The sequence below is a fragment of the Malus sylvestris genome, chromosome 5, assembly GCF_916048215.2.
Source record: "Malus sylvestris chromosome 5, drMalSylv7.2, whole genome shotgun sequence".
In the NCBI taxonomy this organism is placed as follows: domain Eukaryota; kingdom Viridiplantae; phylum Streptophyta; class Magnoliopsida; order Rosales; family Rosaceae; genus Malus; species Malus sylvestris.
In genome coordinates this window covers 32,867,651-32,992,353 of record NC_062264.1, presented here as the reverse complement: position 1 = coordinate 32,992,353, position 124,703 = coordinate 32,867,651, and the positions used below count along the sequence as shown (strand labels likewise).

Below are 124,703 nucleotides of genomic sequence, written 5' to 3'. Positions count from 1 at the left end.
AATGAGTGCGGCTGACAATCATTATAAAATTGATTAAGCGTAATTTTCAGGTTAATCATTTGTTTGTGGAAGAATTTGTTTATGTGTTTTCTCCTCATTAATGGATAATGATCATCGCCGGATTATTTTCTTAGAGATTCTGTGATCCTGGTTGTTGATTATATATTATGTGATCAGAAATCATTCTAAAATTTAAAATTTAAAATCAAATATAAATAGTACTTAATGAAAACTGACCGCACGATGTACGATGAACGATCACGATCACGAAATCCTCAGAAACCCTAAGAAAATGATCCGGCGAGGATCCTTTTTCCTGATTAATTATGTTACTCTTTAATTCTTGTAACCAAAAATAGAAAGAATTAATTGATTTCCTAAATGACTGTCATGATTATGTTTTTTTTTTCCAAAAGTTTCATTGATATTTTCAATGATATTTCCAAAACTGTGAGTTTTGGAAAACAATTTTCTTTCGTTTTTTTAGTTTAAAAATGATAGAATAATTTATACAAATTTATCTAAATTGTGGGAAGGAGGGAGAAATTGAACTCACGACGTATTTTCTTTCATTTGATCCATTTTTATGGTCTTTAAATTGAATAATACAACCACAACAAGTGGTCTAGTGGTAACGACGCAGACTGCAGCTCCCTAATAAACAAAAAAATATGGGAGATTCCGGGTTCGATGCTCAAAGCTGATGAGTCTCTCTAGGCTCGGAATGAATGGATAATTATGGCTTACCACCAGTTATCCTCTTTTTAGAAGAATTTTTTTTTTTGAATAACACAAAAGAGAATGAAGAAACAAAACCATACAAAGTGCATAAAAAGAAATAAAATAAGTCCGCAAAAATATTTTCTAGTTGGTTAATTATGTCTCAACAAATTTGTTTTACTTAAGAGTCCACGTTAAGCACTGAAACATGCATTTAACAATGATTATCAATTGGAGTTGAGATCAAATTTTGCCCGAAAGTTAACAAGCTGAAATGATGAAAACGTATTCGTCAACCATCGCGTGGACTAGTTTGTCTTTGTCGTCCTAAGTCCTAACTGTTGTCGTAGGTGATCCAACTCCAACCTAGCTGTTTTTTTTTTGGTTTTAACTTAATGTTGCTTAGTATTATGGTTTAGTACTACTCTTCTTCATTTGATGTAAGAGGTCTTAGGTTCGATTCTCGCTAAAGTTGAAGTTGAACCACATTACTATCGTTTGTTTAAAATAAAGAAAAAAAGGTTTTTAACCCTAATTTCGAAAGTTTTTTTCAATCTTGAAATTGGATTGAGTGAATTCCAAGGTTCGAATAATCTAAACAATTTCATGTCAAAAGCTGACATTTAAATGTTCCTTGAGACTAAAGCAATAATAAAGACACGAATCCGTGTTTAATGGTGGAGATTTAATTGATAAACCATTGACCCATTTCATTTTTGTTGGTAAAAAAGGATCTTAGTTTCGATGCATATTTGAGTCAAGTCAGATGGTAAAGATAGGGCGTTGCCTTCTTGCATTCAAGTTTGAATTTGCTTTTGTGCAGATTAGAGTAGTTTACCAAAACATATTCCATCCTAATTGGTGTAAGGGAGTTCTGTTAAGTTGGATGACCCATGTTTGAATCTTTCATTGAACGAGCTCTTTTGCAAGGGGTGTTGTAAGCTTGTAGTTCAATTGGTTAGACGTATTTCCCTTCTTCCAATATCGCTTGTATAAATAAACTTACTAACTCGGGTTCAGTAATGTATAAGCTAAGAAGTTTATTTACTTTAAAAAACTTTTATTTTAGAAGTGTAATTACGTGACGAGAAAGATAAACCGAAGTGGTGATAGGAATCGATACTCCATGACTCATCAACACTGACAAACAGCGATACGACCAAAAAGGACCGAGATTTGTAGCCTGAAATGAAATGGGTGAGGGACCTCATTGCTTTTGCTCAAGTTTTTTGACTTTAAGCCTGGAAGCGAGGTACTTTTTTCAGGTAAAGGGGAAGAGTGTCACATGGTTCATGTAACACATCTAATCATTTTAAATTTAATTTGAAATACTTGAAGATCTCGTGTCACCTACTTTCGTACATGATAGTAATTAGTGTTTGAAAGGTCGGCAAGAAATTGGATCCATGTGACTAATAATTTATATAAATATATATATGAATGTGAAATAGAATTTGGGAACGTGACATATAGTATATAGTGTAGTGTATATACAGTGAGATTTATAATTAATTTATGGAATGTTTCGATACTATTATAGTGAACAAAACGTATTAATATGTTATTAATATAAATATAAATATATATATTGATGATGTGTACATCTAAATTACATATTAATAAAACTTTTATTTGTCAACCAAAGTGAAAAGATATTTTTATTTTCTATCATAAAATAAAATCATGGAGGATAAAGTAATTTTGTACAAACTTAATTTTACAGTTTTTTTTTTTTTAAACATCACATATATATGATTCTAACAAATCTCTAATTTAAAAAATAAAAAGAAAAAGAAAAACTCATCCTCATTTCCACGTTCTCTCTTTCTCATTTTAAATATAAAAAATAAAAAATTGTTCACACACCCACAAATGTGTAGGCATATGCTAGTTCTTAATAAAAAAATGAATGTATTGTATTGAAATTTCCAAATGACAAGAAAATTCAATTTATTTCAATTTGCTCCTCGAGATTGTAACAAGGCCGCGCATGCGGTTGCTCTTCTGTTGGTAGGGAGAATGCTAGTGTCCATGAAACCGATTTGAACTCGGTTGGTTAATCTTTTAGCCCCTGAGGCAGGTGTTGATATGCATCTTTGATCAACTATATATATTTATATAGAGGGAGAAAGTAAAAAGAGTGAAGCTTTCATAATACCTAAATTGTCCTTTTCCCGTTAAGAATTTCAAAAGTTCATTATTTTTCAACAGATATTTTAATAAAAAATAAAAAAATAAAAGTCAATTGTTACACGCGTATGAGTGTGGCGAGATGCTAGTTTCCAACAAAATCAACCAATCTGTTGAGGAAAAAATTCATTTAACGCGCTGAAAATATTAAGCAAGTTACATGTATGTGTGGATGGTGTGAGGGAACAACCATTTTATGCATTTCTTAATCCTTAACATGTATGTCATTAAGACATTAACAATTGCATTTCAAAGCATCTTGGTTTTCTGTAAAAAGACCATCTTGTTAGTTGTCTTGACTAATTTCTTGTGGTAGTCGCCACTCCTACCACTCCCGCCTTGATTTCCTCTACTTAATATCTCACCAAACGTATTAATTTGGCTATGATTATCAAAAGAATGAGTTTGTTGTGAATGTTATTATCGATATTAATAGCGTTTATTTCGCGTACTTAGTATGTTAGGAATGTTATTATCCTTCCTATTCAAGAGGAATCATAATCAATGATTCTATTTTTAACTAATTGGAAATATATGGAATGGAAAGTAATCAAGATTTAAATATATAACGGGTCTTGTCAAAGACGCTCCAAATGATTCATTCTATACTCTTCCAAATGTATTTTCACTTATATTTTTATATGTTTAGGGTACAGGATGATATTTTTTTTAGTGCCTTTGTCAACTCCCTATATAATACCATTATTGTTATAGAATTAGTGGATGAATAATAAATGCCCACTCAAAATTGTAAAAACTTAGTAATAGTGACTAATAATGTTTGATACTTTCAAAAATATCATCATTATATTTTGATGGTTGTAGTTACGAGAGTCGCTCTATAAATAGAGCACTCCGTCTGTTATCAAACATATTGCGAAAGAAAGCAAGAGAAATAATATCAGTATCCCTCCGTCTCTTTATCTGCCATCATTTTTGTGTTATAGCTACTAAAGTTATAGTGTGATATTTTGCACCTGCTTCGCTCCTGTCCTTAGAAAGGTTATCTCTCTAAATTTTGCCTATTTATAACACGTTATTAGTACGAATCTCTAACCTTAAATAGTTTCCATCTACCTTCACCGAAAGAAAGAAAAAAAGTTTCCTTTAAGGATTTTATTGTTCATCTTCTTCCTCTGCCTCAACTGCTGGACATACCCTCGCGAAGAACTGTTTGCACAATGTCTGCTTTTAGTTCTCAACCTAACAGTTACATATATCTTTGATTTCTTGTTTGGTGTAGCTATTGATTATTAACCCAGTGTTTATTTATATTTTACTGCAATCCAAGATAGTGCGGTACAATCGCCCATCTTGAACTGCAAATTTAATCTTATTGCAATCCAAGATGGTGCGCTATCATCGCATATCTTGGACTGCAGATCTAATTTTACTGCAAATTTTAGGTGGAGTGGTATAATCGCCTACCCTACTCTGCATGTTTAAATTTGCCTGCTGTTTAATTTCATTGCAATTTTAGGTGGTGCGGTATAATCATCCATTCTGCTCTGCGTATTTAAATTTTCCTACTGTTTAAGTGGTGTGGAATAATCGCCCATCTTATAATTGTTTCGATGAGGATGGTGCAATACAATCGTCTTTCTTATTAATCATGAAAATCTCGAGCCTAAAGTTTCGAGTGCTTATCATTTTTTGCCTGAAGATCAAAATGAAAAATTTGTAAGAACCATAAGTTATAACACTATATTCCTTCAGGAATACATATTATTGCAAGTTCTTACACATCTCATTTTTCTTTCAGAAAAGAAAGTGGCGAACTTGGCAAAACTTGATTTTACTGCCGTGGACATTACTAGGAAGAATTACCTTACCTGGATACTGGATACCAAGATTCATCTAGAAGTAGGGAATCTTGGAGATACCATTAGAGAAGAGAACAGCTCATCATCTCAGGATCGGGCGAAAGCCAGGATACTTATTCGTCGTCATCTTGATGAGGGACTAAAGAACGAATACTTAACGGTTGAAGATCTGTTAGCTCTCTAGAAGGCCTTGAGAAACAGATACAATCACCAGACAACGGTGATTCTTCCAAGAGCTCGCTATGAGTGGACTCACCTAAGGATCCAGGATTTCAAGTCAGTGGCTGAGTACAATTCTGCGTTGTTCAGAATTACCTCTAACGTGCTGGAAAAGACTTTCAGCACATTTCATGCCTCTAACGTGCTCCTGCAACAGTAGTATAGAGCGCGAGGTTTCACTGAATACAACCAGCCGATATCTGTGCTCTTAGTAGCTAAACAAAACAATGAGCTCCTGATGAAAAATCATCTTTCATCAGTCCTGACCTACTGGATCTGCACCATTCCCAGAAGTGAATGTTGCTTCCCTCGAAGTGAACACCACATCCTCTGGTGGCGATAATCATAAACGAGGACGTGACCACAAGAGAAGTCGGTGGAACAGGAAAGGCAAGAACCATAATGGTTAGTCTTATAACCAGGTTCCAAGGTAAAATTCAGGCCCGAGCTTTAAAAATGGAAATCGCCACAAAGGCAAAGCTCGTATGAACAATGCTCCTAGAAACTCTGATGGAGCCTGCCATAGGTGTAGTGGCGATAGGCACTGGGTGAGTACCTGTCGAACCATAAAACATATGGTGGATCTATATCAAGCTTCCCTCAAAGAGAAGAGTGTCGAGACTAATTTCCTCGACTAGGCTAGACCAATGGATATACCTGATCCAGTGTGCGACTTATCAGGACAGTTGAACACAACGCACCTATATGTCTCGGACTTCATTGTGGAAAGGAGGAATGAAGTGTATCGGTCTAACTGAATCATTTATGTTTGATGTACTATTATTATTCTAAACTTGTAGTTTAAAACTAGCATTTCAATTTTCTATTATAAATTGTTTGTTAACTGTGATTCCATTTACTCAGAAAGTATGGATAAAAACTATGGTTATTCTTAGAACATGAGAAATGGTGGAGATATTTGTCTTGTAGACAACACAACCACACATACAATACTTCGTGATCAAAATTATTTCTTAAGCTTGATGCTTACAAGAGTAAGGGTAACAACAATATTAGGCCAATCAAATATAATTGAAGACTCAAGGAAAGCTCAGATTATGTTACCAAATGGAACAATATTGTCCATATAGAATGCATTGTATGCTACTCGATCTACTCGAAATTTGTTGAGTTTCAAAGACATACGTTTAAATGGATACCACATTGAAATGAAAAATGCAAAAAATGTGGAGTATATATGCATTACCTCCAATGATACCCAGAAGCGTATATTGGAGAAGTTACGTGGTTTGTCGAGTGAATTGTATTATACATACATAAGGACAATTGAATCACATACTGTCATGAACCAGAAGTTTATTGATTCAAAAGTTCACATGTTTTGGCATGACCGTTTAGGTCATCCAGGATCCACCATGATGCGTAAGATCATTACCAACTCTAATGGACATCCATTATTGAGCAGAGACATTGCTATCTCAAATGATAACCCTTGCAAGGCTTGTTCTCAAGGGAAGTTTGCAAAGAATTCAAGAGGATATTTGTGGGCCTATTCAACCATCATGTGGACCATTTCGATATTTTATGGTTTTGGTTGATACATCTACCAGATGGCCACATGTTTGTCTCTTGTCTACTCGAAATGTAGCTTTTGCGAGACTTCTTGCTCAAATAATTAAGTTACGAGCACAGTTCCCAGATTACCCCATTAAGTCAATCCAACTTGATAACGCTGGTGAATTTACGTCTCAAACCTTTGATGATTACTGCATTACATTGGCATTGATGTTGAACACCCTGTTCCTCATGTCTATACTCAAAATGGTTTAGCAAAAGCATTGATCAAGCGACTTCAGTTAATAGCTCGCACTTTGCTCATGAAAACAAAATTGTCAATTTCTGTATGGGGACATGCCATCTTATATGCTGCATCATTAGTTCGATTGAGACCTATAGCCAACCACCAATACTCCTTAGTACAACTCATGTTTGGGCATCAGCCAAACATTTCACATTTACGAGTTTTTGGTTGTGCTGTTTATGTGTCCTATTGCACCGCCACAACGCACTAAAATAGGACCTCAGCGTAGACTGAGAATTTAAGTGGGTTTTGATTCACCATCTATCATTAGATATTTGAAATCCCTTACAGGTGATATGTTTACAGCTCGTTTTGCTGATTGTCATTTTGATAAGACAGTCTTCCTGTCATTAGAGGGAGAAAAGACCGTTCCAGAAGAACGGCAAGAGCTGACATGGGTTGTACCCACCTTGTCTCATTTTGATCCACGTAGCACTCGATGTGAAAATGAAGTGAAAAAGATCGTTCATCTTCAAAGTATTGCCAATCAAATGCTAGATGGATTTAATGATGCTATGAAAGTGACAAAATCACATATACCAACTGCAAATGCACCTGCAAGAATTGATGTCCCTGTTGGACAAAATAAAGTGGCAACGAATGATTCATCTAGTGCACGCCTGAAGCGTGGTAGACCCCTAGGTTCAAAAGATTCAGCCATTCGAAAGAGAAAGATAAGGGCACAACTGAATCCAAACGAAATCATTCAGGAAGAAAGAATGAATGATAAATCCATAATTCATGATTCTGGACTTCCAGAAAAAGAAAATGTCCTTGATGAGAAACATGTCCTTGAAGAGACAACAGTACATGAAAGCAAAGAAATCTCCATAAATTATGCATGTACAAATGAATTGTGGGATCAGAATGAAATAATCATCGATGATATGTTCGTATTCGCAGTAGCCACTAGAATCATATTAAGTGATGATATTGAGCTCCGCTCTGTTGATGAATGTAAACAGAGACAAGATTGGCCTAAATGGAAAGATGCAATCCATGCATAATTAAATTCCTTAGAAAGGCGAAATGTTTTTGGACCGGTAGTCCAAACTCTACCTAATGTAAATCTCGTGGGTTACAAATGGGTATTCATAAGAAAACGCAATGAGAAAAACGAGATTGCAAGATACAAAGCACGACTCGTTGCACAAGGTTTTCCACAAAGACCTGGAATTGATTATGAGAAGACATATTATCCTGTAATGGACGCAATTACGTTCCGTTACTTAATAAGTTTAGTGGTTTCAGAAAAGTTTGACATGCGACTTATGGATGTCATCACTGCGTATCTATATGGAGAATTAGATACTGACATATACATGAAGGTCCCAGAAGGACTTAAGTTGCCTGAAACAACTAACAAATCACGAGGTATGCTCTTGATCAAATTAAGGCGATCATTGTATGGTATGAAACAATCTGGATGCATGTGGTATAATCATCTCAGTGAATATTTGATCAAAGAAGGATATATCAACAATGTCATTTGCCCTTGTGTGTTCATTAAGAAATCCAATTCTGGATTTGTTATAGTGGCAGTATATGTTGATGATATGAACCTAGTTGGAACTCCTGAAGAGCTCAATAAAACTGTTGAATATCTGAAATGTGAATTTGAAATGAAAGACCTTGGGAAAACAAAATATTGTCTCGGCCTGCAGATCGAGCATTGTCATAATGAAATTTTGGTCCAACAATTAGCTTACATTGAAAAAATCCTGAAGCGATTTGGCATGGACAAGGCTTATCCACTTAGCACGCAAATGGTCGTTCGTTCTTTGGACATTAAGAAAGATCCATTCCGTCTAAAAGAAAATGATGAAATGGTCCTTGGTCCAGAAGTACCATATCTGAGTGCAATGGGTGCTTTATTGTATTTAGCACAATGTACTAGACCAAATATAGTTTTTTCAGTTAACTTGTTAGCAAGGTATAGCTCTGCTCCAACAATTCATCATTAGAAAGGAGTCAAAGATGTTTTGCGATACCTTCGTGGGACAACAGACATTGGTTTCTTCTACTAAGAGAAATCCACAAATGACCAGATCCTTACTGGATATGTAGATGCTTGTTTCCTCTCTAATCCGCATAAAGCCCGCTCACAAACTGGATATGTGTTCAAGAATGGAGATATAGCAATCTCATGGCGCTCAACAAAGCAAACATTAGTTGCTACATCTTCAAATCACTCAGAAATACTTGCTTTACATGAAGCAAGTCGTGAATGTTCTAGGTTAAGATCAATGATCCATCATATTTGGAATTTATGTGGTCTACCTTCGAAGACAGACAATCCAATTGTCATCCATGAAGATAATGCAGCATGTGTTGCCCAAATGAAGGAAAGATTCATTAAGGGCGATAAGACTAAACACATATCTCCAAAAAAATTCAGTGCACATGAGCTTCATAAGGCTAAAGTTATTAAAGTCAGACAAATCTGTTCCAATGAAAATTTGGCAGACCTGCTCACCAAGTCTCTACTAAAGTGCACATTTCAGAAGTTAGTGCAGAGTATCGGATTACGTCGACTTACCAATCAGCTAAATTTGAAGAATGCGGAATAGGGGGAGATAAATATCAGGGGGTGCATCCATGATACATGTTTGTTGTACTCTTTTTCCTTCAACTAGGATTTTTCCCACTGGGTTTTTCCTATCAATGTTTTAACGAGGCAACATAAGCATACTTAACACTATATCAACAATCTAGGTAAAGTTGTACTTTTTTTCCTTCGCTTTGGTTTTTTCCCACTGGGTTTTTCTTAGCAAGGTTTTAACGAGACAACTGATGTTGATATGTGGGCATCAAAGGGGGAGTGTTATAGAATTAGTGGATGAATAATGAATGCCCACTCAAAGTTGTAAAGACTTAGTAATAGTGAGTAATAGTGTTTGATACTTTCAAAAGTATCATCATTATATTTTGATGGTTGCAGTTACGAGAGTTGCTCTATAAATGGAGCACTCCGTCTGTTATCTAACATACTGCGAAAGAAAGCAAGAGAAATAATATCAGTATCCACCCCTCTCTTTATCTGCCATCTATTTTATGTTATAGCTACTAAAGTTATAGTGTGATATTTTGCACCTGCTTCGCTCCTGTCCTTAGAAAAGTTATCTCTCTAACTTTTGCCTATTTATAACACGTTATCATCACGACTCTCTAACCTTAAATAGTTTCTAGAAACAGCTTTTCTGCTCCAATAAAGAACAAATTTGGGCTAATTTTTTAAAGCACTATCCTAATTTAATTTCAATAATTTTTAAAATTATTTTAGCCATTAAATTTCAATTTGGGCTGTTAAATCTTTTTTTACACTATTGGATTTGATCATATTAGATATCAACCGTTAGATTCAATGAAACTATAAATATCAAACAAAAACATTAACTAAATTAAATGTGAACCGTTGGATAACCAACTGCCCGTTTGAATTTCAGCCGTTGATCATCTAAAAGAGTCGTTGGCTCACTTTTCTTGGCCGACATTTGTTGGACACACCCACGTGGGTGGGGCTACCCTTTGCAACAATGATAAATGTTGGAGCAATGCTGGAGTGCGTCCTTCATGTGGCGCGAGTGGTTTTGGGCGCCTGTTGTCCAAGTCCCTCTCTTCCACTCTCACATGTGGGCTTCACAAAACCTTGGCCTAAATATGGCTTTTTTATAGTTTTAAAACTTAACCCCATTTTAGAACAAGGGTTGGAATGAAATGAGGAATAGAAGGAAAAATTTAGAACTTACTCCAAGAGTTGGAGTTGGTCTAAATAAGGTGAAATTAGCTCTTGGCCTAGTAGTACTTCTCTTTTGGCCGAATAACACATATTTTCCATTACGATTTAAAAGTTAGCTATTTTCATAAAGTGGATATATCGTTTAACTTTTCCCACCTACATAGGGTCAAAGTTCAAACGCAATCAACATAATCTCAGTACAACTAAAGGTGTCCGTTCTACATGTAGGATCGACACACTAGACTTCGACAAATTCGCAGTTCCAATTTTTCCATTCACTTCTCACGAGAAATAAGCACTATATCAAAACCAATCACTGGAACACCTCAATCCTTAATGTAAATACGTCGTTAAATTAAAAACTGCTTAAGGCAAATAATTTATGAGAGGGAATGTGGGCGCACGCGCCGTTTAATGCGGGTAAAACTTGATTCCGACATATATTTCTCCCCTATCAAAAGTTTACTTGCACTCTTACACTTCCACCGGCAGCCACCAAGCCATGCAAATATCTCCACCACATTTTAAAGCTCCAAGTTTTCACCACTGTTTAACCTCCAAACCCACCTCCCCAATCCCCAATCCTCCAAATCCCATGAATTCTCCAAATTTCCCAATCCACCAACAAACCCAATTGATTGATTCACAAAAAGTTCAAAACTTTCCACTTTCCCACTTCCCCTTATTCCTTAATCTGCTTTCCCAATAAGCAGCTTTTCCCAATCGGAGATATGTTAGCTCTGGAAATGGCCCGGGATGAGCTGCTGGTCCCGGCGCCGGAGGACACTGCTCAGACGCAGGCTCAAGCCTCTGCCGCCAGCAAGAAAAAAACTGCAGCTTTGAGAAGCTGGATTTCGCTGGACCATGACGGGCAGGGAACGGTTTTGGATTTGGACAAGCACGCCATTATCCACCGAGTTCAGATTCACGCTCGAGATCTTCGGCTTCTCGATCCATTGTTATCGTATCCTTCTACAATCTTGGGCAGAGAGAAAGTGATTGTTCTTAATTTGGAGGTCGGTTGTGAGATTTCCATAAGTGCCTTTCGTTCTTATTCTGCTTCTGGCTTTTTTTCTTGTACTAAACACTGTGCTTTTATGGGATTTGGGTTCCAGCAGCACATCAAAGCAATAATCACAGCGGATGAGGTAATTAGATTAATGTGTATTTGTACTGTTTTATTTGCCTTTGCCTTTACACTTCTTATTGTTTGTTATAATATAAGTAGCACTAAACTAGCAACTAATCACAATTAGCATACACGTAGCTAAATAGCCTCGAGGCAGTGTGCTCCTCCTCTGCACCCAAGTTTAAATCCATATCACGTAGTTTAGTTTGAATTAGAGTAGAATAGCCGAGTATACTTGTGAGGAGAATAATGAGTGGATTTCAAATGCATTGAAGTAAAATATATTCTAGGCAAATGGTTAAGATTGTTATTGGTGTAGGTACTGCTTAGAGACCCGTTTGATGATACTGTACTTCCCATCGTTAAGGAGCTTCAAAGGCGTTTGCCTCTGTCAAGTACCAATTTCAATGGCCAAGGAGAAGAAGAAGACGCTTCTGGGGTACAAAAAGATGAAACTGATGAGGAAAATGGTGTGACCTCAAAACTTCTCCCTTATCGGTTTATGTCAATAGTGTTGCTCAGGAAGTTTGAGCTCAATTTTCCGTGTTCCTAGTTGCGTTAGTATGTTTCCAATTTGGTACCCAAGTTTTGTGCTTGTTGTTTATCTGTTCTTTGACTTAATTTCCTGGTTGTTTTGTTTATGTCATGATTTAGAATTCCCATTCGAATTCCGAGCTTTAGAAGTTGCACTAGAAGGTATCTGTAGTTTTCTTGATGCGCAGACTAGAGTTCTAGAGGCTGATGCTTATCCGGCTTTAGATGAGCTGACCTCCAAGGTAATGATTCTTAGAATTTCATTTATTTTCTAAATCCCTGATTGCATAACCAAAGTGTTTAAAGCCCCCTAATTACATTATTTCATAATCCATGATAGAAGGAAAACTTGTTTAGATTGTTCTTCTCTGTTGAAACAGCTGGAATTATTTGCAGATTAGCAGTCGTAATTTGGATCGTGTTCGGAAGTTGAAGAGTGCAATGACCAGGTTGACAAATCGGGTTCAAAAGGTATGACAGTTACCAATATTATGCTGAAAACGCCAGTCATATGCTAATACTTAACTGCATTCCTCTTATGCTCAGTCATGCAGGGGATTTGTTTCTTGATTTAGTTCTGCAATCAATTCCCTTAACAATGTTGTATTGTTTTTGTTGCCACGAAGGTAGAAGTTGCAAAAAATGGCAAATATATATTTTCTAATTTTCGCTTACAAGTATGAACTTATTTCCTTTATGGAATAATGCATTCTAGGTAAGAGATGAACTCGAACAACTTCTTGATGACGATGATGATATGGCAGACCTTTACTTGTCAAGAAAGATGGTGGGGACTTCACCTGTCAGCGACTCTGGCGCTCCAAATTGGTCTCTCGCCTCACCTACTATAACTATAGGCTCGAAGGTATCAAGAACAAGCAGGGCGAGTGCTGCAACAACAGTTGAAGAGGAGAATGATGTCGAGGAACTTGAGATGTTGCTCGAGGTTATAATTTATCACAGGTTTTGTACTCTTGTACAGCCAAACCATACCTGAAGTCTGAGTTGAATCCTGTTATCTTTTGCAGGCTTACTTTATGCAAATTGAAGGCACGTTGAATAAATTGACAGCGGTATGCATTATTACTACGTTTGCAGTATCCTAACTTTCTACTTATATGAGATAAAACTTACACGATTCATTCTTTTGTTACCAGCTGCGCGAATACATCGATGACACAGAGGATTACATTAATATCCAGGTAATGGTTGTTCACATGATATTGAAACCTTGATACACTGATTTCAGACTTCACCTGCGCAGTAGTTTCTTTAACAATATGCACAGATTTAACATGTCTGATCTAATACGTATTTCATTGCAGCTTGACAATCATCGGAATCAGCTAATTCAGGTAATGTCTTTGGGACTCAAAAAAGAAACTATGCCGACGTTTTAAGTATATATCCTTTTTTATGGTTAACATGAGTTTCCTGTGACAGCTAGAGCTGTTCCTAAGTTCTGGAACTGTTTGTTTGTCTATGTGTTCTTTGGTGGCTGCAATATTTGGCATGAACATCCCGTATACATGGGCAAAAGATCATGGATACGTATTCAAATGGGTACGTATACCGCCACAGTCCACGTAATTTCCTTCACTTCTTTGGAGATAAATTTTCATTTGAAACTCCATTTCCATAACATAACTTAGGTGATCATCGTCACGGGGATAGTTTGCGGCTCCGTTTTCTTGTTGATAATCTCGTACGCTCGGCACAAAGGTCTTGTTGGATCTTGATACTCATACCATTTGATCTGTTGGGAAAGATGTATACATAGTAGAGCTTTGCAACTATCATCATCATGTATTGTTATGTACAAATATAGGCAGCATTGGCTCAAGGGGTTACTTGTAGTTAGCAATTGACCGAATAAAGTTTAATGTTGCGATTACGTTGGCATCAACGTGTAGGAGATTGTAAAAAGCTTGTAGCTCAATTGGTTACGGGCATTGTTTACTCTTCCACTCCGAGTCACGTGTTCAATTCTGTCTCATCCAATATCGCTTGTAGATAAATATGCATGAGATTTTGTTCTGGAAGTCAAGTCATGGTCTTTAATTACATGCTAATCAATCTTATTACATGTTAATTCTTAATTCACAAATCTGGTTCCTCACAATTGTCCTGTTACTTAACTGCTATGACCCACTTCTAGGAGGAGGAGGAGCATGCCGCACGTGACTAACATGTTTTACATGTTCTTCAACTATTGTTGTGCTGGCTGTCTAGGTGGCATTTCGTTCACATTTGTGAATTATTGCATATCGTCTTTATACAAAGGAATCTTCATTTTTTTGGAAAAATTAGGGATTAGGAGTGGGGCTTATTCCACCTCGAATTTTAACGATTCGAATCCTCTATTTTGTTAGTCTCAATTCATAGATAATCTTTGGAAAAATTCAATTCAATCCGAAACCATTTGTCTATTTAATTATCAAGATCAAATTTCGTTGTTTCTTATATAACAAATTATTCGTTCATTTTTTTAACTCAATTAAATGTTTTAAATATTTCTGATTTAGCTAATATTTTGCAATGATGATCTATGAGGTACAACTTGAAAAATAGACGATTCAGATCGTTAAAATTCAATGTGGTGTAGACCCCACAACTAATTTTTATTTTTATAAAAAAAAATAGGGATCCCATTTCTTAAAAGCTTTCTATATATATATATATATATATATATATATATATATATATAACGCTTTTTTTTTTTTTATAATTAAGATCATGCTGAATGTGGAAACATTTTTTAGAAGGGGACAATCACTTGCAACTCATCGAATTGTGTACTTAAAATTTGGTTTACGCATGATCTCATGTTTTCATCCCTAAACTCATCTCTCCATGATATTAATAAACTGAAATTTCTTTTTGAGACCCATGAAGTGGATAATTTCTTCAGAAACGCACACATGGTAGATCGTCTTAAACTGGTTTAGGCATGATCTTATGTTCCATGTCAACTGTCCGATCAGAACAGAAACACACAAATGATAAATCGTCTTAAATTATAGTCTCCCGTGGCTCCAATATGACAACTCGTCCGTCTTTTCTAGTCTACAACAGCCATGCCGAATAATTTTCCGGTGAAGCGAGTTTCATGGCAACCTCTGAAAACCCAAGGCTGCCCTACGACGGCCAGCGAGTATAATTTTAAGTAATAGTTACAAGGGGTTGTGTTAGTATGACATTGACGTTGAAATGGTCTCGATATTTTTAAAATTAGGTAATTTACATTTTGCATCTCAAGTTTCTATTCAATTACAACTTCGACAACATTTTTAGAATATTTCAATCTTATACGTTTACTTATTATTTCATTTCAATGTCATACATTTATCTAGAATTCCGATAGTTTCTTCGTCTATGTGAACGACGCGGGGCCGTGCTGGGGAAAGTGGTGGCTGAGCCCTGCGGGTAAAGTATGGTTTTTATAATTTAATTTACACAATCGACGTCGGCGAAGGACTTGTCGAAGGGTTGCTGGAGAAGAAGGAGAGGGTGAGCCCATTTTATAATTACAAATGATTTATTTGTTTTTATTTACGTGGCGCATGTTTTGTCGGGCCTGCAGCGTTTCATACAGGCATATAACGAAAAAACCAACAGAAATTACGAGAGATGTATGGCATTAAAATCAAATAATAACTAATATGAAATTGAAATATTTTTAAAATGTATATATCATTATATGAGGTTATAAGTTGTAACTGGACAAAAATTGAGGGTGTAAAATATAATTAAAAAAAATTGGCATTCAAAAAGCTCTGAGTAAATACGAGAAAAATTCCCCGCTCCACCTTATTAAAAGCAAAGAGGTCAAACGCTGGTGGTTGTTTCTTGTTGCTACCGAATACAATGAAAAGACCAATGATAGAACAATTCATACAGTGATATTTCGTGCTAGGTACACAAGGGAGGTATAAACCTAATTTTTTTTAGAGAATTTTAACAAAATATTTTTTATACTGTTTATTTTTAACGAAAATGATATTTTTACTCTAAAAAGTCAGTTCTGATATATTTACTTACAAAACTTTTTGGTCATTTTAATTAAAACTCAAAGTTTTCAAGTTTTTTATTTTTTATCGTGGTAACTCTGTATAATTGTATAGGCTTCCCAAAGATTCCACCTGGCCTACGGATTCACATATTGGGTTGCTCTTCATGAATGAGGATCCTTGCCGGATTTTCTTTGTGAGGATTTCGGGGTTCCTTTGATCACATAGGTTCATCGTACATCGTGCGATCAATTTTCGTCAGGTACATTTTATATTTAATTTTAAATAAAAAAATTTACAATGATTTATGACCGCACAATGTACGATGAACGGATGTGATTGGAGAATCCGGGGAATCCTTTAATATGTCCGTTCATCGTACATCATACGATCAGAAATCATTTAAAAAATTTTATTTAAAATTAGAATACAAGTACTACCTGACGAAAATCGACCGCACATTTTACGATGATCGGACATGATTGAAGAATTCATTGTATCCTCACAAAAAGAATCCGAAAATGATCCTCACGAAGAGCATCCGGAAAGAATTATCATTCCCTCTTCATACCTTTGCACATTAATTTCACTGCGCGGTAAAACACAAAAGTGAAAAAGTGAACAATGGCGATTGGAAAGTGGAAACATGGCATGGGTTTCAAGTAGCTTTGACTCAGTCCATTCCGTACGTGAAATCTATTTTTAGCAAATTAAAAATAAAAATACCAAAAAAGTTAAATGCGACCGCCCGCTATCATGTACATGTGGACACAAAACAAGACTCACACTTCCGCAAGACTCGCCGTCGGGTGCACGATAACCCAGTGCGCACTTTAATATCAGCACGCACCCTCGGCGCACGTTAGTCACACCCCCCCATCTTCAACTGAACCTGGTCTTTAAATTTCAATTTAATATTGCTTTTCGAATAAGAAAATGAAATAAAATTAGTCAAAAAAAAAAAAAAAAAAAGGAAAAAACTTCATGCTCTTTTATGACGAAGAGCGAGCCTCTCGATTCAGATCAATAATCCTTGACCCTCTGGTCGAATCCATCAAAACCAACGTCGAGTACTCGGAAATCGATCGAACCCATCTCGCAAATCTCACTTTCCCACCAACCAAACGGCTCAAATCTCCCTAGCAGCTTCAACAGGGGTAATGATAATCTATTTCTTGCTTTCTTCTCCCTTAGATTTTGCTGGGTTTTCCTCATCTTTTTCGCCTGCTTTGTTGTCCCGTTGGTGTTCTGATTTTTGTGGTTTTTGGGTCTAATGCAGGTGGATTTGCAGAAATGGACGTAAATTTTGTGCGTGCCGCAACATGCAGTGTGTGAATACGTGGGGGAGTTCGGAATTTTGGAATTTATAGAGTGGGAGGAGTTGGAGGCTTGGTGGGGTCGGAGATGGCGAATCCGGTGGTGAGAGTGAGGAGGGAGACGATTGCGGCATGCATGACTTGTCCTCTTTGCGATAAGCTCTTCAGAGACGCCACCACCATATCTGAATGTCTTCACACGTGTGAGTCCTCCTCATTCCCTCGTGCCAAAGACTATTTGTTTTTCCTGTTTCTGCCGATTGCGTTTCTGATTCTGGAAATTTGGAGTGTGAAGCTGTGATTTTTATGGTGTTTTGGTGTTTTTGGTGATCTGGGTTATTGGTATTTTGCATTTTTGTTAACTGGGTTTGGCTTGGTATTGAGTCGTTTGCTGGTTTTGGGATGTGGGTTTTTGGAATTCCATGTTTTCCAAGACGGTTTCCTTCCTCGTTCTCTCTTTCTGTTTACGTTTTTGGACTCGAAGATCTGAGGGGAGCTTTGCCTGTTGGATTTGCCAACCATTTGATGAACAACCAGAATCTTATTTCATTGACAATTTGACATGCTTGTTGATGACTTCGAATGCTTGACTAAAAGGGATATAATTCCGACGTCTCTCGGAAGGCCTCTGCTTGCAGTGGCCTAAGTTGCATAACCGCATTGCATTCGTACATGTTCATTGGATGGAATCCTGAGAGTGTGTAACAAATGGATAGAGTTAAAGTCATGTGTTCTTGAAGGTAGAATTACAAACATGCAATTATGTTCAAAATCCGTACCAGTGCGCAACTTACAGACTGGCTTCTTTTACTTTAGCTCGTTAGCTGTCTTTTCTTTCCGTTGATTAAGAATTTAGTTTACTTCATGCTGGGTTTTCTGTTGCTTATCAAATTAATTTCGCGTGAAGTTTTTCTCGGACCGATCCTCCACCCTCCTTTTCTTTTTATCGTAAGTTTCTTCTGTGTACAGTGTAGAGAATAGTTATGATTGGTTTTTTTGTTTGTGCTTCTCCAGTTTGCAGGAAGTGCATATATAATAAGATTTCAGACGAGGAACTAGAAGTCTGTCCAATATGCAACATAGACCTGGGTTGTGTTCCACTGGAGAAATTAAGGTTCCTATTTTGTTAACTTATCATCGGATTATGCAAAATAAGTACTTAAATGGATTATAATATGCAATTTTTGGAGTGGTTGGTTTTCGTTCATCTTTTTCAAGCAGAATCATTCATTTTTCACTTTTAATCACAATGCCATGGTTTATGCCATCAACATACAGCCTCCCCATATTAATTTATTGGCAAAGAACTGTTCTTTGATAAGTGAGTTTATTGTGGGATGATGACAAAATAGGAGGATGGTACTACACCTGATATGGATATGCCTCGTAATTCTTTATGATCTTCTCTCCATGTGCATGCAGTCGCATTTGCAACCATTCAACGTTCTTGATTTAGATGCAGATGATTTGTAATTCTCCAGTCCTTGTGCCCTTGTCATGCAACTGTAAATTGTACTTATTGGGCAAGCATGCACATCCATTATTCATGATTTTTGCTGATTTAATCATATGATATATTGATGGTTTTAGTTACCTTGGTTATCAGGCCAGATCACAGCTGGCAAGATGTAAGGGCTAAGATTTTCCCTTTTAAAAGAAGAAAGGTAAGTGCACCTGAAGTTATGCCTTCAGTTACATTACCAGCTAGAAGAAAGGAGAGATCTCTCTCGTCGTTGGTGGTCAGCACTCCCAGAGTATCAGCCCAGGCTACCATGACGGGAAGGAGAACTAAAGCTGTTGCAAGAAAGGCTTCTGCTTTACAAGCATCCAGTTTTTTGGTTGAGAGGCCTATTAAGAAAGAGGAAAGTTCAGCAGAAGATCACCTAGAGAGCAACAGCTCACCTGAAGCCTCAAATAAGTCCGGTCAAAATAACAAGCCGGTAAGTGACGGCAACATTCTGTCTTATCTAGCTTTCCTTATATGCATTTGTTAAACTGCTGATGAGGTTTTATTTCCACAAACTTAAATGAAAGTTTTGCATTTGGATAAATATACCAATGCATTTATTGGTCTCAAATTTGGCTGGCACAGAGTTCTTTTTCTGCTGAGCCTAGCCAGCCTGTATCCAATAAAGAAACTGAGGATGGCGGTGAACCATGGGAAGGGAAATTGGATCTTTGGAAACCATTAAATTGTTTGGTCGAAGTTGCGAATAGGACCAAGTCGCTCAAATCCAACTCCCAAGGGTCTGAAAATAAAGTAGAACCAGTGCATGTAAGTGAACCTCAGGTTCGCAAGTCCAAAAATAAGGAAAACAAAGAGAAATCAAAAGTTGAGGAGGAAAAGAATAGTACTTATCCTACCTCTCCAGACACAGTAAAACCTAAAAAGCTGCGTAGGGTTCGACGAAAGAGGGAATCATTTGCAGAATCAAGCATTTCACCCCAAGCTGTTTTGGATGCAACTTTTGGCAAACATGAACGAAGAGCCGGTCCAATTTGGTTCTCACTCGTAGCTTCTGAAGACCAGTGAGAAACAACTTTAGCTTTGAAAGATTATTTGGATTATTTAAAGAATTTTTTGGACAAGTTGCTCTTCCTTTCTTTGTGTATTGATTTGTTGAATTAATGGTTTCAGGGAAGGAGATGAACCCTTGCCTCAAATTCCGACAAGTTACTTAAGGATAAAGTGAGTTCTTTACGGCTCTAATGCATGTTTGAGTGCACCACTCATCATTGCATGATGAAGTGTTCAATTTTGCAGTGCTATTTATAAGTTTTATGGACAAGCTAACGTATGCTGCTTCATTCTTAATCGTTAATGAACTCCATTGTTTGATCTTAACATTCCGGAAAAAACTGTATATGTTCAAAATTCATCACTGTTGGTACTTGTAACTTTTGTCTACTCAAGATTTTGAAGATACGAGAATGATTTTGTTATGGGAAGAGTTCTCTAATGATTGTCTCATTAGTCTCATATTTGGTTCTTTTGTCACAGGGATGGGAACGTGCCTGTCTCGTTCATCCAGAAATACCTAATGAGGAAACTAGACCTCACTAGCGAAGCTGAGGTAAGCCAATCCATTTTTGGTTTAATTTGAAAAGACTACTGGAAAATCATTCCAAGTACCCAAATTGTCTGTTTTTCTTCGGAATATAGTTAAATTTTTACTATATGTTGCTTGCTTCCTTCGGTAACGATTCATTAACATTTCTTTCAGGTTGAGATTAAATGTATGGGGCAACCAGTGGTTCCCACGTTAGAAATGTATAACTTAGTTGATCTGTGGCTACAAATGGCATCCCCTCCAGAACGAATTACAGCATCTGTCGGGTCCTCTGCGAAAGATTTTGTGATGGTGCTGGCTTATTCCCGAAAGGTCTCAAACTCCTAACAGTTCTGTCATGTCTTTTCCATAGAATTTGTGAGATGATAGAGATGCAGTTTCTGATCCCGGCATGTGTTGTATGAGTATGTGTTGCAAACTTTGCAGTCAGAGTGTTGTTAACTGCTGCTGCCCACGGCAGTGTCAGAGGGGGCGAATGAACTACTGAAGAAAAACTCGCTCATCTTCCCTCGGTACTCAAGTGTGGCATGTTGTTCTTGGCGAATGGTCATTGCAATGTCTGTATTATACCTGATCAAATTTTCTTCTTGTTGAAATTATCGATTCGCATCATGTAATGCACTAGTTCTATGAACCTGACTGATACACAGTTTCTGGCCGCACTTTACTTGTCTGTAACAAAATGCCAAGTACCAATATACAAAATATTTTTCCTCTTGTGCATGTAGTCCATTCTTTTTTCTCGTATTATCGATGGGGACTATGGAGATTCAAACTCAGTATTTCTTCTATATTTGAAATAAAAGTACCACTAGACCAATAACTACTTTGTCCACCGCTATATTATCACTATTTTCCCAATGCAATGACTTGGCCTCGCCTGGTGATTAGACTAATAGCTTTCGTATCTCTACTCACATTACAATACGTGAATTAGTTATTCGTATTATATCCTCAAGCATTTACACGTGATTTTGGAACTGTGCTGTCCACTTCTCCATCACCTTTCAACGATTTTGGGGACCAGATTTTTCGATTAAAACTTTAAAAGAGATTTTTATCGGAGGCATGAGCGTGTAAACTAATGATTCAAGTGGGAACTAGAAACAGTATCACGTGCGCACGTGACTTTACAGATTAGCTCTCAGCACATAACAGTTCCTCCAGCATCTGGTTTATACGCCAGTGGCCTTTTACCACAGTCGTTGAGAGAAATGTTGCCCTTCTACTACGGCGTGGTTTCGAACCCAATTGATTTTCTAATCTAACAAATTTATCGTTTGACAAAAAAATTATAAAAAAAAGGCACCTGGTTTATACTATTTATATGCTTCCCCATGCTGTAAAGGCTGCAACCTTTTTCTGCCTTTGAGTTGAGCCTCCTCCTGAGCTCCGAGACTCAAAACAAAGCACCTGGTTTATACCATTCATATGCTTCCCCATGCTGTAAAGGCTGCAAGCCTTTGAGTTGAGCCTCCTCCTGAGCCCTCCTGAGCCCCAAGACTCAAAACAAACACAATTCTAATCGCGTTTCAAATGGTTTGCTATCCACCAGAATTCCACTTTTGAGAGAACCTCCCTAACATTTCTCATAGAATTATATTATGTAGAAGGAAGACTCCGTGTATAAGCTTAAAAACAGAAAAACTTGAGTGTAACCGAGATTTATCTCCATCTCTCTATCTCACCCATCACCAGTTATATGCAATAATCTCTCTTGTAAAACGCGTACAAGAATCAATAATCTTAAGGATTAAAAAATAAATAAAGTCGAAATACACTTTAAAGTTTAAGCAGAAATACCATTATCATATAATAAAACAGCATTAGCATATAACACTGTAGTAAACAGGCTTCCAATACATAATTAATGAATGCCAAGTTGCTTAATCTTACCCTACAAAAATATTCCTGAATAATGTGGAACAAAAGTAAGCTAATACATTATTGAATCTATACTCCTCTCCCAAATGGAAAACCAGCTACCCTTCAAACATCTTCACAAAATAATTGTGTTAAAAGCCATACACTTTGCACACATCTTCTTGCCTTCCCTTTTCGAATAACCAATTCGATAACTTTTATCGTCACGTGGCCCAAATTAAAGCATTGCATCTCTACTGTATCATCACAAATCAACGGAGTTGTGAAGGATGGTATGCCGGGCCATACCAGAAGCACATGCTTAGCTCCCTCTCCGGCCTTCAACTTCGACGATGCGGGTCCTATAGAAGTCTGAAGTATCTATTATATATGAAGTAGTGACATATGTGGGGTATACATGGCCATTAAACTGATGAGTGAGAACAATTATATATGAAGTATCTATTAGCTTTTAAAACTTCAGATTGTACAAAGTTATATTGTGATGAAAGAAAGTATTGAGAAATCGACAGTCGAATGCGCAAATGGAAAGCAACACATCCCAATCGAAGAAACTTACCAGAAACACAGAATAACGAACTTCAAGAAAACAAAATCAAAGTTGAAAGTAATATGCTGCAGAGGAACACTATTTGGCATTTTACATGTAACGAGTCGCCAAGAGATGGTTGACGAAGGCAAATATCGAGCTTTCAACACTCAAATGCAAATGGCGGCAACACATACAAATGCAAGAAAGTTACGAAATCAAAACTAAAAGTAATATGCCACAAAGAACACTGCTTGGCACATACATTTGCAAACGCAACTCATTAAAATCCGTCACATAATATGCACATAAACTGTAAGCAAACTTCGATTATAAACTCGATTAGATTAATGGCCTTACTCCAATAACTCAACAAGATTACAATGTTTCCCTTCTTTCAACAACCACACTTGAAATCAACACTATATATTGGCAGCAACCAGAGCAATCTGATACATGCTTAAGTGAAGTATAAAAGAAGGGGTGTGATATCCACACAATCCTTTTTACTTCTCCCACACTTTTTTGGTTTTTGGTCATCGGATCGGATGAATTGAAGAAAATCAACGGACATAAATTAATAAGAAGTGTGGGAGAAGTAAAAAGGGACACCCGTAACCTCTATCGAAAAAGCAGCTGAATTCAAAAGCTAAAAAAGCAAAGAATTTAGCTCAAGATTGAATGAAATGTTACCTAAAAGCAGATCTAAAGTGAGCTTACAATGCCAAAAAGAGAGAAACTTTCTTCTACCCAGCAAGGATCCAATGGCACCCAGTATTTTGCAATCAGCTAAACGCGGGTGTACCGTGTTCGCCTGGGACTGCCCACCACAACCGAAAGCAACCCACCTTCGGCAGCTTCCTGCTCGTCGGCATACAAATCATCCGTCCCCCTAAACGCCGCGTGCAACCCAACAATCGCGAGCCCAATCAGAACCGATACCAGCACGTTCAGCCACACGTGCGTTAAGACCAGAGCCACGATGGTGATGACGGCGAGAATCCCCAAAACGACGCGGTCGTCGACGATTCGGTGGAAAATTACGAGCGGTTCGTCGCGGAAGAAGTAGAGGAAGAACCAGGCGACGAAGACGAGGAGGAAGACGATGAGGGAGAAGGGGTGCCAGAGGAGGCTGAGGAAGAGGACGAAGAGGACAAGCATAGTGTAGTTCACGCGGAAGTGGCCGAGGTTGCGCTTGATTCGGACGGTGGCTTCGCCGAAGGTGTAGGGGCGCGTGAAGCTAGAGAAGGGCTGAACGAGCTCGAGCCATGGGCGGCGCGTGGCGAAGAAGGACTGGGTCGTGGCCCTGGCGCGTGAGTATGGTTCGGGCGTGGCGGTGGTGAAGGAGGCGGATGGGAGTGTGCCGTAGCGGGGTGGCGAATCTAAAGACATTGGAGCTGGACGAATAGAGGTTTACAGAGGTTCAAGATGGAAGCAGAGCTGAATTTAAACCCTAGGAGAGAGAAAATGGTGATCAGAACAGAGGAGGGAGAGAGAGAGAGAGAGAGAGAGGTAGGTCTCTGTAATTCTTGGCGTGAGACTGTTGTGGTGGCCTGATATTTTGTGCTTTTGGGGAAGGTGAGACTGGAAGGGCAAGAGATGCGTGATTTGATGGAAGGTTATATTTGAAGGAAAAAAGATTAGATATTCTGGAGGAATGAGGATTCTCTCCTAAGAATCTTTAAATTGTGTCCGTTCATTGTATATCGTGTGATAAGTTTTCTTCGCATACTATTTATATTTATTTTAAATAAAAATATTTAAAATGATTTCTGATTGCATGATGTACAATAAACAAACACGATTTTAGAATTTCAAGATCCTCACAAAGAGAATAGGATCTCATTCATTCTTGAGAGCTATATTTTCAACGAAAAGTTAATAGAAAAATATTTTTTACATTACGTCTATAAAAAATTTATATTAATATTTAACTAACACTTTTATACTTGTTTTTCATACTCACAATAATTTTAAAAATACAATTTGTCAAAAGTCCAACTATTTTATTTCACACCATAAGTTATAAATAGGAAGCAGATTGTCTGCCCTCCTATTTGGGTGTCATTCTCATCCTCTCCTATTTGTGTGGTCATGATTAAGTCACGTCAACATTTTATATTCTTATTATTTTTTATCTTATTATCTCTATAAAAATGTTAATATAAAATGTTGAAGTGGCTTAACCATGACCGCACAAAATAAGAGAAGATGAGAAAGGCACCCAAACAGGAGAGCAGATAATCTGCCTCCTTATAAATAAGGACAAGGATTGTCTGCCCTCCCACTTTCTGTGCCCTTCCATGCCCTCCTGTTTTGTGTGGTCACGGTTAAGCCACGTCAACATTTTATATTATTTTTTTATAGAGATAATAAGACAAAAATGAATAGTAATATAAAATGTTAACATGGCTTAACTGTGATCAAACAAAATAAAAGAGTATGAAAAAGCACGAGAAGTAAGATGACAGACAATCCTTGTCCAGTAAATAAGCACAACGATTCCAAACTGACCCCAAGTGGAGGTGGTGGAGCCTTGGGCTTTTATAAAAAGGCAAAGTGACTTCCATTTTTGGGCAATGGTCAAACGTTTACAAGCTACTTGGAACTAGGCAAAAAAATGTGAGCGATCACAATAGGACTGGATGGATTTGAGTACTTATTTAGCATGACGGAGAATCGTGGTAGTTAAATTATTGTGTAGAATTTGGACACAATGGGCTCATTATAATAAATTAGTATTGAATTTATCTAATTTAAAATTTTCACTTACTTTGACCAATGTTAAATACTTTTCATTTATGTCAAATATTTTCCGTTTAAAAATATTATGAAGATTTTTAAAAGGGTCAGTGGACTTATTTTCAATCCATTCATGAAAATCGTCAAACGGTGACTATAGTTAAAGATTTTGTTCAAAAATACTTTCTTATTTGTTGCTTAGATGACATTGTTTAATTTATACGTCAATATGGCGTTCATGTAAGTAAAAAATGAGTCTGTTAAGTGTTGCATCAGAATGATTTAGGTTTAACTTAATGACCAGACCAAAGAATAAGCGAATAGTATAAGTATCATAAACTTAGAGTTGTCTTTGTGCACTTACAGATGTTATTGTTTACAAATCATGAAAAAATTGGTAAGTCTTGACATCCTCCACAACAAACTTGACACCACCAGTGCAGCCCAAAACTGCCACAACGGAGAACCAAGCAACCATTGCAAAGTTGAGAAGCAACGAAGAAAGGTACATTTTGGTGTTTTTGGTCTGCCTACTTCTAGCTTTTAAATATGCCAATGCAGGGAACACAAAGTCCGAAAGGCATGGCTGCTGCAACATGAGTGATAAAAACCATACATATCGAGGTGAAAAAAGGCGGAATTAGGGTTTATCGGAGCGAGAAATGACCGTGCAGGTGGTTTTTTGTGACATGAGTCCCTCCTCAAAGTAGGCATACGTTGGCCTGCAATATATCTACACATTATGAAATGTAAAAACAGCATCAGAAGTGAATTCAAAGTTGGGAAAATAGTAGGGGTTTAACACTGCATTCAGACGAAGAAAATAAACTTGGGATTTGGAAGAGGTAAAAATGGGGTTAAGAAACTTATCTGTTGAGTTTCCTCGAAAGAGCAAACTTTGTGTAGAGGTGTCTCGATCACATCATTCATAGAATACATCTCACAAAAGCATGTGGCCGCCTTTGTGTTTCGGTCTCAACAAAGCCTATGCGGTCTCACTCGTTATAAGAGTTATCCTATTAAGGCGGCCCTATCTAATATGTTCTCCGTCCAAATGTAGGGTTAAGAAACCTAATCGTTGAAATGTGGGAAGGGATATAAGGTTGAACTTATGAACCAAAAGCCCAGTAGCCAGTAAAGGCCAGTTGCCAGTAGCTCAACACAATGACAGCATATGCTGCTGATACATCTTTGTACACGTTCTTCTTTGCAGGCTCTCTCGCTGTATTCTGGTATCAAAACATAATTCAAACTTAACAAATTGAAGGCTCTGAAGTTTTTAGAAGATTAGCTTCCATCCGAACTGTAACTAACTGATTTTCTATCAATCTTTTTCCCTAGTAAGCAAGAAGAAAGAATTATTAAACTCAAATTTAAAAAAAAAAGCAAAATTTGACAGATTGATATATATGTTGTGGAGAAGTAGGCTAGGCTACTTTAACTTGTGACATCAGTTGTTGTGCCGGCAAAGCCAATTGTGCTAAAAGTGCTCAAGGCATTTACCTCTCTCAACGAGTGGATATCTGGCAGCTGAGAAAGCAGTTCAAAAGCCCCAAAGAAAATGATAAATGGCAGCAGGGTTAAGCTACATTCACTCTGATAATATCTGTATGCAGCCTGCATAAAAAGAATACGGAATTTTATATGCAATTCCCTCTCGAGCTTCGAGTTAGCTCGTCTGGTGGTTGGGACCGAACGAGATTGAAATTGAGTTAGAGTCGTTCATACGAAGTCTCATCACTTGTGTGGAGGGGACTTGTAAGATTTAATATGTTCGACTATAGTCCAGTTTATAAGTTCACCAAACAATGATCATGACGTTAGTTTAATTTAATTGAAATAGTTCAGTTTAGACCGAGCCACAAAAATTGAACTACAAAAACTGAAAATGCATGAGTTTAGTAGATTAATATCGAACCTTAAGGCTACTTCTCTGCTCTTTCTGAAGTCAACAAACATGCTTAGAATGCTAGGAATCAACAAACTCAGGTGGTTGATTCATTTAAACTTCCTCACATAGAATCCCATTAAGGAAGGCATTACGCACATCGAGTTGTTGGAGGGACCAATTGTTGGAAACAACAAGGGCAAGTATGGTCCGAATAGTATCCGGTTTGACCACAGGACTGAAGGTCTCTTGGAAGTTGAGGCCTTCTTGTTGATTATTAACTATAAATACCGTATCATCTGTTGAATTTTCACACAATCAATCAGACTGAATATACAAATTGATACAATGTCAATACCTTAAAAATACAATACGAGAAAACTAAAAGTTCGTTTTCCATTTTGATAATCACCTCAAACGTAAAGGGCGTAAAATCTAATTAACCATATGATGACATACCCGCCCCGACCCGGCTGCTTCCCTAGTCGGACGCTCACAAGCGGGATGGGCTATGATCTTACAGGCCCAAATTTCCTCCCTACCCGACTTCAGTAAAATCCCCAAAAGGCCCATCCATCCTATTAGCAAACACAAAAACCCCAATTCTCCCTTCTCCCCCTCTCCGAAAGCCGCAGTGCGATCCACGCAACAATGGTCTACATAACTTCCTGGGACGAGTTCGTCGAGCGATCCGTCCAGCTTTTCCGCGCCGATCCCGAATCTGTACGTTATGCTTTATTCTTTTTTCTTGTTTTGCTGTTTGGCTTGCTAGAAAATTTTAAAAAATCGAGTGAAGTTAGCAATAGTTCTTGATTGCTGCTTGATTTCAGTGCATGAAAACCCTAGTCTTCAATGGTATAATTGATTTTTATCGACTAATATTCTTCGAAAAATCATGTTCTCCGTATTCGAATTATTGCTGTTTTGATTACGTTTTGTAAACGAGTTCTAGGTGATCGGAATTGATTTTATTAGACTGATACGTAACTGTTTCTAACGCTTGTGATGGATCTGTTTGTTGATGCAGACTCGATACGTGATGAAGTACCGGCATTGCGAGGGGAAATTGGTTCTTAAGGTTACTGATAATAAAGAGGTACTAATTGCTTTCCCCTTTGATACCGTGTATTTACTCAATGTGCAATCGTAAATTGGTTTTTAAAGGATTTATATCATGTTATAGTGCATTGTTTCTCAATTATACTTGTGTTTAAGAACATCCAGTAGTTTTCCGAGTTTGGTGTTATTCTTTTAGAGTTCCGTAGTCTGTGCATAGAACTTTGTCTTATGAGTTTTCCTTGGTTCTTTTAATATATGTGCTTACAATTAACTACCGAGATGTTTAGTCCACAAAGAAGTTATTTACACATAAATATTCATAGCTGGTCTTGTACTTTTTGAAGAAGGTAAATGCTAGATTATGTTATGTGCGGTCAGAAATCATTGTAAATTTTTTTATTTAAAATTGAATATAAACAGTACTTGACAAAAACTGATCCCATGATGTACGATGAATGGATGTGATTGGAGGATCCCCGGGATCCTCACAAAGAGGATCCGCGGGATCCTCACAAAGAGGATCCGCGGGATCCTCACAAAGAGGATCCGGTGAGGATCCTCTCTCATTTGCGAGATATTAGGTTCACAAACTTTTTTTTTTTGTTTAGACTAGTGTGGTTGTGTTGGGATTTCTTTTTTTCTTTGGGAACTTAGGTTACCTCCTATTTGTGGCAGAAATACCTAGATCAGCTTCCTTCACCTCTGTTTTTAGATTACACAATCTGTTACTGTTGATGTTGATGCACAAAACCGGAGCGGTCTTGGAACAACGTAAATCCGACCGTGAATCTGCACAAACGCTCAAGAACACGAAGAACACAAAGAACACAAAGAATACAAGGATTTTATCGTGGTTCACCCCAATGTTTGGGCTACGTCCACACTGTAGTTGATTCTGTTTCTCTGTAAGTGTATGGATACAAGTGTTTGGGGGAAGTCCCCCAGAGAAAGAAGAGAAGGGAGAGGAGAGCCTCGGTGGTGTGAGGTCTCTCCTGAATGTAATGAAAGCTTTTCTTAGCCTTCTTAGGCTTGGCTCTTTTCCTCCTTTAGAATGAGGGGAGGAGTCCCCTTTTATAGAATAAGGGGCTCCTCCTCTTTTACAAAGTATGGGCTTTAGTGTGAGGCCCAAATACAAGGCCCAAGACCCAAATATACGAGGCCCAATATATGGTACCAACAGGAGTCCCCCAAGTCTTCAGTCAAGAGAGTCTTTTGGCTGGAGACTTCAAATCCAATCCATGTACGGGCCGAAGTGGCTAGATGTCTTGAACCAGTACTCAACCCAAGGTAATGCTCAACATAAAGCAATACTCGGCTAGAGGTATCACACGTTACGAGACTGCTCGGCTGGAGGCGATACTCGTTGCGAGGCTGCTCGGCTAGAGGCTATGCTCGCGGCGAGGCGTTTGCTCGGCTGGAGGCGATGCTCGTTGCGAGGCGGCTCGGCTAGAGGCTATGCTCGTTGCGAGGCGGCTCGGCTCGTGGTATTCCTCATTGCAAGTATCTACTTTATGTCTACATGCACTCAGTATGAGTTGATTCTCGACATGACTCGGGTCTGTAAGTTGGGTTTGATTTTGTAAGTGCCCAAAATGAATGGTGTCTGAGCCCGTGGGTGTCCAAGCAAGTGGATGTCCTGGTTGGGCAAGAGATCAATGTTGATCAGTAGAGCTGGTTGCTCGATAATTCCTGACAACAAATGACAGTATAAGTATGATTGTATAAATCAATAACGTGGAATTAATCATGTGATATCATTTATAATAATTATATTATTTAATCATGAGTCATCATGATATAGAAATAATATAATCATTATTTTATAATAATTATTTTAATCATAATTATAAAAATAATAAAATATTCAAAGAAAAAGAATCTTCTCCTTTTTTCGGTGGAAGCATGGTGGAGACATAATTGGTGGTTTTCTGAAAAGAAAACGTTTTTCCTTTTTTTTTCTTTTTCCTTTTCTTTTTCTTTCCTTGGCCGACAATGGGGTGTGGGATATTTCCCACCAAACCCGTTCCACTTTCTTTATTATTCCTTCTGTCTCTTCTTTTGCTGTTGGGTATGATGGAAGGTGGAGTGGAGCTTCCACTTCTTCTGTTCCTCACTAATGTTGCTGCAGCCTGCATTCCCTCTTTTTCCTGATGTCCTGCACCTGCACTTGCACCTGCAAATCATGTGCAGTGGTACTACCCAGCTCCATCCCATTGCAAGCAAATACAGATAGCTCCGGTCTTGGCAGCTATGGATGTTGAAATATGAAAGCTTAGGACAAAGAAGCTGCATGGTGGTGGGTATGTGACGAATGGTTCGCTCATGGCTGGAGCCTGAGCTTGCCTGGCTCCCTGTATGCCTATCATCGGCCATCCCTTCGCTGAGTTGCCGTGCCATTCGTGGACCCTCTCCCAAATACCTCTGAACAAATTCTGAACCAACGACTTTGATGAAGGCATCTTGGTGGCGTTGAGCTCTAGCTCCGGCGTTGAGCTTGGCGTCCGCAATGGCGTTCTGCGGCGACACGACCTCGCAAAACGGAACCTTGGTGGGTGTCTTCCTCTTTTCGCCTGGAAGTTAGGAATCACACTTGCTCTTCCGCCTTCCATATCTGCGCAGAGAGCTCGCTCCTTTTGGCTTTGGAGCTCCTGGAAGTTGTCGAATAATTTTGGCAAGGAAGACACCCAGGGCTCAGGCCGAGGTAGGAGCAAAGTAGCTTCTTCGTAGCATCATCATCTTCTTCTTTACAGGGTCTTCCATCTTTCCTCTAAGTCTAAAGGTTGAAGACAATGTTTGTTTCGGTTTTTTAGAGGGATAAAGTTTTAGAGAGAGGGATAGGGTGAGATCTGGAATTAGAGACATGAAAAGACGCGGTGGTAGCTGTGTTGTTGAGAGAGAGATGGAAAATGGGTTTTTGGATGGTTTCTTAAGACTGCAGAGTTTTCCAGAGAGAGAGATGAGTGATTTTGAGATCTGGATCTTTTCTGTTACTGGGTTTTTTGCAAATTTTTGCAGATTTACGATGGAGATGAAAAAATGAAAAAGAACCGACACAACTTTTCGTATCGATTCCCACAGACGGCGCCAAATGTTGATGCACAAAACCGGAGCGGTCTTGGAACAACGTAAATCCGACCGTGAATCTGCACAAACGCTCAAGAACACGAAGAACACAAAGAACACAAAGAATACAAGGATTTTATCGTGGTTCACCCCAATGTTTGGGCTACGTCCACACTGTAGTTGATTCTGTTTCTATGTAAGTGTATGGATACAAGTGTTTGGGGGAAGTCCCCCAGAGAAAGAAGAGAAGGGAGAGGAGAGCCTCGGTGGTGTGAGGTCTCTCCTGAATGTAATGAAAGCTTTTCTTAGCCTTCTTAGGCTTGGCTCTTTTCCTCCTTTAGAATGAGGGGAGGAGTCCCCTTTTATAGAATAAGGGGCTCCTCCTCTTTTACAAAGTATGGGCTTTAGTGTGAGGCCCAAATACAAGGCCCAAGACCCAAATATACGAGGCCCAATATATGGTACCAACAGTTGATGTCACTCAATCTATTTCAAAGTGTTCATTCATGCTCTCTTTTTCACCATTGAGCATAGAGTGATACTTCTTTGAATGTTATGTGAAAAAAATACTTGAAGGAACTCTTTTCTTGCCAAATTGCTCCCAAACTGAACTTGAGGCGGCCTTACTGGCGATAGTTTTTAGCTTCATGGCCATATTTTTTTTCTTCTGTCTTACCGTTTGTGTCTTTTTATTGGTGGACAAGTCTTAATTGCAGAAGTCTGGGTGAAATTTGACTGTATTAAGGTTGTCTTTATGCATTTCAGTAATATGGAAAGTCACCTAGGCTTTCCTCATATGTGGAACAGGCTTCATATATCCTGTAGTGAAAACATGAACTGAAGTGTCTTTTATGGCTGTGCTAGAAACTGGGGATATTTTCTTTAAAACTCAAATGAGTAAATTGTTGCAATGGTCCCTCAACTTTAATCAAATTGGAGCAATGGTCCCTCAACTAAAAATCCATTACTATTGGTCTCTCAACTTATCAAAATGTGTAGCTATAGTTATTTTCATCAATTTCGTCAAAATTTTGTCAAAATAAGTTATGTTGGAATAACCATTTATATAATTAGGGTCCCTCAACTCATCAAAGTGTGTAATTATGGTCCTTTTCGTCAACTACGTCAAAATTTTTGTCAAAACGAGTTATGTTGGAAGGACAATTGCTACAATTGGGTTAAAGTTAAGAGACAATTTCTTCAGTTGAATTAAAGTTGAGGGACCAATGGTAATGGATTTTTAGTTGAGGGACCATAGCTACACGTTTTGATGAGTTGAGGGACCAATGGTAATGGATTTTTAGTTGAGGGACCATTGCTCCAATTGAGTTAAAGTTAAGAGATCATAGCTACAATTTACTCAACTCAAATTGTTAGATTCAAGAAAATGGATGCATATCACTTACATCATCGTCGATTACATGCTTACCTGATGTACTCATGTGATGGATCCTTTTGCATTTGCAGTGTCTGAAATTCAAAACAGACCAGGCGCAAGACGCTAAGAAGATGGAGAAACTCAACAACATATTCTTCACTTTGATGTCCCGAGGTCCTGAAGGTAGTATCTTTATCCAAGCCTAAATATTAATTTTTTTTCGAAAAGGTTTTTGGCACAACTGTAGGTCCCAGTCCGGTTGTATTTATGTGTAAGCAATTAGATTGCTTGCTATGTGTCTGAACACGAACAGTGGGGTAGCCACCTTTTACCGAAGTTTCCTTTCACTAATTACAAAGGAGCTTTCGGGATGTTCGAGAACATGTTTCAAATGCAATGGAATTCCCTCCCTTGAATTTGTTTCCAGTATGACCTTGATGTTATTAGTTCTATTTCTGCTAAACTAAAACTAATTCACATTTCCTGTTGTTCTCCTTTTGAACAGCGGATCCATCAGAAGTTACTGGGAAAGACCAGATGGACGCACAGCCGACCAAGAAAGGACGGGGAAGAAAACAATAGTTGAGTCGGCGTAATTAGGTTGTTTTTAGGACTGATCTTACAGGGAACCATGGACTCCTAGTTATGTTTCAAGAGTTAAATAACGGACCCATTTATAAGTTCGTAACTGCCCTCAACTGTGATGAAGATTCTGAGATGAGACTGGCTGGTCGATTGGCGTATTGCAACCAATCGATCAGCCACTCGCATCCCGTAAGATTAGTCTTGGGGAAGTTCTCATAAGAGAGTTGTTCTTATTTGGTCATGCCCAAGTATGGGCTTTCTTTGATTTTCTTCTTGAACGTCTGCATTCGATTATTCACAGTGGTAGAAAAGGCCGCATCCGATCCTGTTTGATCAAATGAGATCCAACGGGGTTTACAAATCCCCCAAAACATGTCTAACCCGTTAAAAAGTTCAAGCGGTTAAGAGCATTTACATCTGTATTAGAAGTCCTAAGTACAATTCTTCATTTGTTGTAATCGCTTGTATAAAAAATGAAGCTAGGCAAAGCTTTATTTGAGAGGACGCATGCTAATATTTCATGGCTGCCCTCTAAAACATGGGAACTGGGTGGAGCTCTAGATTGTAGAGCAAAGACAAGTTAATGTGATTTCCCCTTTGCCAATCTAATGATGGCCGTACAGAGCCTTACCGGATCCCAATGCACTCTATCCGTTTCTTTCTTTCTTTCTTTTACTTTATTTTTTGGCATAACAAAAGGATAAAGTTGTTAAAAACCAAATCCATGCATGTGATGTACCACAAAAGCTTGTGAAATATTTGCTCCCAACGAAAAGATAGCGTGTGGAATCGGGGTTTTTGGGAAGCAAATATTCTTCAATCAAAGTTAAAGAGACAGACCAGATGGACAAATGGGACAGAATGTCTTGGAGGACAAGGTGGATTCATTAACGTTACCATGGCCATTTTGTTCACAAATTCTTTTAATTGTATTTTTGGAATACCGTTGGGTTGTATACCGAGTAAACTGATTCTTAATATTATAATTGTAATATGTTGATTTGATCGTACAACGTGATTGTATTTCAGTACTGTTGTACAATAATAGTTGGGGTGGTGTTATTCACACACCTCTGTTTACCTCTCGCACATCCTTCTCAAATTCTGACGGTCATATCGAATGAATTGAACAACATCAACAAACAGAAATAAACAAAAAAATGTGTTGATAACACCAACCCAATAGTTAATGAATTGAATGTAGGGTTTCAAGGAGCATGATTCTCATGCAGACGCTAAAGTGAGCTGGAGGGGGTTTGATTCTTCAATCAAGCAACAAGAAGGAAATCATTAGTTTGTATATATAGAAGAGTGAGTGAGAAGGGAAGGAAAAGAAAGATGGAACAAAGAAGCTTTTGCGATTCCTCAAAGATCTTTCAGTTTACAAATCCAATCGTCCACGTTAGTTCCTTCTTAAATAATTAAAGAAAAAAATAATAATTAAAGAAATGGAAAATAAAGCAAAGTTACTTAACTTTTCAAAGTGGAATAATTCTCCACATTCTCATTGGTTTGTCCACGTATAGCGATAGTTAAACTACACATGTAAACAATACATGTTGGGTGATGTAGCTGCATATGTTACTTTTAAACTTCACGTATGAACAGTGAACCAACATACTCATATACTATGAAGGAATCCATAAAACAAGTCGGCAGTGAATAGTAACTAAACTCCTTATAAGCCTATATAAGATTCGTTAACTTCCCAATTTAGGACAAATCTCTGCACCTCGCAAATAAAACTATAGATAAAGGAGAAGGGAAAAAAAAGTAAATTATTGGTGTTTTCATGGCTCTACATTTTGGATAAAGTTAACCTTTTGACCTATAAGATCTGAATTGTTCCCGACTTAAACGTTGTAAAGTATGAATTCGTGCACTTTGAGTGGGAAAAACCATGCTTTAATCCAACTTTTCTTTCTCTACTTTTTATTACTCATAATTATGTTTTTATTCTTTTTCCTCCTCCTTTTTTTCTTCTGAAAATTTAACGTTACGAGCACACTAATGTAATTTGCATCCTTGGGTGATATAGAATTGTGTTATTTGGGTTATTGAATGTTTTGATCTCTCAAATTCATGCATGGTGAAATACTGAAAGTGTTGGAATTGCTTCATTCTCCGAACTTCTGTTTATAAGCCTTAAGCATGATTGGCTCATAGAGTAGCTGGAGTAGGCAGGCCGCTTAGGGCCCCCACTTTGAAGGGGCATCAATTTTTATATATTTAAATTAATATTACAAATATTGTGTTTGTTCAAATAAGATGTTTACAGACTTTGAGTCTTTGTCTCTAAACACAATAGCCAGTTTGATTGAGTGGTTGAGCCCAACATTTGTAAGATTTATTTGTTTTGTATAATTATTGAATAAAAAACAACAAACTTGTTTTGTACGTGAAAGGTGAAACATCAAGTTACTCAAACTTGTTATTTTCGACTTCAAAAACAAATATGTTTACTTTTTTGGTTGCACTCCCTAGACTGCCAGACACCAAACCCTAAACGGCTAAACCATTTGGCCTTTGTCACATTCCCCAAAAGAAACACCAAATTCTAAACACCCTTGTCTATTCTAGGACTCCACTTCGAATGCTCGCCTAGAGACCCAAATTAACAAAAACGGGCCGACCTTATGTAGTATGCATATAAGTGTGTTTTGTTATTTCCAATTTTGGTCAAAAATGTTTGGAATAACTATTTTCTTCTAGTTTTGTGTCAACTTCTATTTCTGTTTCATTCCGAACTCGATATTTTCTTTCAAAAATAAAAGGCAAAAGTTGCTTTGCTCCAATGCACTAAAACAATTATAAGTTTCCACCAAAATAAGAAAGAACCACGTGATTGCTAATTACATTTTCATCTATAAAGAGTATGTTTTGTCCATTTAACTAATTAAACACACTAATAAGTAACAACATCTCACTTAATATCAGTCAGTTTCTGCATATAGTTTTTTTTTTTAACACAATCAATATTGAAGAAAAGGAATAACACGCATGAAAAAACAATGAGATAAACGTTTCTAGCTGCTTAAGCGACGATCGCCTTGTTTTAAAATCATAATATAATGGTTTTTTCTTCAGAATCATAATATAGTTGCTGAACATTGTATAATGATTAGAGATGCTACTTGAGTTAGGTCAACCTGGATCCGTCCATGTCCAACCCGATTTCAAATCCTATTGAGTTGGTTAGATGAAGAAAAAATCCGCCCAAACGCAACCTTAACCCAATCATTTGTTTGGTTGGGTTGGGTAGGGTGGATGCCTTTCTCGCCCATGTCAACTCAAGCCAAACCTGATTTTGAGCCCCAATTCTCTCATGTACATATTACCCATTCCACTTCATATTATATAAATTATATGTAAGTTTTGGAATGACTATACTTGAAGTTGTGTTGCTTTTATATTTATTTTGATTGAAATTTTGGTATACGTCTTGTTATTTAATTTTTTTTTTGAATTTTTGAAATATTTATTAGTCTCCAAGTTATTTGCTTTGGCCTTTTTGTGAATTGATGACGTGCAAATGAAAATGTAACTAATAGTTTTTTTATTCAAAATTTAAAAATCATAAAAAATAATGTGTTATAAGATTAAATTGAATAAAATTAGGCGAATTCAAACCCAACCCAAATAAATCCAAACCTAATTAAATTCCGAATCCAACTAACCTGCATGACCCGAACTAACCCAAATTCGAATTGTATAAATTAGGTTAGGGTTGGTTGACCATCTATCCCGCACGAGTTGCACTACAAAAATAATCATGTAAGATCTCTAATTAGGCATTACATCATATTATTAAGTGAATTAATTTTTAATTGAAAGCGAGCTGATTACGCCAATGAGAGAGAGTAAAGTCAACGGAGGTAGGACCGGTGGGGCCCCATGGCGGGTCCAGTCACCGAAGTAACAGTGTCTCCCCGGCGAAGGATACAAATTGTCAAGCAGTCAGAACGGCACATCGTTTTACGTGTCAGACTTTAGGGTTCAGTTTTACACGTGTTGATAAATGATTAGCCGTCCTGGCAACGGCTATATTGGATGCTCTCGACTGCTGGACTGGGCCTTGGGCCCCACTCTTGAACGGACGTTGAGATGAGATAGGCCGCGCAGCAGAGGGAAAATAAGACTTCAAAGCAAAGTAAGGAGCAAAAGCTTTTGTTTATGTCGTGTTCTTTCTTTTCTTTTCTTTTTTAAATATTTTTTTTATTACTCAACAAGATCGAAATTAATTAATTATTATTTTTTAAATATAAATATATCGTTTGCATGAAAATAAAATATAAGAAGAGTGATAAGTTCATTTAATTTTTTTTTCGTAACGATGATTCTCAATCTTATTTGTCTATAAGATCGATTGCTCAATCGCTATCTTGATTTAAGGTGTCCACTACATTGATAATATTCTCTTTATAAGTATCGTAATTGTAATATCAACAGTTAAGTTACTGAACATTTTCACGGTTATCGCGAAAAAATTATTGTGAATAAGGGTGACGTCTAAATCAGTGAACAAAGCATGTTATATTCTAAGGTTTAGTTTTCAATTTTTGAAGAATAAACGGAATATAATATGACCACCCTTAACTATTTAGTGTAGTGACATGTAATTGCTATTTTATTATAGTTAGTCATTATTTAAATCTAGTTACGTAAAATGTTTTAGCAATTGATGTAATTTGACAAAAACAACTTAACCATTGGCTTTTCTTTCAAAACATTCAAGATTAAGCAACGAAAGAGAGTTGCATCTAATCTTTGTTATGACGAAGTTCCAGCCTCCAAGTTGTTAAAATATAGTAGATTATCATAATCACTTGATATACTGGCACTTGAACTTCGTTTTGTTGAGCAATGAATTCAAATCTTATCAACGATGATTGGTGAGTAAAAATTAAACAAAGAAAAAAAAATACTTTGATCTTTACAACTTATCCAACTTTACCATATAATACAGCATCGTGCATTTGAGTTGTTTCTTATTTGGCAAAACAGTACTTTAACCGGTACTCTGCTCAATTTTATGAAAAAAATTTAAACTTCGAGCGCAAGGAAACAAGCGTGGTACCCTATGCAATTGACCTAACGGACGTTTATGCATGTGAGTACGTTCAAACAAGTGTCATTTTACACAGAAAAAGAAAGACATGCAGACAATCGATGAATGGACTATATGAAACCGTCTTTGTCCTCATTTTTTGACGCCCAATCGAAATTTGCAGGGACTGCACAACATGCAAAGAGGCCAAGCGAAATCTACCTCTTCAACAATCCTACCATTATCTGACACTCACTAAGCACACGAGAGATTCAACAATGTAACCGCACATTTTCAAATAGATAAAAAAGAAAGATAAATATATTATCGGTTACACCGTAAATTTGGTCAGAGCAGACAGTTTTTTTATGCAAGTTACAAAAGTAAAAGCTGGATTGGAGGAAAAAAATACCAAATTTAAAAACTTGAAAATTGAATTGGGGGGAAGAGAAAGAGGAAAAATCAAATCTTGAAAGAAAACAAAGAAAAAGTGAAGGGAGAAAAATAAAAAGAAAACTTCGTGTAGACCGTAAAAGCAAAGGCTCACTTTAACATTTTGTGGACGTCTGTATGGAGTAGAGGAAGACCATTTCCGAAAAGAGAATAACAAAGGTCTTCAAGCTGGGACCCCCCCCCCCCCCCCCTCCTTCATATCTGTGACATAGACGGCAGTTTCATCTCTTCATTTTATTTCCTCAGCCTTCTCTCTCTCCTCTTCTGGCACTCCACTGTTCGTTTATTTATATCTCCTCTCCTCTCTCTCTCCTCTGCTCAAATCTTTGGGTTTCTCCCTCAAGAAAAAAAGGGTAATTTATATTAATAAAACAAAGATGGTGGCTTTGGCTTTGTATTCTTGTGGCAGTGTGATTTCTATCAAGCGCAAAGCAAAAGTCTTCTCCTTCACACCTTTCAATCTCAAAAGCATGAATTGAGAATCTAGGTTTTGAAGGCACCAACTCCAACAAGGTCCGTTCGTTTGCTTCTCTTGTTTTCTTCCCTCAATCAACTCACAATTTTACCAAATTTATTTGCTGTAATGTCTTGATTTCCATCTGGGGTTTCCTCTAATCTGACAAATTTCATAAACCCAGTTGGTTGTTTCATCTCCTGGGTGAAATTTCATTAGAAAGTTGAATACTTGTGGGGGTAAAAAATGGGATTTTGGTAATCTGGGTAGTTGTTTTATCTGCTGTGGATTGCTGAACATTCTATAAATTAGGTTGGGTTGCTGAGTTTTTGGTGTGTTTTGTGTCAATTTTTAGCCTTTTCAGGATTTAGAATTGTGGGTTAATTATTTTTGGTAGTTTTGGTAGATATGGAGGAAGTTGAAGAAGCTAACAAAGCAGCTGTTGAGAGCTGCCATAGAGTTCTTAGCATCTTGTCTCAGCCACAGGATCAAGTTCAGTATAGGAATCTAATGGTGGAAACTGGAAAGGCAGTGTCTAGGTTTAAGAAAGTTGTCTCCATTCTCAATACTGGTTTAGGTCATGCTAGAGTTAGAAAGCTCAAGAAGCTTCAAATCCCTTTTCCTGAAAGAATCCTTTTGGATAATCCTAACTCGATTGGGGACCGTCCATCCAAAACTCCCCACTTTCTTCAATCTAGATTTCCTGAAAACCCAACTCAAGATTTGAGTTTAGATGTTAAAAGTTCCTTGTGTTTGGGGAATCCATCGTTGGAATTGAGTGCTAATGGGAAAACCCCAATTCATCCTGCCCAACAAGTGCCGCCGGCGCAATATCACTTCTTTCACCAACAACAGCAGCAGCAACATCAACAACAACAGCAACAGCAGCAGAGGATGTTACTTCAGCAGCAGCAGATGAAGCCCCAAACAGAAATGATGTATCGTAGGAGCAACAGCGGCATAAATCTGAATTTTGATAGCTCTAGCTACACACCTACAATGTCATCTACGAGATCCTTCATTTCTTCCTTGAGCATAGATGGAAGTGTGGCTAACTTCGATGGTAATTCCTTCCATTTGATCGGGGCTCCTCTCTCTTCGGATCAGAATTCACATCACAAGAGGAAGTGTTCTGCTAGGGGAGACGATGGGAGTGTTAAATGCGTTGGTAGCAGTGGTAGATGTCACTGCTCAAAGAAGAGGTCGGATTTGTCTCCTTATGCTCTACTTGGTTCAGTAATATCTTGTAATGCTTTTGTGTCCTGTCATGGAGGAGCAGTTATACTTGCTTTTTAACTATTTTATGTTTATGTTCTTCTGGCAGGAAGCATAGGGTGAAAAGGTCAATTAAGGTGCCTGCTATCAGTAACAAGCTTGCAGATATCCCTCCTGATGATTATTCATGGCGGAAATATGGCCAGAAGCCAATCAAGGGTTCCCCTCACCCTAGGTATCATATTTCTGCATTTCGAATGAGAAATTGATTTCATTTGATGCGCAATATCTTCTTCCAATGCTTTGTGTATAATATGCAGAGTTGATAATTAGCATGGTTGAATATTGAATGTAGTGAGTGTTAGTGTTAACCTTTTTTTGTGTTTTTTTGTTTTTTTTTTTTTTGTTTTGGTTGAAAAACGGGGCTATAACCAAGAGGCCAAAGAAATCTAGTCAATAATAAATCTAGACTGGGACATCCCAAGTCGATCCTCACGAATACTTTTCTGTGTATTTTTAACATACATGATCAAGGTTCTAAAAGGCGCTAGTCAGGCAGCAAGCAGGGGTGGGGGCCTAGGCGGTTTTTTAAATTTTAATTAAATTTTTATCCCTAGTTATTTTTACAATCGAATTTAGGGTCAAGATTTGTTCAAAGAATTCAAGTTTGAATATGACATGGATTGATATTTGATGAGGCTTGTTAATTGAACTTTCAAGTTTTTTCGACACTTCTATGCAATTTCGTGTTTATCCATATGCTTGGAAATCAAATGTCAGAAAGAATCCAAGTTGAATATGACATGTAATTGATATTTGATAATGCTTGTTGATATTCACTCTTGAGTTTATTCAATACTACTATGCTTGTCGAAGATCTATGTTAAAACTTCTCAAGAACTTAATTAACCATTGAAGCTGCATTAACTTGTGCAGGGGATACTATAAATGCAGTAGCATGAGAGGTTGTCCAGCAAGGAAGCATGTCGAGAGGTGCTTGGAAGAACCCTCGATGCTTATTGTTACCTATGAAGGTGAGCATAACCACCCAAGGATACCATCGCAATCCACAACAACATGACATTCATGGAGAGCCTTGCCGAGCTCAAGCCCAACGGTCACTTTATCAAACCCTTATCTATGTTCGGCTTGAGATGCTCCTGTACATATATTTGCATGGTTCAAGCATGACCTACAAATCGGAGCAGCTATTTCGGCTTTGGGAAGTTGGCTCTTTCGAGCGTTTTTGCATTTAGGCGAGCGGGCGTGTATCCCCGGCGGGGGAGACTCAAACATGTCTGTAAAATTAGGACATCGTCCCATAAGAACTGTTTTTTTATTTATTTATTTTTTATGTTCCTTTTAGCAATCAGGGCTTCAAACAATTTAGGGTTTTTGAAATTAATGAAATGCCTTTGATGTGGTACTTTTGGTTTTCATTTTCTACCTTCATTGTTTATACGTTTGGGTGATAGAGTTTCTTGTGAATGGTAGATAGTTTTAGGAATGATGAATTAGAAGCCAAGTCACAGATGGTCCTGTTTACCAAATTGCTCCTGCTTTCAATTGTTGTGAGGAAAAAGATAAGTTAGGTGTGACTAATGAGGGGGACCAAGATGCGTTGTTAACCTGTTATTATTCCCTCACTCCAATCAAACCAAAATGATATTTTTGGGTCCAATTCCCATAAATGGAGTCGATTCTTGCATACAGTCGGGGATATAGAATGTTTTCTTGTAGTATTCATCACATTAGTTGATATCTCCATGTTTTCGTATCACTCATCAGGTAAGATATAATTGCATGCACAATAAGCATAGAGTTTTAGGTAATTTATCATCGGCGAGGCTCAATTCTTTACTCTTCTGATAAAGATACTTTGGTAGTTTTATCATACATAATAATAACACTATCAAAGTATTTTTGTAAGTATGACAACTCTCATATGCGGTGAGACTAGACTAACGTACAATTGCATGAATGAGATAAAAAAAAAATGCAAAATAACTCTCATACTTTAAATGCTTTACGAATGACATGGTTGGTACATTCTACCCAAGTTAACTTTTTTCCTTTCAGTTAGCAAAAATTGAGGAGAATTAATGGAGAGAATCGAAGTAGGTAAAAAGACAGTTGCCTGAAGTGGTAAATATTCATTATTTGGTTGGTGAATCTTGGGAGCTTGTAATAAGGGAAGTGATACGGCTCAGTACGCTACCAAAACGATGTAGAGAATGAAAAGATTACGTGTCACAACAGAAAGATGATTATTTTCCCTCATAATCTTTCTTTCATTCTCTTCCCTTCTACTTGAACTGTTACAATTAAGCACAATGAAATAATTGTTGCGGAAAGTGGCCGTTTACTACAGTGGTAGAAATGTGTTAAGCTCTTGTATGATAGTATGGCTTCAAACCCTATGGATGGCAAATCTAAAATATAATTTAACAAAATCTATCGTTTAACAAAAAAAAAAAAAATGATTGTTGTTGACCTCAAAGATTTTGTCTTCTACTATTTTTGCTTTTGGGGTTTGCAGAGAAAATTAAATTTAGGGGATCTCATTTTTTCGAAAATTTTTAGTATGTATTTGTGTATAAATAACATCGACATTTGTCATCACTAAATCTTTGTTTGTTGGATCATTGGTTGCAGATTTGATACTTTATTGATATGATGTATGTCATATGCTAACGCAGTTAATTTATTCTAAATATATTATAGATTGAGTAGAGCAATGCGTTCGCCTCTTAAGTTTGAATTTATTTTCCTGCCAAACACAAATAGGGGAATGTTGGAAAATCGTTTTCTTGAAGGTCAATGGCGTGCTGTAGCAGTCATGAGATGAAAGTCAACGAGATTGGATGAGGTTAAACACACTCAATATTTTTTTAAGAAGATTAATAATGTCTAATTAGTGATTATGGTTGCTGCAACGTTTTCCAAATCTTTGATGAACTGTTCGCTAAACCAACCAGAGTATTATGTTATTACGCAATCAATAATTAATATAATTATTTAAATTTATTTTAATATTCTTGAGTCTTAACAATCAATCAACCAGTACTGTTTAGTCTTCTTTTTTGGGCTTTAATTTTAAGCCCGACCCAGAATTTGGTTTTGATTGAGAATTTTTTGTCAAGTCTGTTGAATGGACCAGCCTAATATCCATGGTGGGTTGACTAGTTGACCCATGACCCATGACCCATGACCCATGACCGATCACTCAAAGCTGTGAGATTACATTACTGTCCATATTTCTTATTTATGTTTAATTTTAATTAAAGGATTACAATGGTAATTTTGTGATTTTCGAAGTTAGCACTGATTTTCGAACTCTCTTATTTTCCATAACATTATTTTTTAGCCGTTAAATTAAATATGTCAAAAGCGTCAAAAGATTAATTAAAAAATAAGTGCAACAAAGAAAACGAAAATATGATAATCACAGCCCATACCGTTAACAAAACAAGGAAATGGAGGATGCTTGGTGTTGTTGTATGGAAAGAGATATTCTCCGGATCTCTCTTTCTAAAGTTCAGGAATCAAGTAATCCAGACCTTTGAAATTTAATTCAACGGTAAAATATAATTATAGCTTTTAAGGAATCAAGTAACCTAAATCGTTGGATCAAATTTCAAATACTCAGATCACTTGATACTTAGACTTTGGAAAAAGAGATTCGATCTATTTCCATGTTGTATCGTCCTGTCAAAAACTCTTAGACCTAGTTTGGGAGTGAGGTGCTTAAAAAAAAAGCACCTATGAAAAAAAGCTGTGAGGGTTTTAGGTGTTTGGTAAACTGAAAAAAAAGGGCTTATTTTGGAAGCTGCTGTGAGAATAAGCTGAAATCAAAGGAAAAAGCTGAAGCTGCTATTTGCAGCTTTGGAAAACTGGCTTTTTTTCAAAGCACATGGAGCTACAGTGCTCCTTTAATGAAAAGACCCACTATCAGACTGCTTTTTTTTCCAAAAGCACTTTTACAAAAAAGTTTACCAAACGCTCTGCTGCTTTATTTCACAGCCGCTTATTCTCATAGCAGCTTTTTTTCAAAGCACAGCAATACCAAATCAGCCCTTAATCATGTATGACGTACGTGTGGGACAAAACAAAACCAAGTAGCACAAGTCCCCACTGGTGGGCGCCGCGTCTTCTTCTTCGTTCCCTTCTCTTCTACCAACATCTCCTACTAGTCAACATGATTTACTTTTCAAATGCAAAACAAAAATATTCTAGTGCTCTATGCTAAATTTTGTTAAAAACCGTCGTTGATGTGTGCGTGAATATTAAAGCTGAATAACTACTAATCTAACATGTAATCTAATAAAATTCATTTTTGATAAAAAAAAAAAAACAAAACAAAAATAAGTGGATTAGAATCGACATTGTGAGAAGAGAATCAAAATATCGAACGAAAGAGTTACAAATCCGTTACGGAATTTGATTTGTTAACGGATATGCATCATAACTGCATATACAAAAGGGAAAGAGATTTCATGTACAAATATCATAATTAGTTCATGCTAAAATAAGTAAATAAAAAAGATTAACAAGTTGCCGCAAATATCTGAATTCTGAATCAATAAAGCTCAGGGCAAACATAATTAACAGTCGGTAATTAACTTTTAATCACGCCCTTAACCGCTTTTTTTTTTTTCTTTCTATTCCCGTTTTTACAAAAACTGTACACACACCGCCAAGGGCAAAAATGGAGAGTCACCCAAAATACTTTCACCAGAAACGCCAAAACCGCATCGGCGGCGGCTCAGAACAGCGGCGCCGGCAGATTCAGATCGAATAACAACGGCTTCTTCTCCTTCCGCATCTTCTTCTCCTCCTCGCCCACCACCACGTCCACATTCTCAAGCTTGTACCCTGTATACTCCGACCTAACCGGCGCCACCGCCGGAGCACTGGTCATAAAGTACATCCGCGGTGGAGGCCAGAACATCTCATAGCCGCCGCCGACGAGAAGCGAGTGAGGCGGGGCAAGAGCGAGATTACCAAAGTTGGTCTTGGCCTTGGAACCGCGGAGGCTAAGCGCGGCCTCGTCATACGCACGCGCCGCCTCCTCGGCGGTGTCGTAGGTGCCGAGCCACTTCCGAGTCTTCTTCCACGGATCGCGAATCTCGGCGGCGAACCGTCCCCACGGCCGCTTCCGCACGCCTCTAAAATGCGGATCCTTTCCCCCGCCGCCTTTACCGGGCGAAGCGTGCTTGGGCTGAGCTCGAAGCTTGCGGGGCGGAGGCGAAGGCGGTTCGACGGCGAGGGAGAGTGTGGTGTCGCGGAGGTGGAGCGCGTCTACAGTAGACATTGGGTGGACCGTATGGAGAGAGAAAATGGGGGCGAAGACTGGAGTGAGAGTTTAGGGTTGGCGTTTTGGAGGGTATTTATAGGGGAGGAGACAGTCTGGGTTAACGCCGACAGCTTTGGCCTTCGGGGTTGAATTAAAAAATATTATTTTTTATGAAAATATTTTTAAATTAGTAATATACTAAATTGGAAGGTAAATGGGTTGAATAAAATAACGAAATAGGCTTGACGCAACGAAGGCATTCGTGTAAGATACCGTGGGGGTATAAATTATCAAATACAATAAACGTACTTTGCACAAATCCAAACACTTCTTTTTGTTAGTTTACATTTGGGATTGCAGACCAACATTTATAGTTGTCGGTTTCTATGTAACGTCGATTGGTTTGGTTTTGCATTATCTTGGAAGCTGGTTATTCTATCTGTTTAATACTTAGCTTGTTACCACTTAATAATACGGTTCAGTAGTATTTTTATTCATTTGTAAATAAGAGGTCTTAATTTCGATTTTCATCAAAAACGAATTTGAACCATATTATTACCGTTAGCGTAGTGTAGACTCAACTCACTCCCCCACTCTTTTAATGTAAATAATATCGTTTGTTAAAAAGGAAAAATGATTTGCTTGATAAACTAGGTTTTGGTGAAATGAGGTTCTTTTTTAATTAGGATCTCAAACTTGATATACAACGGCAATTTGTATTTGTAGTAAGTTTGATACCTTGAAGCAAATAAAGCCATATTAATATGGTGAAGTTATAATATTAACATGAAAATTATACTTAAATATGAGTTGATGAAGAGTCTATAAAGAGTTCAATTCTTGAAAGAGCCTCCTTAGGCCATCTCCAACCGAAGGAGGGCCAGATGACCCGTTTTAGCCATCTGTCATTCCTAGAAATTAATATTTTAATGAACAATGCATGTCCATATTTTTTACCATCTCCAATCGAGGGCCAAAGGGTCAAACATAGTCCTGTCACAAAAAATCATCTCTAACCGAGGCCCAAAGGGCCATAGGGCCAAACATAATTTATTATTTAAATTTAAAAACTACAACAAGGAACCGGCAAGAGGGTGGAGTCGAGAAAATTTAGACTCCATCATGATGTCTTGCATCATATTACACAACATGATTGCGGAGGATGAGCGAGATGGGTATATTGATGGAGAGTCTGATGACGACCAAGATGATCCAAATAGGTAAAAAAGGGCTCGTGCAAAAAAGATAATGGGTCTAATTTGCCTTTCTATCCAAGAATTGGTAGCATTTTTTAAAATGTGTACATTAGGTGCTATAGAATGATACGTTCATATTACACAACATGATTGTGGAGGATGAGCGAGATGGGTATATTGATGGAGAGTCTGATGATGACCAAGAGAATCCAAATAGGTCAAGAAGGGCTTGTGCAAAAATATATGATGGGCCTAATTTGCCTTTCAATCCAAGAACTGGTAGTATCTTTTTAAATGAGTACATGAGGCGCTAAAGAATGATACGTTTCCGTGCCACAAACAAGTACCTACCACAAGATTATGTTGCACATCTTTGGGCCAAAAGAAGCATTGAGTAGGCGTTTAAGTTTTATGTTATTAAATGTTTTTAAAAATGTTGTTTAAGTTTCATGTTGTTAAATGTTTTTTATGTTGTTTAATGTTATTTAATGTTATTTAATATTGTTTAATGTTGTTTCATGTTGCTTAAATGTTATTTAATGTTGTTTAATGACTTAGGAAGTTATAGAAAAAAAAAATAGAATTTTTCATTTTCCGTCGCATTCAAATTGTGGCCTGATCCGGGGCTGGCTAGATTAGGCTGGCCAGTTGGCCCTTTGACCCTTTTTTGTCCAGTGGGGCCCACAAAACCCTTTGGCCTAGCCGTCGGTTGGAATTGATTTTCGAATTATTTTCAATACTCTGGACCCTTCAGTTAGAGATGACCTCAACATCTCTCATTTAATTATTAGCAAATTCAATTGTAAAACAATAAAAAGTCGTCGTGATGTTGGTGAGTCAAAAGTCGAAGCGCTCACATGCACCCAAAAGCATAGTCTGAAATATTGATAATATCGACGAAATATCAAGGATATTTCGGTTTTTTCGAATCACGGATATTTTAGAACATATCCATGTACATATCGTACAAATATCGACAATATCGACGATAATATCAGAAAATATCGATGTCGATAATTTCGCTCACACTTCAGCAATATTTTGTCAAAATGTCGGTGTAATATCGCTAAAATATCGAAAATATCGATGTAAAGGAAGGGAAAAAAAAGAAAAAAAAAAGGAAAAAAGGGAGGAAAAAGAAACACAAAGGGGATTTGAACCCTTCCCATTTTACTCCTCTAACACCGTAACCACCATATATCACTTATGTTTTAGTGATAATATGCTAAAATATTTATATTTATATGAGTGGCATGTTAACAATTACATGCAAAACTATTTTGGGGATTTATCATTTGATGAATACTTTTCATAATAAACTTACTCTACACATAGAGATAATGAAAATAGTGAAAATTTTGAACCTCATAGGAACGTTATGTGGTACTAAATCACTCATGTTTTTTACCATGCAATTTATAAAGTATAAAATATTTTAGTAAATCATTATATATAAATGATTATGATGTGTTTAATATTTTGTTTCATTAATTACTACATATTTTCTACACTCACAGTGTTTGCCAACTCGTTGTATAATCAACTTAAATCAGTTAAATCCATCATGTAATGCATGTCCTTCTAATTTTTTTTTGATAAACTAATAGATAATTGACTAAATAAACATTCTCCAAAGTTTCAATAAAAATTTCCAAGTTTTTCTTACAATTTTCGTGGTTTTTATTCAATTTTTATCGATATCAATAATATCCTGATATTTCCATCGAATTTTTCCTATTTTTGAACTAACGATATTTCCAATATCATCGATATTTTATATCGGTGGCAAAACAGTGGTAGGGCTTTTTAAAAAGACGAGGAGGGCATGAGGAGCACGTGGGGAAGAAATGAACGATGGCAGTCTTGGGGCCCATATTTGTCTCTCACTAACTGACACCGCTGACACTATCATCACCTAAGCTTGAAAGTTTCCCGCCGCGGAATCGTAGCACACCGCGCAGACTACAGGACAAATTCACGCGCAAACAGACTTTCTTTTTACGGCTTCAGTCCATCTTACATGCTCGCCTGCAGAAAATTAGTTGGGGAGCGTAGCCTTACCAAGTCATATTATTTCGAATTGGACTAATCCCAAATTAAGCTGAACCTTATTGGTTTAAACTAAGCAGAAAACTACTTGGATAACCTAGACTGGTATTGGACTAAAATATTTTTGTCTCAATATTTTTATTTTTATTTTGCTATGGAACTAGACTTTGTAATTTGTCACTATCCTACAAAACGTTGTTGTATTACCCCATTCCTCTCCCTTTTTACAAAAAACATCAATCACAAACTTTGCACATATCAAACTGATTCGAATTTCACCTCCAGGTTGTACACCTCTGTTTTGACGTCCATGGAGACCTTAAGCGGTTGGAGGCAGTTGGCGAAGAGGAGGAGGAATTCGACTTTAGAGAGGTCCGAATCTGTGTTCAGAAGTTCCGAGAGGGCGATTTTCAAGATGTTGAAAACCAGGCATCCCTTATGGGTGAACGAACTTGTCGAAGGGATTACTGGGCGCTAGTCGGATTGGATCAAAGAGAATTAGATCTCGGCGGAGCTGAAAGAGAAGAAAGCGAGGAGTGAGAGATGAGGAAGGGGAGGGGGAATTGGCGAGGGGGGAACGATGACAGCTCCGTTTGTGAAAACATAAAGTAGAGAGGCGGAAGGGAGTTAGTCCCCGCGAATCCCATGGTTCTCGACAGGTCTCACTAGCGAGGGAGTTAGTCCATGCGTGTTCCATTTAGTCTCATTTAGCTTAGTCTTTGCACTTAACAAATACATGATTACATTAATACGTAGTCCAGTCTAGTTTAATGAGAGTTAATGAGGTCAAACAAACGCACACCGAATGTCTCATGCTTGTATTAGAAGAGAAGAGAAGCTTTGCCTTGCGAGAAAAACTTGGACAAGGCAACTTGATCAGTTATGTGGTCAAAGACTATTACAAAGGATCAACTCCGTTGTGTTTGGATACCATTACCACCATATGGATACAACATGCATCACCAGACACGTAGTCATATCATGAAATTTAAACACAGAACAATATACTCAAGTGACAACTTTTCTCCGGCAAAACTTTATACCAATAAGGCATGTTTGGTAGGTTGGCTAGGGATTGGACAAGGCAACTCGTTGTGCGTCGGCTTCAGGCATTCACCTATCCCTCGCAACCTCACTATCAAGTATTCAAGGTACGAATTGAACTCTGAATCTCCCTCGACAACTCTTTTCACATGGGTTTTTTGAATTTCAGAAAGTTTTCTCTTCCCAAGGTTCAATTTTTGTTAATTTTAATTGTTTTCTCCTGATTTGGATGACTAAATTTTGAATCTTTTATTTTCCCCAAATCCACATGGAAATGGGTTTGTGGTTGTTTTATGGGAGTGGCATAAGGCAATGGCATCTGGTCAACTAAAAGCTTTTTTTTTTTTCAATGATTGATCAACAATAAGCAAGCGTATACGAGGTTGGAGGGTTCAGGAGTTGAAGTTGAGCACTTGCCTTTAGGTTTGATTTGCATCCCCTCCTTGTCGTTGTCCATATTCTTCTTTGTGAGTCAATGTAAATGTTTAAATCTTTTGAAAATAACATTACGTTATCCGATTTCATTTTCCGTTTCTTAAAACCCAAGTTCTGCTCAACAGGGATGTTGTTGCTACGTGATGATGAGTTTGTGGCTGTTGAAAGTGGTGTTATGCTCTCCGGTGAGCTGATTGTAGCTGTTTAGAGGTTTTGGTTGTATGGTTAGAACCTTATATTGGTTTTTCGGATGAGGAAAATACATGAAGGACAAATTTTAGCCAAATTAGTTGTTTGCATTAGGTTTTGAGGAATTCAAGTAAATTGTATATAGCTAGGACTTAGAAATCTGCACTTTTGGTTGTACATAGGCTCCCAATTTTTTGGGCAAAGGAAAGCAGGAAGAGAACACCAATGGTGGTGACGATGGAGAGTCCCTTCTTTGCGGTGGGAATCGACGGTCCATGTGCAACATTTAGCCTAGTTTATAAGATGAGGGGTTAAAATGCAGACCAAATGACATGGGGTTTGTTTAATTTTATCAAGTTTTGTACTGAGGTAAAACTCCCTCCCCATTTCACATAGTTCTAAATGCTGATTAGCATATATGTGTAAATAGGATTGTATATGGTTGTATATATGTAGTAATAGAATTGTAAACATTGTTGTAATTATGTGGAACTAGAGTTGTAAACCTGTGGTATTGCACGGGCTTTTTTGGCTCGTGATGTCTAAGATTGGGTTTCAAAACCCCTCTTATTTTGGATATAGATCCGAATCCATATCTGATCCATGAGACCCTTAACGCCATCAAACAATGAATATGCTTCATATCCAATTTAATTGGACTAATCCTACCTAATCAGGTCTACCAGAGGAGAGACCATAAGGATTGCGGCCTGAAGTTAAATTAGATTCCGAATTCACCGGACTAATTGTCCCAGCAGATGAATGGGTATCAATAGAACATGATTCAAAGCCCAGTCCAGTCCCATCCTAGCATGTCCAACACTCGAATGTTGTCCAAGGCTGACCCAATGGTCCTGGCCATTGTATATATAACGCCACCAATCTTCTCCGGTGCAATAAACTTGTTGTGGATGTTAGTCCTGACTGGCTCCGGCTTCTCATCCGAAGATGCCTCTCGCTTCTGTTTCAAGCGTAGAAATTAACAGATAGACGTAACCACACGTTTTGACAATAATTACGTCGATTGATACTTGAAAGAACATCATATTTGGACAACAATATTTTCCCCTGCAGTACTATCTTAGCTCACAAGAAAACTTTCTATCGTGTTGGTAGCCATACAAACGGCATGAAGTTAAACTTACAAGACAGATTAACGGTGGCAGTGCAAACTGAACGGAGTTCATGCAACCCAAGACGATGTTTCCAGCATCCACATGCCACATTATTATTAATTGAGGGCGTGCAGATCATGCCATGTCGAATTTTTAAAACAAGTAGCATCGACACAAATAGAGATGGGCAAATACCCATTGATTATGGATAACCGTGGTTACCTGCCCATTTAAATTAAACGGTTACGGTTATGGGTAACTGTTTAGATAAATAAATGGTTATGGGTATAACCGTTTACCCGCAAAATTTAAATGGGCGGTTATGGGTATTAACCGCGGTTATAAACGGGTAGTTGTTTACTTATTTATTTTATATATGTAAAATTAACACAAACCATGTTCTCGATCCAATAATACTTAGCACCCAATAAATTAGCAAGAAATTCATCGGTCATTCTCTCAATAACACTGCTACAGGAATGATGATTCTCATCATCAAGGAAATGACCAAATTAATTTAAATTCCTTGCGGGTAACCGTGAAACTGACTGAAATGCCTTGACAGAAATGTCTTCTAAACAATTTTTGTAACCGAATAAGACTTAGCAAATATTATATTTACCTTCATTGGTAACAGTTAAAAATATCGTCCGTAAACTATTATTTCAATTATTAGAATTGTATAAGGACTTAAAAAATTAAAATATGAGAATATATAATGAATATACCTATAACGGTGTTTAATTGTCAAAAAAAAAATTATGACAATTTTTTTTTAATTTTCAAGTTGTTAAAAAACATGTAGACGGGTGAAAAAGGGGTAATGGTAAAAAAAAAAGAAAAAAAAGAAAAACGGGTTAAAAAGGATAAATGGGTAAACGGGTATTAAACGGTTACGGTTAAATGGGTATGCGGTTATAAGTGTGGTTAACCATTTATAAACGGTTATGGGTATGAGTATAACCGTTTAGGCAATTACCCAACGGGTAAACGGTTATGCGGGTATGAGCATAAACAGTTATGGGTAAATAACCGTAGTTACCCGCCTACCATAACCGTTGCCCATCCCTAGACACAAAACAATGTCAATGCAAATAAAGAAGATGATACATGCTAACCAGATTAAACTCGAACAACGTGAAAGAATAACACACTTCTTATAATTATGATAAACAAACACATATAGAATTATCTTGACACTAGTGTTAGTGTTAGACGCGAATTCAACGAAAACATCACGCGTTGTCTGTGCCTACGGTGAATACCTTTGGAAATACAAGCCAATGCAGGGCTAAACCAAACCAAACCAAAGTATCTCCCATTTCCAAAAATCCATTACCCAAACATGAAATCAAGGGCTAATGTAGATGAACAGTCACTTCGAAATGGCATTGTCAAATTACATCACTTACCGCTGTGCGCAATTTATCGATCAATGCCATTGCCTTCTGCTTCATACAATGTTGAAATCCAACACAAAATGCACACGACAAATTTCATTTAGAGTTACTTATGTAGAGAACATTTCTACTCATAAGCGCTTCTAGTAAAAGTGTTTTCATTATAAACAAGCTCGCATTTTCATTAAAATTCAAGTGCTTCTTGAATAAGCATTTAATATCATCTCACAAGTACGTCTTGAAGAAGCATTTATTATCATCTCACATATACTTTTCTAGAAAGCGCTTCTATGATGAAGAAGCTCTTTTTGACATTTTATACCATACAGAGGCCTCCAGCGTTACAAAACGGCTTAGTCCTTGCAAAAACAATCTCAAACAAACATGCCCCTAAAATAATAAAGGAACTATTTGCTGATTTGAATAAAAGATTTTGAGAAAAATTGAGAATCCGACGGGCTGACTGCATTCTCAACATTATTTGCGCCTAGGGAGGAAATATGGGATCGTAATTTCTGGATTGCGGGTACGGCCAAAGTTCGACCGTTAGGTACTATTTGGTACGTGGGACGGGACGGGACGGAGCGGGACGAGCCGTTCCGTCCCATGTTTGGTGCGCCTAAAATCTGTGGAACGGGTTGTCCTATGGGACGAAATTTTGCTGATTTTTCGTTCCACCTCTTCCCCCTGGAACGACCCGTTCCACATCCGTGGAACACAAATTTATAACATTTTATGACAAAATTTCTCCTTATCTTTTTCAATATTTACATCATCTGTTCCGTCCTGTTCCGTCCCGTCTGCGTACCAAACGGTACCTTAATTACGTTACCGTCCACAAAAAGTTAAAAATTAAAAGAAGCAAATCACACTTTGAAGCAAAAAGTTCAGTGCATGTAGCAGTTTGGTCCTTGTATTTTAGAAATTTGACCAATACAACTTTTAATGCTACAAATTGCCCCACGTTGCCTCATTTTAAACTATTACTTAATAGCTATTTTCCGATCTAGGTCTCGTTTGGCAGTTTGGAATGTAATGACTATTTCAGTCGAATAAGATAAATAGTCATAGGATAGTACTGACTAAATTAATCAGAAGTTTGGTGTAATATCAGACTAATGACAATATTATTTATACGGTACTGAATATGAATTCAATGTAATTATCTAAAAACTCAAATAGTTTTCAAATCCTAATCTTCAATATAAAAAGCAAATTAAAAAGCCCCATTTGAAGCAAAATCTAATTAAAAAAAAGGCCCAGATGAAATTTTTCCTAATTTCCAAGTTCTATCATCATTCTCAGCCAAGATTTCAAAATAAACCCAAATCAGATCAGAAATAGCAGCAAAAAAATATCCCATTCAAATTCGATGGGGAGATCCCAATTCGAATTCTCAACCAAGATTCCAAAATAAACCCAGACCAAATCAGAAAATCCAATTCGAATTTGACTGTTGTGAATGAGAATGAAACTCTCTTTGTACGGTGCTTGGCGCAACGAGGAGAGAGCGATGAAGAGAGCAGCGACGGCGAAAGAAGACGATGAGGAGAATGGTGACAGCAAGAGAAGGCGATGGGAAGATCGACGACGGGGAGATCGACGTCGGCGATAGGAGACGACAATGAGAATGACGACAACAATATGAGACGACGGCGAGATGAGGTGTGGTGGAGAACGAAGTGCGAGAGAAAGGAAAAGGATTCAGACTAATAATCCACTCCTTTTGGAAAAAGGTTTATTCAGCAGGTGTATACCCTACTAAATAAGCAGACTGATTAAATTAAGGAAATTTTTATTTAAATCCATGCAACATCTTTTTACACCCAACTTAAAATTTTGAATGTTAATTGTTTATTTTACCCTATTGCATAATTACTATTAAGTACAAAATGAAATTAATAATAAAACTCAAATTTATCAATAAACTCAAACACTATAATTAAACCCTACGATCATTCTTTGTTTATCATACGTTCATTCTGCTAAAACCCTAATAGCTCTCATAGAGAAAAATAAATTTTATTGGATCTTGAAGATGATTAAAACATGGTTTTTCTTCTTGTAAAGACTATTGGTAAACTCTATTATCCGTTTAAGATTAAATCTCATTCTGCTTACTAAAACGTGAACGCGAAATTCGTTCAATTCAACCATCTTCCTCCGGCCCGGCTAACACAAGAAAGCTCTGATCGTCATCAAATGTGATTTTAATTTTGTTGATGCACAAAACCGGAGGGGTCTTGGAACAATGTAAATCCGACCGTGAATCTGCATGAAAGTAAATAACATAAGAAGTATCGTGGTTCACCCCAAGGTTTAAGCTATGTCCACACTGATATTGTATTTCTGAGGGAGAGAGAGCTCTGAATGAGCGTGAGAGCTTTGAGAGGATGAGGGAGCTTAAGGCCTAAGAATTGGCCTCTCCTAATTGTGAGGGTGATGAGTCCTTTTATAGAATAAGGGCTCCTCACTTATTATATATTTGCCCCTCCATTTATTACATAATTACATTTGAGTCCCTAGAGTATTTGTGCGAGATCTAAATACAGAGGCCCTAAGTATGGTATAAACAGTAGTCCCCCAAGTCTTCAGTCAAGAGAATCTTTTGGTTGGAGACTTGAAATTCAGTCCATGTGTGGGCCGAAGTAACTAGATGTCGTCGAGAACTGAATACTCGATATGAGGCGGCGCTCAATGTGAAATGAGGCTCAACTAGATGTAGTACATGTTGCGAGGCTGCTCGGCTTATGGCTTATGTTGCCTTGGTTAGCTCAGCTTGTGGTGTTTGAAGGTGAGGGAGTCCTTTTTATAGAATAAGGGTTTGCTCCTCAATACATAAATGATGGGCTAGAGTTGATGCTCGCGGCGAGGCGGTTGCTCAGTAGGCGGCGATGCTCTTTAATGATGGTGAGGGAGTCCCTTTTATAAAATAAGGGCTCGCTCCTTAATACATGAATAATGTGCTAGAGTTGATGCTCTCTAATGATGGTGAGGGAGTCCCTTTTATAGAATAAGGGCTCGCTCTCCAATACATGAATAATGTGTTAGAGTTGATGCTCTCTAATGATGGTGAGGGAGTCCCTTTTATAGAAAAAAGTAACTTATACGGGGTGGAATGCAATTACATTTACTTGATACACAATGTCCCTTCCAGCCTTTGATTTTCTATGACATTTAAACGCAAATCTACACAAAGGTTAATACCATTAACAAATTAAGGATGAAGATACGGGTGAATGATATTACATTCACAAATTATTCATCAGTAACTGCAGGAAGATAAAGAAAGTTTATTTAACAAATCATACCTCTTGATTGCAGAGTAACCACACCATGCATCCAATGCAAGAAATGACGTTCTTAGAGCACCCATTCCGACCGAAACTAGAGACATAATTTACGGAAGCAAAGAGACTCAAAACAGCACAACCACACCCATTTCTCCCAAACCTGCTTATAACGTTTTTCCATGAAACCACGTCCCTTTCCGGCATGCTTTCAAATAGCAAAACAGCACAACCCATTTCCCCATTCTTCCCAAACCCATCAATCATCGCATTCCACGCAACCGCACATGGTTCAGACATTTCCTCAAACACCTTATGCGCATCGCACAACTTACCAAGCTCGGCATAGAAGCTCACAAATGAGGTCTGTATAAAAGGGTCGCGCAAAGTGTATGGGACTCATCAAGGAGTCCAAATAAACCAAATCCTCGCGCGACGATGACGGAGTGCCGGCCGATTCGATTCCCCGCGGGTCTGACGATCTAGAGGCTGCCAAGCGGTAGATTCACGGTGGCGGGAAGATTTAGTAGGGGGAGAAGAGGCGTTGATGAAGTGATGGCTAACAAATGGAGCAGCAGCTCCTTTTCCTTCTTAGTCTTCTTCTTCGATTTCAATCTTACATATGACTAAAAAATTGAATGGGTGTAAAAATAAATCTACATACTGAATTAGGTTTATAGGGGTATATTAGGTATTAAATTTGGGTTTAAAGAGATCTTAATAGTTTAGTTAAAAATCAAATGGGTGAAAAGAGTAAATTGGGTGTAGAAATAGGTTAGATGGGTTTAAATAAAATTACCCTTAAATTAATTCGGCGACTATTTAATACGAGAGGACACCAAACGACTAGGTCCGTATTATTAGCCTTATCTGATCCCTTATACGATCTGGTAAACGAGGCCAAGTAATGGTTGGCTATCCATAAGTAGGAGAGATTTTTTAATGTGCCAGGAATATAAGGCTGTACGTCATCTGTTATTACACAAGTGGAGAGAAGTTTTCTTTTTCAAGTGTTCCTCCACTTGTATAATGACATATGGCTATGTGCCCATATTGCGGGTACACTAAAAAATCTCTCATAAGAAAGATGGAGTAAGTAATTTAGACTAAGTAATATTTTTCTGAACAAACGATATTATTTACACTAAGAAGGAAGGGAGTGGGTTTAGCCTCACAGTAAGCTAGCAGTAATGTTGTTCAAATTTGTCTTTGGCGAAAATCGAACCTAGAACTTCTCACTTATAAGTAAAGAGGAATATTATTATACCATGCTACTAAGTGGCAATTGAGACTAGATAATTGTATAGGGGAAATCATTGTAAATTGATTTAAGAACATAATGATGATTTTACTGTAAGCAAACATTATTATCCATTTTAACAATTGACGGCCATCTTAACAAACAATAATAACCATAGTAATGAGAAATTGGGAAAAGGATCCCCCCGGATCCTTTTTTCTGGGAATCCTAGGGATCTCGTGATCGTGACCGTGCATCGTATATTGTGCGGTCGGAAATCATTTCAAAATTTAAAATTTAAAATTAAATATAAATAGTACCTAACGAAAACTGACCGCATGATATACGATAAGCAATCACGATCACGAGATCTCTAGGATATCCAGGAAAAGGATCCGGCGAGGATCATTTCCGAGAAATTGGTCTAGATGATAATTTTTCTAATTAAAAAATGATTCTCTTTTTAGGCACGTCGTCGATATTTAATTGTTTTGTTGTCAATATTTGATTCAATTGTCCACTAATATCCAAACAAGTGTTTTTTTTATGGAAAATAATTAAGTTATATATTTCATTTGCTATGCTCAAGGCGGTAGCACTAGCAACCAATATAACCAACTAGCAATTGGTATGGTATTCCTTGAACATTCCTTTTATAGAGTTCTAAGTTCGAATTAACACCTGACCACAATTAAAATCTTATCTTTAAAATTTGTGAAATTGCATAGACTTATTTGTAAGGTACTTAGAATCTGAAATTGATGCTTAGTTTATCACGGATTCATTGTCTTCGGTGGATTTAAAATTCTAAATCATTGTTTACTAACCAACTACATCTATTTGTCACCATTAACAATTTGGGTTAGTTCATTACATCTTATCCGTCAAATCTGGCGATGACAAAGAGAGATGGTGCCACTTCAAAGAGATGACAAAGGTACGTGTTGCAATTGAACTCCATAGATGTGATAATGAGAACGGGAGACGAGTCTTTAGAAGGCTAAAGTTTCTTTAAAAATGTTATTATCTAGTGTCTATATATGACATCTATTAATTCACATGTTACGAGTCTAGTATTCATTTAAGAGAAAAAAAGGGAACTTTAACGAAAAGCACCCGGTATTGTTCACTTTAACGAAAAACCACATTTTTACACTAAAAAGTCAATCCTGGTACTATTCACTTTACCCTTTATTTTGTCCTTATCATTAAAACTCAGAGTTTTCAAGCCCTTTTCATTAGTTTTCCTGGAAAAAAAATGAATCAACTAAGTGCTAAGTCAAAAATAAAAGAGTTGACTTGTTAACAAAAAGACTTGACAATTAGATAATATGATCCATAAAAAAAGATAGATATATGGGGAAATTGTGTAATATTATGTTATGAATAATTTAAAAATATAAGGGCTCGTTTGGTCCGCAGAGTGAACTTCTAAATATCTCATATTCATTTATTTGGTGGGAGTGAAGGATCCTTAGTCTGGTATTAAAGCCCAGCAATGTGAAAGAGAAAAATTCAAGGTATGTGGGAACAAACTACTACACCAAACTAATAAATGATACGATAGTGTTTCGTGTATGTATTTTTATATAGATTCACCGCGAGTCTTAATAAATTTCAACATGAACAATATTTCAATGTTACATCTCACATCACTTTCATGGAAAGTTGAAAAATATCATATTTGCTCATAATCGCTTTTGATAGAAGCTCTATATGTTGTCACACTAGAAGCGCTTTTAGCCTTTTACCCAATCTAAAAGCAGTCCCAAGCCAAGCATCCTTCAACAACCAAAACCTGAGATACTTTTTTGGTGTCTCTAGTACTTATGTTGATGGTTTATCACCTTGAAAATTGGTAAACTCCCAGTTGTGGGAGGCGAGTGTTGGCATGAATCTTGCAACACATCCTAATTTGCAAGGATTTGTCATATCTTTAAGATTTTAGTCAACTTTAGGATCAAACTAAATGGACTCTAGGCATATATATTCCCACAAAGTTTGAATCCTCCACTATATTTTTTTGGTTTTGGAATCGTGCTTATGTCTAAAGCTACATCGTTTCAGACTTTTATTTACCTATCTTTCTGATATAAATCTTAAACACGAAAAACCTTAATTCAAAATGCTTAACACCCGTAAACCCCGAAGACACAATAACAAACTAGAATTTGTGCTGGATTGAAGTCCAACTTGATAATCAAACAGATTGGTACATTATTCCTTGAATAATTCAAGTTGTTATGTAATTAGTTGTTTAAGAAGGAAATGGGAGGACTAGGTCGACTTAGATAATATCAAAATCTGTACGTGTATTAGTTAGTAAGAAAACTACATAATTCGATCAAGGCACCCGTTGGTTTCGTCCGCTGCACAAAACAAGGGAAGAACCAGCTAGTAACTTTCACAAGTTAAAGTTGAAAGTTGGTGTTTGTACATTTTTTACCATGCTTGGCTGAGGCAGATGCAGGAACACAAGTATGTATACGAAAGAAGCAGATGCAGGAACACAAGTATGTATACGAAAGAGCTAAGGTTCCTTTGATGCGAGGAAACTGAGGGCCCGTTTGGTAGCGGAATGCATTGGATTGTTTCGAGTTACCAAAATGATAGATTGTAACAAAAGGAAGACGTTCGTGTGAGAAGTCCGAGTCACTTGGCTGCAAGGCCATGATGCAAATTTCCAGTATTTGTTAGCTAATTCATGTATGCGTCCAACTGAATGTCGTAATACAGGCAACATAATAATCTATATGCGTATGGTAAGCAAAGGAAACACGAAAATTCAATCAATCAAAGCCACCCGTTAATTCAACGCTGCACAAAATCTGGGAAGAACAAGCTAGTAACTTTCACAAGTTTTAAGTTGAAAGCAGGTGCATTATCTGCATTTGTACCACGGTTGGTTGAAGCAGATGCAGGAAACAATTATGTACATGAAAGAGCTAACATCCATCCGGCGCGAGGAATCTGAGGTCCCGTTTGGTTGGCGGAATGTAATGGATAATTTCGTGGTACCAAAACGACATACCTATGACAACCGAAGATTATGTTGTTCTTGTGTATGGTCCAAGTCACTTCACTGCACCGAAATTTCCAGTATTAGTTTCTTAATTTACAGATGAATTTAATTGTATTACGAGTTTTGATGCAACATATGTAAGAGGTTCTGGAAAATATAAGGTGCAGCAAAAGCTGCTAGCAACTTCTGGGTATGTAAACCCTTTTGATAGGTGCAATTAGCAATCCAGTGAGTGAGATAAGCAAAAAACTAAGAACTATTGTTTACCTACTACATATTTTACATCAAAATTTGCTTTAATCTGGGGTAAAAATACAGTGTTGTCCTCAGTTTTTGAAGGTATAAAAGGATAAGAAAGAAGTCGACCATGCCAGGTTACATAAGTTGCAAGTGGCATATGTGTCAATGTTCTACATGCTAGAGGAACATATGTACTTAATTCTAAATCAACCCAATGACCATTTGATTTGGATTTCACTTGGATTTATGTTCCAAGATCACTTTTGATGTCACTGATCGTATAGATTTAGTGCTAATTTGTTAGGTCATTTGATTTTTTTACAAATAGGATACTTACCACATGTAATATGTCACACCTTTGCACAAAGAGTAAAACTTTTGTGCAACTTCATCCATGTTCCGATCCACTTTTCTACACCCGAATCTGCTCAGATTTTTGTGATTCTTGAACCGGCGCGTTCCTTAACTACGTATGTATCGGGTGTGGTGAAAAAATCCTGGTTCGGTTCGGAGCATTCTTCGAAAATCGCTCGAGATGACAATAACATCATTATAAACCCTAATCCTGACCATTGGGGCTTCAAATCCGAATAAATCCCAAACCCGTAATCGGAAAAACACGAAAAAACACTCGTCGGAAAGCTAAGATAGTTTCCTACAAGGTGAAAAAGATTTCACTCAAATCCATCAAGTGAATCTCAACTTGTGATCAAATCAGTTGAGCACAAAAGCACACCCAAAGCAAGAATGAACACCTCATTTTCCAAACCCAGCCATTTACACCTCTCCCACCCGGAGCATCCACAACCGTCCACAACGGTTCATCCAAAGGCCCACATTCAAACTTCCTCAAAGGCAGCGATCCGCGTGCTGGGGCACTCCACCAATCAGCGCTCAGCTTTGGGATATCGTCCCTCACGCACTTGACTATTTAAACCGTCCAATTTCCGTCATCTTCTCACACAACGAAACTACCTGTGAATCAACACACGCACATTGCTGGTCGATCCAGATCTCTCTCTCTCTTCCCTCTTTGAAATTTCAGTCCTCCTCCCCCTTCCCCTTCCCCTCCATTTCCAAACCCTAACCCTAGCTTTTGAATTCGATAGCATGGCGACCGAAGAAACAACCGTGGCCGTCGCGATCGAGACGGTCGAGAATCCTCCTCCCGAGCCGGTCACCGCCGAGACGGCGGACGACAAACCGGCAGACAATCCCGGTAAGCCCAGCAAGGCCAAGGAGCCCAAAGCGAAGAAGGCACCTGCTCCGAGGAAGCCGAGAGCCGCTCCCGCTCACCCTCCGTACGAAGAGGTAACGCATTTTCTGGAATTTTCTAGAATTCGAATCCTCAATTTCTCGATTCGTGTGCTGCAAGTTTTGGGAATTTAGGGTTTACGATCTGATTTTTCCGGTTCGATTTTGTCTCTGCAGATGGTTAAGGACGCGATTGTGACTTTGAAGGAAAGGACTGGTTCGAGCCAGTACGCGATCACTAAGTTCATCGAGGAGAAGCACAAGCAGCTGCCGCCCAACTTCAAGAAGCTTCTGCTCTTCCATTTGAAGAAGCTTGTGAGTTCTGATAAGATCGTTAAGATCAAAAACTCCTACAAGATCCCGCCTGTGAGGTCCTCGGCGCCGAAGCCTGCTTCTCCGGTGAAGAAGAAGCCGGCCGCTAAGCCCAAGGCAAAAGCTCCTGCTGCGAAGCCTAAGGGAGGGAAAAAGCCAGCTTCCAAAGCTCCGGCCAAGCCAAAGGCTGCTGCCGCCAAGCCTAAGGCGAAACCGAAGGCAAAGCCCGCAGCTAAGCCAAAAGCTGCTGCTCCGAAGCCCAAAGCGGCTGCTCCGGTTAAGTCTAAGCCTGCTGCCAAGCCTAAACCCGCCGCCAAGCCTAAACCCGCGGCCGCCAAGCCAAAAGCTGCTGCTGCCAAGCCCAAGGCGGCTGCTCCGAAGCCGAAGCCAAAGGAGAAGCCAGCCAAGGTGTCGAGGACGCTGACGAGGTCGTCTCCCGGAAGGAAAGCTCCGACCCCCCGGCCTGCCCCTAAGAAAGCGTCGGCTCCGAAGAAGGCTCCTGCGCGGAGCGTGAAGTCGCCGGCGAGGAAAGCTCCAGCTCGCAGAGGAAGGAAGTGAGAGAGTTTAGAGAGGAAGAGAGTCTAGTTGGTCTGTAGGGGTAGTCTTGTAAATCTCTCCGTCTCTGCAGTTATAAAAAAGGAATATAAAATCCGGAATTTATTTTATATTTTCCATTTTCGAGTAATTTTGTGCCTGAAGATCGGTCTGTTTATTTTTGTCTAGGGTTTTGTGGGGGAGAGTTTGGGATCGGATTGTAACAAAGTACAGTACATTTGAGTTGATGAATTAGAGAAGAGGAAGAGTTATCGTGTTCCCCCCTGCGCATTTTAGCATTATTCTGCATATTCCAATCGCGTGAACGATCCAAAAAGGAAGCGACGACGTTTCATAGACGCTAGCCTGCTTCTTTTCCAAGCTTGGTAAACTCCCAAACCATCTGCGTGCGTAGATTTCAATTCAAACTTATGGAAATTTAGAAAAAACCCCAATGCTCATAACAATATTAGGTTAAAGTAATTTAGTCTTCGGTTTTCATTACTTGTGTTTGGTTCCTCTTCCCAATTTCGATTGTTCGTTAACTGTTTTTGGGTCTCGGCTCCTCTAATATCGCATGTATATAAAAAATCAGGCAATGTAGGTTTACATGGAAACAGATATCGGCAAAGTAGACGTGTAAGCCCCGTCGATAAGATGGTAGAAACAAATCCGGCAAGAGAAATGTTTTGATATGTGGCCGAGATAGGCAAGAGAAATCTTTGATATATGGCTGAGATTCGGAGATAAATGATGTGAATAAGTAGGGTTCGGGAGTCAGTGCTACATCGTAGACATGGAACAGGTTCATTACACGAGAGGATTGTTGGATCATACTGGAAATACAACTACTGAATCAAATCATACCCGATTTTACTATCAAATCATACCCGATTGTTAGAATGTAGGGATGCGAGATCAGAAAAGAAAGTACTGAGAGCCGGTGTTCATTTTACTATCACCTATTTGCTCTGATTTTGGCAACTCTTGGATGTAATAGATTTATTTTCGATCATGGTAGTGACTTGAAATGAGCAGAATACATAGCTTCCTTACTGATTATGATACTATTAGCCCAACAAGTTGAGATGCGCAAAACATGAAACGCGTTTAGTGTGAGCTGAGCATTACCTTGCCTGCCTGCTACACCAGGTGATAAATTACAAAGATTTAGCCTGAGGAGGGATTATAACCTAGATGTGAATCTCCTAGGAGGTTTCCATTTCTTATATGCTGTTTCTGGTAATTTATTTCTTAAAACTCTGTTCCAGTCTCCATGTTGTTTTCAGTTGCCTTTTCTGGTCCATGTTTCCCTTGTCTGCTTATTGTTCCATTTTCAGCATCGTGGTTACATTTATATACTTGTGAATGTAATGCCATGCAAAAATTACATTCTTTCGTTATTCTGTTTGCTCACCTTACACAACTGAAACTTAGGTTAAAGAAATCGTTCTATCTAGGAACCAGGAGTTTCTACCCCGAACTTAGGCTATTCTTATATCTATGCTAGTTTCAACTACAACAAACGCTTGATAGTTAGATCCCAGGTTTGTAAATTACACAAAACCTAGAGCAACTGGAGAACTTGTTTGGTGGAAATAAGATTTTGAGCAACTTGAGATGAGAAACACTGAGAATCGTTAAAGGATTGCATCAACGTTTGGCATTAAGTTGTTGGATGCACTTCATGTGCATATGTGGATATGTTCTTATGCTGCCGGATTCACAAGCTACTCAAGAGATGTGAAAGGAACCGTTGGACTTATGAAACAACAATGCCAAAGGAAAGAGTTGTTGCTGATGAGTCGACGACCAAGGAGTAGAGAAACACAGGCAGGCATGTCTTTTACCATTTTTTTTCTTTAAAGGTTAACCATGTTTACTACTGATCTTGTCTTGAGAGATCTCTGTCTTCCCCTCTCATTTATGTATCATTTTCTCCCCTTTTTATTTCCTAACTTTTATTTACCTGACGGAGTGCAGGTTTTCAACCTCAATCCCAGGCTAAGCATCTCATGTAGCTGACTGATATCAGGCAGGCAGGTATTCATTCTTTGTCATCTATACGTTGATTTTTTGCTTTGACGCTTTAGATGCATGGTCCTAGCTTAGAAAATCTCTTTTATTCCTATGACTCGTGATAGAGTGGAGAAAGAATCAGCGCAACAAAAAGTAATGAACAATGGCTCAGAAGATATGAATGTTTTTGGTCTTTCTCCTCAGGTGTTCGTTGTGTAATGTTTAAGTCAAGTTGGTTCCCCAGTGTCAACTCCATAATACCGTCTGGAGTGGAATTTATTTGGCAGTGAGCTGGGGATCTGTGGATATAACCAAGACAGGTAATATTTGGCAGTTACATAGTTGTAGATTATACAGGATATATATTACCGGATGAATGCTTAACTCTTAACTGGTATTCCGGGACTTGCCATTCTGTATTGTTCGTTTGACCTAATGAAGTTCATACAACGAAAATAATTCAGTTATCAATCTCAGAAATATATGCCTATGACCATTGACTAAGATAAGTTCGAATTTGAACATTCATATCTTCAGTTTCTGTATATCTTAGGAGTAAACTCCTCACTTTTGGTACAACACAGACAAAAAGCTCCTCATCTTTGGTACAACGCAGAGAAAATATTCATTGGTTGCAAATATGGAAAACTTCCGATGCTTTGTCCAGTCTCTGTCTTCTGAGCTGTGAAGATAAGAGGTTTAATACGCTACTTGGCTGGTTCCATTGTTTTAGTGTTTCAATCTTTCAACTTTCTGGATGGAGTACTTGAGCTCCTTTTGAATGTTTAATCTTGAAGGCGATAAGACAATGTCCTTCCAGACTGACCCGGTTTTACAAGCTGGGTTAGGGTGCTTGTAAAGTTCGTATATGGAATTTGCCATGTCATTTAACCTGCCCACCCTTTTTAAGCAGTCGATTTCGTCTGGATCCACAAGCAATGTTCTGTCTTTGTCTTTCCATCCTATCAACTTCACAAAAATTACTATCTTAGTATCACGTTTTTGATGTTTAGACTGCTATATAAGCGCACTATCTTTAATATACATGATTGACTAATTATATCATTCTATACATCTTGAGTTCAGGTGTTGGGCCAGGCTCATCAGACATGTTTTAAGGTTCAGGGTGCAACGGCTATGTTTTCCGAGGCTAGGAGACATAAAAATCTAAGCCATCAAAGGAAACGTAAGTTTGTACTGTTATGTTATCTGAACTTTAACCAAGAAAGTTCTTCCTTATTGAGCTTGGTTATGTGAAAGTCTGCAGGTTCGTTGTACTGGAAAGGAAGATATACGAAAAGAAGGGATAGCAGGCGTACCTTAGGCGGGCCTTCCAATGTATTCGTGCAATATAGTCTCGCGTTGTCAACCAGTTGGCAATATGTTAGAAATGAATTTGCAAATCTCTTGTGGGATTTCAATTGTGAATTTACTCGCACTGCTCTTCTAACCATGATAGCTCTCCTGTTGTCATTGAGAATGTCCACTTTCATGCATCAATGTTTTTCTGACTACAATTTGAGAGTGAAAAGAAGAAAAATGTAAGAAAAATGAGGTATCTTTGACTAGTATTGTTACCTTATGCCTCTTATAACAGCTAGATAAGCGTCGCACACGACTCCAACGAGCTCTATCCTGTATGGTTTTCTCTTTCTGCCTCCTACTTGTACTGGTTCTTCATCATCAAGTCGTTCCCAATAGTTTTCAGTGACAGTTCCATCCTCATTCACCCTGTAACCAGGTCCCATGCGGTAGCGGCGGCGATGAACATTTCTGGCCATTGTTATCGTCTGCACAACAAAGGGTGCCCAAGAGAGTGTGCCGTCCATGATGACATCCCGCCCTTCATTAAGCGCTGTGACGAGGAGGGATGATGCTGCGTCTGTAGATGATTGGTGTACCTGTTTAGTATAGTTTTATCAGTTTTTGAGTAAATTCTGCATGTTGAGTTCATCTAAAGTTTCACTGCAGCATTCTAATCGAGACAGGAAAAGGAGACGCAGAAAGTAGAGAGTATAATTGGACAGTTTTCTTAGTTGTGAAGGATCAACTCTTCATCCAGATCAAGGATAGAGATGCACTGTAATCAGCTGCCCCTTCAGGTAATATAACTCAGCCATAAAAGGCTATGCAACGAATACTTCTATATGGCATGCTGCGAAGTTAGAGAGAGAGAGAGAGAGAGAGAGAGAGAGAGAGAGTTGATATATATATACCAGTTCCGCTGTTTGAAGCATGTCATCATGATGGCCTCTGGAGCTGAGAGCTCTGTATATGACATCTGATTCTTTGAAGGCATCTGCCTCAATCACTACTGCATTCCCCGCTGCTCCAGCCCAGAACGGTCTGTAACACATTTCATCCATAAAGATTGCGTTAGCTTCTCACCGCTTTAATTTTCGTTTTCTTTTCAGTCAAACATAAAATGATTTTTTCTTTGGCCTAACTATGACGGCTGAATTTGGAAATATTACTTCTCAGTAATTCGTTATGCTTCTGATGTCCTTGATAATATGATTAGTTTAGTAATGGTTATGATCCAAATATAGAATGAGGCTTCAAAGCTGTTCCAAAAGAAGTTGGTTTTATGTAGAATTTTCCTTACTCTTTGAGAATGTCCTTTAACACAGTGCTCTTCCCTGCTCCCATTCCACCTCCCATGAGGAGTAGGACCGGACTTCTATCTGCGTGAGCCACCGGAGCCATCACCTCTGTACACGTCGAGTCATCTGGCGCTGCGAGTCCCATTGCCTTCATCTCCTCCACTAAGGTAGTGAAAACTCTAGCCACCTTCAAACTTTTCGTCACTCTCTCGAATCTCTGTTCTCTATATCATAATTGTGGTTAATTAGTATTCCTAGAAACTTCAATTTTAGCATATCAATTGTCATTCTTATTAACGCGCGCACACGCACTACCAAAAAAAAAAAAAAAATTCCCACCTGGTTGCTGCCATGACAATGTTCTTGAGCTTCTTTCTAGGCTCACCATCACTGCTCAAGATCTGAAATTTCATAAATTGTTGTTAGTTTCGGCTTCACGGAGAAATATATCACAGGGATTCTACGTTGTATGGCTAAATTACGAAAAAAATGCATCACGAACACATTCACATTATCATTCATATATTTTGTTGTTGATCCTAATCACCTGAGTAATCATCAGGTCAGCTTGGCTCCAGTGAAATGCAAAATAACTGAGAATGCATCTCTCAAACTCCTCGACAAGTTTCACGAAGAGCGAATCTGCATCCGGTTCACTAGCAAAGAAGTTGTAGATGTCCTCCTCAAACCCCTCAAATTTTCTAATGTATTCAGTGGCTAACTTGCAGAGCTGCGGACATTCTCTTCTGTCTTTAAATCCCAGCTGCCTAGCTGCACCCACAACCCCGAAAACATTCAACCACAAAACACACCTTGCGGATCACAAAGGCCATGAAAAACAAGCGGACGATCACGTAATCATTACCTACGTAGTGGGGAAACCTCTCGAGCTTCTGATGAACGCGGACTGAGTCGGAAACCTTGAGGCGGGGGACGATCTTGTGATCCTTGTGCTTTCGGAGGCGGTAATGAAGGGCGGCGGCGACGACGATGCCGATGGAGGAGGCTACAAGGATGTGAGAGAAGGTGTGATCCGAAGAAAAGGGAGAGGTGACGGGGAATGAAAAAGGAGAGAGGTTTTTGGATGGAGGGTGGAAGCAAAGAGCGACGGAAGAGGCCAATATCAAGAGGGTGACTAGTTTTGTTCCATGATATTTCATATCTTTCTGCATGTCTCTTACAAATTCCAGGAAAATTGCTAAGATTTGAAGAAAGAATCTATGAATATTTTTATTTATTTATTTTTTATTCTTTTTTGTTTTGTTTTTGTTTGATTTGGATTGTGAAAGAAAGAGAATTTGGGATTTGCGTCTGGTTTTTGTGAGTGCGGGTTAATCGTGATAGTTTGTTGTTATTGAGTGGTGACACGTGTATATTAAATTAACTTTTTAGGCAAACAATGATAATGTTATTCTATGGAATCAAATAAAATATATAACATGGCAAATCCCAACTAATCACTAAGGGTTGTTTTATTAACAATTCATATATTATTGAATACATCCCACGTACTTAATGTACTCATATTTGCTTTTTCAATAAAATTTATCTTAATATACCGCATATTACTTCTAATAATATTTTCACACACTACACTCTCAACATAAACTCCACATTTTATATAGACAATCCACATTGTTTTGTGCATAATTCAAACAATTATCCTATATATGACAATCCTTTTGGGTCCCGCATGCATAGTGGAGCTCCTCATCCCTTTCCCAAGCAATACGAGCAACTGTTGCTTTCATACTTTTCTGGACATTATACTGATTGTTTATACTGAAAACAATCGTGATCCATATGGGCTTTACCCACATAATGGATTGTTTCACCGTCTTACTTGCCCTTGCTTTTATTGCTATGACAAACACCTGCGGGGTTCAACGCAATACGAAATGGACAAGTGACCTTAATCCTCAAATGGGAAGCTTTGTTCATTCCCATCCAAATATGGTGTTGTTAACCGGTGGTGGCCGGCCATGTCTTCCATTTTCTGGTGGTGCTCTATTTGTATATTTAATTAGGTCAAAATTGTCATTGTATATTAGGGTTTATAAGTTATTTAAAATGCGGAATTTATTCAACATTGTTTGAGGTGCTAATAAAAAAGCCATGACTAAAGTATTTTTTTAGTAAGTATACATTCCCCACTTTTAAGAATTTCAAACATTCACTTTTTTTTGTTAAAAGAAAAATCCACTTTTTTGCTTACGTGATTTACATCAATTCGAAATTTGTTGTATTTAAGTTAAAATTTTTTGTCATAATTTAGAATGATTTAGAGTATTACCTTGTAAAAAATTAAAAAAATCCGTGCACTTAAATTTAATGCATTCATTTTACGTTAAATTTGTCCATACCTTTTACATTAACTGGTAAAGTCTGCAAGTGAGAAATTTTCACCGACACCTTCACATTATTACACCTCATCGGTTCCGCTCTTATCAAGAGCATTACATTGTAAACACTTTTAATAAAAATCTCTGATCTATTAAAATAAAGTAAAAAGATAACTTCTTCTATTATAAAATAAAATCATAAACTGTAATATAATTTCACTCTCTAACTTTTCAGCTTTTCAGCTTTTCATATATATATATATATATATATATATTTTTTTTTTTTTTTATTTTAAATTTTTTAAATTTATTATATTTATCTGTGTGCAAGCTTTATATAAACCTAAGTTGTTTACCTGCTAAAACGCGCTCCCCAAAAACGAAGCAGCATTTGCTGAAGCTCTTCTGCTTTCTACCGCTCCGATGAGCTCCTCGGTAGCTACTTCAAAATCCAAGCTATCATCTTTCTTCACAAACCCACAAAAACCCACATCCCCAAATCCCAAGACTCCAACCAAGCTTTCACCTTTCTTCGTCCCGACGAACCAATCCTCACAACCCACTTCTCCAAATCCAAAATCTCCACCAAAAACCCCAATTCCCAATCTCCCAATCCAACCCCCACTTCAGAAATTCCTCGAATCCAACTGCAGGTCGGGTAATTTCACTCTCTATGAAGCTCTGCAATATTTTAGTCACATGATTCGAATGCAACCCACTCCTCCAATTTCTTCATTCAATCTTTTATTCAGTGGACTTGCAAAAAGTAAGCATTTCTCTCAAGTTTTTCCACTTTACAATGCGATAATATCAGCTGGGTTGGTGCCAAATTTCATTACTCTTAATGTTTTGCTTAATTGCTGCTGTATTGCCAATCGGGTTGGCGATGGTTTTGTGGTTATGGGGAGTCTTTTTAGAAGGGGATTTCTACCAAGCACTGTGAGTTATACTTGTTTGGTTAAAGGGTTGTGTAGGGAGGATAAAATTTTTGAGGCAACAGGGTTGTTTGAGAAAATGGTAAAGTTGGGGTGCCATCCTAATGAGTTTACTTTTAGTACATTGATTAAAGGGTTGTGTCGAACGGGTAACGTGAACGTTGCGCTTAGGTTGCATGAAGGAATGGCTAATGGGAGTGGTGCTTATAGTGTTGGTTGTCGGCCGAATGTGTTTACTTATGGGACCATCATTGACGGGCTTTGTAAAGCCGGGTTGGTAGATAAGGCGAAAGAACTTTTCGTAGAAATGAAAGGTAGAAGGATTGTTCCTGATGTGAATGTATATAGTTCTTTGATACACGGTCTGTATTACAATGAGAAATGGGAAGCAGCGAAAGCTACGTTAAATGAGATGGTGGATCAGGGTGTCCAGCCTAATTTGGTAACATTCAATGTGTTGATAGGAGTAATTTGCAGAAGGGGAAATGTGAAAGAAAGTAATGACTTGTTAAAGTTGATGATTCGTAGAGGCATAGATCCTGATATAATTACGTACAACATTTTGATTGACGGCTTGTGTTTGGCGGGTAGGCTCAATGAAGCAAGAGAGCTCTTTAATTCTATCCCAAGTAGAGGTTGTGAACCTGATGCCATTAGCTACAATGTGTTGATCAATGGATACTGCAAATATAAGAAGATACAGGAAGCTACCCATTTTTACAAGGAAATGATTAACAAAGGAGTTAGGCCAACAGTAATAACATATAATGCCTTATTAACTGGTCTTTTTCAGATGGGTAAAGTTCAGGATGCACAAGAATTGTTTAGTGAGATGCCAACTCAGAATCTGTTACCAAATTCAACTACATATACAATATTCATGGACGGGCTTTGCAAAAACGATTGCCTAACAGAGGCGATGGAAATTTTCCATACTTTAGAAAATAGCAACTTCAAGCTTAGTGTTGAAATGTTTGGCTGCCTTATTGATGGGTTATGCAAAGCAGGAAAGCTTGAAATTGCTTGGGACCTATTCCACAAAATGTCAAATAGAGGCCTGGTGCCGACTGTTGTAACATATTCCATGATGATCCATGGGCTCTGTATAGATGGGCAACTGGAAAAGGCAAATGGTTTGTTTTTAGAAATGGAAGGGAAGGGGTGTGCTCCAAACATCATCACTTATAATATCCTCATGCGTGGTTTCTGCCAAAATGATGACTCGGCAAAAGTGGTCGAAATTCTTCACAAGATGGCAGAAAGAAATCTGTCACCAGATGCCATTACAGTCTCCATTGTCATAGACCTACTGTCGAAGGATGAAAAATATCGTAAATGTCTGGACTTGCTTCCAACATTTCCTACCACTAGCCAGTGCAAGATGACATGATAAGTTTAAAGTCTCTCGCATGATTTTTCACTCATTACTCCTAATCAGAAAGTCTTGTGATTCTGTTCACACATTCAACCAGAAGTTTCAAGATGTGAAGGTGCATTGCTATGGTCTTAAACTCAAAGCAAAAACTTCAGTGGTGGGGTGACTGGGGTCTGTACGAGGGCAGATCACATGGATGGTGTAATGATGGAGATCACATGGATGGTGTAATGATGGATTGAAGATGCATTCAATTGCAGTGCTTGTGCAACTCCTCTGAATCAAGGTTGCAAAGAAAGAAGACCTAGTGCAGCGTGCTTGTGCATGTCAAAGTTGCATTTTTCACCTGGTATTGCAGATTATGACATGGTGTTACTGTTCTATGAATGTCACTCCAGTGTTAATCTTTTGTAGAGAGAACATGATCCGCAGAGTGTGTAGTAACCAGTCCTGTTCGACTTCACAGTTTTGTAATACAGGTACCAAACTTTGTATTTCATGAAAACCTTAAATTTTGTGAAATGTTCATGTTGAGAATTCAATAAAAGAATTGCAAACTATTATTCACTAATTTTCTGCTGCAATACATTACAAGCCTTTTGTTCTCCTTCCTTTTGATGGTCACAAAATCTTTTTCCATTCTTCATAGAACAAAAAAAAAAAAAAAAAAAAAAAAAAACCATCTAACCCCCATGTCAGAAGAGCTGAATTGAAATGGTTTTAGAGTCTGGCCTCGCTAGTTGTTCTATGAGTGTCAAATTGTGAAGAGTATGTCTGAATGTTTGTGTATATAATTTACCCGTAGAATACTTTCCTTTATTTGAGCCATATTCTAATATAATCTAAATTACAGGCAGGGAGATTCGAGCTTGGGTGCAAAGTGGAGACTGCTCTAGCCTCTAGCCAACTTGGCTACGCCCAGGTCAGCATACTTATACAAGACTTTAGCATTGTAGAGTGTAATACTAATAAAACCAAAGAAATTTGTAGAATATAGTTTTGTTATTACTTGTACCATCTGCTGGTCATTCTTGAGGAGAATTGGATATCCTCCATCACGAATGAAAACACCCACATACATACAATTAGTTTCTGTTTCTGAAGGAAACAACATTGCCAACTTAATTTAGATTGATGGATGTCAACTAAAAGAGACCAGACATAATCTCTCTCTCTCTCTCTGCTTTTTCTTGTCATTCAGCGATAAAAGTGGAGCAAGTGATGACTGAAAGAATGGCATATATCAACAGATGTTACCCTAAATGGCCCCGTTTGGCTCATCTATAAGGCAGTGCACCAACCCTAAGGCTGCATCTAGTTAGCAGATCAGAGTTTAATATTTTCATTTTTATTTTGATACAAGTGACAATAAGGGAGCTGGATTCGAACACAAAACTTCGGATACAAAGTTAAATGATTTCTCCTTAAATTTCGGATTCTGAAACTTTATGGAGAAGAGAAATTCCAAATCCTAAGAAGCTTTGTAGCATACTGTCTGTCTAATGACATGAATTTTCTGTTTTCATCTCCTCCTTTTCCTAGAGGTCGCAGTTGGTGCGATGGCAAGTGTCTTCGCCCATGAGCGGTAGGTCTCGGGTTCGAGACTTAGGAGCAGCCTCTCCATAAATGGGGGTAAGGCTAGCCGACATTCACATCTCTCAGATCCTGCGTAAAGCGGGAGCCTTGTGCACTGGGTACGACCTTTATCTCCTCCTTTTCCTGTCAGATGGTGAGACCCAGATGATTGGGGGTGATTAGTAAAGGTCTTAATTATGAATCTTGTTGATTGGGATGATGACAGCTTAAAAACATGGCATATTTAGGTCATGCAAGCCAGGCTGGCTTTTGCTTGACTTGGCAAGTGATTGTGATGCCCTGTAAAATCTGTCCTTTGATTGGATTATGTTTGTTGTTGGTTACTTTTCAAGCATAATTAGTGGTGGGTAAGTCAGTAATTTGATACACAGATTCACGAGTCATCTTATATTTTGTAATTGATTATCTAACATCTCACAGTTTAACGTTAATTTCGTGCTAACATTATTAAACATTGTGAAAAAAAATATGAGGTGATAGAAACTTCATAAAGAGTTTACTTTTGAGAGTCCTCTTGGCATTTCTCTGTAATTTATTAAGGAAAAAAAAAGGTTATAGTTTTTTAACATTTTATGATTGTTTATCTGCCTAATGGTCATTATTGACTGCGCAATTTTGATTTTTGAGAAGTCAACAAATTCACTAGTTACTTTTTACATTAAAGAGGGATGAGTTCGGCTAAATCATACAATGAGTAATCTAATTTGGTATCAAACTTATCATCCACAAGATTCGAACCTAAGACATCTTATTTACAAGTATAGAGGAATACCATCGGACCGTAGTACTAAGTGACGAAATAACTAGATTTAATCATTGACGTAATCAGAACACGAAAAATTGGATGTACCTGAAATAACTAGATGTGGTACATTTGAAAAGAAGTTGAAACAAAGATATACAAGGAATCATTCAAAATCCATATGTTTTCTTCCCTTCATTCCAGTCCAAATAAGTAAATTTGAAATCACTCCACCTTAATTTGTTGGAAATTAGGGAATAGCCCTACAATGATTCATGAAGAAAAAGTCATGATAGCATATAAAGGTCGTACCCAGTGCACAAGGCTCCCGTTTTACGTAGGGTCTGGAAGAGGTGAATGTCGGTTAGCCTTACCTCCATTTATAGAGAGGCTGCTCCCAAGTCATGATAGCATATGCATGAGTAAATAAATAACACACACGATACAAGCAGACAAAGATCACATTAGTTGGCAGTCGGCAGCCCCTCCTTTTTCTCACTTGCAATCTACCATTTCAACCCCCCAAATAGTTTTTCTAACCTTCTTAAGTCCAATAAAAGAACCCCACAAAACAAACAAGTACTTTGTTTGATTCCTATATTTCAACCAAGCTTTACTTTCAACATGAAAATCAGAACCCACACTTGTAACTTAGATATTGTGAAGTTATCTACATCCAGCAGATCTGCCCCACCTGAAATTATGAACTTCACATGTAGGTGTCTGAGCCACATGGTATTATCAGGTTTGCATACTTGTATAAAAGGAAAACTAATGAAAAATGTTTGAAAACTTTAAGTTTTAACGATAAAAAAAAAAAAGTCGTACCCAGTGCACAAGGCTCTCATTTATAGAGGTGAATAGTACCATGATTGACTTTTTAGTGTAAAAATGTGATTTTTCGTTAAAGTGAATATTACCAGAAGCTTTTCGTTAAAGTTCTCTATATGAAATGGGGATATATTAAGACGATATCTCAATTCTATCAGCGTTGTCATGCATTTTAATTTTCTCACATAATGTCTCAATTTCATGTAAGTTCTTCCTATTTAGGGTTGACTTATCTTGTAAGATATGGTTTGGCATGGAAGAGAGAGATCAATTTATATCCTTTACCAGAACACCAAGGAAACAAACAAACGAAAAGGATAGAAGGAAAGCCTTTTTAATTTTGCAGTAATTCACATTGGCACTATATATCTTTGTCAACATTCTAAACATGAAAAAGATATAGAAATTAAACTATATATCATTACCGACCTGATGTTGGGTTGCTCCGGTTGCCGGTTCCGACCACAATTGAAAATCTGCAGCTTCTCTGCATAAACAGCTAATTATAAGGCAGTGTACTAAAACAACAAATTGATATACCTGTATATTCTTCATAACATAAGATATGACAAGAGGCACTTCTTCATCGGCTTCATCGGCGCATTTTAATGCATGATATGTTTCTAAAGTCTATTCCTCCTAGTTGAGGGGAATGAAGCCTGGTCCGAAATCATTCAGATGATGACAATATCCAAGCTTCACTGAAAGATCTCGAACCAGACAACATTTCCCTCAACTGTTCTTTGAGAGAGAGGAGAGAGAGACTCAACTGTGTCTGAGAGAGAGGAGAGGAGAGAGAGGGAAAGGAGAAAGAGAGATGGCATAGGGAGATTTGATATGGCCATGCATTATATTTTCATGGGGTCCTTATATACGTAAGGATGAAACTCACATGACACATGGAGTCCACTCGCTACACTAATACTGCTAAACTTGCTTTCAATTTCACACAGCTGGCCAAAGGGTATCTTCGATTTTTTTATGGATATCAAATTTTAATTGTGAAAGAGTCAACCGAAATAGCTTCTTTAGGTACTTAAAAATAGATTATGGAACAAGCAACCCTCTACTTTCAAAAGCTCTCTACCCTAAACTTTGTAAAGGCCAATGTATAATGGGATACAGTCCAGACTTTGTAATTCTTTTTTGACAATCAACTTAAATAAAACTTGCATCCCTACCTTAAAAGAGCGGAAATATGCACAAATAGAATCAATACAAACACGATGGTATAGTACCTTGTTGTTGTCAGTTAAACGGTCCAACAGTTTTATAAATTGTGAATAAAAGTTTGTAACCGAGTCTACTAAGATTGATTGTTAATAATTGATGAAGTGATTAATTAGTTTTGAGGAGGGTGTGTTGCTTTCATGCAAGGATCTTGACATTGGTGTTGATTGCAGCTCACAAGTAAAGGATATGTCCTTTGCTTGCCACTTGGGTAAAGGGACGGTGATGGAAGATTGGAAGGTGGAGAACCTTCAGTTATCAATGATGGCATGCATATGTGATTTATGCCAAGCTTAAATCCCAAGCTTAACACAGATTGGCCTGTTAAAGCTATTAGAGACCAACCAACAAATTTTAAAGAAGAAAGGAAAAAAGGACAAGAGAAAAGTGGAATATAAAATGCATTATGCGTAATGCACTCCCTAATTTTATTTTATTTTTGTCTTTGACTTGATGATCATAAGTTTAAGATCTCCTATCCATGTTTTAATTTCATATAATGTTTTGTCTAAGTTAGAGATATTCAAAAGTTTTTCAGTTTCAACATGATATCAAGAAGATCTTGCGACATGACGTTTTAGTCAATTTAGGACATAATTATTCTCAACCCGGTTTCTAATTTTTAAATTTCCCCATCTCTGTAGTTTTGAAGTTTTCAATGTACGAAATCTTGATATCCCTCGAGAGTTTTATTTGGAATCGCTACGTTGATATAAAATAAAAATTTTAATTTCAAATTTGAGTCGAACTTAGCCCACAAATTTATGTAATGTGGAAATGAGAAGAAGGTGTATACAAATTATTAAGATAACTTTTGCTTGACTACAAAATTAATAAAGTTCTTAGTAGAGATTTTGGAATCAAAATCAACTTTCCCATTAGGCCCTACATGTTTGTAAGTATCGTATGATTTGTACCACCAATAAAGTTGAATACTAGAAGCTAATGGAATCATTACCTCTATATATGAAATATCTATGCTAAGCCTACATGTCAAAGTGCCTTTTCCCAAGTAGGTTTTCTGTTCCCACATTTCAAGCATGTTCTCTCAAAAAAGGGGTGTCAATTTTCATCTTGGTATTAGAAAACCTAACACATGCTCACAAAGTAGGCATCCTTTCTTTCATTTTGTGCCGACTTCTTGGGATTAGACATAAAAATACATGAATTGGTCATGAGCTTTAATTGTTTATGTTGAGATTTTCTAATACACTTTGGAATATTTTATGCTTCGAAGCAAGGTTGTCGGTAAGACTTTGGAGGTCCTGTGCGAGATTCAACTGCACAAGATTACTTACACTGAGGGCTTAATTTGGTAAATCTTCATACATTAAAATACATATATATTATATATACAGGTAAAATAAAATTGTAAATCAGAGGCCCTATGATTTTGCAGTGCCACCAACCACTTGTATGTCCTCAAGGCCGGCCGTGCTTCGTAGTATCATAGAAATTTCGGGTTTATATCAAATACAAAAGCAATGAAATACGAGAATGAAAAGCTAATGATTTGGCTGCATATTGGCAATAAATTCTGTGAATGTGAAAGGACATGTTGACGAATGAGTAGCTTTCATGTGGTCAGAAACCCAGCAGTTGCATCGTGAACACTTTTTGAGTTTCTCTTCCTAACATCAAACTATACAAGAGGGAATTCATTTCTCCAACAAACGTGTATATAAATACGAGGGCTAAAACTTACATGCAGTGGGGAGTATACACCCTTTTGTATTTATCTCTCTTCTTACATGATATGTTAAGAGTTTTAAAGAGAGAAGACATGAGTGCAGTAAATAAAAATGTTTTTAATCTAAAAGCGGAGCCACGACCACAATGTCTTGCATAAGTATTAAGAAACTCTATATATTAAGAAACTCTCAAAAATACTATGTAAATATTAGTTTACAATGCTTTTGTTAGAAATTCGCATGAGCAAATAAAAATTAGGCAAACAAATGGCTGAGATTTTTGACTTGCATATTCGACTACCTCTTAGCATTTGACTTTGAAGTTTTCTCTGACTTAGTGAACATATCTAGAAGATAGCGTCTGCGTGGTCGGTTTGGTATGGGTGATGAGCAGATAACCAGTGGTTGAAAATTTTGACTTAATCTGCATGCAGTACATTCATATCTGTTTCTTTTAACATCATTCATATTGTTGCCAAGAACATGCTGTGATCCATAAATAAATAAATAAAAGCATTTTCTTTTTTGGGTTCCTTGCATGTATACAACTTCGAGTAATATAGAATCATATGTAATTAGAGCATCATTCTTTACTTCCTTAAGCTTATCTTCGGCAACCGCCTTGCATTTTTCCCAGAAGCAAGATGTATCGAAACCTAATTCGTATGAGATAGAGTTTGTCATCTTCATTGTGAAATGTACAAGAAAGCTCGATGCATCTTCCCTTTTTTCAAATGATCATGCGTGAAAGATCCCTTACCTCTCGTTCATCTTTTGAACCTTGGTCCGCTGACCTACAATAACACTGTAAGAAAAGGAAAATTACATTACTGGAAAAGATACAGACGTTGAACAAAGGATTAGTCCACTGAAAATAAATAAACTAACTTACTAGGGCGTTTTACATTAAAAAGGGTTTAATTAGAGTTAATTACTCATGGTTTAGAGTTGTCATTCTTTGCCAGAGCTTATGAGTTAGGGTTTAGCACTCGGGTCTCCAACTGACTTCAAAAGAACACTAATTCACCGGGTTGTTAGGGGTCCAAACAGGAATTAGCTAGGGTTTAATTAGTATTTAAGGCTTAGGGTTGTGAACTTGTAGATATATATATTTGGTACCTAGTATTTAGTTTAGCAGTCTTGGGTTAAAAACTTTAGACTTAGAATCGCCATGTGCTAGACTAGATCCCTAATAAGGATTGGCACGGTTTGGTTTGGTTTGTTTTGGCACTAAAAGTATAACTAAATCAACTAGCATTCAACAATTTGATTTGGTTCAATTTTGACTAATACATTAGTCCGGCTCGGTCGGTTTAAGCCTATTCCAACATAAACAATAAGGATTGATAGGATTTTAGAGTTTAGTATTGACTGAAAACTAATTAGTGGTAGGCAAACGTGACTTGTATTTTTTTTTGTCATGTCATTCCACTTCCTATATTTTAGTTATACTGATTGAACTATACATTCGCGGAACCATGAATTTTTCTACAGGTTAGATAACTAACATTGTATCTTAAAAATCTAATGATAGCCCATCTCCGACCCTTCAATGTAGATAATATCGTTTGTTAATCATCTTTTAAGACGTCAAACGAGCAACTAGACATGGATTATCCGAAAGTAAAAAGCCTAGGAAAGATGCTGTGTCTAAGGAAAGCCTATGAACATACAGAAGAATACAAATCAAGACGCTTAAAATAGAAAAGTCTATATCTTCTTTGCACAATATCAGCTTGGGTACTGGCGACTATATGGGGGCAGCACAAGTTGTTCGGAAGTGTCCGGTCTGATTACAGCGGCTGCAATGCACAACTCGTTTCGTGCGACTACCATCTTCTGTACGAATTCGCCTTTTCCTTGGTCGTCCAGGTGGTCGAAGCGACTTTGGCGGGTTAATAACCATCCACATATCTGGGTTACCTTCATTTGGGAATCCAGCTATCTCCTTCCACAGAGTTCTATCTGGAATTGGATGAATCGTCTCTGAGTAGGCTTTCCGATAATTTGCCACTGTGAAGCAACTCTCAGTGAACCGATAGACATGTTGCCTGCAGGACTCGAGGGCTGCTGCGGCATGAGAACATGGCAATCCACATAGCTGCCATCCACGACATGAGCAACAACGGGTACGAATGTCCACCGTGACTGATCCTTCATGAGTTCTAACTTCAAATTCAGCTTCATTTGCACGGATCACATTGTAAGTACGAGCAAGCGCAACTGCATCTAACACACACTTTTCAGCAGAAGGAACGAGTATGCCCGTCCACTGCATGCTCATCTCACGACGCTCATTGAACCAAGTCATCAGATGCCGTCTGATACACTCCATCATCTGAATTATTGGAAGCCCAGATGCTTCTACTATCCAAGAATTTATAGACTCAACCATATTAGCCGTCAACTGCCCAAACCTTGTTCCCTCAAAATATGCTGTTGCCCACAAGCGGGGAGAAATTTGTTTAATCCAATGGGCTGCTTCCTGTGATATAGCTTCAATCTCGATAAGTTTTTGTTCAAACCCAATGCCAGTAAGAGCATAAGCAGCCTCCCAGAGAAGGTTAACGAGCAGAGTATTATTAAATTCCTTTCTTAAACTGTCACTTAAATGGCGCATACAAAACCCATGAAAGGCAGTTGGGAAGTTTAGTTCCACCCCATCAACAATACCCTTCTGTCTATCAGACAAAATGGTAAGCCTTGGCATGTACTCTGCATAATTTTCAAGGAGGACACGGAGCTCAGAGAGAAACCACATCCAATTTTCATCATTCTCTTCGTCAACCACCCCAAACGCTAATGGAAACAGAGCTCCATCTCCATCAAACCCAGTGGCAAAAAGCAAAGTCCCAAGATACTTACTTTTCAGATGAGTTCTATCGAGCCCAAGAAGAGGCCGGCAGGCATTCAGAAACCCGTATATAGATGCATGTAATGAAACAAATAGGCGTTGGAAGGAGCTATCATCCGGACTACCATAAACCTGTGCAATGCTTCCAGGATTGGTCCTTCTGATCTGGTCACAGTATTGAGGAAGAAGTCGATAATCTTCTTCGAAGGATCCACGAACAGCTGCCATGAGCCGTTCCTTTCCCCTCCATGCCTGCTTATACGACAATGCAATGCCATGGACTCGGTGAATCTCTTCTAGTATCTCTTTTGGTTTGTAATTAGGATTTTCCCTCAAGCGTTGTTCCACAGAATCTGCAACCCACTGGACTGAGGCTTGTTGGTGACCAAGATGGGTGATTCCACCACAGGTGTGTTCTTCATGGATGGTCCTTATCGTGAAAGTAGGAACACCTGGCAGCTTTGCAGCATGAATTCGCCAAGCGCATCCTTCAGTTGCACACTTGGCAGTGAAACGAGTCTTGTCAGACTTGACTGTCTGCATCTCAAAGCGAAGGGCAATAGCAGCATCTCTCAGTGCCCTTCGACAGCTCTGAACATCAGGAAACTCTTGCCCAACAGTCAGCTGGTGATTAGTTGTCAAAGCAAGAGATCGATACTGAAGGACAGGAGGAGTATCTAAAAGGTGGGAGTGCTGCAAACACATGTCCGAGTCAGGTACAATACCCATCTCCTGATTTTGATCCATCGCTAAATCCAAATTTTCATGAAGATCATGGTCCTCCACAACAGACAATTCATGATTATCTGATAAACCCAACTCATGAGTAGCCACTGTAAGAGCAAGGTCATTGTCATTGTCGTCATCAACATTCTCCTGATCAGTTTCAACCCCAATATCTTGCTCCAACTCCAAACCTTCTTCTTCAAGATTTTGTATACGCGTATGTTGAAGACCTATCTCATGTTCATTTGTCTGATTGAAAGCCAATCCATGATCATGGGGATTCCTAAAACCCTGCTTACCGTCATGACTACGATGACCTAATTCCAAATCCTGCTCATGGGCATGCCCCAACGCAAAGTCATGACTTTGACCTAGCGCTGGATTGTGATCCTGCCCCAGACTGGGATGTGAATTCTGCCTCAATGGCAGATCACCATTCTGCCCGAGAACCAAATTATGGTCCGCCATTACAATTTCAAAGACCAACAGAATCACCCCCCACCAATACAATCAAATGCCAAACTTAAAAGCTGAAAATTTTCTGCCCACTTTGTGTTTCTGAGTAGACCTGTGCCACAAAGAATGCATATTTGAATCAAATTAATGTTTTTTTTTTACCACTGACACTGAAAAAACGGATATACAATCCAATCTAGAGCATCATTTTATCACGAAAATTTGTTTTTCGATGCAACTTCATTTGGGAATCGGTGAAACTACAGTCAATACAGATTGAGATCAGCACACAGTACCCGCCGGTGCAGGAACTCCTAACGAATAAGCTAAAAAGGTTTTAAATTGAAGTATGAAACTCAACATGCTATATTATACTCTAATTGGGCTGCTTAAAACTCATAAATCCTAAAGCAACTGAGATTTTCTCAGCAACCAAACAGATAATTTTCAATGAAAAATAAATAAATAAATAATTGAAGTGCTTTAGAACTTACAGAAACAAAGTCTGCCCAGAAGCTCAAACAGAACTTGCAAACAGAACCTGCAAAAATCACAACAAAAAATTAAAAATTAAAAACAATCAATCAAGAAACTTTAGAGATGGATTAGATGTACAACAGTAGAGATTGCATCTAACACAGTTAAATAAAAGAAAATAAAATCATTTCAAAGAAAAACAAGAAAAAGAAGAGCAGAGAGAGAGAGAGTGAGGGGTTTGAGTTTGGCGGGTGGGGCGAGAGGGAAAACAAACCTGAAAGGGGGAGAAGGGTAGAGAAGGGGAAGGCACAGAAATTTTGCAGGGGCAATCCGGGGGCAGCGAATGGACTTCGGCAGACTCTAGGGTTAACCAATTTGGAGGGTATTTATGTCATCCTGTTTTCCCTTCTCCTCCAACTTTTTGCTATTCCCATATTGCCCCCGTTTCTCTCTTTTCAATTTTCTTTTGGGAACTATTGGTGAAGGATCATTTAAATTTGGGTTTTTTGTTTTGTTATGATCTTGAATTTTATTCGTGATGAAGGAGAAAAAAAATTAGAATTTTAAAATTAAAAAGAAGAAGAATAAATTGAGATGAAGAGACAAGTGATATTTTAGTTATTCAAAGTTCACGTAAATCTTATTCCTAAAAGAATAGAATAGTTCAGTCTATTTTAAATCGTTTACATAAATTTTATTATTATAAAAAAAAATAAACGTGACATTACAGGATTTGCATAAACTTTACCACTTTAAAAGAAATGTGATGATTTGATTTGTTAGAAAATTCACGTAAAAACTACTATAAAAGAACGTGATAATTCATTTGATTACAAAGCACGTAAATTCTATTGCTGTAAAACAATGTGATAAGTCTATCTATTACGAAGTTCACGTAAATCTTATTACTATAAAAAAAAATTTAGAAAATTTTGGTACCATTACTTGACACACCCCAACCTAGGAAGGTCGAAGCATGCTGGCCGTCACTGTGAGGTGACGTAACCATAAGGTAAGTGATGAGAAATAAGTGAATAAATTAAAACTAGAACTAGAACTAATTATACTAAACAGTAAAAGAATGCGCAATCGTGGGAATAACCCATTACAATTATTCATAGATTAAAAGACAATACGACTACCAAAGAGTAGTCAAAGCAGCTAAAGTACACTTATTACATAACAGTAATAAGTTCATACGTCTAAACTAAAGATAATGTTAGAACTGCCAAAGGTTCCTCAAGTGCCACAAAGAAATCAGCTATCTAGGTCTTGAAGGGGCAAAAAACAAAGTTGAGTGGGTCAACAAAACAATGCTTATAAGAAAACCTTTATTTTCAAATATACTAACCCCTCGCTGTAAAACAAGTATAGTTTCCTTAAAACCAAACATACTACAATATAAGTATGAAGAATCAAGCGCATGCCAACAATATGTATATCTTATAAATGTGTCACAAAACTTCGGAAGGAATCCGGAGCCAGTGAGTTTGCAAAAGCCTCGTGTTATAGGGAGGGGAGCATTCCTAGGATGGGTGACCCACTGGGAAGTTATCGTGCCGAAACCTAAAAACAAAACCGTGAGGGAATGGTAAGCCTAGATCAGACAATATCGTGTTACGGCAAAGTCGAGTCTGGGATGTGACATTACTATAACATCTTCGCTTTCTTACAAGGAAATACCATAAAAACAAGCGTGATAATTTGGTCCATTACAAAATTCACATAAACCTTACCATTATAGAATGTGAGAACTCAATTTATTAGAGAGTTTATGTAAATGCTATTACTATAAAAGAACGTCTTTAGTTAGTTTATTACATAATACAGCTGATCATACTAGTATAAAAAATGTGATAACTTTATGTTGCAAAATCTATGTAAATCATAGTGCTAAAATAAAATGTTTAAACTAAAACATTTTCACTTTGTTTAAAGGAAAGAGAAATAATAAACACAGACCGTATTTAGCTTCTCACACACTTATGTTTAATTATGTTTGTTGTTTTTGTTGATTTGTTCAATTCAATAGAAGAAAGAAGGAACGTGAGAAGTTAAAAGTGTGTAAAAACCATCATTCTAAAAATTAAAAACTATATAAAATTATAAATTAGAGTACCAAGAAAAATAAACAAGTTTATTTTTATTAATTTTTATGTTGTGCGGGACCTTCACCCACATCCATAGATAGAGAGGTTGAGAAATAATTGAGTTGGTGGGGTGGGAGGGCATTAAAGTAAAAGAAGCGATGGAGGAATGGTAAGGGCGTTGTTTGGTGGAAGATGAAGGCTACGACCAATAGGGGCAGCTACTAATTAGGGGAGAGTAGGGGCACTTGTGTAGTTCTCTCTTCTTCTTCTCGGCTTTTTTGGGAATTTGCTTTTCCCCACGTAAACCCCAATCAAAGCCCTCTTTTTTGTTTTTACCACACTCGACCAGCAGTCAGCTTCTTGGACTCACGGAGGCCATTTCAATTTGGGCCCACATTGACGGTAACTTTCCTTTTCCTTTTTTTTTTTTTAATTTTTTAATTTTCACTCCAGTTAAATGTTATTGAAAATGGAGAGGTTGTGGAATCAACCACCGCATAGTACGTGGATTGTGGTCGATAGTTACTTATGTAGAATGAGTTTACTGTCACATGACGTTCCGATTCAAATAATACATTTATGCACACTACAATAAATTATTGAACAGAAGATGGCACGTGATGGTCAGCCCGTTTCATGTAAACCCTTCTTATAATTGTAGGCATATAGCATTGCCACTAAAAAAACCAAGGGGAGGGGGTAAAGTTATTTATGGAGAGTGATTTCCGCAATCCTCCTCTTTTACATTATGTACTCATCTCATCAATTATGTCTCTCGATTCTACAAGATTGTCTAAACAAAAGAGGGGGAAGGAAGGGAATACAAAAGTGAAAATGGAAGTGCCAATGAAAGAATGACGTATGATATAATAAAACCCATAACAAATAAGATTCATTTTTTCTTCTTTTACATGAAATATCAGGCCATAAAGCACCTGAACAACAACGATAAGGAAATGATTTCCACACACTATTTTTACCTGCTCGTGTTTATTTTCGTCCCTTGATTCTCTTTTTGATTCATGCAAAAGGAGAAAAACATCGGTGTTAAAATTACTTCCCTAACAATGTCGAAAAGGTGAAAAGAATAAAACATCTATGCACAAGTGTGTAGAAAATCTGCTTGCAGAAACCTGGACAGCAAAGCCATCTCATGCCAATTGCCAAAGCACATACTAGAAGCACCAATCAATACCCTCGCCTTCAACATTGACTGAATCAATGGATGAACTTCAAGGCTTCAAGCTATGCAAACTCACTGACTCCTGCTCGAAACTCATGCTTTCCCCCGAAAGTACTCAATTTCATGGTGGTAGAATTCCAAGGGTGTAATTAAACCTGGAGAATCAAGTAGCTCCAATTGCTATAAACCTACTGTTGTTATGATCTATCAAAAAGGCACTTTTCTTTTGAACTGTGCAGATTTAAGCTTAGGAAGCAATTCGGATACCACCTTCTGCAAGGATACACAATTTAACCGGTTGTCACTTCCATCTACGACCAAATTTGAGAGAGATGTAATTTCCTCGACACCAAAATTTTCATCAATTAACTCATTCCAAAATTTGTCATCCTGCTTGAGATTAGATGCACTTATCAGTTCTATTACTTTCTCCAAGTTTGCCACATTCCTACCGGCACCACAACCTGTGGCGGTTGCAGCACCTACAGCATTTGCAACTGCTAATGTGTTAACCTTCGGCATATTGTGGATAAAACCATATGCAATCGCAGCCACGAAACTATCTCCACACCCAACAGTGTCTACGACATTTACCTGTCACATTTCAGTATAAGAACCAAGTATTAATCGGTGTATCAGCCAATAAAGAGAGTTGGAATTGAATTCAAACAGGATACAACAGAATATGAAGGTACTCTTATGATGCACAATTACTTTTGGCCAAAAGATATCATCTACCTAATATTCTTATTTGTAGGAAGGTTCAAGCTACATACATACACAAGCACGAGCACACAGAGCAAACAGATGTATCTCGAGCATGTATCACACTTTTGGAAACCTTTTCTTTTCATTGTTGTGGTTAAAAACTTAAATATAACAAATATGATTTTAGCGTGAAAGAGCGTGCATGATGGCAAACAACAAGCAATGTCCAAAATTTGATCCAAAGTTAGATGTAGAACAAAAAAATCTAGCAAGAATTAATAAACATGCACGAGTCTGATATCATAAAACAGGTAAGCTAAAAGTTCACAGGCAATGTCAAGTTAGAAACTGATACCTCAAACGCTGGTGCGCAAGAAATACTTGACCTAGTTATTAGAATTGAACCCCTTGGACCCATTTTGACAATCACCCATTTTGTGAGCACCCCTTGCTTGAGCAGCTCCTGCCCTGCTAATACTGGGTTTTTAATGCCCGTCAATGACTCAGCCTGGAAATCATTAATATTATCCCGATGTCTTAGAAAGCAGCAAGACAAGAGAAGAACTTTGCACACTATAAGATAGAGTAAACTAGCATAAGATTAATAGTGGGTAACAGTATATCAAACCTCATCAGAAGTTAGAAGAAGAACATCACTCATCCTCAACAACAGGTTAAGTGCTTCGCGTTCTTCTGTTGTACCAGCAGAAAGGCTTTTACCACGTGGTCCAGGGTCGAAGAAAATTGATGTACCAGCTTCGACGGCATACTCTACAGCTGCAGCTATTACACCTGGAGAGAGTTCATCAAAGCCATAACCATTGCAGAACAGAATCTTTGACTGTTTTATAGCAGTCTTTACTTGTGCAGATAATTTGCTCATCCAACTGAATGCAGGCTCCTTACTGAAATCAGCTCGGCTGATAAAGAAACCAAGTCTACTCAGATTGCCATTATTTACAAAGGAGATGAAATTACTTAAAGAAAAGAAAATTGTGGAAAACATTTACCTGCAAAAACCATGTCTTTGCAATGGATCGACAAGAACCCAGCACAAAAGTGTTTCATATGATGCAGCTGAACTGTCAACATTGGTATTGTTGTCACTCATTCCAACCATGCTAATTCCTTCATCTTGAAGAACATCTAAAAGGAACTGTCCATATACTTCGTTACCCACATGCCCAATCGCAATGCAATGAAGTCCTAGTCTTGCAGCTGCTATGGCCATATTGCAGTTTCCACCAGCTTCCCAGTATTGCTACATTTCAAACCATATAATCAAATTCGGAAAATTTATCTGCGGAGATGCATTTCATCTACACAAGATTGGAAGTATTTTACACTGTTCTTCATAGAAACTACTGCATAATGCAAAGCAATATCTACAAAAGAGAGAACTAAAAAGCTCAAATTAAGACGAAACGAAAGTATTGAGTGAGAAACAAAAACCATAATCATTATACTGGGTCGAAATTTATAACCTTGATCACAAAGCAAGCTGTAATCAAAGCATCCCAACAAAATAAAATACTCCAAATTGCTTCAGAGTGAGATGAAATTAGCAGTCACTGTAACAAATTCGACTCCTTTACTTCATTTCTAAAGAAAAATATCAAATGGGTTCAATTTCAATGGTACAGGAAATGCAAAGAATTCAAAAAATTAAGGTTACCCAACAAAAAAAAAAGAAAAAAAACAGGGAACTTTTTCCGGCATACTCAGAGGCTGCGAGAGAAGCAAACCTTATCCGGCGGGGAGGCGGATAACAGGTCCATGTAAGCTTTGCGGTCGCGGACATCGGGCGGGGGCAATTTGGGCACACTGAGGACGATATCCACGCAGAGATTGCCGAGAGTAGCAACATCTACGTTTTTAACGCCGACGGTCTTTGGCTTCCAATCGTGCACGGAGCCATTGGGGCCGCTGGAGTTAGGGGAGTGTTTGGAGACGGAAACATCGAGCGCTCTGGCGGTGCGGTTGGAGACGGAATGGGCGCGAACGCAAACTGGCGCGAAAATGAGGTGGGATTGGGATTGGGTCAGCCTGGGGCTGTGGGGAAATATCAGGTGGGAGTGAGGGGAGGATACATGGTGTGGGATTGGGGGATTCAGGGTTACGATGCAGTGATGCATTCAGAGAGAGAGAGAGAGAGAGAGAGAGAGAGAGAGAGAGGGGGGGGGGGGGAAATGGTGGGATTGTGGAGGGGAGAGAGAGAGAGAGAGAGGTTTTGAGTGGATTGGGAAACGAAGAACTGAGTGATGGTAGAAATGGCGTAAGTATTGAAAAAGATTTGGTTGCAGAGTCAAGTGGTGCAGCTGACGCTCTGCAGGTGTCCGTTGCTTGTTTGTTCCCACCAACTGGTGTTCGGTTGTTATCTTATTATTTAAAGAATTGTTATTAGCACTTCAAAAATCTTATTTGAATTCTAAATTTTTTATAATTAGAAAGAAAAATATACTTATTAGGAATGTAAAATGAGATTTTCGAAGTGTTAATAACTATTCCCTTACTTTATTGTTATTTCTCATCCTTCATTTTTTTAATTATTAATCACTCCCATAAATTTTGTTCAAGTATTATAATTTGAGTAAAATAGTAACATCATCTGATAGTATTGTGAGTACATTGAAAGGTCGCTCGATTCGTTGTTTTGAGGCATAAGTTGGAGCACCAGTCCATGAATTGAGTTTTTCTCATATTGGCTAGCCATAATAGTGTGGTTCAAATTCTCCTTTAACGAGAATCGAATCTAAAACATCTCACTTACAAATGAAGAGAATAACATTGGGCCGTAATACTAAATCTAAATTAATTTAATTCCAAGGATATGCATAGGGTGCATAAAAGTAGCTTGACTTGTTCTTGTAGCTTTACTAATAATAGTGGTTTAGATAGAAAGACAAATTGGTGCCCTATTAGAGGTCCACATGGAAGATGCATACTCTTCTACATGTTCCCTTGAATTGAACTTTCTTATTCATCTGAGAATATGGAACTTATTCTGTCATGATGACGATGATGGGTTGGTCATTGGTGGGGGCACAAGTCACAAAGTGGATTCCCCTCCTTGCTCCTTTCGAAGGATAGAATTTTTTTCACGGACTCACAACGTAAGCTGGTACATTAAGTGTCAAAATATAAATGAAAAGAGAATATATTTTTCAGTGTCCCTTTGACACATGCTATAACAACTTGTGTTCCGATTACACCGAAAAATTTCTCCTTTCAAAGATGTTGAGAGATGAAAAATGGTTCAACACTTCAATTTCCGGTAGCTCTGCTCAATACAGGTTTCAGATTATCAGAAAATGTTCTAATCAATTAGAATCCGATGGTACGAGTTTTCTGATAATTTTGTTCTTCTGTTTCGAATAAATTCAGTTTTATACAGCCGCGGTACTCATTCGAGGGATTAATAGAACTCTATGACAATGCTCAGGAAAGATTATAAAGGCATGAACAAGGGAATCTGTGGACGTGATTAAAGGGAAATCTGTGGACGGGATTGTTCTTCCTTTGCCAATCTGTCTACAACTTTCCGAGCCACATCCACATATGCCTTCGAGACATCAGAATCAGGAGCTGATATTACTATTGGCACGCCATTGTCGGAGCCCTTTCTGATCCCTACTTCCAACGGTATCTGAAACGATAAGCAGTTTGATTAAGAAAACTTAATTAACACATAGGTACAACTCATCTCAGATACACCGATACAAATCCTGTTACGTGCATTTTGTATAAATATAGGATCAAGCGGAGAAAATGGAAAACACAAAGGGTCATGAAAGCTTATTTGATTTAGTTCACTAATCACCAAAGCACTTCTGAAGAAGCCCTTCAAGTGGCGTGTGCAACACACACCATGGCACTCATATTATCTTATATGCGTTCCATTAAACTACCACGAGGTATGTATGTTGTGCAGATTGACATTCATGGTATCGTTGCAAGAAAAGAAATCTGGTTTGCAGCAAAACAATATGCGTTCAGCAGAGATTTTAGAAAGTGACAAGCAAAGAGTCTTGATACCATGGAGATCTAAAAGTTCTACCCTCCTACTCTAATCAAAATAACCATGAAATAGATGAAACTAAGCATACCTCGCCAACAAAGTCCAAATCCATCTCAGTTGCCGTCTTACGAGATCCTCCTTCCCCAAAAATGAACGAACATTCGGCACAGTGTGGACACTTAAAATAGCTCATGTTCTCTACAATTCCCAAAATCTACAAAAGCAATTCAAATTTAATTATCTTAACAATTACATCATTGATGATCTCCACAAACTTACAATGACAATGCAAACATATTAAGAGATGATCTAAGAATAATAAAATCATACAGGAACTTCGACTTTAGAGAACATGTTAATTCCTCTACGGGCATCCATTAATGCTACATCTTGAGGCGTTGAAACAATCAATGCACCTACCAACAAACCAGTAATTGTTATGGAAAACCAAATGATAGTTGTGAAACCAAGTTCATATTGGAATGGTAAAACTGGACTTTTACTTGGATCTTCTTGGGGAGGGGGGGGGGGGGTCTAGGGTCACTAGTCTGTATGTCTTCAGAAACCAGAAAACTTTGGTATCTAATATTTATAAATATAATAGCATTATAATTTACATATAAATTCCTTCTTATATGATTAGGCCAACCATGCTGAAAAATTATAGGACATTTAGAGGCTGAAGGTGAGAGAAGCGATTGCGGTATTTTGATAGTTTGCTAAATGCATTTAACATAGATTGAAGATTGCACAAGATTCTGAGGAACAAGATACGAACCTCAGCTATCAAAGTAGATACTACCTAAACCAAATGAGGGAAATTTGAACACAAGTACAAAAGCATTTTGAGGTTATGATCTTCAACTACCTGATAATTGCAGCCTTTGGGATACAGTTATATGAGCATCACCAGTGCCAGGAGGCATATCTACCACAAGAATATCAAGATTTCCCCAGTTAACCCCCCTAGTCATTTTTTCAAGAGCGCTTGATACCTGTAAGAATTAAACCAAAACACTATGAGAAAAAAATGAATTGGAAAAGCACATTATTCTTACCACATGTAACTATTAGAAGACTAATGTACAATAATATAGAGACCATACGACCAATTGATGTTGTTTAGAGTCAGACCACATGGTGAGAATAAAACATATTAAGAATTTACATAACACCCACAGTCAAACATATTTATTACTTGTGATCATTTAACACCATATTTGCATGAGAAGAGATCATCATTTAGACCAGTTACCACCTTAACTGTCACCAAATGACAATCCTGTATCTTCTTGGCAGCTCTAACACATTACTGATTATCACATCATTATCAAGATATTCGGTATTCCGACTTGAATTAGTGAGTTGCTGCTATATTTACCCTGGCCTTTCTACCTTCTTGAAACTTTCCATTACCTTTGGGTGTTTTGTTCATTTTCTCTAAATAATAACAAATTTCTTAAACCCCTGCACAAAAATTTCAAAACTCATAGCAACCAAATATTTAACAATTAATAAATAAGTGATATGTGTGTGTGTGTGTGTGTGTGTGTGTGTGTGTGTGTGTATGAAGACTCATGCACACGCATACAAACACAAGAAAAGAGTCAGCTTGGTTACATTTCAAAGGGAACCTCACTTCAACTAATTAGTTTGCATTCTTGCAAGATTAGGAGGAAAATTATATCAGGGGTTGGAAACAAAATCTCTTAAACTGTGCTTAAATAATGATGCAGTCTACACACTAGCACTCATTATTAAAAGGTAGCACCAACAATCAAGTTATGACAAGGGATATAAAATTATATAAGCAATTAAGCAATAAAAGACTTAAGAGTTTGCAAAGTTATACCATAGGACCTCTCCAAACAAGTGGGGCATCCTTATCCACAAGAAGTCCCATTGACATACACTTGACTCCATAGCTCTCGATTGGAATCATTTTTTTATCTGGTAGAAGACGACTATAATGTTAATATTCTCAAGGGTAGCATTAAGGAAGCAATAAATAGTAGGAAGTGTATATGTCTGGTGCTTTTGTATGTCTTAGATATTAGATGTTTGCTTCATAATAGAGATAATACCGGATCTAACAGAAGACGCAAACCATGAACTTGTTATCTAATATGTTTGTGTGGGAATGTAGAGGGATACTTGTTTATAGGACTTGTCTTCTGCTGAGCCCAAAAGTTTGACTTGATTATGAAATGACACATGCTTACACTGCAGAAAATGTGAAAAACTAAATTCTTGCAATGCCTATGTAATGACTGGCTTAACAAAAAGAAGAGGTTGATTATACTGTGAAGTGCAAAGACTCCTCTGGTACAGGAAGCTTTTGGAGATACTCAAACTGATCAGAAATCTTAGCTGCCATGTTATCTCCATTTACACTTATTTCAAGATTGACCAGATAAATTATAATCTCTTAAGTGAACTCAAGAAAAATAAACAAATACCGTCAGTCACTTCTGGCTTTCTGTCGAGCTTCATCATTATGGGAACATTTGGTCCATATATGTCAGCATCAAGCAAGCCAACCTTCATCTGGCACTTGTTAGCAAGTGCAACAGCCAGATTAACTGCAATTCCAACCATTACGCATAAGTTATTCTGAATCATCAGAATCATACAGTAAGCATTGCCGTGGAGTTCTTTTGCAAGACTTAAATCTTCAAAATGTGAAATCACCGAGATGGTAAATCCTAAACTTTCATGCCTATTTTACCATCTAAAATTGGAGTCACTTATAGCTACCTCGCAACTCCAGCACCTAATAATGCAAAGACACCATTTTTTTTTTCATCTTTTCAATGACAAAATTAACCAAAACAGCAGAAAATAATCAAAGACGTTCAGGAGTTTAGTAGTCCTCAGCTCACCACTATCCGGAAACTTATCCTTCTGGAGACCAATGCAATCACAAAAAGGGTGCGTATTTACACAATTTCAGTATAACCCAGATAGCTAAAATGCTCACAAACTCAAAAATTTCAACCCTTTATAGATATTAACATGTAAACGAAAACCATATCGGTAAAAATCCAAAAATGTGTAAAAACAAAATGGTACCTGCAGTGGTGGACTTTCCCACACCGCCTTTACCAGAAGCGACAGCAATGGCATGCTTAACCCCCTCAATCCGAAGGTCCTTCCTCGCCGAGCTATAACCCCTAACACCTCCTCCAACCCTCTGTGCAAACACACACATTCATTCAATCACACAACACAATAAGCTCCTTCCGCAAACTCCAAGCAAAAAAGCAAACAACTTTCGGAAACCCACAAAGCAGAAGACTTACAGTGAAGGATTTGAGCAGTCCCCTCATCAATTTCAAGCTTCTTCAGCAAATAGTAGACTGTGAGACTGTGTGCTTTGTGCTTTTTTTTGTGCGGGTTTAGGATTTAGAGTTTGAGTCGGTTGTTGTTGTTGGGACTTGTAAGATTGGATTGAGTCCCACATCGACGGAGGGAAGGAGAATGGGGAGAGGGGAGAGAGTAGAAAATAGGAGGGGGAGGGAACTTACTCCATACTTACCTGGACGGGGTCTATGGGTGATCAAGAAGGCCCATGGCCTGGGTTGGTGGCCTCCATTGCACTTAGGAGGGGTGCCCGCCTATGGTCTCCCCAAAGTGGGAGAGCCAACGTCATAATTTGTGGCAGTGGGGGCCTGCGTACGCGCGGCCCCTTCCAATTCCTAGTTCACTTTTTTAATATAAGGAATTTTAATGAAAGTTTAAGATATTATTTAATTTAACAAAAAATTATATTTTTTACATTAAAAAGTTAATCTTGATACTATTTATTTTATTTTTTATTTTGTTCTTATCATTAAAACTTAAAGTTTAAATTTTTTTTATTAGTTTTTTTTTTAATTTACTCTTTAATTTTGGGGATTAAACAATACAAATGCATTGGGACTTGCTATCTATAACACTAATATGGGCTTGTGTTTATAATTCTTCTTTTGGTGAGATAAAGAAAAGAACATGATGGCTTTCTCTTGTACATGATGATATTTTTCTCCATTTGTAATGAAGGGTAGCTGCTTCATCTTACGAATGAAAGCACTTGAACTCTGATGCTGCTGTTAGCTTTGTCATTTGTTGATAATAGGGGTGTTGATAAATCGTGTTTCGGTTAACTCAATGATAATTAGAGGTGTCAATAGAGACGTGCTCTGGTTGACTCATTCATATTTGTGTCACATTTGTTCTAATTCACAAGTTAATCGACAAGCAAAACAATATGAAATAATAATAACACATTAACTCGTATTATTTATCAAAAAATGAAAATTTTACCATTCTATTTATATAATATTAGTTGTACAATGTTTTTGTTAGCTATAAAATAATATACACATCGGTCTCATATCGTGTGAATCTCAATTCGTGTCTAAAATTGTCTCCCCCAATGACAACGAATGGAAGTAGAGTGCATAAGTCGCTTCTGACATAAGAGGGAGTAACAGACAACCCATTGTATTTGTAACAACTTCATCCAAAGAGACATCGATAAAATAGCTCAATTTATAAATTAAACTTCCAATAACAACTTTAGTTAAAAAAGTTGATTTACAAGTAAATATGAATGACTCCTTAAAAGCTACCTCATACATGTTACATTCTTACAAGTTACAAGTATTTGTGATTGTGTATAATTATTAACCCACAAATTACAATTGAATTGGTATTAGTAATTTAGTAAAAGGAAAAGAAATAGTCGGCATTGGACGTGTGAGATCAGCTGTCAACATGCACGATCTGACAGGTGAACCCATTCGTGCCCCCATCCATGCATCTCACCAACAATATCACAAGAATATAATAACAAAATATCATTTGTTTGTGAAAGACCAAATCCTCTTCTCTTTTATTTTCTTTTAAAGTAAAAATGAGATGTTTTTGCTAACCGTTCTCAAGTAACGGTGAGCCTCACCACTTTATTTATCATCGTTAAATAAGTTTAAATTTTGGGATTTGTGTCGAAAACGGACACAAATCTCAAAATTTAAACTCATCAAATAGTAATAAATAGGATGGTAAACATTACCACCACTTGAGAGTGGGTGAGAAAAAATGCACCCAAAGCAAAATGACGTTGCTATTGGTAATTCGAAACATAGTACACATTTTTTCTCTTGTTTATTTTAAAATTTATATCCTAAAAATAACATTTTTCAGCATGTCAATAACAATTTAAAGACTAAATTCTCTTACTTAAATTTGTTGTAACACAACATTTAACACTACAGTCTAGAGCCATTCGATACTACTTTTTGATTTATTAGCGGAAGGTTTTAAATTCGGTTGACAAGTTTGACGCTAAATTATAAACTCCATAAATCAATAAAATATCAAAAAACTTGTTTCTAGATAAATGAATAACACAGTTGGCCACGTTGTGGGATTTTATTACGTGTTAATTCATGAGCCAGCTAAAGCTTGGAGCTTCGCTTTAATTGGCATCCAAACAAATCTTCCGGCGGTTGGTTTCAACGGTCAGTCACTTTCCCTTCCCACGCAAGGACCTGCTCGTAATTCCTCCAAACTTTTCATTTTCCTCCTCTTGTTTGTTCTTTCATGTTTTTATTCCGAAGTTGCGTTTCTTCCCCTTTCACCTTTTGATCCTCCGTCAAGCTCCATTCCAGGTACCACCCACTTTCTCTGTTTTTCTTTCCCTTTCCTTTTTTTGTTCATCTTTTTTCCCATTGCATTTTTCATGAGTTAATTAAACCCGAGAAATCATCAAAGGTGTAAACTTTAATTTTGTTCAGAATAACACTAATCTGGGATTTATTTGTTTTCTGAAATTGCAATGCACATTGTGTTGGATTGGATGATGCCCTTTACGTGGTCTTTTTTTTTGTGGGTTGTTTTGTTTGAAATTCCTTAATTTTATAGATTTTTCGAAGAATTTAATATGTGGGCAATCTTTCATACGCTTGAAACATTAGAATTTGCAGAAAAGTTTATTGCTTTGTTCATGAATCCATCTGGGTTTCTCACATTAATTGGGTTAGGTGAGTATCGTTTTGTTTTATTTATGGTTTATCGTTGTTTGTTGATTTGTCATTGTTTATAACAGTTGGGATGGTTAGAGTTTAATGTCTGATTGTCTTCTGGTACTTGTTGTTAGTGGCTTCTGTCATGGTTGGTGATGCACAATTTATGTGTGATTTATCTATTTATTATTTATTTTTCGTTCAATGCGGTATTCTGAATTACTCTGATCTTTGGGGCGGGGATTTGAACTCGGGCTCTAAAACTGTCCTAACTCACATCTGTCTGCATTGAATTTATTTTATGTTTTTAATTTCATCTGGTACTGTTTCTAGCTTAGCTGCAGTACTGTGATTTGATAATTATGGTTTGATGTGCCTAATTGCTTCATTTGTTTCTTTTCTTGGGCTGGTGATTGAAGATGGGATGCTTAATTCTGATTTGGGTGGATAGGAGCAGCTATTACCTTGATCAACCAGTGATTTCCTCGAGTTTTTGTAACTGGAAGGTCATGAGATTGTAGAGCAATTGGTAGGCAGATGGCAGCAAAGGGAAATCCATCTGTACATGTGCAGAAGAACTTAGAGGGGTTTGTAACCATTCTAACATCTGCAGCATGTGAATGGGTATTGATCTTTCTTCTGCTTGTTGACGGACTATTATCCTATCTGCTGACTAAATTTGCAGACTATTGCAATTTGCAAAAGCCTTGCATCTTTTGCTCCAGGTTTGAGCATGTTATAGGTAGTGAAAAACCTCAACTTTATCAGGATCTACTTTGCAGCAACCACGTATCTGAGTTCTCATCATGGTTCTCTTGTCAAATTTATGGTAAGCACGATCGCAGTGGAATGTGTGAAGATTGCCTCAAGTCATACACCAAAAAGGGCAAGTCCAACCCCGAAAAACACATGCTTTCGGGTGGTAAATCGGATTCTGATATTGGAAGTTCCAGTTCAAGGAGGTCCATGCAGAACAGAAAGTTTGTCCATAGTTCTGTGGGTGCAAGGACATGCTCTTGTTGCAGTAGGCCTTGTAGACCTAGAGAAAATGCTCGTGGACTACAACGAAAATCATCTGCTTCCAAACCTAATATCCCTTTGCCACGTTTTTCAAGCCGTAGTCGTATACCTCGTAGGGATGGTTCAAAGAAGACCAGGGATAAAACTTCTGGATCAGTAACTACTTGTCGTCCTGGAAAACCTGGCTGGGATCCCTTGCCACATAGAGGACACAGAGAGTTAAGGATTAGTTCTGATACTGACTCCACTCTTCGTCCTGGAAATTTTAGCTGGGATCCCTTACCACATGTAGGATACACTAAGTTGAGGATTAGTTCTGATACTGACTCCACTCGTCGTGCTGGAAAACTTGGCAGGGATCCCTTGTCACATGTAGGATACACTGAGTTGAAGATTAGTTCTGATACCGATTCTGAGATTCCATTTTCTGATGAAGACGGTGGTAGAAGCATAATTATTGGAAATGAGGAGCATCAGAAGGAAGCTTTAGTAGATCAATATGCTTCAGAAAAACCATTCAAAGCACAGCCAAATGGTTTGAATCCAGCAAAGCAGAGCAACATTACCACCAACCATAAGCCTTCACTTTCTGTTCCAAGTGTGCAGCCAGATGGTAGCAAGAGGTCTGATATAAAATTCTTAGGTTCGAATGTTGCTTCAGAGAATGGCTTGGATGAACTTAACTGGCAGCAAGCGAGTCAGAATTCCATCCCTTATGCATTCCCTGAGCTTATTTCACTGGATGATATCCCTCCATCATTTAATGTTGTTGAAAAGGGTAAGCTCAACTTTCCACTTTTCGGATTCCAGTTCATCCGAGTTATATGAGCTTATTACTTATTACATTGATCCTCTTTTGAAATTATTTAGCAGGTTTTACTGGGACAAGTGACTTTGGAGATGCATCCATCAGTAAAAACGATGAGCTTTTGAGGTCTATAAGTGCAACAGATGGAGCACCTATTAAAACTGATCTTATCATCAACGATCCAGATCTTACTAAGCCAAATCATACTAATGGAAATGCTGTGTCTGAGTCAGCAGGCATTGGTAAGGAAGGAGATTCTATTAAAGAACAACCTCCAGTGAAGGTACTTGATAGAGTTGATGGGGAAGTGAAACCAGCGCACTCACAAAGTTCTTCTGCTCAGGAGACAAATTTATCATCAAATAATACAATTACAGGGGTACAAGGTGTTGGTGATGAAAAACCGGTAGCTGATGCTTCCAATTCTTCTGCTCAGGAGAGTAATTTATCATCACATAAAACAAGTTCAGCGGTACTTGGTGTTGGTGATAAAACACTGGTAACTGATGCTTCCAAATCTTCTGCTCAGGAGAGTAATTTATCATCAAATAATACAATTTCAGCGGTATGTGGTGCTGGTGATGAAAAGCCGGTACCAGATGCTTCCAACTCTTCTGCTCACAACTGTAGTTTATCATCAAATAATACAATTTCAGGGGTACGTGGTGGTGGTGATGAAAAGCAGGTAACTGATGCTTCCAATTCTAATCCAAATCTGGGGCTTAAAACATCATGGTCAGTAGAATCTCTGGATGGAGGATATGTCAGTGAAATTGAAGGTGAAAGTATTGTTGATCGGTTAAAACGACAGGTTGATTATTATAGAAAAAGCTTAAAGGAGTTGTTTAAGGAACTAGACGAAGAAAGGAATGCCGCTGAAATTGCTGCAAATCAGGCAATGGCCATGATCACAAAGCTACAAGAAGAGAAAGCTGCAATCCATATGGAGGCCCTTCAGTACTTAAGAATGATGGAAGAGCAGGCTGAGTTTGATGTAGATGCACTTGAAAAGGCCAATGATCTCCTAGCTGAAAAGGAGAAACATATACAGGACTTGGAAGCAGAGCTAGAATTTTCTAACTTCGATATCCCAGATGAATCAACAATGGAGAGTATGCCAATGCCGGAATTGCCAGCATTCCCAGTATTGCAGGGAAAAAGTTGTAATTTGAAAGGTGAGATTGACACAGTGGAGAGTACTGTTGTTCCCGGTGTAAAAAGTGATGTCAAAGTTACTGGTAACTCAACAGTTACTGAGGTACCTAAAGCTAGCAATGAACGCCTTTTTTCTGAGACAACACTTTTAGAATTTGAAGATGAAAAGTTGTACATTTCAAATTGTTTGAAGAGCTTGGAGAGGAAGCTTTCCGAGATTTCCTGTAATGGGGCTTCTACCAGCATGCCTAACGGTGGGCATTCTAGAAAGCATACATATGATGGACCAGATCAAGTAGAGACGCCTAGAAAATTTAGGCTTCTATTAAATGGTCAGATTGAAGAGGAAGTTGTGCTGACACCGAATGATTTACACATATCTAACGGAAGTGCTGCTCCTCAAGAGGGACCAATTCATTCCGATAGCTCAGACTGTGAAGAGGAAAAAGATTCAGATTTGGTTGTTCTGGAAAACGAAATCTCAGACCTTAATGACAGGTTGGAGGCACTCGAGACTGATCATGATTTTCTTGAGCACATGCTTTACTCTCTTCAAAATGGACAGGAAGGGCTGCAGTTTATTCAAGAGATAGCTCAGCAGCTGCGAGAACTGCGAAAAATTGGTGCAGCTTTCAGAAATCAGTCTGTTCCCTAACTTCAAATGAAAAATTACACAGTACGTATGTTGTCCAAGGACTTAAATGTGCTTTTGCTTCTGCTTAATGTGTTTTCCAACATTTGCTTTACCATTCATGCATTCTTTTGTCAGGTACACTTGAAATTTAGAAGGCAGAAATATTGATACATCTCTCGAGCATTTGGGTGTCAAATGAAGAAATCAATTGCATTCCTTCAGTCACATACAACCATGAAAAATCAAAATGATTTCATGTACAGGTACCAGCCAAAGCTCTTGGAAGGAAAAACAAAATCAAGGTCTATACTAGGACATAGCGTTATCATCTCGTAAGTGCGCAATTTTCCATCGTCTCTTTCTTTTCTCTAGGTCGAAAATTTCCCTCTTGTTTGTTTGGAGAACCGGCAGGTTTTTAGCAAGTTCAAATTTATTGATAAGGCTGTAAAATTAGTATTTTTGTGTAGTTGCTATTTCTTGTTCTCAAGGTTAAGGCTCCATTTTTTGCCGAACCACTTCCTTTGTAAATTCAAGCAGAGCTTTTACAGTAAGTTTAGAGAAGTTTTCTCCAGAGCTTTCCCAAAATAGGTGTTCATGTACTGCATATTCCTCATTATAAATTTCTTGCCATGGATGATAATGCGTGCACAGCACGTCTATCTAACCACCTCGTCATTTAACACCAGCTTGGATACAAGAAGTAACTTTACATGTTGCGTGTGTGCATCACGTCCATTTGCCTCCCTTGTCATGTGCACCTCACATGACGAGAGAGATAAAGATTGAATTAGCCCTCACACGTCTATCTCTATCATCATGTAACGCTTCACTTGATGTGAGAGGGAGGGAGGTTGACATTTTACTTTGTTTCATGGGAGAAAAGCTTCAGTCCAAAGCAAATTCAATCAATAAAATTGACGTCACACTCACATTGTCAGTTACTTTTGTCACAAATTTTCAATAACAAAACCAATAATACCAATAATTATAAAAGGAAAATTAATGAAAAAAGTTTAAAAACTTTGAGTTTTAACGATAAGGACAAAATAAAGGGTAAAGTGAATAGTATCATGTTTGACTTTTTAGTGTAAAAATGTGATTTTTCGTTAAAGTAAACAGTACCATGAGTTTTTCGTTAAAGTTTCCAAAATGACAAATTACTAATTGATAATGTTGTAAAATAATGGGTATGTTTGCCCACATGTATATAGTAACTCTTTCACAAGTTTAATAGTGTCATTTGTTTGTTTCCTATGAGGTTGCTCTATAAATAGAGCATTACATTTGATCAAATTAGACTTGGAAGAGAAAAACAACTAATAGCAATAATATACATTACTTCATCTGCAATAGCTTGTGTTGGTATAATATTTTGCAACTGCTTCGTTCTTGTCCCTTGTAAAGGTTATCTTTCTAAATTTTACCTATTTATAACAGATAACATGTAATCAGACCAACCAAATAAACAAAGTTTGTATGGGAAGTGATTAGTGAATGCACATAAACATTGAAGTAAGTTTGACTTTTGGCAAGACCATGACGTCTAGAGTGAGATCTGCGACCCTTGGATCATGGCCTTCAACAAGACCATATTTTCGTGGGACAATAATTGTTTGCCCTTCCATTTTCGATGTCTTTCCGTGTCCTTTTGTTTGTGTGATCATGGTTAAATAATGTTATTATTTTATATTACTATTTATTTTTGTCTTATCATCTTTATAAAAAAAAACAATATAAAATATTAATGTAGTTTAACCGTGACCACACAAAATAGTAGGGCATCGAAAATGGGAGGGCAAACAATCCTTGTCTATTTTCGTGACCGCAGATTTACCCTTTAGGCTTTCCGTACATGCATCCTTCATCGTCTTTGTGATGGTTTTGCCTACGTCTTTCTTTCATTTTCAAGGGCCACCGCTTGTCTTCTATAGGCTGCTGTCCATGTGGAAAGTGAACAGACGTTCAGGTTGGGGTGAGAGTTAAAAGAGATATAGGTGGTGGGCTCCAGGATGTTATTTTATTTTTGGATAATAAAATAATAAATAAAATTTTGTAAATTAAATGATATGGAAGTTAATGATTATATTATGACTTAAACGATAAACGTGTTTATTCTTATGACATATAATTTAGTTTCTAAATTTTATCTATAAATTTAATTTTCTTAACCTTACTCTTTATTTTTATTTGTAAGGTTGTGAATAAAGTTATATCTGGAAAAATATAATTTTTGTTTTTAGGATTTTTTTTTTCAACAAATGATTGTATGAACACTAAGGAATATGAGAGTGAGCTAAGCGCTAGCCATCATAATGTTGTTTAAATTCATTTTTAGCGTAAATTGAACTTAAATTCTTTTAATTTTAAGTGAAAAGAAATACTGTTAGACTATATGACTAATTGACACGTTTTTAGAGAATTAATTTCTTAGATTGAACTGCAAGTGGAGTTCATGTGGCAAGATAATAGTGGAAAAGGTAAGAAGAAAAAGGCAAATAGAAGGTAGTTAACATTTCTAAATTGGATAATACGAACCCATATTATGGACAAATTGTGGAGAACAAAGGTTAATGTTTTTTTCTTAGGAGGGTGCATTTAATTGAGAATTTGAAAGATTTTAATGGATTTTTATGAAGTTTAATTGATTTGTAGATATTCTATAAAAAATTTTGATTCAATTATCTCAAAATCTCATGGGGAGAGGTGAGATTTGTGGATGTTTAAAATATACTACGAAATCTCTCAAATTCCCTCTAATTCCTCAACTTTATCAAATTCTTTAAAATCAATTTCTAATTGAATACATCTAAAATGTTATAAACTCATTTAAAATCCTAATGGAATACACCTGGATTTCTAGGGATTTTAATAAACTATCTTAAAATTCTAATTGAATACACATTGAATTTCAAAGAATCACTTAAAATCCTGATTGAATGCCACTAGATTCATTAAAAGAATTAAAATCCCTCAAAATCCCAATTGAATACATCCCTCTTAATTTATTTTCTTATAATTAGTGTAAGAGTTAGATAATTGGTATTAGTACTTTAAAATTTTTATTGTGCACCTTAAAATTTCATAATATCAAAATTTATCGTTCGTCAAAAAAAAAAAAAAAAAATCATAGGGCCAAAACTCGCCATCCATGTACCAGATGTCTTTGGGGCGTTTAGATTTAAATGCCTCAACATATATACCTTTTAGAATTTTTATTAAACATTTTTACATTTCAGGTGCCAAATATATTATAAGTAGTGTTTTTTAATGCAAAATTACACAATTTGCCATATATATAATTTACCAATTAGCTAATAATTATCCAAATTTCCTAGAATCTAGTAGACATATGTTTTAAAAATCTAAAAACATATCAAATTTGATTTATTTATGCTTCTAACGTGATATATATTTATGTTCTTCTTTCACAAAAATTCTACAATTTTTTCGTGCCATTTCTTTTCTGTCAGTCGATACTTTTCCGTCCTCCTTGGTGAGTCATGTTCATTCCCTTTCTATTTTCATTTGATGCAAACCTCTTGATTTGAGTATTCGTACCATGATACATTTGAAAAATAGATTCTAGTGGTAGATGATATGGGGTATGTTTCCATTTAGTATTGGTACATTTCTAGCCGATATGTTGGTACATTTTAAGTTGGCATAGGCACATTTCATATTAGCATCACTACGTTTCAATTTGGCATGAGTACATTTCTAGACAATATGTTGGTACGTTTCAAGTTGGCATGGGTGCGTATCCTATCAGCATTGCTACATTTGAATTTGGCATCGGTACAATTCAAGTCATATTAGTACATTTCAACATGGCATGAGTACAATTCAAATTAGAAACTAATATATTTAAATTTGGTTTCAATTTAAAATTCACATTCATATATCTCATACCGAATGACATTAATCTCATTCCAACTAATCCCTTTTGTCAACAACTTTTATGCAAATTATATTGTACTACAATATTTTAAAATCACTTGTTTTCTGTTGCATACTACACAACCATGCAATCAAACTAGAACTCAACAAGATAAATGTAGCGTCTATGGTGTTTTTATCATGTTGGATTGGCTATCTCCATTTTTTCTGCTGATGTAAGTTTTTTTCGTGAACAATGAAGTTTTATTATAAAAAAATAAATGTTAAAAATTCAAAAATTAAGAGATAATATTGATGATTTAATAATTAATATCTATTAATTATTCAACATCCCTTAAAAAGACACAAATGTTTAATAAAAATACTTAGTGGCCACTAATCAAAGCGTCTTTACCAATTGGCCAGCGTACCAATGACGGTTTCGCTTACGCATTCATGTATTTATCAATTGGTCAATATCCATGATGTGAACATTTTATTTGTCAATTGACCAGTTTGATAATAAAAACTGCTTATCCCAAAAGTTTTTTTTTCTTTTTCTTTTTTTAATTTTTTTTAATTTTTAAATTTCAATGCAAAGTGATTAGTCTGATAATTTGCTTAAACAAAACAAACTCAGACGTTATAAATAGCATCCAAATCTTACACCAGAAACGGTACAATTTCTTCCGTTAAGCATTTCGTCAAACACCTTAAACCCTTCCATTTCTGTGCATTAAATCAGGCAGCCATGTTTCTTGAGCTGTTAACCTTCGCCTCCCTCCTCCTCCTTCCCATCCTTTTCTTCCTCTTCAAGTTTTCATCCCACCCCAACCCCAAAACCAGCAACCTCCCCAAATCGTACCCTATAATCGGCACATTCCCATCTCTCTACAAAAACCACCACCGCAGACTCCAGTGGTTCACCGACCTCCTCCGCAGCTCCCCATCAAACACCTTCACCCTCCACCACTCTTTCGGCCGCCACTGGGTCGTCACCGCCAATCCCACCGTTGTTCAGCACATCCTCAAGACCAACTTCCCCAACTACCAAAAAGGTGAGGCTTCCCGCTCCACCCTCGCCGACCTCCTCGGCGACGGGATTTTCAACGTCGACGGCGACAACTGGAAGTTCCAGCGCCAAGTCTCCAGCCACGAATTCAACACCAAGTCCCTGCGTAAGTTCGTCGAACAGGTGGTCGATACCGAGCTCTCTGACCGCCTCATTCCGATCCTCTCCGCCTCCGCCGCCAACAATTCAGTCCTCGACTTCCAAGACATTCTCCAGCGCTTCGCTTTTGATAACATCTGTCGAATTGCTTTCGGGTACGACCCGGATTACCTCCTGCCCTCTCTGCCCGAAGCCAAATTCGCAGTGGCTTTCGACGACGCCGTGCAAATCAGCAGCGAAAGGTTCGGATTGCCGCACCCAGTGTGGAAACTCAAAAGGGCTCTCGGAATCGGGTCCGAAAAGCGCCTCCGTGCCGTGGTATCGGAAGTCCGCGAGTTCGCGAACACCATTGTCAGAGAAAAGAAGAGGGATCTGAGCGAGGCGAACGCGTTGGAGTCTGCAGATCTGCTCTCCCGGTTCTTGAGCTCCGGCCACTCCGACGAAAAGTTCGTCACCGACATCGTCATCAGCTTCACCCTCGCGGGCCGGGACACAACTTCGGCTGCTCTCACCTGGTTCTTCTGGCTGCTTTCGCAGAACCCACGTGTGGAACAAGAGATCTTGAAGGAGATCAACGACACGGCGTCGTCTGAGTCGGCGGCGGGAGGAGGTTACGACGAGGTGAAGGAGATGGTGTACACCCACGCGGCGCTGTGCGAGAGCATGAGGCTGTACCCGCCGGTTCCCGTCGACAGTAAACAAGCAGCAAACGACGATATTTTGCCGGACGGCACGAAGGTGAAGAAGGGGATGAAGGTGACGTACCACGTGTACGCGATGGGGCGCATGGAGGAGATCTGGGGGGAGGACTGGGCGGAGTACAGGCCGGAGCGGTGGCTGGAGAGAGGAGAGGAGAGAGGGACTCACAAGAAGTGGAAGTTCGTTGGTAGGGACACATATAGCTATCCGGTTTTTCAGGCGGGGCCGAGGATCTGTTTGGGGAAGGAGATGGCGTTTTTGCAGATGAAGAGGGTGGTGAGCGGGGTTCTGAAGAGGTTTAAGCTGGTCCCGCGGGAGAGGGAGGGTGGGGATGAGCCGGAGCTGCTGGCCTACCTCACCGGGAAGATGAAAGGCGGCCTTCCGGTCACCGTTTTGGAGAGGGCTTAATTAACTATATATTGTCAATGTGTGTGTATCGTAATGATTACGTAGGTAATCACATACATGCATGCATGCATGCATGTAGATGCTTATTATTTTGTGAATTTTACCTTTTAACTTTGTAATATTTGGTCTTATCATGTACGTGTCTCTAAAGAGTTTGTACTCTCCATAGTTATATGGATGGATGTTTTGATGTTTTTGGGCACTTGGTCTCTCCTTCCAAGTATACAACAGCATTACTAGTTGATTATAATTGTATACATCAAAATTTCGGTGAAATAAATGTTGACCAATAATTAAAATTTCAACGCTCACATGTCACATAAAATTTTACACGTAGCAAGAAAAATTGAAAATTACCGGAAAAGTCATCAAACAGGATACGTGTCAACACTTGGCAGAAATGATTTATTTCATCTGAATATTATATTCAAAATTAGGCCTTGAAAAATTCTATAAATACAAGGCCATTTCATCCATTTCAAAGGATGAATTCACATACACATTTCTCTACTCCCAAATTGGAAGAGAATTCCCCAAATCCTTGAAGCTATGAAACTCTAAAGCTTTCAAGCATCCAATCTCCCAAAATTCCCAAGAATCCTGAACGATCAAGAAAGCTTTCTTCGTTCTTTGTCAAATCTTTGAAGAAATCCACACAACTGCTCATCAAGATCAAGCCTTGAAGGTCCTTGAAGATCCATTCAACCTCGTTCATCAAGATCAAGCCCCGAAGGGCCTTGAAGATCCGTTCATCCTCATTTATCAAGATCAAGCCCAAAGGCACTTGAAGATCCATTCATCCTCATTCATCAAGGTCAAGCCCATCGGCCATTAAAGAAATCCACACAACTGTTCATCAAGATCAAGCCCGAAGGCCCTTGAAGATCCGTTCATCCTCGTTCATCCTAAAATCAAGCCCCGACGGCCCTTTAGATCAATAACATCAACAAATCTGCACCACTATTCATCCCTAGACCAAGCCTCAACGACCTTTTAGATCAACTGCCCATCCATAGATCTACACCTTACGAAGATAGAATCAGAGGATCAAATTGTAAAAGAGATTGTAACCCCAAACTTAATACAAAATATTATTTTGTACACGTGTTCTTTTTTGAAAAATTCGTGTTTACAAATTTGGCACACCCAGTGGGACCATCTCCACCTGTAATCTTTATCTTCAAATCCGCTAAAAGCATAAATGGCATCAAGGAAGGTTTAAACTGTTCCCGCAACTAACGCGAAGAACAAAAGCATCATCGCCGCAAGTGGTGTCACTTTGGGCATCACAACTCGAAGCAAGGCAATGGCTCTTTCTGCTGCCTCTTCCACCCTTGCATTAACTCTGCCAAAGGAACCAAAGCAACCAAGGTATGAGCCCGTGATCACCCTGGCCTCGCTAAGTGCTCTAAGGGAGGAAAGCCCAAAAAGGTACTCCGAGTCATTGCTTTCCGACGCCGACTAAAGCAATAGCTTTGCCATGCAAGTCATGGCCACTCAAATGAGTGAAGCAATTGCAAAGCTCACAAGGACCGCGAAAGAGAAAGACTTGCAAATCGCTGCACTCATCAACTGATTGGAGGCACAGGACGACGAGAAACCTGACCTAAAGGTTGATCCACTAAAGAGAGGAGCCAGTGAAGAAGAGGAGCCTCCGGTGGAGAAAGTTGAAGAGAAGCATGAGCCAGACCAAAAGTAGCGGCACTCATAGGATCTCTTTCTATCCAACAGCTGCAAGAGATGATCACCAACACCATCAAGGCACATTACTAAAGGAGCTCTCATGCCTCTGTGTTGTACTCAAAACCCTACTCTAAGAAGATTGACGCCTTGAAGATGTAGAGGGGTTATTAACCACCAAAGTTCATGCAATTTGATGGAAAGGGAAACCCAAAGCAACATGTCGCACATTTCGTCGAAACTTGCAACAACACGGGGACTGAGGGAGACTACCTCGCCAAGTAGTTTGTGCGCTCATTGAAAGGAAACGCCTTTGAGTGGTACATGGACTTAGAGCATGAGTCCATCAACAACTGGGAGCAATTGAAAAGGGAATTCCTCAACGACTTCTATAGCACTCGCCGTACTGTGAGCATGCTAGAGCTGACAAACATGAAGCAATTGAGGGACGAGCCAGTTATGGACTACATCAACTGATGACGCATTCTAAGCCTCGACTGCAAGGACCGGCTATCAGAGACTTCCTCAATCGGGATGTGCGTCCAAGGTATGCAATGAAGATTATACTATATCCTTCAAGGCATCAAACCACAGATCTTTGAAGAGCTAACCACCCACGGCCACCACATGGAACTGAGCATCGCCCACTATGAAAAAATGTGAAAAAAGTTTAAAAACTTTGAGTTTTAACGATAAGGACAAAATAAAGGGTAAAGTAAATAGTATCATGTTTGACTTTTTAGTATAAAAATGTGATTTTTCGTTAAAGTAAACAGTACCATGAGCTTTTCGTTAAAGTTTCCAAAATGACAAATTAATAATTGATAATGTTGTAAAATAGTGGGTATGTTTACCCACATGTATATAGTAACTCTTTCACAAGTTTAATAGTGTCATTTGTTTGTTTCCTATGAGGTTGCTCTATAAATAGAGCACTACATTTGATCAAATTAAACTTGGAAGAGAAAAACAACTAATAGCAATAATATACATTACTTCCTCTGCAACAGCTTATGTTGGTATAATATTTTACAATTTCTTCGTTCTTATCCCTAGTAAAGATTATCTCTATAAATTTTACCTATTTATAACAGATAACATGTAATCAGACCAACCAAATAAACAAAGTTTATATGGGAAGTGATTAGTGAATGCACATAAACATTGAAGTAAGTTTGACTTTTGGCAAGACCATGACGTCTAGAGTGAGATCTGCGACCCTTGGATCTTGGCCTTCAACAATACCATATTTTCGTGGGACAAGGATTGTTTGCCCTTCCACTTTCGGTGCATTCCCATGCCCTTTTGTTTGTGTGGTCATGGTTAAGCTACGTCAACATTTTATATTACTATTTATTTTTATCTTATTATCTCTATAAAAAAAAAATTATAAAATATTGACGTGGCTTAACCGTGACCACACAAAACAGGAGGACACTGGAATACCGGAAGTGGAAGGGCAGACAATCCTTGTCCATTTTCGTGACCGTAGATTTACCCTTTAGGCTTTCCGTACATGCATCCTTCATTGTCTTTGTGACGGTTTTGCCTACGTCTTTCTTTCATTTTCAAGGGCCACCGCTTGTCTTCTATAGGCTGCTGTCCATGTGGAAAGTGAACAGACGTTCAGGTTGGGGGTGAGATTTAAGAGAGATAGGTGGTGGGCTCCAGGATGTTATTTTATTTTTGGATAATAAAATAATAGATAAAATTTTGTAAATTAAATGACATAGAAGTTAATGATTATATTATGACTTAAACGATAAACGTGCTTATTCTTATGACATATAATTTAGTTTGTAAATTTTATCTATAAATTTAATTTTCTTAACATTACTCTTTATTTTTATTTGTAAGGTTGTGAATAAAGTTATATGTGGAAAAATATAATTTTTGTTTTTAGGATTTTTTTTTTCAACAAATGATTGTATGAACACTAAGGAATATGAGAGTGAGCTAAGCACTAGCCATAATAATGTTGTTTAAATTCATCAACTGATGGCGCACTCTAAGCCTCGACTGCAAGGACCGGCTATCAGAGACCTCCTCAATCGGGATGTGCGTCCAAGGTATGCAATGGGGATTATACTATATCCTTCAAGGCATCAAACCACATACCTTTGAAGAGCTAACCACCCACGCCCACCACATGGAACTGAGCATCGCCCACCATGGAAAAAAAAAAGCCAATCACCTACTTCAAGAAGGACAAAGTGTTTGCTCTGAAGGTGGACAATCATGGGAAGAAGCTAGCCAATGAAGCTTTTATTATCAACACCACCCCTATCAAAACCTCTTTCGCACCCGTCAAAATCTCGTCCAATAACAAAGCAAAAGAGATAAAAAGAGGTGAGTCTTCTCGCACCCAAGATAGGTATAGAAATACCTTGAGGGAATTGGAGCAAAAGACATACCTTTTTCTAGACTTTGACATGGCCGCAATACTAGACGACCTGTTGGAGAATAAGGTAATTGAGTTGCCTGAATGCAAGCGCTCTGAAGAGATGAATCAAGTTAACAATCCTAAATACTACAAGTACCATTGTATCGTAGGTCATCCAGTTAGAAAATGCTTCACCCTCAAGGAACTCATCATGAAGTTGGCACAACAAGGGCGAATCGAACCCGACCTAGAAGACACAGCTGCAACACATACTATTGCAATCGTGTTTAGGTCATTGGATCCCATGCTTCTATAAGAAACGCCGGACCATTCCCGTCGATGCTTAAACCACACGGCATCTTCTGCACAACCATCACTAGGGGTAAGCAACCAAGATGCACCTAATGACGATGACGAATGATAGACCTTGGTGACCACCAAAAAGACAAGAAAGACAAGAAAGCCAAGACCGCAAGCCACAAAGCCAAATGTGGAGCAAAGAAGGAAGCACCGCCGCCGTAACAATAGAAAGCCCAAAGAAAACGTGAGAGTTGCTAAGCCAACATACGTTGGGGAACTTATGAAGTAAGAGCCACGTGTTCCCGTCTCCTCGCACGAGTACTTCCCGAATGACTTCTTCTAGGAAAGCACTACTGTTACCTGTCACATGGTTGATGTAGAGATAGAAAAGCCCTTAAAAGGCAAAGAAAGCCTTTTAAGGTCTCTTCTAATATACCTTAGCATCGAGGAAACCTTCCAATATACCTTAGCATCGAGGAAGCGTTACTATGGCCCAAAGAGATGCGAAGAGCACTGGTAGCGATCTTGGCAACTCCCAACGACCACGAAGTGCAAGAAAGCAAGGACGAAGGCTTGAAACTTCGGCCACATGAGTATGCCACATGTTGTGTGGCCTGTGACATAATCAACTTCACTGATGAAGACTTACTGTTGGGATCAAAGCCTAACAACCGTCATCTTTTTGTCTCTGGGTACGTAAGGAAGCATAAAGTCAACCATATGCTTATGGATGGCGGATCGGCCATCAACATCATGCCAAAGTCAACAATGACCACAATTGGCATCAAAGTTAATGAGCTATCTCGAAGCCGTCTCCTAATCTAAGGTTTTAACTAAGGAGGACAAAGAGCAATGGGCATGATCCTAGTGGAGATGACCATTGGTGAACTCGAATCAAGCACGCTGTTCCATGTGATTGATGCAAAAACTTCTTACAATTTGCTCTTAGGAAGGCCTTGGATCCACAAAAATGGAGTGGTACCATCCATCATTCATCAATGCTTGAAATTCTACCGAGAATGAGTAAATGTGATACAAGGCGACACCAAACCATTCACCGAAGCTGAATCGCACTTCGCGGACGCCAAGTTCTACATGGATGAAGACATGGTGCTCGAAGCTATTCTAAAAGATATCAAATCCACAGGCAAAGCTGCATCTAAAAAACAAAAGTGGCAAGCCATGTCCAAGAAACAAGAAGTTGAAGCCATTCCATCTGTAAGTAAAAATAATGATGAGCCTACTAAACCTGTAACAACCAAAGGAAATAGGACGTCTTTAAAAGGACCAAACACACCTGTCTTTCGATACATCCCGATGTCTAGAAGAAAGAATGGTTAATCCTCGTTCCAAATTGGAGCAAGCAAAGCCGACACACGGTCACACAAGGATGATGTAGAATTGCTCAAGATAAATGCAGTTTTACCTCTGACACAGCTAAGTGATGCTAAGGTTGCAAGACCACCACAAGGCTTCATAAAGACTCTGCCAAAGGGGGCGGAACCAAGCTTTTTACTGACCAACATGACTAAAGAAGGTTTTGATCCAAACACCTACAAACTCATGTCAAAGGCTGGGTACAACTTCACTTACTCTTCAAATCTTGGAAAGAAGGTTTTAAGCACTGTTAACAACAAAGGACGTGATTTCACTAGGACTCAAAAGAAGTTGAAGACGTATGGTTATTCAGTTGACAATAACAAAGCTGGACTTGACTTCATACCAAACGCACCCTTGAAGATTTCAAGCAAAGCAAAAAATGCTTGCGCTCAACACATCAGTGTGACCATTAAATAAAATCAAGAGGAGCCTAAACCCACCATTGGACGTTAATCTTCAATAGGGTGAATCGTTCAAGATCCATAATTTTGGCACTTAATCGCATTGGTGGTCAAGACCGGGCCTCCGTCTTCAAGAGGCTTAACACGCCAACATCCCAAAGCTCTGTTTTCGAAAGGTTGTCAAAACTTATGAAACAAAGCAGCACGACTAGCTCTCTTCTGTTACGATCGACTTTGGAAAGATTTGAAGAAACCAATAAGCCTTATGGAAAGAGAAAGACTAAGCCAAATGAAGAAAAACTTGATAACCTAACAGAAAAAGATAACATTCAAAGCTCTATTCCTTCAAGGATGAAGTGTTAAGAAATCTTGAAGGTTGACACAAATGGACCACTGAAGGTGAGGATGCGTACCATCATCCACACTAGCCAATCTTTATGCCGACAAGTCCGAAAAGACGGCATTGAAGAGGAAGTTCAAGAGGTTTTCCACATCATGATCTAAGAAGGCAAAGAAGACGAAATTCCTGAGGAAGACGTCATCGCTGCACCACCACAACTTGAGGACGTAGGGCAAGCCACAATTGATGATCTCAAGGAGCTCAACTTAGACATAAAAGAGGAGTCGAAGCCTATCTTTGTAAGTGCGTTGCTAAGTGTGGACGAGATAGATGAGTACTACCAATTGCTGTTAGAGTACAAAGACATATTTTCTTGGACCTACAAGGAAATGCCCGGCCTTGACCCTATCATTGCTGTGTATCGTCTTGCAGTTAAACCTGGAACGCAACCGATAAAGCAAACTCAAAGATGCTATCGATCCGAGCTCATCCCATAAATTGAGGCCGAGATTGACAAGCTAATTGAAGCAGGCTTCATTCAAGAGGTGCAATACCCTAAATGGATCTCCAACATCGTCATTGTCCTTAAGAAATCTGGACAAATACGTGTTTGTGTAGACTTCCGAGACCTCAACGATGCTTGCCCGAAGGACGACTTTCCTTTGCCAATCATCGAAATCATAGTGGACGCAACCACTGGCCACGAGGCATTGTCATTCATGGACGGCTCTTCTGGATATAATCAAATTCGCATGGCTTTCGAAGACGAGGAACTAACAACCTTCTGCTCTCTAAAAGGTATCTACTATTACAAGGTAATGCCCTTTGGTCTGAAGAATGCTGGAGCTACATATCAACGTGCAATGCAGAAAATATTTAATGACATGCTACATAAAAACGTAGAATGTTACGTAGATGATGTGGTGGTTAAGACAAAAAAAATCAGATCACTTGAAGGAATTGGAAATAGTGTTTAAAAGGCTGCGAAAATAGATACTTAAGATGAACCCGTTAAAGTGTGCATTTGGCGTCACTTCTGGAAAGTTCCTCGGCTTCAATGTCAAGCACTGTGACATTGAAGTGGACCAATCAAAGATCAAGGCCATTCAAAGCATGCTTGAGCCAAGAAACCTACACGAGCTAAAAAGTCTACAAGGACGGCTAGCCTTCATCAGACGCTTTATCTCCAACTTGGCATGACGTTGTTAACCGTTCAGTCGACTCATGAAGAAAGATGTTCTATTCGTATGGGACGAAGTATGCCACAATGCCTTTGAAAGCATAAAAATGTATTTATCAAGTCCACCTATCATGGGGGTACCCCTGCTCGGGAAGCCTCTTATATTGTACATCACCGCTCAGGAAATTTCAGTAAGAGCACTCTTGGCACAAGAAAATGAATCTCAGAAAGAATGAGCGTTGTATTACCTGAGTCGAACTCTCACCGGCACTGAGCTAAACTACTCATTGATAGAAAAGATGTGCCTTGCCCTTATGTTAGTCATCCAGAAGCTCAGACATTACATGCACGCTTATACCATCCACTTATTTGTTAAAGCTGACTCGGTCAAATACGTCATATCCAAACCAATCTTGATAGAGCGACTTGCTACATAGGCATTACTCTTTAATCAGTATGAGATAATCTATGTCCCAGCTAAAGCCGTCAAGGGGCAAACGCTAGTAGACTTCCTTGTCGATCATCTAATCCCAGGCGATTGGAAAATATCAGACGACCTGCTTGACGAAAAGGTGTTCTATGTCGACATCTTCCCGACATGGACGATGTTCTTTGACAGATCTGCACGAGCAGACGGAGCTGGGGCAAGGGTAGTATTCATGTCACCACAAAGGCAGGTACTACCCTATTCCTTCCGACTAAGCGAACTATGTTCCAACAACGTTGCCGAGTACCAAGCGCTGATCATCGGGTTTCAAACGACGATCGACATGGAAATCACAACCCTTTAGGTGTATGGTGACTCCAAGCTCATAATCAACCAATTCTTGACTGAATCTGAAGTGAGGAAAGATGATCTCATCCCGTATTTCTGGCTAGCAACTTGACTGCTACAAAATTTTGAGGTTGTGACACTAGAACATGTACCGAGAAACGAAAATCAAATGGCAGACGCTTCGACAACCTAGCCTTGAGTATGGCACTAGGAGAAGATGAAGCTGCAGATGTACGATTTTACTAAAGATAGGTGATCCTGCTCATCACTGAAATGCCAATAGATGATATAAATGTCATCTTAGTATTTTCAGTCGACACTGAGGAGTAGAGACAGCTGCTGATCGACTACTTGGAGCATGGACAGCTCCCAAATGATCCTAGACACCACTCTGAAATGCGTTGACGAGCACCTCGCTTCCTTTACTACAAAGGAACACTCTACTGACGCTCTTTTGAAGGAGTACTTCTGAGATGCCTAGGTGAGGAAGAATCCAATCAAGCCATGGAAGAAACACACTCAGGCGTATGCAGGGCACATCAGTCTGGACCATTTCCAGCTCAAAAGAATGGGTTACTAATGGCCAAGCATGGTGAATGATTGCTTGGAACACGCTAAAAAGTGCCAAGCCTGCCAATTCCATGCCAACTTCATACATCAACCACCTGAGCCATTACAACCTACAATTGCTTTATGGTCGTTCGATGCATGAGGATTGGATGTCGTAGGACCGATCACATCGAAGTCATCCGCAGGAGAAACCTACATCCTAGGTGTAACAAATTACTTCTCCAAGTGGACTGAAGCCATACTTATAAGGGAAGTCCAGGAAATTGTCGTTCGTTTCATCAAGGAGCATATCATCCACCGATATAGCGTGCCTTGCTACATCATCACTGACAACGGAAAACAATTCGCTAACTAGCTCATGGACGAGCTTTGTGAGAAATACAAGTTCAAGCAACACAAGTCTTCCATGTATCATGCCCCAGCCAATGGCCTCGCAGAAGCATTTAACAAAACTTTATGTAACCTCTTGAAAAAGGTTGTCGGCATGACCAAAAGAGATTGGTACGAAAGAGTAAGCGAAGCACTTTGGGCATACATGACGACACACTGGATGCCTACTCAAGCTACACCATATTCGTTTGTGTATGGTGTGTAGGTTGTTTTATCGCTGGAAAGCCAAATTCCTTCACAAAGGATGGCTATATAAGAAGGTCTGATTGATGAGAGAAGGCTTGAAGCTCAACAGCACTTGGAGTGTTATCAAGCACGACTCTCCAAGGCCTTCAACAAGAAAGTTCGCCCTCATTACTTTCAAGTGGGAGATCTCGTCCTTGCATTGTGTAGGCCTATCATCATGACACATAAGACGAGAAACAAATTCACTTTGAAGTGGGATGAACCTTACGTAGTACAATAAGTCTACACAAACGGTGCTTACAAGATCGTGGAAGAAGATGGCTTAAGGATTGGCCCCATAAACGACAAATTCTTGAAGCGGTACTATATCTGAGAAAAAGCCACACTCTTTGCCTGCACGAGCTGAAATTGCAAACGGCACCAAATGCTCCTGGCTCGCAAGAGCATAAACTGCATACGGCACAAAAAAGAAAATACCAAAAAAATATATGTATTCAAACTACGTTATGACTTGATCTCTTCTTTGGAAGGGTACGTAGGTAGCTTGAACCTTCAACTTCGAGTTCAATCACATCAAATAAAAAAATAAGAGTTTTATTAAAGGCTTGACTAATGAAAGTCAATTTTATTACAAAGGTAACAAAATATTTGTTTGTATTAAAAAAAGATTACAGTTTCTTCAAAAGAAAAAAAAAAAATATATATATATATATATGTTAAAGTGGGGTCTTCACTTAAGACCCGTGCCAAACCAAAGAAACAGAAGCATCGTTATCAACATCATCAGCAGCAGTTGGGCGAGCAATCTTAGGCGGATCATGCTTCTTCCTCCACCTCACGCGGTGCCGGGTCCAGTACCATCATCACCACCAATATCATTACTTTGGATTTGGAGACCAGGAAGTGGCCGAGTATCAGAACACAGCCGTAACAGGGATGACATTTTGGGCACCTAATATCAACATCTTCATGGATCCGAGATGGAGCATCTTCAACATGGTACTCATCTGCCTTCTCGTCGCCGGCGTTGGAGGATAGGCTCTGTCATCCTCACCTCACGGTCACGCCCACTGCATCTCCGTCTATGCTCTCTCACTCTTGGATTATTTGACGAGACCCACAAAGAAAGCTTGGGAAATCTCCCTCTTCACTGCTCAACCAATCACAACAAGTGTTGATGCAGCCCTAGCCGTTGATTAACAGCCACAAGTGGTGGCAACGGCGAGCCGATTTCTCTAAAGTTCATATCGCAGTGATGACCAACGGGGAACCTACCAAAAGTAACACACTGCAACAATCGCTGAAGATTTCTGCCCAATAAGAGCGTCATCCATGAGTCCAGCAACCGCAACCTCCTCCTTTATCCCAGCCACTAACAGAAGCAAATAATCATCTTCCCTCAGCATAGCCATGAACACAAAGGTCTCAGTCACGATGAGATACGGGTACAGAACGTCGTCCTAGGCAACGAATCTCGTTCATCGTTTTATGGCACCTCTTTTCCCACAGTTTGGCTGCTGAGAAAATGCTGGAAACTAAAGACTCTACGATTAAGCTCTTCGGGAAGAAAATTAGCTCGTCTTCAACAACGTTATCCACGCGCTCCACTTCCCACTTCGTCACTTAGGGTTTCAGTAGACAACGGGAGTGCAACAACTACTGAGTTCAAAGATGCTTCAAGAGCTTCTCGGAGCAACGACGGACAGATAAACTGGACCGCTAGCTCGATCTCGTTCATTTCTGTGACATCTAGCCAGCACCGGCAAAGCCGCCCAAATGCACATCCTGGTGCCACTAGCTTTCATGCCTCCGCTTAGTTCGAGGGTCTTGGGTTCGAAGGTTGGTGTGCTTCTACTGCTTTGCTGCTACCTTTGAATGTGATTAACAAAATCAAAGTTTGTCAACTCACATCTACTTGCCTCTGCTTTGTTGCTACCTTTGAATGTGATTAACAAAATCAAAGTTTGTTACCTCACATTTACTTGCCTCTGTTCTACTGCTACTCTGAATGTGATTAACAAAACCAAAGTTTGTCAACTCATGTATACTTTCATTTTCCTTGCCACTGCCAACAACTTCAAGCTCGTCACTCTGGCCATCATGATCAAAATCAGCGAAGAGCTTTGGTAACTACTGTCAAACGACTAACCGGTCATGAAGCTATACGCTTTGCACTACCTTAAGCTCGTCACCCTGGTCACCAAGATCAAGATCGGCGAAGAACTTTAGTGACCGTTGTCAAACAACTAGCCGGTCGTGAAGCTCGATGCTTTGCATTACCTCAAGCTCGTCACCTTGGCCACTAAGATGAAGATCAACGAAGAACTTCAGTGACCCCTGTCAAACAACTAGCTAGTGGTGAAGCTCGACATTTTGCATTACCTCAAGCTCGTCACCCTGGCCACCATGATCAAGATCAGCAAAGAACTTCAGTGACTGCTGTAAAATGACTTGTCGGTCTTGAAGCTCGACGTTTTGCACAACCTTAAGCTCGTCACTTTGGCCACCATGATCAAAGTCGGTGAAGAATTTCAATGACCGCTGTCAAACGACTAGTCGATCGTGAAGCTCGACGCTTTGCACTACCTCCAAGCTCGACTCTAGCTTTTCGACTATCTTCGTCCTTCTTTGAAAACTCTCACTCCATCCCCTATATATATATGTTGTGAATAATATGTAGATGGCCCATATGAATAGTTTGTTACTATTTATACATAATATTTTCACTATTCATCTGTGGAAAATTTGTAAAGTGAATAGTGTTCTCTTTGCTTATAAAATGAATGAAAGATAGAAGAAAGAAGTGCACGGAAGAAGAAGAGAAAAAAAAGTGGAAGAGGAAGAGAGAAAAGAGAAGAAGAGGATATGAGATAATAGAGAGAGTTATCTTTGTACTCTTATTATTCCAAATTATAATGAAAGCACCACTGCTGTCCCGATGACGTACTCCAATCACACTGACTGTAGAGGAACTTCGTAAATTTTGTGTCTTATTTCTTTTATTCCACTGCACACAGTGTCGATTTTACAACACGTTATCAGCATGCGTTGCTCTTGTGTCGGTGGAAAGAAACGAGAATTGCTGGCCGTATCTCAAACCCATTGAGAAATCACACGATCAGCTTGAGCTCCATTTGGCTTGTTGTCATCTTTGGTTACTGCTGATGACCTGCATGAGCAAGCAGGCACCTAATATCAACATATTCAAGGACCCGAGATGGAGCATCTTCACCATGGCACTCATCTGCCTTCTCGTCGCCTGCTTCGGAGGACAGGCTTCGTCATCAGCATCTGACTGCTGCGCCCGCGCCGTCCGACGTCCCTTCGAAACACGTGGCGATTTGCGTAGGCAGCAGCTGCAAGCAGAGATCAAGGAGGACGACAAACTCCATGTCACTATCAACAAACCTTATATGTAACAGGCTGGAAGCAGCCGCACCAATAGCATAGAGATTCACATCAAGGAGGATGGTATAAAACTTTTCTTTGATCTTTCCTGGCTTTAGCTTTTGTTTCTTTATTTTTGCAGAAGTTGTAGATGCATGCTGGCTCAAAAATGGAGATGGGAAGCTTGTTTGGTCTATCGGGTTTGACAACCACACCAGAGCCTACACCACCATCTGAAAAGATAAATAAAATAAAGAAAAGGTTTTTGGTACTTCGGCACCATGTGGAAGAAATAATAAACAAAGAAAAAAAATGGAAAAATGGAAATGAAGACAAAGGTGCACGACATCATGTGGAAACTAAGAGAAAAAATAATAATAGCAAAAAGACAAGGAGGGATGGTGCATCATCAGATGATAAGGAAAACTGATGAGCTTGAAAAAGGTAAAAAGCAAAGGAATTGTGCAGCATGTGAGAAAATGTTTTGAACCTTGGTGCCGACAGAAAGAAAAATAAAATTAACAAATAAAAAGAGACAAAAAGGAAGTGGCAAAATAAAAGGTTCTGATACTATTTATTTATGTGAATGGTGTTGGCTCAAAACACTTTCACAAATTCTATTTACTTTAAAGCAATTTATTTATCATGGACGGTTTTACCACCTACTACTTTAAGTTTTGATTGATGTGAACGATGCTTAATTAAAGCCCTTGTCACAAGCTTTATTTACTTAAATGCAATTTATACATTATGGCTGGAATTACCGCCTATTGCTTTAATTTATTTATTGTACTTATCTTTTGTTACGATAAGTATATACAGGACCTGAAGTTCCTTGATCAGATCAGAACCTGCAGTTTCTTGATCCTCATCATATAAAAGTGATTGGACCTGAAGTTCCATCATGCAAAAAGATCGGGCATGAAGTCTCTTGATCCTCAAGATCAAGACATGAAGTTCCTTGATGAGTACTGTAAGTTTGAAGTGCCACAGTGCCTCAACTTAATTGTAATAAAGGACATAAAAGTCTAAGTCTACAGACTATTAAATAAGGACCAGAAGTTCCTTATGTCCATACTCAAAATGGTTTAGCAGAAGTATTTATTAAGCGAATGAAATTAATTACCCGCGCTCTGCTCATGAAAACGAAATTGACAATTTTCTACATAGGGACATGTAAACTTTACATGATGCATTATTAATTCGGTTGAGAAATGTTACCAACTATCAATACTTTTCAGTACAACTCGTGTTTGGGAACCAACCAAACATTATACATTTACGAGTTTTTGGTTGTGTTATCATTGTGCCTATTGCACTGAAATGAGGCATCATCGCGAATTGGGCATTGATGTTGAACACCATCTATCATTCAATATTTAGAACTCTTGACTGGGGATATATTTACCGCGTGGTTTGCGGACTGTCATTTTGATAAGACAATTTTCCCGCCGTTAGGGGGAGAAAATAACATCGTTCCAGAAGAATGATGAGAAAATATCATTCCAGAAGAATGATAAGAAAAGACAGTTCCAGAAGAATGAAGAGAATTTGTCTTATTTTGATTCACAAAGCAATCAACATGAAAATGAAGTAAGAATAATTGAATGATGCAACGATGTATCAATCAAATGCTAGATGCATTTAATGATGCAACGAAAGTGATGAAATCACATATACTTGCTGCAAATGTGCCTACAAGAATTGATGTCCTTGTTGGACAATATAGTGAGGCAGTAAATGATTATCTGTTACACGCCTGAAGCGTGGCAGACTTTCAGACTCAAAAGGTTCAGCCATTCGAAAGAAGAAGAATATGGCACTACTGAACTATTGCATTCCCGAAGCATAATTGTTGCATGCCAGAAGCATGACAGTCGCCGCATGGATACACGTTCTAGAAAGGACAATCCGCGGACATGGGAATGTTGATGTCTCATGCATGGAGCATGATAGACATATAGGTTCCAATGACTCAACTCCTAAAAGTGAAGATTAAAATCCAAGCTCTATAACCCTCAAGAGGAGGTTATGATCCGCATTCTCTAAATTATGACTATCCAGGAAGAGATAGTTAAAGAGGCAATGGATATCCAAAAAGAAATGAAAAGTTTTTATGCATGCGCATGCACATGAGAATGTGGGATCTCAAATTGATGATAACCAATGGTAATTTTGGTTTTTACAAGTAGCTACTAAATTCATCAATGAGCTGTGTTGATATTGAGTCCTGTTCTTTTTCCATCAACAAAATTATTGGCCAAAATGGAGAAAGACAATTCCATTACAATTTTGTAAGAACGTGGAAAAATGGACCTATATACTTGAATACAATACAAATAGCCAAAATATGTTGAACCAATGAGGTTACATATGGGCATTTGTAATACAGTGAATTACACTCACATGATATGACACAATGTTACTAATTGAAACCTGAAATTATACTCTTGTAAACGAGTTCATATGAATGGAGAATTATATACAAAGGTTTGTGAGTTGCCCACATCATATCTCAATAAGTAAATCCCTCAAGTATACATGGTAGCAAATTGCTTTGTATAAATTCCAAAGGAAAATGTGTCATGAAGTGTAGAAAATCCCTGAAGGATTCAAATTGCTTGAAGTAAACCCCCGAAGGATAAAGCATAAATTATGTACTTAATACCAATGAATGGTATAAATTGCCTTAGTGAGTACTATAATTATGATATTGTTGCAACATATTAAAATCTCTTGCAAGAAGTTGATGATATTAAATTAGAACTCCTGAAGAGTTGATGATATTAAATTGAAACTCCTGAAGAGTCAAGAAAGATTATAAAGTGTTGAGAGGAATATTGTCTCAAACTACAGATCGAACAATATGCCAACACGAATCTTATCCATGATGTTTATGATATTAAAGAATCATATGGATTGAAGATTATGAGTTAAATACTCAAATGATGTCGACACTAAGAATAATCATTTATCTTCGTGAGGGTAAAGATAAATTAATGTTTGGTCTAGAAGTACCACATCTTAGTGAAGTATATGCTTTATTGTATTTGACACAATACATTAAATGAAATAAAGCTTATCCATTAATATCTCCGAGAAATTACAGATATGTGCATACACATGAGTTAAAACAAACAAACATGATGAAGCCTTCACAAAGGTTGCTCATGTGAAGCCTCAGTACTTGGAAGTACCCCATAAGGAGAAGGCACTGGAGATTGATCATGTGGTGCCCCAGTACTTAGCAAAACACCAGAAGGGGAAGGCATCAGTTGCTTTCGGAATCTAGCAACGAACCTCTGGTGATCACTTTGAATCCAACTTTCAGATTCCTGTAACTGGTTGAGCTTTCTTTTCATGCTTGTCGAGTAATTATTTGCAAGCACGTGTAACACTCTATTCTCGTGCTTCAGGCCTCTGATCTTTTGTTTAAGACTTGCCACCTTAGCCATCAATGATTCAACTTGGAGAGTTTGAGCAAGTAGGCGTTGGCCCATATTGGAAACAGAGCCAGCACACTGAACACTGAGAGCCAATGAGTCTTGAACGGCCAACTCATTAGATCGTTTTGAAAGGATTCTGTTATCCTTTGGAGTGAGAAGATTCCTAGCTACCACAGTAGCGGTTATGTTATTCTTCATCACAAAGTCCTCAACTGTAAGAGGACCATTAGAAGATAAGAAGGATGGGCGCCATATAATATCCTGACGATGCTCGTCTGTATCACTCCTAAGACTTAAATCTAAGCAAATGTTAGATGGGCAATCCATTTTCAGAAATGATGAAGGAAAAAAATGAGGTCAAATAAAATATCAGAAGTACAAGAAGGGGAAAATTTCTATAGGCATCAACTTTCTGAGCATACTCTTGAACATAATTGATGTTTGTATAAAAGAAGAGGCAACATAGCCACTTGTTCAGAGATCGAAGAGGCACCGCTCTCCGAATTTCAAAAGCCATATTTTCCTGCATAAAATTCGTTGGCATTTTTCAGACGCAATCTCAGCTTTTTTGGATATCACGTGCAACTTTGTCTAAGACCTCTGACAAAGTTGAAAACACGTAAATCTTACTGTTCTAATTACACCACAGTTGCTGACAAGAGTAAAGGCACAACATCACTACCTACTATTGAAAAATCTCTATATATGTCGATCTCCGTTCTCCATAACAAGGCAGACTTGCAAGAATACCTAACTCTTCCTCATCTCCGAGAATGCATCTTCAACAAAGCATCTCGAAATACTCAGCTTTCTTCCTATCCGAGAATACCTCTTCAAATAAGTTACACCAGAGCAAGAATATCTCCTATCATCAGGGATGAGAGCAAAAGTATCTCATATCATGCAATCTCCTTGTCCTTTCCTTTGTACTTGTTCTTACTTGCAAAGACAAGGATAACGAAAGCAATATGTCGGAACATTCACTTAAACTTCGGGTAAGGAATCGATTGCCCAGAACCTTTGCCTGGTTGCTTACCTTGCATTGCTCTTGAGTACTTATCTTCAACTGTTGATATGATGTTGGCTATTTAAACTGAAGCTGCCACACATGGATGAGTCACCAAGAAGTGATGAACCATTCAAA

At 38.2% G+C, this 124,703-nt stretch overlaps 14 protein-coding genes, 2 long non-coding RNA genes, 1 other non-coding gene and 1 pseudogene across 29 annotated transcripts; 10 read left to right on the top strand and 8 right to left on the bottom strand.

Moving 5' to 3' along the window:
- Positions 1-10,986: 10,986 nt before the first annotated feature.
- On the top strand, positions 10,987-14,170 carry LOC126623445 (magnesium transporter MRS2-I-like). 2 transcript variants are annotated; one of them, XM_050292349.1, is made up of 11 exons: positions 10,987-11,529; positions 11,629-11,661; positions 11,962-12,112; positions 12,297-12,418; positions 12,573-12,647; positions 12,892-13,122; positions 13,205-13,249; positions 13,334-13,378; positions 13,502-13,531; positions 13,620-13,739; positions 13,829-14,170. In XM_050292349.1, exons 1-11 carry the CDS (start codon positions 11,245-11,247, stop codon positions 13,913-13,915), a joined length of 1,224 nt encoding a protein of 407 aa, XP_050148306.1. In that variant the 5' UTR covers positions 10,987-11,244; the 3' UTR covers positions 13,916-14,170. The 2 variants fall into 2 exon arrangements, with proteins under 2 accessions (XP_050148306.1, XP_050148307.1); XM_050292350.1 differs by having other exon boundaries at positions 10,988-11,529; positions 11,632-11,661.
- Positions 14,171-17,112: 2,942 nt separating this feature from the next.
- Positions 17,113-21,290, top strand: LOC126623444 (E3 ubiquitin protein ligase DRIP2-like). The gene is made up of 8 exons (XM_050292348.1): positions 17,113-17,343; positions 17,466-17,705; positions 18,517-18,616; positions 19,109-19,442; positions 19,595-20,031; positions 20,141-20,191; positions 20,504-20,576; positions 20,727-21,290. The coding sequence occupies exons 2-8, from the start codon at positions 17,591-17,593 to the stop codon at positions 20,898-20,900; spliced, it is 1,284 nt and encodes a 427-aa protein (XP_050148305.1). The 5' UTR covers positions 17,113-17,343; positions 17,466-17,590; the 3' UTR covers positions 20,901-21,290.
- Positions 21,291-22,361: 1,071 nt separating this feature from the next.
- LOC126623450 (PRA1 family protein F2-like) lies at positions 22,362-24,608 on the bottom strand. 4 transcript variants are annotated; one of them, XM_050292361.1, is made up of 2 exons: positions 23,680-24,608; positions 22,362-22,808 (listed from the first exon to the last, which is right to left on the bottom strand). In XM_050292361.1, exon 1 carries the CDS (start codon positions 24,376-24,378, stop codon positions 23,776-23,778), a length of 603 nt encoding a protein of 200 aa, XP_050148318.1. In that variant the 5' UTR covers positions 24,379-24,608; the 3' UTR covers positions 22,362-22,808; positions 23,680-23,775. The 4 variants fall into 4 exon arrangements, with proteins under 4 accessions (XP_050148318.1, XP_050148319.1, XP_050148320.1 ...); XM_050292362.1 differs by having other exon boundaries at positions 22,362-22,798; XM_050292363.1 differs by having other exon boundaries at positions 23,707-24,608.
- A 1,496-nt stretch (positions 24,609-26,104) lies between these two features.
- Positions 26,105-28,189, bottom strand: LOC126622796 (GABA transporter 1-like; annotated as a pseudogene).
- Positions 28,179-33,934, top strand: LOC126623452 (signal recognition particle 9 kDa protein). Its single transcript, XM_050292366.1, has 4 exons — positions 28,179-28,339; positions 28,644-28,712; positions 33,206-33,299; positions 33,622-33,934. The coding sequence occupies exons 1-4, from the start codon at positions 28,268-28,270 to the stop codon at positions 33,696-33,698; spliced, it is 312 nt and encodes a 103-aa protein (XP_050148323.1). The 5' UTR covers positions 28,179-28,267; the 3' UTR covers positions 33,699-33,934.
- Positions 33,935-39,434: 5,500 nt separating this feature from the next.
- On the top strand, positions 39,435-42,296 carry LOC126624266 (probable WRKY transcription factor 21). 2 transcript variants are annotated; one of them, XM_050293300.1, is made up of 4 exons: positions 39,435-39,714; positions 40,062-40,857; positions 40,980-41,105; positions 41,807-42,296. In XM_050293300.1, the coding sequence occupies exons 2-4, from the start codon at positions 40,064-40,066 to the stop codon at positions 41,949-41,951; spliced, it is 1,065 nt and encodes a 354-aa protein (XP_050149257.1). In that variant the 5' UTR covers positions 39,435-39,714; positions 40,062-40,063; the 3' UTR covers positions 41,952-42,296. The 2 variants fall into 2 exon arrangements, with proteins under 2 accessions (XP_050149257.1, XP_050149256.1); XM_050293299.1 differs by having other exon boundaries at positions 39,435-40,857.
- A 3,066-nt stretch (positions 42,297-45,362) lies between these two features.
- Positions 45,363-46,247, bottom strand: LOC126621045 (ethylene-responsive transcription factor 3-like). The gene has a single exon (XM_050289405.1). The coding sequence runs from the start codon at positions 46,182-46,184 to the stop codon at positions 45,636-45,638; it is 549 nt and encodes a 182-aa protein (XP_050145362.1). The 5' UTR covers positions 46,185-46,247; the 3' UTR covers positions 45,363-45,635.
- A 16,088-nt stretch (positions 46,248-62,335) lies between these two features.
- On the top strand, positions 62,336-63,766 carry LOC126621921 (histone H1-like). The gene is made up of 2 exons (XM_050290543.1): positions 62,336-62,697; positions 62,818-63,766. Exons 1-2 carry the CDS (start codon positions 62,497-62,499, stop codon positions 63,508-63,510), a joined length of 894 nt encoding a protein of 297 aa, XP_050146500.1. The 5' UTR covers positions 62,336-62,496; the 3' UTR covers positions 63,511-63,766.
- Positions 63,767-65,465: 1,699 nt separating this feature from the next.
- On the top strand, positions 65,466-68,811 carry LOC126621922 (uncharacterized). 3 transcript variants are annotated; one of them, XR_007623224.1, is made up of 7 exons: positions 65,466-65,529; positions 65,710-65,825; positions 66,592-66,691; positions 66,773-67,142; positions 67,247-67,607; positions 68,136-68,275; positions 68,671-68,811. It is a non-coding gene; the product is annotated as an uncharacterized LOC126621922 (long non-coding RNA). The 3 variants fall into 3 exon arrangements; XR_007623223.1 differs by having other exon boundaries at positions 66,766-67,142; XR_007623225.1 differs by having other exon boundaries at positions 65,472-65,529; positions 65,631-65,825; positions 66,766-67,142.
- LOC126621920 (calmodulin calcium-dependent NAD kinase-like) lies at positions 65,976-69,433 on the bottom strand. Its single transcript, XM_050290542.1, has 8 exons — positions 68,974-69,433; positions 68,656-68,879; positions 68,448-68,509; positions 68,111-68,332; positions 67,722-67,851; positions 67,084-67,406; positions 66,825-66,969; positions 65,976-66,474 (listed from the first exon to the last, which is right to left on the bottom strand). Exons 1-8 carry the CDS (start codon positions 69,278-69,280, stop codon positions 66,235-66,237), a joined length of 1,653 nt encoding a protein of 550 aa, XP_050146499.1. The 5' UTR covers positions 69,281-69,433; the 3' UTR covers positions 65,976-66,234.
- Positions 69,434-70,795: 1,362 nt separating this feature from the next.
- On the top strand, positions 70,796-77,595 carry LOC126621918 (putative pentatricopeptide repeat-containing protein At1g12700, mitochondrial). 3 transcript variants are annotated; one of them, XM_050290540.1, is made up of 3 exons: positions 70,796-73,239; positions 73,614-73,682; positions 77,333-77,595. In XM_050290540.1, exon 1 carries the CDS (start codon positions 70,874-70,876, stop codon positions 72,773-72,775), a length of 1,902 nt encoding a protein of 633 aa, XP_050146497.1. In that variant the 5' UTR covers positions 70,796-70,873; the 3' UTR covers positions 72,776-73,239; positions 73,614-73,682; positions 77,333-77,595. The 3 variants fall into 3 exon arrangements, with proteins under 3 accessions (XP_050146497.1, XP_050146498.1, XP_050146496.1); XM_050290541.1 differs by lacking the exon at positions 77,333-77,595 and adding an exon at positions 73,962-74,285 and having other exon boundaries at positions 73,618-73,682; XM_050290539.1 differs by lacking the exon at positions 77,333-77,595 and adding an exon at positions 73,962-74,285.
- On the bottom strand, positions 74,294-76,879 carry LOC126621923 (uncharacterized). The gene is made up of 2 exons (XR_007623226.1): positions 76,359-76,879; positions 74,294-74,479 (listed from the first exon to the last, which is right to left on the bottom strand). It is a non-coding gene; the product is annotated as an uncharacterized LOC126621923 (long non-coding RNA).
- Positions 77,596-80,405: 2,810 nt separating the features above from the next.
- LOC126623798 (uncharacterized) lies at positions 80,406-83,749 on the bottom strand. Its single transcript, XM_050292778.1, has 3 exons — positions 83,638-83,749; positions 83,381-83,427; positions 80,406-82,998 (listed from the first exon to the last, which is right to left on the bottom strand). Exon 3 carries the CDS (start codon positions 82,896-82,898, stop codon positions 80,601-80,603), a length of 2,298 nt encoding a protein of 765 aa, XP_050148735.1. The 5' UTR covers positions 82,899-82,998; positions 83,381-83,427; positions 83,638-83,749; the 3' UTR covers positions 80,406-80,600.
- Positions 83,750-86,300: 2,551 nt separating this feature from the next.
- Positions 86,301-89,691, bottom strand: LOC126624751 (probable fructokinase-1). 2 transcript variants are annotated; one of them, XR_007624210.1, is made up of 6 exons: positions 89,090-89,691; positions 88,355-88,605; positions 87,973-88,264; positions 87,700-87,852; positions 86,587-87,230; positions 86,301-86,464 (listed from the first exon to the last, which is right to left on the bottom strand). XR_007624210.1 is itself a non-coding variant. In XM_050293851.1 (5 exons), the coding sequence occupies exons 1-5, from the start codon at positions 89,477-89,479 to the stop codon at positions 86,844-86,846; spliced, it is 1,473 nt and encodes a 490-aa protein (XP_050149808.1). In that variant the 5' UTR covers positions 89,480-89,691; the 3' UTR covers positions 86,301-86,843. The 2 variants fall into 2 exon arrangements, 1 of the variants encoding a protein (XP_050149808.1); XM_050293851.1 differs by having other exon boundaries at positions 86,301-87,230.
- An 898-nt stretch (positions 89,692-90,589) lies between these two features.
- LOC126624815 (iron-sulfur protein required for NADH dehydrogenase, mitochondrial-like) lies at positions 90,590-95,063 on the bottom strand. 2 transcript variants are annotated; one of them, XM_050293927.1, is made up of 8 exons: positions 94,665-95,063; positions 94,435-94,555; positions 93,822-93,975; positions 93,215-93,312; positions 92,231-92,357; positions 91,693-91,778; positions 91,451-91,576; positions 90,590-90,990 (listed from the first exon to the last, which is right to left on the bottom strand). In XM_050293927.1, exons 2-8 carry the CDS (start codon positions 94,486-94,488, stop codon positions 90,829-90,831), a joined length of 807 nt encoding a protein of 268 aa, XP_050149884.1. In that variant the 5' UTR covers positions 94,489-94,555; positions 94,665-95,063; the 3' UTR covers positions 90,590-90,828. The 2 variants fall into 2 exon arrangements, with proteins under 2 accessions (XP_050149884.1, XP_050149883.1); XM_050293926.1 differs by having other exon boundaries at positions 93,822-93,944; positions 94,665-95,062.
- LOC126624845 (U1 spliceosomal RNA) lies at positions 94,893-95,054 on the top strand. Its single transcript, XR_007624237.1, has one exon. It is a non-coding gene; the product is annotated as a U1 spliceosomal RNA (small nuclear RNA).
- Positions 95,064-96,830: 1,767 nt separating the features above from the next.
- Positions 96,831-101,572, top strand: LOC126624811 (probable myosin-binding protein 4). Of its 2 annotated transcripts, none has more exons than XM_050293923.1 (4): positions 96,831-97,016; positions 97,790-99,168; positions 99,264-101,029; positions 101,123-101,572. In XM_050293923.1, the coding sequence occupies exons 2-3, from the start codon at positions 97,908-97,910 to the stop codon at positions 101,006-101,008; spliced, it is 3,006 nt and encodes a 1,001-aa protein (XP_050149880.1). In that variant the 5' UTR covers positions 96,831-97,016; positions 97,790-97,907; the 3' UTR covers positions 101,009-101,029; positions 101,123-101,572. The 2 variants fall into 2 exon arrangements, with proteins under 2 accessions (XP_050149880.1, XP_050149879.1); XM_050293922.1 differs by having other exon boundaries at positions 99,261-101,029.
- Positions 101,573-105,514: 3,942 nt separating this feature from the next.
- LOC126624118 (cytochrome P450 94A1-like) lies at positions 105,515-107,343 on the top strand. Its single transcript, XM_050293137.1, has one exon. The coding sequence runs from the start codon at positions 105,615-105,617 to the stop codon at positions 107,139-107,141; it is 1,527 nt and encodes a 508-aa protein (XP_050149094.1). The 5' UTR covers positions 105,515-105,614; the 3' UTR covers positions 107,142-107,343.
- The last annotated feature ends 17,360 nt before the right edge of the window (positions 107,344-124,703 follow it).

Bases quoted from the DNA above. Each gene is read 5' to 3' on its own strand.
- LOC126623452 (XM_050292366.1), top strand. From the start codon at position 28,268: ATGGTCTACATAACTTCCTGGGACGAGTTCGTCGAGCGATCCGTCCAG. The intron at 28,340-28,643 runs GTACGTTATGCT...TTGTTGATGCAG, and splicing joins TCCGCGCCGATCCCGAATCT to ACTCGATACGTGATGAAGTA. The intron at 28,713-33,205 runs GTACTAATTGCT...TTGCATTTGCAG, and splicing joins AGGTTACTGATAATAAAGAG to TGTCTGAAATTCAAAACAGA.
- LOC126623444 (XM_050292348.1), top strand. From the start codon at position 17,591: ATGGCGAATCCGGTGGTGAGAGTGAGGAGGGAGACGATTGCGGCATGC. The intron at 18,617-19,108 runs GTTCCTATTTTG...CTTGGTTATCAG, and splicing joins GTTCCACTGGAGAAATTAAG to GCCAGATCACAGCTGGCAAG. The intron at 20,032-20,140 runs GTGAGAAACAAC...TAATGGTTTCAG, and splicing joins CTCGTAGCTTCTGAAGACCA to GGAAGGAGATGAACCCTTGC.
- LOC126621045 (XM_050289405.1), bottom strand. From the start codon at position 46,184: ATGTCTACTGTAGACGCGCTCCACCTCCGCGACACCACACTCTCCCTC.
- LOC126624811 (XM_050293922.1), top strand. From the start codon at position 97,908: ATGGCAGCAAAGGGAAATCCATCTGTACATGTGCAGAAGAACTTAGAG. The intron at 99,169-99,260 runs GTAAGCTCAACT...GAAATTATTTAG, and splicing joins ATTTAATGTTGTTGAAAAGG to CAGGTTTTACTGGGACAAGT.
- LOC126624751 (XM_050293851.1), bottom strand. From the start codon at position 89,479: ATGCATCACTGCATCGTAACCCTGAATCCCCCAATCCCACACCATGTA. The intron at 88,606-89,089 runs GTTTGCTTCTCT...TTTGAAATGTAG, and splicing joins CCGCCTCCCCGCCGGATAAG to CAATACTGGGAAGCTGGTGG. The intron at 87,231-87,699 runs GTATCAGTTTCT...GAAATGTGACAG, and splicing joins CTTGCGCACCAGCGTTTGAG to GTAAATGTCGTAGACACTGT.
- LOC126624815 (XM_050293926.1), bottom strand. From the start codon at position 94,691: ATGAGGGGACTGCTCAAATCCTTCACT. The intron at 91,577-91,692 runs GTATGATTTTAT...TTGCTTTTGTAG, and splicing joins TCTCTAAAGTCGAAGTTCCT to ATTTTGGGAATTGTAGAGAA. The intron at 90,991-91,450 runs GTATGCTTAGTT...TTATCGTTTCAG, and splicing joins ATTTGGACTTTGTTGGCGAG to ATACCGTTGGAAGTAGGGAT.
- LOC126623798 (XM_050292778.1), bottom strand. From the start codon at position 82,898: ATGGCGGACCATAATTTGGTTCTCGGGCAGAATGGTGATCTGCCATTG.
- LOC126624266 (XM_050293300.1), top strand. From the start codon at position 40,064: ATGGAGGAAGTTGAAGAAGCTAACAAAGCAGCTGTTGAGAGCTGCCAT. The intron at 40,858-40,979 runs GTCGGATTTGTC...TTCTTCTGGCAG, and splicing joins TGTCACTGCTCAAAGAAGAG to GAAGCATAGGGTGAAAAGGT. The intron at 41,106-41,806 runs GTATCATATTTC...TAACTTGTGCAG, and splicing joins AAGGGTTCCCCTCACCCTAG to GGGATACTATAAATGCAGTA.
- LOC126621918 (XM_050290540.1), top strand. From the start codon at position 70,874: ATGAGCTCCTCGGTAGCTACTTCAAAATCCAAGCTATCATCTTTCTTC.
- LOC126623445 (XM_050292349.1), top strand. From the start codon at position 11,245: ATGTTAGCTCTGGAAATGGCCCGGGATGAGCTGCTGGTCCCGGCGCCG. The intron at 12,648-12,891 runs GTATGACAGTTA...AATGCATTCTAG, and splicing joins TGACAAATCGGGTTCAAAAG to GTAAGAGATGAACTCGAACA. The intron at 13,532-13,619 runs GTAATGTCTTTG...TTCCTGTGACAG, and splicing joins ATCGGAATCAGCTAATTCAG to CTAGAGCTGTTCCTAAGTTC.
- LOC126621920 (XM_050290542.1), bottom strand. From the start codon at position 69,280: ATGCAGAAAGATATGAAATATCATGGAACAAAACTAGTCACCCTCTTG. The intron at 68,880-68,973 runs GTAATGATTACG...TTGTGGGTGCAG, and splicing joins GAGGTTTCCCCACTACGTAG to CTAGGCAGCTGGGATTTAAA. The intron at 66,970-67,083 runs GTAACAATACTA...CAATGACAACAG, and splicing joins GCTGTTATAAGAGGCATAAG to GAGAGCTATCATGGTTAGAA.
- LOC126624118 (XM_050293137.1), top strand. From the start codon at position 105,615: ATGTTTCTTGAGCTGTTAACCTTCGCCTCCCTCCTCCTCCTTCCCATC.
- LOC126621921 (XM_050290543.1), top strand. From the start codon at position 62,497: ATGGCGACCGAAGAAACAACCGTGGCCGTCGCGATCGAGACGGTCGAG. The intron at 62,698-62,817 runs GTAACGCATTTT...TTGTCTCTGCAG, and splicing joins CTCACCCTCCGTACGAAGAG to ATGGTTAAGGACGCGATTGT.
- LOC126623450 (XM_050292361.1), bottom strand. From the start codon at position 24,378: ATGTCTTTAGATTCGCCACCCCGCTACGGCACACTCCCATCCGCCTCC.